Genomic DNA, 144,179 nt, shown 5'->3' with positions numbered 1-144,179 from the left:
TGTAAGGGGAAGGAGTCTTTTCTCCAGGAGATAATTGTCTATACGAGAATAAGTCTTATGTACTGGGGAGAAAAAATAATATCCTCTGGAAGTGCGATTACGAAACCGCCACACATCAGTCACGCCATATGATTTAAGAAAAAGCCGGATTGAACATGCTGACTTAGACAGGGAAGTATTTTTTTGCAAACTACGGTCTAAGACGGGGGAGAGAACACAGTTCATAGGATAAGGTTGTGCGATGTCATGTTTGATAAGTGGGAAAAATGATTGGAGAAGAACATACTGGGTTATCCCAGTTTGGTGCATACAAATTGGCTAACATGAACGGAAATGCATAAAGTTGTCCCACCACAATAACGTAGCGTCCTGTGGTGTCAGCTTCTACACTTGGTTGTCATTGTAAATGGTGTATTTTTGTCAATTAGTATTGCTGTCCCTCTAGCCTTTGAGTGGAAATTGGAGTGATATATCTGTCCTGCCCATCCCCCTCTCAGTCTAAAAGGGGTCTATCTAATTGTCTTTCTAATCTGTCTAATCTGTCTGTCTATCCCGTCTAGGTTAAAGACTCGTCAGGGCCAGAGGCAGCTCCTGTACCACTGTCCCACCTGCAACCGTCGCTTTAAGAACCAGTTGGAGCGGGAGCGCCACCTGTTGGTCCACGGGCCTCTGCGGCCCTTCGCCTGCCTGCTCTGCGACCACGCCGCCACCAAGATGGCCGCCCTCGCCGCCCACGTCAGAAAGCACCTCTTCCTGTACGTGTGCTGCAGGTGCAGAGGGAGGTTTGTCAGCTCTCAGAGGCTGAAGAGTCACCTCAAAGAGTCTCACCCCGACCTGGACCAAGAGCAGGCCTTCACCGACTGCATCAACAACAGCTACTACCTGATACAGCCTGAGGGAGACGGGTGGAGAGAGGGGCAGGAAAACGGGAGAGATGAAGAGATGCGAGAGGAAGAGCGGTGCATACTCTTGGAGAGGAGGGAAGAGGATAGGCGAGAGGAGGAGGGGCAAGATGAGAAGAGGAGGGAGGAGGATGGAAAAAATGGCATCCGAGGAAAGGAGTGGAGAGATGGGGAGGACGAGAGGCTGAAAGCAGGAGCGAGGGAAGAGAGAACGCAAGAGGAGGCGGACGAACGAGCTAACTGTCAGGATGAGAGGACAGAGGATGAGAGGACAGAAGAAGAGCAGAGGATAGAAGGAGAGACAGGGGAAAAGGCAGAGTTAGAAAATGGCTGTTCAGAGCCTGCTTCCATAGAAACCACCACTCCCAGACAGGAGGGAGAATGTATGAAGGCTGCTGATTGGTCAGAGGCAACAGCTGGGGAAAGGTCACAGGACAGCACAGCGGTCACATGCACCCCTGAATCAGAAGAGAACACACACACATCATTATCATCGGAGAACACACACACTGCTGCATTCGACAACACATACAGAACTCAAGACAACACACACACGCCTTTATCACAAAACACACACCCAGCTGATGAGAATATGCATGCAGCTGAAAACACACACACATCGTCATCATCAGAAAATACAGAGACACCTGACTTGGAGAACACACACACATGTCCGTCATCAGACAATACACAAGCACAAGCATCTCCGGTGGAAGACAGCCCAACTCCACATTCTGACAAGGTAAGTACCGGTAAATGCAGGCATTAATTGCCAGCTGTTTCTGTGTGTCGCATAATTTATTATTTCTTTTTAGAGATGCATAAAACTGTCAGCACCTTTCCTTTGGTTTCTGGTGTTTTAAATTGGTGTTGGGGGAAATTCTCTCATACTAATTACCATAATTTAGTGTGGTTGGTCCAATATTTTATGCTAGTATCTATTGATATTTGGCAATCCCTGATTTATTTCATTTGATTCAATTATTTTATCTGTTTATTCATTTAATGCATTCAGTCATTTTGGTAATTCTGTGTATATATGCAGTAAGTCATGATTTTGAATTACAGTACAAATTATTCATTTATATGTCAGACATAAATTGCTTTCCTTAGAGGAATTTTCCTCTTAAGCTCAAGATTCTACATAATGTTTCCTTGGTTTAATTTCTCCTTCACTTCCAAAAAAGCTGTTATCCTTAGTGTTGTATAGCATTGTTTTAAATTAGGCAAAACTTGCAATTATATAATTTGACTATTGCAGTTGTATGTACCACCAGGTATTTTGGTGCAATACCTGTAATACCTGTGTTTTTCTTATAATCTCTCTCTCTATATCTTTATTTATATATTCTGTATGATGTCTGTTGTACTATGGACCCCCCTGAGCTGTGTCCCGATTCCGAATAAAGTTTTGAATTGAATTGAATTGTTACTTTAGATACGAGCTTCTACTAAATGCCTAAATTGTAATTAACCTCTCCTATTTCGGCTACTACCACTATACTTTCGGCTCAAGCAGGCTGCATGCATCACCCAGGTGGGCGCTACCCATTGGTGGTGGATGAGTTGAGTTCCCTCCTCCCGCCCCCTGATATGTGTGCTTTGAGTATCTAGAAAAGCGCTATATAAATCCAATCAATTATATTTAATCTTTTTTTAAGGTTCTTGTGGTATGGGCCCTGCTTTAACGACTCCGAGCAGCCTGGCTCCTTGTCTTCTGTTCCCAGCAGTCTGACCCCTCAATGTTTTCTGCTCCCAGGTGTCGGAGGCGGTCCACCAGACTGCGTTCCAGCAGGTGGTGTCATCTCTTCAGAAGACTCGGCTCAATATGGAAACTTTCCAACGACTCAGAAAGATCTATGGAGACCTGGAGTGTCAATACTGTGGTGAGACGATAACGCACCCATGAGTAGGCTGGTCCTTCTCTGTTCTGTTCTATTTTGCTGTTTTTTTCTTGTTGTTTGTCTATCAACCTTGAGTCTAAACATATTTACTGTCAATGGTCTAAACATGTTCTGCTGCTTTTAACCAAGTCTTCTGTGCTCCACAGGCAAACTGTTCTGGTACAAAGTCCATTACAACCTCCACGTGCGCACACACACCAAGGAGCATGTGCATTACTGCTCACAGTGTAGCTACTCTTCCATCACTAAAAGCTGTTTAAAACGCCATCTGGTCCAGAAGCACAGTGGCTTGCTGCTGCCTTGCCCCAATCCCCACTGTAAATACACAACTCCTGATAAATACAAGCTACAAGCCCATCTGAGGACACTACACCAGGAACAGGTAACCAGCCTTAACCACTCCACACCACCAGCATCTTCAATTCTGCTCAAGTTAATGGTCAAGTTAGTAATAAAGATGAAAATTATAACTCATGGTGCAGTCGTAATGTTGTAGAACTTTAATACTCTAACTGCAGTTAACCCCTAGGCCCAGGAAAAATCTGCCATTATACATGAATCTCTATGTCGGTTGTGAAAAATGACACTTATTTTTTCTTGGAGAGATCTACAGAGGTCTTAATGTGTCTGTTGGTTTCTCTTGGAGAGATCTACAGAGGTCTTAATGTGTATGGTTTCTCTTGGAGAGATCTACAAAGGTCTTAATGTGTCTGTGGTTTCTCTTGGAGAGATCTACAGAGGTCTTAATGTGTATGGGTTCTCTTGGAGAGATCTACAAAGGTCTTAATGTGTCTGTGGTTTCTCTTTGAGAGATCTACAGAGGTCTTAATGTGTATGGTTTCTCTTGGAGAGATCTACAGAGGTCTTAATGTGTCTGTTGGTTTCTCTTGGAGAGATCTACAGAGGTCTTAATGTGTATGGTTTCTCTTGGAGAGATCTACAGAGGTCTTAATGTGTATGTGGTTTCTCTTGGAGAGATCTACAGAGGTCTTAATGTGTCTGTGGTTTCTCTTGGAGAGATCTACAGAGGTCTTAATGTGTCTGTTGGTTTCTCTTTGAGAGATCTACAGAGGTCTTAATGTGTATGGTTTCTCTTGGAGAGATCTACAGAGCTCTTAATGTGTATGGTTTCTCTTGGAGAGATCTACAGAGGTCTTAATGTGTCTGTTGGTTTCTCTTTGAGAGATCTACAGAGGTCTTAATGTGTATGGTTTCTCTTGGAGAGATCTACAGAGGTCTTAATGTGTCTGTTGGTTTCTCTTTGAGAGATCTACAGAGGTCTTAATGTGTATGGTTTCTCTTGGAGAGATCTACAGAGGTCTTAATGTGTATGTGGTTTCTCTTGGAGAGATCTACAGAGGTCTTAATATGTATGGTTTCTCTTGGAGAGATCTACAGAGGTCTGTCTGTTGGTTTCTCTTGGAGAGATCTACAAAGGTCTTAATGTGTATGGTTTCTCTTGGAGAGCTGTACAGAGGTCTTAATGGGTCTGTGGTTTCTCTTGGAGAGATCTGCAGAGGTCTTAGTGTGTCTGTTGGTTTCTCTTGGAGAGATCTGCAGAGGTCTTAGTGTGTCTGTTGGTTTCTCTTGGAGAGCTCTACAGATGTAGGTCTTAATGTGTCTGTTGGTTTCTCTTGGAGAGTTCGACAGATGTAGGTCTTAATGTGTGTTGCTGCTGTTTACAGGGGAAGAATGTAGCCTGTCCTGTCTGCCATCAGAGCTATCCAGAGCACAGACTGAAAAACCACATCAAAACATCCCACCCTGGTAAAGAACACACAAATATACAGTATACAGACATCGACGAACACACCTTCACACACACGCACACACACACACACACACACACACACACACACACACACACACACACACACACACACACACACACACACACACACACACACACACACACACACACACACACGTTCATGATTTCACACCTGCCTGTACAGTTTGATGGAGGAAAATCAGTGTTGAGTGTTAGCAGACCTTTCTCGGCTGTGGGCTGAAGCAACCTCAGCACTAAGGCCTTCTCACACAGCCAGAAACTGACATGTTTGGCATTTTCACATTTCAGCGGCAGCCATTTTAGCTCCATGATTGTTGCTAGGTAACTGGCAATTGGATGTCTTCTCATATTAAGACTGTTTGGTATCTCAATAGGATGATATGGGTGGCATGGTTACATATAGTAGAGCCTGGCCAAACTTTTTGTTTATAGCTCTGGGATTATTTGTTTTGATTGTAGAAGCCAAGTTGAACTATTGACAATCAAGTGTTAGTAAAGGTGACAGGTAATTTTTCTATGTATGTGTGTATGTGTGTGTGTGTGTGTGTGTGTGTGTGTGCGCACGCACGTGCGTGCGTGTGCATACGTTTTATACAGACACAGGTTCCTTGCAGGGTAAAGGACTGATGGTGAAGCGTGCAGAGAAATGCCCCTACTGTGACTCTTACTTCCTAAAGAACAGCAGTGACCTTCAGCAACACATCTGGGCCCACCAAGGTACACACACACACACACACACACACACACACACACACACACACACACACACACACACACACACACAGACACACCAAAATAGCCTGATATTGCTGTTCGACATATTTCAGACTACACCAAATACATAAAAAAGGTGTGTAGGTAATGTATGGTGTGAAGGTATTTATTAGTTTATCTATTATTTATTCTATGTAATCTCCTTTTGATAACTAATGTAATAACTAATATTTTTTCACTTCCATTCACTGAGCCTCCCCTGAAATGGCTTGGAGCGCCCTGGGCGACCAAAAAAACAAAACAAACAAACATGGAAAAAATATTTTCTTTAACTCATTGAGTGCCAGCCACTTTTGGAGAACGGACGCTCCCAGTGCCAGAGTTTCAGAGCGTTTTCAGTGATTTCTCGAGGCCCACAGAATATTGTGTGATATTACTATGTAAACACCGAACACGCACAAAGAACGATGAGACTCTATTGTATCAGCAGCAAAAAAAAGTTTATTGATATCATTTTCCGTTCTTTAGTTATCAGCCGGAGAAGATAGGTCAAAAACAGAAAAAATTGGCGTTTCCATCTAGAAGCTGAGATATTGAGCCTTTTGTGAAATATAGCATTTCAAGCAAATCACTGACTCTGAAGCTAATATTTTCTGATCTGAAACATCTGAACAGTAATTTCCTTCAATATAACAGCACCCCCACCCCCCTCTACTGCAAACTCCTCCTCCGTGGGTGTGTCTCTGGTGGCTCTGCTCGTCCTGAGTGCTGCGTGTGTCAGGCGAGTCTCTGCTGCCTGGATGGCGGCCGCTCGTCGGGGGTGTCTGGATCGGGCTCGCTCGTTTCTGGGGTTTCGGTTGTGAGCTGGGATGAAGCTGCGTCCGATTCTGGGCTTTCTGGGCTTTCTGCTGCGCGTTTCAAAGCGCGCTGCACCCAGAGTCTATTTTCGGAGCCCCCCACCGTTGTGCGCCGGCTCCCAGCGCGACAGCAAAAAGCCAAACGATTCTCATGAGAATGGTTTCATCACGGCTTTTTCTGCTGTTTTTCCTCGCCTTTCTCTAATCTGGAGAGCACTGTCGCCACCTAATGGGTCCGTAAAATAGCTTTTACACATTCAACATGCACCATACTTTCACAGGAGATGGATCTGGCTTTGATCCACGTCCCACCGTCAAAAAACGCAATTGACGAACATACTCGTCCTTGGCACTCTACGTTACTAAACCAATTGACGAACATACTCGTCCTTGGCACTCAATGAGTTAAACCCGCATTTTTTATGTTTTGGTCCGGCATGGGTCGATTTCCGGTTTTACCGGTTCGGTTCGGTGTACGAGCCCAAACCGGTTCTATTTCATCCCTGCTGACCGCCAGAGGCGGTGCTTAAGCACTGAATATTCCCCTTCGCGCATGCGCAGTTCGAGTATGTATACCAACAATGTCACCTGTGACCCCCTGGATGACCGGACAGAGGTTATATCTTCCGGTGTCATCAGGGATCATTTCCTTTTCAACTTCTCGCGCGCAGAGTGCTTTTGAAAGCATTACGAGATACTTCATATTAAACGTACATTCCGTTGCTAGTAGTTCCGCGGCCGTTGTTGGTCGGAGCAGCGAACGTTCGCCCTCCAGGAGCTGCGACGGAAATCTCTTCCTCGTATGAGAGGAGTTATTTTTTGTGCAGGTGGACGCTGCGGCGTTCTTTCGCCGGTAAGGCAGTGTTTTCCACTTCCCTCTCCGGACAAGGTGAGGTGACTTCATAATTGTTTGCAAAGCTGTATCTTCAATGATACCTACTGCTGCAGACTTGCCGGTGAGTGTTGCGTTGCGCAGCCTCCTCCCGGCATTACAAGTGTGGTTTGTTTAAAAAAGAGTAACGTTATCTGTTACTGATGTTTGCCGGAGGGTTGCGTTAGCACTTCCCGGTTGTTATTGGTTATCGTTATTGTTATGTAACTTGAATAAACCTCTGTTGGGGAAGGCTGCGTGCGCGCTCCCTCTTCCCAGCATATGGCCTCATTTTGTTCATTAACGTTATAGCTTCAGCGCTATGATGAGTGTTTTTTCGTTGTAAGAGTGGTTAAAAAAAAAAAGAAAAAAAAAAGAAAAGAAAAAAGAAATAGCCTCTGCTGGTGTAGGCAGCGTACGCGCTCCCTCCCCCCAGTATATGGTCTCATTCTGTTCACTAACGTTATAGCGTCAGCGCTGTGAGTAGTGTTTTCATTTTGGATGAGTTTAGATGTTGTTTTGTTTGACTAACCACTGCTAGTGACAGTAATATTAATTAATATATATATTAATTAATTACATTGTGTGTACCGTATATATATATACTGTGTATGAGTAAGCCTCTGCTGCCTGCTGGTATAGGCAGCGTACGCGCTCCCTCCCCCCAGCATACAGCATCTACAGTAGGGACCAGTTGCGTCCGCGCTCTGGGCTAACTGTGAAGGGTGTGCATTAGCCGGTGTGGTGTTGTTCCTAACTGGTGCCACCATGATGGATAATGCACATTATTGCACATCCTGTGAGGCTCCTCTGCAGCCAGAGGATGGCCATGATCTCTGCCCCGCGTGCCTTGGTCCTGTGCACCTGAGGGAGGCACTGTCGGACAATCCATGCATGAACTGCAGCTACATGCCTAGGGCAGTTAGGGCTGTCAGACTGGCAGAGCTGGAACACCCAATGGGCGAAGGTGACATCCCCCCATCGGGCCAAGTGTCTCCGCTCCAACGTAGGAGCTCTAAGCGTCTGGCTGAGGCCGCTGCGGTTGGACCCTCCAAGAAAAAGACGAAGTCTGACCGCAGTGGGCTGTCATCAAAGGTGGATCAGCTGTCCGCTGAGCTGGCCCAGATGAGGTCCATGCTCATGGCTCACCAGCCTGGTGTCCCTTCAGAGGAGGCTGAGGTGCCCACTCCTCCAATGCCGGCGCTTGCCCCAGAGGAGGAGACACTCTCCCTGGCAGCTTCTGCGACTCACTTTCGTGATTATGGGGAAGACTCATTGGATGGGGTCTCCCGGGCCTCAGGGCCGGGCTCCCATTCCTCCGCTCACAGTTCGCTGGCTGAGACGGAGGACCGCCCCATGCGTACGGTCATGCGCAGGGCGCTAGATCACCTACGCATGGATATACCGCAGCAGGTGGAATCGGCTCCCGCAAGCGCCTTCTTCAGGCGCAGGCCAGCCTCCACTGCCTTTGAGGTCCCTCACTCAGTGGACTACATGAGGGAGTTGCAGGCCTGTTGGAGGGACACTGGAGCTTGCTCCCGTCTCTCTGCTGATGGTCGAACCCTGGCAGCCATGCACGACACGGCAAGAGTTGGCCTGGATCACATGCCAGCTATGGAGCCTGCCATCGCATCCCTCATTGTTTCCCCCGATGAGGCTCTGCGAAGGGATGCTAGGTGCCCCCGACCCCAGTGTCGGATGACTGACGACCTTCTCACAAGGGCTTATGGTGCGGGAGCTCGGGCCGGTCGTATAGGCAACTCCCTGTCACACCTCATGCTCGCCCTCTCTGCTTCACTACAGGAGGGCAATGTGAATGCTGACTCCGTGGCCTTCTGTGATGCGTCACTGGAGGCGTTCGGCCTTATGGCCAGGGAAATTGGACGGATGATGTCCGTCCTGGTCCAAACTCGTCGCCAAGTCTGGCTTTCACAGTCTAATTTGACTGAGGCATCGAGGAGGACTCTCCGTAGCCTCCCAGTGGAGCCAGGAGAGATGTTCGGGTCAGCGGCACAGGAAGCGCTGGAACGAACCATCCAGGCTGGGCAGACCAGGCAGCAGCTGGCAGGTCTTCGCCGTATGCCTCCGCCCACCAGGCCCAGGGGCCCCTCGGCTGCTCCCCGAGCCAGCTTTCCACCACCAGCGCACATCAGTAGCCGTCGTGAACCTCAGCAGTACACGCAGAGGCGGGGCCGTGACTTTCGGCCCTCCAATCGGCCTCGGGCCCCGGATCCTGTCCGTCCCCCCTTCAGGGCCCCTAGGGGCCGGGGGGGCGGACATTGAAGCCGCGGGGCCGGCTGTCGGATATTTTATATCAGCAGCTCAGGTACTGGGCTGCTCATGCTTCAGACCCGTGGGTGGTTGCCACCTTAACCCACGGGTACAAGCTTCAATTCCGACGCCGGCCCCCAACATCCAGCCGGGTCAAAATTACCATCATAAACGACCCGGTGAAAGCCATAGCCTTAGACCAGGAGTTGGCTGCCCTCCTGGCCAAGGGCGCCATCGAGGCTGTAGACCCTCTGTCGCACCCCAGGGGGTTCTACTCGACATACTTCCTTCCGTACCTAGACGACTGGCTGGTCTGCGCACCATCCCGAGCTCAAGTGGCCCAAGATACAGGGTGCCTCCTGTCCCACGTGTCCCACCTAGGACTCAAGGTAAATATGGAAAAGAGTTGTCTAGAACCATCTCAGACCACAACCTTCATTGGGTTAGCATTAAACACTGTTACTATGACAGCCTGTCCGTCCCCACACCGTGTGGACGACATCCTACGCCTTCTTCCCTTGTTCCAAAGGGGAAGACTGTTGCCCTATGTCACGTTTCTTCGGCTCTTGGGCAAACTGACATCCATCGCAGCTGTTGTTCCGCTGGGCTTGCTGTCGCTGCGCCCCCTGCAGAGGTGGCTGAACGGCTTCCGCTTGGACGCCAAGCGGCACAGACACAGAAAGGTCAGAGTGGCACAGCAGTGTCTCCTCGCCCTAGCCCCGTGGAGGGACGGGGCCTATATGGCAAGGGGGGTCCCTATGGACTCCATCCCGTCCCGCAGGGAGACTGTCACCACAGATGCCTGCCCCACAGGATGGGGTGCAGTGTGGCAGAGCAGGACGGCTCGCGGGCAGTGGTCTGGGGAAGACCGCGCCGCACACATCAATGTGCTGGAGCTGCGAGCAGCGCACCTAGCTCTCAAGAACTTCCTGCCATACCTGAGAGGCAGGCACGTCCTCATTCGGTCAGACAACACCTCGACCGTCTATCATATAAACCATCAGGGTGGAACCAAGTCTGCACGGCTGCTGCAAGTGTCAAGGGACCTCCTGACATGGGCGGCCCCCCGCCTGATCAGCCTAGGGGCAATATATCTACCGGGAGAGCAGAACCACTTGGCAGACTTCCTCTCCCGTCAAAAGCCTCCATCAGGGGAGTGGTGCCTCAACCCAGAGGTGGTGCACACAGTCTGGAGCCGCTTCGGCAGAGCAGAGGTGGACCTCTTCGCCTCAGAGGTGTCGACTCACTGCCCTCTATGGTTCTCCTTAGCGGAGACAACCAGCCCTCTGGGCCAGGATGCACTGGCTCATCCTTGGCCAGAGGGTCTTCTATATGCCTTCCCACCGCTTCCTCTGATTCGGCTAGTACTTCAGAGAGTTCTTCAGGAGGGGCACAGGATTCTGTTGGTGGCCCCCTTCTGGCCAGGGAGGACATGGTTCCCTTTGCTGCACAGACTCTGTCGCAGCGCTCCATGGCGCCTCCCCGACAGGAGAGATCTCCTGTCCCAACTGGAAGGTCAGATCTGGCATCCCAATCCCCAACGCCTCCAGCTGTGCGTTTGGCTGCTGGAGGGCCCGAACCACTACTCAGCAGCTGTGTAGACCCTGTCAGGCATACTATAATGAATGCAAGGGCGCCATCCACTCGTCTGCAGTACGACAACAGATGGAAGCTGTTTTACAACTGGTGTATGGGTCGGAGCGAGGACCCAGTACATTGTTCTGTGCCTACTGTCCTTGAGTTCCTGCAGTCCCTCCTGGACAAAGGCCGGTCTCCTGCTACTCTGAAGGTGTACGTAGCGGCAATATCGTGTCGACATGCCAGAGTCGACAATGGCACAGTGGGGAGCCACAGTCTGGTGTCCCTCTTCCTGAAGGGGGCTCAGAGGTTGCATCCTCCAAGAGCCCCGAGAATCCCAGCATGGGATCTTCCCCTGGTGCTGGATGCTCTATGCAGGCCTCCCTTTGAGCCCTTGGCACAGGCGGAGCTAAAGTGGGTGTCATGCAAGACTGCATTCCTCCTGGCCATTACCTCAGCAAAGCGGATCAGTGAGCTGCACGCCCTGTCTGTCAGTGTCTCATGTCTGAGGTGGAACTCAGATGGCTCGGGGGTCACTCTGTGGCCAAACACAGCATTCCTCCCTAAGGTGCTGTCGCACTCACACCTCAACCAGCCAATACGGCTTGCACGATTTGACCCCCCACCAGGAGAGAGGGGGGACAAGCGGGAACTGCTGTGCCCAGTGCGGGCCCTAAGAGCCTATATTACAGCTACCATGTGCATTCGACAGTCAGAACAGCTCTTCCTCTGTTATGGTGGCCCTAACAAAGGTTGCGCTCTCTCCAAACAGCGTCTGTCCCACTGGATTGTGGACGCTATCAGCTATGCCTATGGGGCGAGTAACCGCCTCCTGCCATCCGGCGTGAGGGGCCATTCTACCAGGAGTGTCTCCACATCATGGGCTGCCCTGAGAGGGGTATCCCTGGGGGACATATGTGCTGCTGCCTCATGGGCGTCACCAGACACTTTCTCCAGGTTCTACCGGGTGAATGTTGCCACTCCCCATCCACTGGGCGTGGTACTGGTGCCAGAATCCTCTGATTCTACTCATTGAGGTGGGTACTCAGGATTCCTCGTGACTTTGCTGGTATAAGTCATTCAGTGCTTAAGCACCGCCTCTGGCGGTCAGCAGGGATGAAATAGAACGAAAGTTACGTATGTAACTACGGTTCTATGAATCCCGAATGACCGCCAGAGCGCTCTGTCACTCAGAATCCTCATGTGCTCGCGAGAAGTTTCTGTAGGAAATGATCCCTGATGACACCGGAAGATATAACCTCTGTCCGGTCATCCAGGGGGTCACAGGTGACATTGTTGGTATACATACTCGAACTGCGCATGCGCGAAGGGGAATATTCAGTGCTTAAGCACCGCCTCTGGCGGTCATTCGGGATTCATAGAACCGTAGTTACATACGTAACTTTCGTTTGATCACGTGCGAACCGAAAAAACTTTTTTTTTTTTTTGCCAGTCCATTCTGATTGCACTATTGTTCATATTAGCCTCTTCTCAAGTTGCACTAGTAGGCAAAAGTCTTATTTTGTTTATTATGTTGATGTTTGAAGAAAAGTTAAGCTGAATAGTTATGAGAAATAACAGTGTGTTGTTACAGTTAAAAGGTTCTGCTTATTTGTATTCAGTGTTCATGCTGGTTGGCAGCATACCAGCTTAGAGGTGCATTATCGCCACCAACTGCAGCCGCTTTGATACGTTTTTTGGGGGAATATCGAACCGGTTTCAAAATGTTCAAACCGACCCATGCCTATTACACAGGTGTCCTGCTTCTTTTTATTCAGTGGCATTGCTGGTTGACAATACCAGCTTAGAGGTGTATTATCGCTATCAGGTGGACTGAAGTTGCACTACAGACAGTTATGGGCCACACTCGGGAGCCCTGCTTAATTTTTTTTTTTTTTTTATTACAAAAAAAATCGGTATACCGATTCGATCCGGTTTAGACGGCAATATCGAACCGGTTTTAAAATTTTCAAACCGACCCAGCCCTAGGTCCGAGTTAAATTTTATGCGATCTCCTGTTTCTAAATATATCTGTATCGTTTGGTTTGAACAAGTAAAACTATTTTTATACCAATTTTACGATATGTCTATGGGAAAATAAATGGCGGATGAAAACAGTACAGTGCTGAAGCAGGAAGTGACACTTTGGCTCTCTATATAAACCATGGCTATGTGAGATATATTAAAACTACAATACAAATCGCTTGTGTCAACTCTTCCTATTCTTGTTCCCGTTTGGGTCTAATCCAGTTAAAGCTTGTTAAGGATATGATTTAATGGGTATTAAATAGGGCTGTGAAATAAAATCGATACGGCAATATATCGCAATACTTTTTTGATGCGATACTGTATCGATATCTCCCATATCGATTTTTTTGCACAGCCCTGACACAATAAGAATACTTTTTATTTCAGTGCGTTCAGTAACACACTCAACACTCAATAGTTTTGACTAAATTTGTCCACTAAGTTATCAATATAAAGTGATGTAAATATTATTACACTGGGCGTATTTTCATCGCATGAACATGATATAAAAACAATTGCAACTCAATTGCAAGTAGCCGAAATGAATGCGGAAAAGGAAAGCGGAAGTGACAGAAAAGCCACCGTCACTTCGTCACTTCCTTTTCCGCGTCCATTTCGTCTATTTTCTAATAACGTTAACGCATAACGAGAGAATATGGCAATATGCTAGAGTCCAAACTGGACTCTAATAACCTCAGGCATCTATGGAGAGGACTCCATGCTGCCACTGACTTCAAGGGGGAGAAACAGCAATCCCCCCACACATCACCCTCCCTACCGGACGAACTCAACGCGTTCTACGCTAGGTTTGACCCCTCTGCCAGAGCGCCTCCCCTCCTCCCCCCCTCCTCTCCTACCCCTCTCCCCCCCACCACCACCCCACCTCCACCACCTCTCCTCCCCCCCTCAGCCACCTCTCCCCCCATCACCCCTCCTCCTCTCCTCCCCCCCATCACCCCCCCTCTCTCCTCCCCCCCACCACCCCCCCTCCCCCCTCCTCTCCTCCCCCCCCTGCCACCTCTCCCCCCCATCACCCCTCCTCCTCTCCGTCCCCCCACCACCCCTCCTGCTCTCCTCCCCCCCACCACCCCCACTGCCCTCCTTCCCCCGACCACCTCCCCGCAACCTCTCCCCCCCACCACCCCTCCTCCTCTCCTCCCTCCCACCCCTCAGCATCCCCACCCCCTCCCATTCCCACCTCCCACCCCCCACAGATCCAGACCGCCCTCTCACCATCACTGAGGATGAGGTGCGCCGGTCGTTCCTGCGTATCAACCCACGCAAGGCGGCCCGCCCGGACAGCATCCCCGGGCGGGTCCTCAAGGCCTGCGCCCACCAGCTGGCAGGCGTATTCACAGACATTTTCAACCAGTCTCTCTCCCTCTGACAAGTTCCCTCCTGCTTCAAAGCAGCGACAATCATCCCCATTCCCAAGCAGCAGAAAGTGACCAGCCTCAATGACTGGCGCCCAATAGCCCTCACGCCAATAGCCAGCAAGTGCTTTGAAAAGCTGGTTATATCACAGATCCGCCCCACACTCCCCCCGGACCACGACCCGCTACAATTTGCATACCGCCCCAACAGGAGCACAGCGGATGCAGTAGCACACGTGCTCCACACCGCCCTGTCCCACCTGGAGGGGAAGGACACCTATGTAAGAATGCTGTTCGTGGACTACAGCTCAGCATTCAACACCATAGTACCCTCCAGGCTGGTACGCAAGCTCAAGGATCTGGGACTAAACACAGCAATGTGCGACTGGATCCTGGATTTCCTGACAGATCGCCGCCAGGTGGTGAGGGTGGGCAACCTCACCTCCTCCCCACTGACCATCAGCATAGGAGCGCCCCAGGGGTGCGTCTCCAGCCCCTTCTGGTACGACCTCTACACCCACGACTGCGTGGCGACTCAAACTTCGAACACCATCGTGAAGTTTGCAGACGACACAGCAGTCATGGGGCTGATCTCGGGGGGGCGACGAGACGGCCTACAGAGAGGAGGTGGGGGCCCTGGAACAATGGTGCCAGGACAACCACCTCTCTCTGAACGTCTCCAAGACCAAGGAAATCATTGTAGACTACAGGGGGGGGGGGTGCACACCCCCCAATCACCATCAACGGCACAGTGGTGGAAAGGGTGGACAGCTTCAAGTACCTGGGAGTCAACATCCACCAGGACCTGACTTGGGCCGGTCACACCGCCACTGTTGTCAAAAAGGCCCAACAGCGACTACATGGACTCAGGCGCCTGAAGAAATTTGGGCTAAGGCCAGAAATCCTTAGGGACTTCTACAGAGGCACCATTGAAAGCCTGCTGACTGGCTGCTTCACCACCTGGTACGGGAACTGTACCACCATGGACCGCAGGGCGCTACGAAGAGTGAGACGCGCGGCCCAGCACGTAACAGGATGTGAGTTGCCAGAACTGCATGAACTGTACAACCAGCGGTGCCTCAGGAGGTCCCTGAAGATCATCAAGGACACAAACCACCCCCACAACAGCCTGTTCTCCCTGTTACCCTCAGGGAGGAGATACAGGGTTCCAAAAGCACGCACAAATCGCTTGAGGGACAGTTTCTTCCCGCAGGCCACGAGACTCCTTAACATACACAAATAGTGTAGTAGCTGTACTGTACTGTAGCTGCTACCATTATGTATGTCTAATGTTTAATTGTATGTTTAATTAGGTATATGCTATTTGCACCTGTATGTCAAATACGTCGAATTTAAAATGTTTAAGCACGTCTAAAGTATGCACATGACATGTGCACCTATGTGCAGTGAATATGCCACTGTCTCTGACTTGTCTTATCACTCTACTGCCTTATTGCTTGTTGTGTCTCTTGTTGTTTTTGCACTCATATGCCCTGTTATATTTGTACTATGTTGTAAACGGATTTCACAGCACAAGAATTTCACACGTGATACTTGTACCACGGAGTGACAATAAAAAAATCTTGAATCTTGAATCATAAACACACTGCATAGAAGACGTCAACTCGTCTTACAACAGTGGAAAATTACTGGAAAGTCGCGGTGCAAGTTGCTATTTAGACTGTAAACAGTGGAAAAGGAAAAGGAAGTGACGGTGGCAGTGCTTCAGCTGTACCAGAGATTTTTCATCCGCCATTTATTTTCCCATAGACCTTTCATAAAATGCTTATAAAAAGAGTTTTACTTGTTCAAACCAAACGGTACAGATACATTTAGAAACAGGAGAGATCCCACAACATTTCACTCAGACCAAAACGTTAAAAAATGTGAGTTTGAAGACAATATTTTTTCGATGTTGTTTTTTAAAGTTTTGGTCCGAGTGAAATGTTGTATGGTCTCTCCCGATTATGGCGTTAGCTGAACGTTTGGTTTACCAGTAAAACTCTTTTTATAAGCATTTTACGAAATGTCTATGGGAAAATGAATGGCGGATGCAAATCTCTGGTACAGTGCTGAAGCAGGAAGTGACGCTCTCTATAATAACCTATAGGACCTTGTTTTAATGTATTTTATTTTTTTATTTTATTAGTTTATTTGGCAGGGACATATACAAAAAACATTCAACCCCATAGGGGAAGAGATGCTTTGCAACAGATTTAGCCATAGGCTACTTTGCTGGCAACACCTCTTGGCCTCACGGGAGAAACCACTATAGTTTGGAAAATTCTTTATACTACTGGTAACCTATTCCACTCCTTTATGGCTTTGAAGGAGAAAGCAGTCTGAGCGAATACTGACTTTCTCTGAGGAACATTACAGTTGCCGCCCCATATGCTTGTTCCTAGTCTTTAGGCTAGTTAGGCTGTTGGGTGATTATTGAACTGTGTGTGTCTGTACTGTGTGTGTGTGTGTGTGTGTGTGTGTGTGTGTGTGTGTGTGTATGTGTATGTGTGTGTGTGTGTGTGCACGCGCGCAGGTTTGAAGCCATACCGCTGCAGTGTGTGTGACTATGCAGGTCGCAGTAAGAGTAACCTGAAGACTCACATGAACCGACACAGCACAGAGAGAAGTCACCTGTGTGACCTCTGTGGGAAAAAGTTCAAATCTAAAGTTACGCTGAAAAGCCACAGACTTAGCCACACCGCTGAAGGTAGGTACATTGTAAATACTATTGTTGTCACTGCTTTTTTAATTACATTTTGAAATGTTATGTGTTGTTATTTTGCTGTTTTGTGTTCTGTGTAAAGATTGCTTGAGATGCAAAAATATGAATAACACACTAATAATGATGATAATAACGAGGACAATGATGTTTTTGCCCAGGGAAACAGTTTCACTGTTCAGAGTGTGACTATACCTCTGTCTCTAAACCTGCCCTGCTCAGACACATGGAGCAACATGCTGAATTTAAGGTTACAACACACACACACACACACACACACACACACACACACACACACACACACACACACACTCACACTCACACTCACACTCACACTCACACTCACTCACTCACTCACACACTCACACTGAGCCCTATCTTTCTACCGCGCTAATTAGCGCCTGTGCTGTGTTTAGCGCTGGGCGGTAGCACAATTGGAGTCATGCCAAAATCATCTGCTATTCTCCGTGGCCCGCAAAAATGCCTGCGTTCTCCGTGCAAAAGCAGAAATGGGTGTGCTTATTAGCTGCACAGGCAAGAATTATGCACAGGTGTTGCCTGGATGTTACATCAATCAAACCAATCAGATCCCCATCTCTCATTCCCTTTAATAAAGTTTTACGTGATACATGCTATAATCTCCATGTGTAATTTGGACATCTCAACACCATCGCATCATATACCAATAACACTGTTAAAAAAATCTGTGATTTGCAGCTTTTAATTGATGCAATTCGGGTTCTTTGGTTGACTCATAAATAGAAACGTATTTGCCATGGGGAAACAGGGACATTTGATTGACAAAAATGATTTTGCAAGTAGGCTAGTGGGATTTTGGAGATAGAGAGACAGGAGAAGCACGTTTCCATCAGCCCGCATTCGTTTTGTTTGATTGACAGGTGATAGAAGAATGCCGTGAGCTCGAGCAGACCTCTGAATGTAGGCTACACAAAGGGGAAAAATAATTATAGACTAATATTATAGTAGGCTATTAATCATAGCATATGGGGACATTCACACCAAAAGCGTTTTCGTCTTTCTGCAATTAATTCTCTATGTAAGGACGCGCTAAATGTGCTCCTCTTTTAATGAACGCACCTGGCGTTTAGCGTTGGTGGCGTCTATTGTTTTTGGAGGAGCGCTGTGGCCGTTTTAAAGCTGAAAAAAGTTGAACATTAGAGGAAAAGCGCCCTGCTCGTCTTTTCCTCCTACCATTTCTCCTACCGAGGTATCCTCAACCTCTGCTGCTGCCAGAATTGACAATAATCTGGCTTTCATGTTGACAGTGAACAACATCAAACAGACAAAACTAGCTGGCTACCGTCCGTGCCCCTCCGTGCGCTGTGTTTTGTGCACAATGGAAGCGCCCTCGACATGATTTTCATAGCGTTCTGACTGAAAAAGACGCTTTTGGTGTGAATGTCCCCTTAGTGATTAATCTGGGCGATGCAGTATGGTGTGTGTGTGTGTGTGTGTGTGTGTGTGTGTGTGTGTGTGTGTGTGTGTGTGTGTGTGTGTGTGTGTGTGTGTGTGTGTGTGTCTATTTGAAGGGTTCATTTCCGAGCGGTGCGCCGTGGCGAGCCTGCCGGCGCAGCCTGCATGCAGCTCCTCGAAAATGTGACTGGACACAGCTGACGCTAACAGCGCGCATATGATATAATATAATATAGATGGGGAGATAACGGGAGAGAGGGAAAGCTATTACCAAGTATATGCACTACATTCTCTCCTTGGGCTAACTTCATTGTCATTGAAATCCTAGTAACATCATACAATTTACTGTAATTTTATTTAATATCTAACACTTCACCATGTCCAAATCCAGCTTCTAAGTGTAAAAATCACTTTTGAATATACAGTATTTATTAGTTTATTTAAAAAACAACAACTAACAACAGCTAGTCTTCCTGGGGTCCAAGACAACATTACACATTACATGACGAGCACTAAATTAAAATACAAAAACAAGTATAAAAAAAGAATAAAAAAATAAAATAAAAAGCAAATCTAAAAGCAAGACAAGACAATACAGCAGGGTCAGCTACCCCTCTAGCTGGCCAATGGGCTTAAATATTAAAATCCGCTTAGTACGTTAGTAGTTGACAAACGTCAGACATAAAACAAGCATGAATTCGCAATAGCTGTGACCAGATATGTGATGTCACTCATAGTGTGATGTCATGCACTCCCTTATGGTGTCATCCACTCCATTGTGAAATTTGCTCCCCACCGCCCCCCTTTTAGCCAATTCGCATGAACACAAACACACACCTTCGGACGCACGCACGCATGCACGCACACGCACACACACACACACACACACACACACACACACACACACACACACACACACACACACACTTGTCCTCCATGCCAAATTTCAACTTAATGTGCCTGCTAAAGGGCGGTGAACTTTTTGTTGACTGACCAACCAACATAGTGACTTAAAGAGCTGCTGGCCCTAAAAACCAAAAACCACACCTAAAAACCAAAACAAGACTAAGCAAGCAAGAATAGTTAAGCCCGACCCGGACTGCTGCTGCTGAACACTCAGGCATGCATGTTTCAACAATGGGGAGTCAGTCAGTCAGTCAGCCCCTGAGGTGTTTGTTGGCCTCCCCATTCCGGGTCCGGCAAACAAACAGATGAGTAGTTTGTTTGTTTCTTTGTTTGTTTATTTAGCTCCCCATTAGCTACTGTAAAGAAACAGTAGCTACTCTAGGAGTAGGAGATAGCATGTTTGATGAAAATAGTTATTGAAATATTAATGCAAATTGGGAAAAGAAAATGCAATCCAACAACAATATTTTGTTTTCCACTTGTGTATACATAATTTGCTTTGTAGCCTTTTCGTTGTGCCCACTGCCACTACTCCTGTAACATCGCCGGCCCCCTGAAACGACACTACAGCAAGAAACACCCAGATCAGGAATACCAGAATGCTGGACCTGGACAGCCGGACCCAGATACTCTGGAACAGCAAGGTCGGTTTCTCTGCTCTTAAAGCTGTATTTCACTTTGGAAGAACTTCAGCATTCAAGCAGAACAGATTCACTTTCTCATCTACACTGATTTTATTTTTGATATTTCACAATGCATTGCCAATAGGAAACATTTTCTGGGAAACAGTGGCTATGTTTACATGCACACCAATGTTTCAGCTTTAAGGTGATGTTAATACTAATACCTGTGCCTGTGTTCAGGTGGTATGAAGTGTCCTGTGTGTGAGTTTGTTTATGGCACCAAGTGGGAGCTGAACCGCCACCTGAAGAACAAACACAACCTGAAACTGGTGGACACAGGACAAAGCACCTGGGAGGTACACGCACGCACGCACGCACACACACACACACACACACACACACACACACACACACACACACACACACACACATACACACACACACAATACACAGATGTACAGTACAGTTTACAACTTCCAATCATGGAAGTTGTAAACCCTCATTAGTGTTTTGCTTGCATCTGTGTTTACCCTGCCTTTTTGACACAAAATGGCCCCCGTGAAAAGGGTGTATCGTCAGCGCTAGGGTCTCGTAATCCAAACCAAGTTTGATTGATTGCCTGCACCTGATATCGTTTGTGCCCACATGCACAATCACTGTATGGGCAGAGGGGTGATGCTCAATGATGGGCGGGATATATCTTCTACTATGTCAAGGACTTTTGTGCCAGAGAAAGAATATGTAATGCCATTTGGGATAGCAACGTATCTAACAATGGAATCACCAACTAGGATGTATTCTGTCTGGTCTTTAAAGTTGTATTGTCACTGTATGTTGTGTATAAGAAAGAAATACAATAAACATATTGGGGGGGGGGGGGATAGGATGTATTCTGGATGTGGAATATGGAGGCTAGCATTTGCACAGCTAGCTGTACTAGCCGCAGGTGGGAGGACAGGGGGCAGGGGGAGGTGGATGGAGACGGTGCAGGAAAGACTCGGAGATGCTTTGCGGAGGGAGAGGGAGGGTTGAATGCATTGCTGCGGGGACAGGTGTAATATGCTACCTCATTGATATAGAATTTAAACTTGTAAAAAAAAAGTCAGGGTGTTAGCGACAGATGTAATAATAATGATAAATATAGCCGCAAGCGGCGATGCGGGGTCCAAGCTTCCGGTGACTTGGGGGGTATATGTCAGATAGTGCACATTTATTCAGACTTGGTATGTGCACAAGTAAACAAAGTTTGGTTGAGATCCGGTGACCTGACGGTTTCCAAGCAGTACTAGTAGTAGTAGTAGTAGCAGTAGTAGTAATAGTGTTGGTAGTAGAGGGAGTGGTAGCAGTAGTAGCAGCAGAAGTACTAAGAATAGTAAATGGTAAATGGACTGCATTTATATAGCGCTTTTATCCAAAGCGTTACAATGTGCCTACATTCACCCATTCACACACCGAAGGCGGCCAGCTGCCACGCAGGGTGCTGGCACAGCCATCGGGAGCAATTTGGGGTTCAGTGTCTTGCCCAAGGACACTTCGACGTGCGGACTGGAGGAGCCGGGGAACGAACCACCAACCTTCTAATTAGTGGACAACCCGCTCTACCTCCTGAGCCACAGCCGCCACTAGTAGCCAATAGTAGTAGTAGTAGTAGCAGCAGCAGCAGTAGTAGTGGTGGTTGGCTGTTATAGCGCCACCATCTGGTGGATTGGTGTAATTTTTTCCTTTGAGTAGTGGGTGATGTCTTGAAACTTGAAGTAGTACTTGGATAGAAAGCAGTTTTTGTGTACAATATCCCTTTAAGTATCTGGACAGAAAGTGGTATTTGGGTAGAACATACTGTCAATACGACAAGTACTTCTCTGGCTCTGCAGATACATATAATATGGTCTACAAAGTTAAATACAACAGTCTGGATAGCTCACTTGGTAAAGCTCATGACTTATGCTAACTAAAGACTATTGTGGCTCAAAGTTCAAACCCCATGTGGGATGAACAATTTTCAACTTCAGACAGTTAAGTCAGTAATAGTAATTAAAACCCCACATGTTGCCTCCTTATTTTGCGGTGTTTCATGAACTTTTTCAATATCTTGGAAATGTTAGCTGGAGATTGCGTGGCTGTGTTCAAGAACGTGTTTTGCAACAGGAGAGGTTAGTTCTTGTCTCATGATGGAGCTTTTGTGTTCTGAAATCAGAATTTTCAGTTGTCATTGAGTCTTTCCCACACACACATCAAACCATAGGGCATAGTGGCGTCCACTACAGAACGTTGATGGTTTTATCCCTGAAATTGCTTTTGATGACTATAGCCAGCACCCTGCATTGCAGCTTGTCATGCAGTCCATTTACCATTAAGGACATGTCTGTATTACACACATAATCCACTACTTTACATTAAAAGTCTGCCCTGAATGGAGGTGTTTGAACTAATTGGTGTGGGTTGTGCTGTTACAATGGAACTAAAGTAAAGGTAAAGTCCCACTGATTGTCACACAATGTGTGAAATTTGTTCTCCACATTTGTATCATCCCCTGGGGGAGCGGTGAGCGGCAGCGTGCGCCGCGCTCGGGAATCATATGGTGATCTAACCCCCCAATTCCAACCCTTTGATGCTGAGTGCCAAGCAGGGAGGCAAATGGGTCTCATTTTTATAGTCTTTGCTATGACTCGGCCGGGGATCGAACTCACGACCTCCCAGTCTCAGGGCGGCCATTCAGACCACAAGGCCACTGAGCTGGACACATGAGTGACAAGGATAATTCAGATTTAATTCTCTTTTTGGACCTTTCACATCTGAAGACACAATAATGTATTGGAATGTTTTTCCTTTCATATATCTGAAAGAAGGCTCCCAGCAAACACAATTACATCATGATGATGTTCTGATATCATCTTTCAGTGACGTCCAGGACTAGGCCAAATCGCAGCCGATTTGGGGATCATTTAGACATCTACACAGGAATGTCAAGAGGACGTCGAAATATGACGTTACCATAAATAGGCATATTCAGTTATTCTGCTATGTACACAGTGTGTATTCAGCAGCGTTATACATAATTATATCCAGATTAACCTTTATTCTACATTTTCAAAAAATAAAACAGTTACCTGGCCGTGGTTTGAACCCAGGACCTCCAGCTTTGGTGTCTGCTACTTTACCCCTACACCATCCTTCCACAGCAATAACAAGGCACGGATATAACCTTATTATGGCATAAACTTGTTTTTATTCAAACGTGGGTGTCAAGTCTTTGTGGATCGGGCATTACTGTGTGACATCTAAACCAACTATGTATTATGCTACAGCAGATGCAGAACCCCAAAACACATTAACCCCACCCAAAATGCTACATTCCAACTTCCAGTAGTAGTAGTAGTAGTAGTAGTAGTAGTAGTAGTAGTAGTAATAGTAGCAGAAGTAGTAATAGTAGTAGTAGTAGTGTTGGTAGTAGTGGGAGTGGTAGCAGTAGTAGCAGCAGTAGTTGTAATTGACCGGTTAATGAGTTGTGGGCAATTTAGTGTTGGCGTGTGTTTCATTAAAAGTTTCGAGATTTAGCATTTCAAAACGGTTTCACGTATCCAAAATCCTTTACTAACCTTAGGTCGGGGTAGTCCATAGATGGCCCAGAAAAAGTTTTGTGTGATTTGGCCAAAAGGTCTAGGAGGAGCTCGCAAAAGTAGGTTTTTGATCAAATTCAAAATGGCGGAAAATCTACCACGCAGAAATGGGCGTGGCCTAGTGGGTTAGATACATGATGCTCCAGGGAAACCAGTAGATGTGGAATTTTGATTCTACAGCTCGCAGTTCAGAAGTTATGGACCGACAAACGTGAAATTGGCTGTTATAGCGCCACCATCTGGTGGATTGGTGTAATTTTTTTACTCTGAGTAGTGGGTGATGTCGTGAACCTGTGTGGAAAGTTTGGGTGATGGGGGGTGTATGGTTTCTGAGATCCACACACTTTTAGGGCAGGAAAAGAACAAAAGTAAATACACAAAAGTTTAAACATTTATCATTTCAAGACGGTTTCACGTATCCAAAATCCTTTAATAACTTTGAGTCAGGTAAGTCCAGAGATGCCACAGAAAAAGTTTAGGCTCATTCGGGCAAATGGCCTAGGACGAGTTCGTTTTTTTTTTTTTTTGAGAAAGTCCAAGATGGCGGAAAATCTAGGCACACGCAAATGGGCGTGGCCTATATGGATAGATGCGTATTGATCCAGGGAATACAGCCGAAGTGGAATTTTGATTCTACGCCTCACGGTTCAGAAGATATGGACCATAACGCGAAATGGTCTGTTATAGCGCCACCATCTGGCCGATATGGGTCATTTTTTGTTTCTGAGTAGTGAGGCACATTTACAATCTATGTGCCCAGTCTGGCTATGCTGAGCCTTACAGTTTCTGCTGTACATACAGTTTTACCGGAGAAGAAGAAAAAAAATAATCGGAACAGATACAATAGGGATCCACGCACTTCGTGCTTGGACCCCTAATAATAATAACAACAACGACGACCACCACAATCCGCTTTGTAACATTAACCAGACATGTTTGGAATGTTTTTAAAGTTCTGGATATTGATCATTTTTATTTGCCAAACCCCAGCAATTGCCAGCTAACACAAACTCTGTAATACATGTGTGAATATATCCAGGTGGTGGAGACAGTAGAGCAGCAGTATGTGCCTGAGGAGGATGAAGAACAACAGACAGAAGCAGCCGTAGCAGCTCTACAGGACAGCAACAGTGGTAAATAAATACACCTAACTCGACTCACCTAACTACAACTAACTCAATAACTGACTGACTCTGCAGGTAGTGGTAGCTACAAGACAACAACAGCATGGTAAATAGATAGACTGGCAAAGTGATTGACAATGGTGGCTGCAGCAGCAATGCAGGTCAACAGCAATGGTAAAATAACTGACTGATTGGCTGACGAGCTAAATATTGGACTAGCTGGCCGACTGGATCAAGCAGCTCACCAAGCCGCTGCATCCAACAAGCACCTTTTTCTCTCTCGCTATAGCCCTACACATATGCTTGGGGGAAATGCTGGTTATGGCTACGGCTGTTGCTATTAATTATGCAGTAACATAGTTTTTATTAATTTATTGAAGCATAGTCTACTGTATAAGACAAAATGTAGTCTTGAGTTACATACATAAATGTTTGTGTTTTTGTGTGTTGTGCGTGTGTACAGGAGCAGTTAATATTCTCCAGCAGTTTATTGAACTGGGTTCAGAGAGTCATGATGCTGTCGCCTCGGTGGTTGCCATGGCTCCAGGCACTGTTACTGTGGTAGAACAGGTAAACAACAACAACAACAATCCAGTTTACCCAGGAAATCATGAATGTCTACATGTCAACAAATTGCTGATGTTGAATCAGCTGAAACGGCATGACTGAGTTGTGACTGTTGCTGCAGGTGGCTGATGAACAAGAGGCCGGTAACCACAGCGACCAGCTGATGGTGGTGGAAGGGGAGGAGGGTCACCCTGGTGACCAGGTGATGGTGGTGGAGGAGGCGGACGGCATGGAGGCTATGACGGTCTTCACTCAGGGAGACAACACTCACTACATCGTCTATGTCCAGGAACAGACCGTAGAAATCAACTAGCACTAAAGAAAGACTTTTCTTCAAGCCACATCGGCACAAGCATGGCTCTATATGAGATGAGAAACAAGATTTCTGTGCGCAAGCTCTGGTTTGCCGTCTTTAAGTGAAAGAAGTGAGTATGAGCAGCCAGCTGCCATTTCCTGGAAAATTAATGTTAGAAAATATTAATTGACATAGGATTTAACAATAAGGAAATCAGCAGAGTAAAATTGCCTTCCTTTTCATTGTTAAGACTTTCCTATTTTATACTTAGATTTCTAATCAGTAACTTGGAAAAACGTATATAATTGGTTGTATGATAGTAATTGTGGACATAGTGTACAGTTTAGTAACATAAACTATTTTTTAATAAAATCCCTGTCCAGCAATGTTTGATACACTCAAGTCGCTTCATTATACTACTGAAAACTTGAAACCTTATGCTTGAGAAACTTTGTTTCTCAATAATAATAATAATAATAATAATCATTAACCTTCAACCGTTTTTGCTATTTAAAATAAATACATAAATAAAATAAAATAAAAACATTTAAAGATTTGGCTAGTTTTGAGCTTGTGACACTATACATAATCTCAGGTAATACACAGACCATATTGGAGATGAGTGCTCTCTGCAGAACACTAATCATATATTACCAAAAGGAAACCACATGGATAAATGGACAGGGGAGAGCTACAACTGTTTGTTTTTTTCCCGATTCCGTCCCTCATTTTCTCCCCAATTGTACTTGGCCAATTTCCCCCCCTGTTGCCCCGGGCGATGCTCCACCCTCAGCCGATCTGGGGAGAGCCGAGACTAGCTCCATGCTTCCCCCGAGACATGCGCAGTAGCCAGCCGCTTCTTTTCACCCAAAAGCGGGAGCTTCACCGGTAGGACGTAGCACGTGAGGTGATCACGCTATTCCCAACAGTTCCCTACCGCCATGAACAGGCACCCCAACTGACCAGAGGAGGCGCTAGTGCAGCTACCAGTACAATTACCCTCAATCCGGCTTCCCTCTCTGACACTAGCCGAGAGCTACAACTGTTAAGGATGATCATCAGGTTTCTGGTTTTGAAACAGGTCACATGTTACTATACGGCATTTTCCTGCTTCTGTAGTGTTTTAAATAGTGGAACGTACCACATGAAGATGTGATCTCTGCCAGGAGATGGAGTCGGTGCAGCAAATGAAAATGATGTCATCATCTACTCACCCTCATGCCAAAAGCAACACAGGTGAAATGTGTTAGTCTATATAACACACAGGGAGGTTGCCAGCACAACTTTGTATCAGCCTTCTCCAATGCACTCAATGGGGACCTGGTATTTGGTGTTCCAAGCCAAAAGAGCCAAACAACCACACTGTGAGTAGAAAGAATTATGGTTTAAATATACTGTTTTGGAACTCTGAAGACCTGGTCGACACCAGTGGGCTAGCTCAGGATTTTACAGGGGAAGCTGCTGAAGTGATCCTGAAAACTGTAGTTCCTCGATTGCCCACTTGACACTGGACCCGGAAGGGAGTCGTTCTCGTTCACCCCATGTTAAAATCCACTACTTTGTAACAGTGATTAAGCATGTTTAAAGAATGGACCGAAACACGGTTTTGGCTTATATAGCTAATTTCACCTTTCATAACAACTGTACGAGGGCTGAATTTTTAAGCGGTGCAGCCGCTTCTATAAACGACTGTGTGTAAGAGCATGAGACGTAGGAGCATGAGATGTTACTGCCCGAGATTTGTGTGTATGTGTGCGGGGGACAATTGTTCATGGCTGGCGAGAATTCCCGAGATTTGGTTCTGGATTTGGGTCTGGATCGAGGCGACAAGGAAGAGGGTTTGTGTGTGTTTGTGAAGTGATGTCACTCAACTGGAAGTGATGTCACGCAATTGCTCGACTGTGATGTCATCAAGCAATTGTCTTCTCTTAGTTAAAATTGGTTAGGTAAGTGGAGTCTATCTGTCTGTGGCGGTGTCCGTCACGATTTATGACAGAAATGATGTCACTCAACTGAAAATGATGTTATGCAATTGCTCAACTGTGATGTCACTCAGGTATCTGGCGAGATGTGTATGGGGGAGATTTGGGGGTCGGTGTCCGGTATGTTGAAGGGCGGTCAAGATTTTGTGACAATTCAGTCTGATATCAGGCTATTGTTTTGGAGAAGGCTGCTATGGTTCTTGTGCCGGCAAACTCCTGTTATATGGACAAAAACGTGACGTTTCCACTGGCATGAGAGTGAACTGTTCCTTTATTGCACAGGAGAGGGAGTGAGAGAAGGGCTGTTAAAATAGTGTTGGAGGGGGAACATGCAGATGCAGCTTCGCTTTCTAGATTTGTGAGAGAAACCGGGCTATAGATAATTTTCCCAAGGCGACTTCCTGGCTCAATGATCAGACTCACTGTGAAGAGGAAACTTAGAGAGGCTGAATATAACTAAAATACAGAAAGTAAGTGTGTGTGTGTGTGTGTGTGTGTGTGTGTGTGTGTGTGTGAATACGTTGTTTTGCAAGTATTTAACGTTAAGGGGGTTAGGTGTGTAGGTGACCACTCTCAGACGTGTTTTATTGTAATTACGACCACACTATGCTAGGAATCGTGACGCACACACACACACACACACACACAGAATACTTTTTTATTTTCTTTTTTAACTTCATACTTCCTGGTCTAAACTTCTACGGTTTGAGTGCCAGTGTGATTCAACCCATATTTCACCGATGTAAAACTCATGTGCAACACTGCACTAAAAAACCCCAACCACAATCCTTCCCTGCCTCAAACACTAAAAGAAAATCAGTCTCTGAATCAAGTTATTTAAAGTTGATAAGTTCTTACTGCAAAAACTCTGCTATTAAAGGGTTAACTTGAAGGGGAGGGAGGGACATCTCACTTTTTTTTGATGAACTGACAGTTATCTTGCTCCACAGCAAACAGATTGTTTTGTTTTGAAGTTTCACACAAAGAGAGAGGGAGCAGAGACAGCGTCCATATACAGGTGAAGTTTAACTTCATGTGTTCACTAGATCTCTGATGTGCTGGATGTTTGGAGTTATTTGTTATAAATCTATCTCCATTTCAAGCAGTGTGAAGACCTTACTCAATATAATTAATTATCCATCATTTTGTTAATAATTTTGTCTTTAATATTTCATATAATTCAGCTAACATTCGTAGCCACAGCATTAAAATGAGTTTAGAATGCAGTGAATAAGGTCTTTGTAATTGGAAGTGTTACCATCGTCAACATCCATGATTTCTGATGGTGTAAAATTTTATTCTCATTCTTGTTCTCAACCTGTTTATAGTAATAAACAAACTATTTCTAAAATGCATCTGGAATTTGATTGCGGTTGCCATTTTTGTTGCTGATTACTGTAATGCTGGGAAAATGGCTTATTTTCAAACACAAAAGTGGTTCTAATAAGCCAAATATACTCTCAAGTAATACAGTATATCAGTTGTGCTTTGAATATCTTCTATATGTGAGGATTGGAAAAGGCATTGAAATGATCATCAATGACCATGGATGACAAGACTCTCCTCTCCTCTAGAAATGACAACAGCCATCAGTCTCCTGTCTCAAGAGCAGTTCCTGTGCTCTATCTGTCTGGATGTTTTCACTGAGCCTGTCTCTATTCCATGCGGACACAACTTCTGTAAAGCCTGTATCACCAAATATTGGGACAACAATGACCAATGCCGTTGTCCAATGTGTAAAAAGTATTTTGCCAACATAGAATTCTTTGTCAATACTTTGGTTTCTGAAATGGCCGCTCAGTTCAGGAAGTCTGTTGATGTGACAGCTGCCAGCTGTGAAAGCCACAAGCAAGAAGCTGCCAAGCCAGTGGAGGTTCCTTGTGACATCTGCTCTGGCACCAAGCTCAAGGCCTTGAAGTCCTGCCTGATGTGTTTGGCCTCTTATTGTGAGACTCACCTAGAGCCTCATCAGAGGGTCACAGCCTGGAAGAGACACAAGCTGATCGATCCTGTGGAGAACCTGGAGGACAGGATGTGCAAGAAACATTACAAGTTTTTAGACCTTTTCTGCAGGACTGACCAGATATGTGTTTGTGTCATGTGTAAAGAACATAAGACTCATGATACAGTCCCTTTAGAGGAAGAGTATGAAGAGAAGAAGGCTCAGCTGGGGAAGAAGAAGGCAGAAGTACAGGAGATGATACAAGAACGGCAACGGAAGATTCAGGAGATGAAAGCTTCAATGCAGCTCAACAAGAAAGACACAGAGGAAGAGATAGCTAAGAGTCTTGAGGTCTTCACTGCTCTGGTGGCCTCCATTCAAAGAAACCAGGCTGAGCTGATTGAGGTGATTGAAGAGAAGCAGAGAGCAGCAGAAAAACAGGCTGAAGGCTTCATCGAAGAGCTGCAGCAGGAAATCAGTGAGCTCCAGAGGAGAAGCACTGAGCTGGAGCGTCTCTCTCACACTGAAGACCACCTCCACCTCCTCCAGAGCTTCCCATCCTGCTGCTCCTCTCCACACATCAACAACTGGTCTGGCATCACTGTCCACACTCATCTGTGTGTGGAGACAGTGAGAAGAGCTGCAGCTCAGCTGGAGACACTCACTAAAGAGATGACCACTCTGCTTAAACACATAAAGGGGAATATTGAAGATCTGGTGAAGCTGCCAGAAGATGTTGGGCTGAGGAGGCTCCAGCAGCTGTATGCAGTGGATATTATCCTTGACCCTGATACAGCACACCCTGAACTCATCCTGTCTGATGATGGGAAACAACTGAGATGTGGAGACACACTTCAGAAACTCCCCGACAACCCAGAGAGGTTTGATGAACATATCAATGTCCTAGGAAAACCAGGTTTCTTTTCAGGGAGATTCTACTTTGAGGTTGAGGTAAAAGGGGATGATTGGGATATAGGAGTAGTTAGAGAGTCAAGCAACAGGAAGGGAGAAATCACATACAGCCCAGAAGATGGGCACTGGGTTATATGGCTGAGAGATGGAAATGACTTCAAGGCTCGAGATAATCCCAGTGTCCCCCTCTCTCTGAGACAGAAGATCAAGAAGGTTGGGCTGTTTGTAGATTATGAGGAGGGACTGGTGTGCTTTTATGATGTGGAAGCCGGGACTCTGATCTACTCTTTCACTGGCTGCAACTTCAAGGAGAAAATATATCCATTGTTTAGTCCCAGTGATGATGAAGCAGCACCTCTGATCATTACTGCTGTCAAGCACAGAGAATGAGTTCGATTTGAATGAGCAAAACACCTTTGTATCTTTCCACATGCAGGTTTGGCAAGTAATTACATTTTACAAGATTACAGTGAGCCGTCCTTTATTGTCATTACCAAAACACAAAACCAACATTAAAATTAGAATGATAGTTATATGTTATGTTATTATGTTCTACTTTATTTGTCCCCCTGGGGGAAATTTGTCATGGGCATATATACTGTTGCTTCGTAGATAACAATACAGACAATACAAGGAAGCATTAACATAGTAGGCTGTGTAGGGCTTCAACAGACAGAAAATAAAGAATACCGTAAACAAACATCACCACCACATAGCTATAGTAATTGTATTAATGTAGTGTTTAAGAAAAACAAGGCAAGAAAAGCAATACAGTGCAATAAGACAATGGATTAAAAAAACAGCGAGGTACAATAAAAGCATAGGATAAAACAACAGATACGACAAGTTAAAAGTAAAAGCAGTAATTGATTATCGATTGCCAAAGGCCTGTCTGTAGAAGTGAGTTTTGAGTTGTTTTTTAAAAAGGCATTTATTTATTTATTTGCCCCTGGGTAAACAGTAGTCTGACTCTAGAACAACAATGTTTATAATGGAAAACAGAAAAGAAAATATTTGAGCTACACATGTAATTATTAGGTTATTACATTAATACAATTAAGGACATATTCTGAGGTTGTATGCATGTGATTTTTGACATTTTCAATAGTATTGTCAATGGGTTTTTAAAGACATCTGCAATAGGAGACCGCGGCCAAAGGCTAATGCTATTTGGGGTGCCTTGGCATGGAAAAGTTTGGGAACCCCTGCACTAGCCACACACGAGGGGGATTCACCCTGAATTTGCATGCACCTCAGCAAATCAGTATGAGTCTACATCAGGGGTTTTTCAAAGTCTGAGACTGTGGGCCTCCCTTCAGACCAGGCTTGGAAAAATGTGATTCCCCCATCCCATAGACACTCAACAATTGAGCCAAGATAGCGGGATTCGGGCTCCTAACCCTGCTCTAAACAGACAAACTGATGACACAGTTTGTCACGTACTCCTCTGTTTGTAGCTCTACTGTTGTCATACCGTCTGTCCACCTTTACAGTGTAGATTTACGATTTACTCTTACATTTACATTCGTCTTGGATACAGGTACCTAGCCTAGGTAAACCCAGCCCCCACGTGACCTGCTCTCTCAGTTCCCAGTCACTAGCGTAGTCACATAGTGACTGAGAACAGGTCTGAGAGCAGGTCACGTGGGGGCTGGGTTTACCTAGGCTAACAGGTACCTGGACTGATGTCTGCTAGTGATAACATCTTTGTTGTGTACAATCTTACTACTGGCTTCCTAAACACTTTTTTGTTGTTTTTGTTTTTTAATCTTCCATCACACACCATCGGGGCAAGACACAATGTTGGACACGTGTTCCTCTTCTTTTGGTTTGAACATTAATGATTTATAGACTATGGACTTAAACGTTTATGCAGAACTTTACTGATGCTTTCTGTTCTTTATTCAACTCATGTTGCTGCTTTTCAACACACAGATGATTTACTGTATGTGTGTTTAACATGCCAGGACCAACATACTGTACACATGGATTTAGCCTAGGAATGCACCTAATATTTAAGCAAATGTATGGAAATTATAAATTAATTAAGCATCATGCTTATAGAAGGAAGAAACTAGGAAACAAAGGGAAAAGTTGGAAGATATGAGCAAGGTTCAGCAGTGTCATTTACATTTCATGCAAAGATACATGTATGGAACTTCCAATAAGTGCATTAATTGTTAATATATTCACAGAGGGAGGGAAAGAAAGCAAGGGTAGAAGGAAAATAGAGGAGGATGTGGGAAAGGGAGGGATGGATAGGGGAGAAGGTGGAAGGAGTGAAAGAGGGAAAGACATTGAGAAGAAAATGAGTTGAGAGGGAACTTGATAGAAAGTAACGATCTGCAGCTTCTTTTTGGTAAGCATGCAGAGAGAAATTGGGTCACAGCATTTATCTGAACTAAAAATAGCATCCTAATAAAAATTATTCAATGGTTCATATTATGAAGGAATCCCCAGATGAGCTGGGGACATCTGGATGGGGGAAATGGGTAAGAAGTGCCTCTCCTGCAGCGACAAGTGTTGAAGTGCTCTTTCCTGGGGGCAACAATACAATACATTTGTGAGTGTGTTTGTGAGGATAGATACCATTAGAACCCTCTCTCCAGCCACTAGGTGGCGGTGACGCACATTGTCGTGGATGATCATGACACCCGCTGATTAATTCAATCTACAGAAGAAGAACTAACTGCGCGAAAAGACAAAACTGTTTTGATAGTGTCGCAGACTCTACAACTAATTTTATTCCTAGCTGTTTTTATGTTGTACTAATGATTGCAACAGATGGACCGGTACGTGTTCGTTGTGTCTTTTTGCCAAACGGAAGATGACCTGCCGGATGATTTTAAATGTAAGTGCCATTCCTCTTAGAAAGTGACATAGTGCTAATGCTAACGTTGCTAGCTAAGGCTAACGTTAACGCATTGCTCTCACAAGCGTCACGATTCCTAGCATAGTGTGATCGTAATTACAATAAAACACGTCTGAGAGTGGTCACCTACACACCTAACCCCCTTAACGTTAAATACTTGCAAAACAACGTATTCACACACACACGCACACACACAGAGAGTGAATGAGAGAATGAGAGTTCAGGAGTTAGCAGTTGACAGGACCTGAAAGGATAACGTTAAAGAAGTTATTGGCACAACTTACTGTGCGCATTTCTGTGACAAGATTGTCAGGTTTATCTATTTTAATATTGTATAGCAGCAAGCAGCAGAGATCTCTGAATAACTGTGATGAAGTCTGACAGCTCAGTTATCATTGATCACAGCTGTGGAGCCAGTGAAGCAGCTGTATAACAGACTTCAGGACATCTCAAGTCAGGAATCAGCAAGAGGCGGGGTCTCAGTGTTACCAGGTAAGCTTGTCTGACTGCTTACCCTCAGGTGCTTCTGACAGCTCCATCTGATGACTACTCTGGGCGAAGCGGCCTCTTTCCTTACAGTCTCAAAACTTGTGGAAATCTGTATCTGGGTTAAACTCACCTGATTTCTGCATTCTGAAGGTTTCGGTATGGTCAGATGAAACAACCTTAAAGGGATACGCCAACATTTTGGGAGTTTAGTCTATTTGTCATATTGTCTATATCAAAACTAAAATGTACATGGTTTTATTCTCTCGGGCAGCTCCCAGACTCTGGAACGCCCTTCCCCAAGAAATCAGAACCTCAGAGTCCCTCACAGTCTTCCACTCCCGCCTCAAAACCCATCTCTTTTCCACCGCCTTCTCTTAGTCCATCTGCTCCCTCCCCCCATCCTTGCTTGTGTGCTGTCTCTGTCTACTGTCTTGTCTCACCACTACCGCCCCCCCCCACATAGTACTCAGTGTTTAGTGTTATCTCTGTCGTTATATGTTCACTAACGTCACCCCCCCCCAGTGTTTAGTTTTTGTGTAGCCTACTGTAAAGCATCTTTGAGCTACGGAAAAGCGCTATATAAGCCCCATCTATTATTATTATTTTCAATGTGCGTGCCCTACAAAGAGCGCTACAGCCATCGCTGCTAATTAGCTAGCGATACAATGGTGGTGACCGGTACAGCTGCCTACTCCCGTTAAGTCACCCCAAATACACATTGCAACAGCACCACAAACACTCACATGTACATGAAGGGATCATCAGTACATCGCATTTGCATGCGCACTGCACACAGCGCATGCGCCTCATGGCAAACGAGGAAGTAACTTTGGTTATCCTCTTGTTAGTTTAGTTACTCGTTTAGTTCTCGGTGTGTGGATTTACTACGAAAATGACCGTTTCATGCGACTATGGATTATTATTTCATTGCGTGGTGAGTACACGAGTCACAACATGTGCATGCGAGTGTTTGTGGTGCTGTTGCAATTTGTATTTCTGGCAACTGAACGGAGTAGGCACCACCATTGTAGCGCTAGTCTCGCTGGCCAGCCTCCTCTCCCTTCCGTCCGAGGAGTCTGGCGCCACAGGTCTCCATAACTGGGATAAACCCTCCCCTGCTCTACTCTGCTCTCCCATTGGAAGCGTCGATTTCAGACGCTGCCGGATTTCCGCTCCCCGCTTAAGAAGCTCGGTCATTGGCTCCGACCATGTTAATCAGAGCGGCTTCCTCTCCCTCCTCCGTGTGTGTGGCTGTAAATAGTGCCCTGCCGCCTCAGTGAAAACAACAATGCTAACTAGCTAGCAAGCAGAAACCTACACGCTAGGTCGTTGCTACACGCTGAAAACGGCAAGTTGGATTGTTTGAAACTATTTTCCAAGGGCACTGCCGCTAAGCGCCACCCCTCGCAATCCCACTATGGAGACCTGCGGTGCCAGACTCCTCGGACGGAAGGGAGAGGAGGCTGGCCAGCGAGACTATTGTAGCGCTAGCTAAGTAGCAGCAATGGCTGTACTGCTCTTTGTAGGGCATGCAGATCGAAAATAAAACCATGTACATTCTAGTTTTGACATATTATAGACAATATGATATGACAAATGGCCTAAAGCCCCAAAATGTTGGCATATCCCTTTACATATGGGAATCCTAAGTTGCTTCAAAAAGTAAAGTAAAAGTAAAAGACAAAGTTTGACGAGAATCGGCTAGTTGTCTCTGACCGGACACCCGACGCACTGCCATCATTTGGTGATACTGTTGGACAAACTCATTTAGAGGTTCTGGGCTAGTGCATGTTAAAAGTCTCACTGATTGTACGCTTTTGGGCCTCCTTTTGAAAGGTTGTTGGCCATTTGAGCAATGTGTCACTTAGGCATGGGTCGATTTCTGGTTTTGACGGTCCGGTCCGGTGTACGAGCTTAAACCGGTTTGATTTGACATTAACCAGCCAAACCGACAATTTATTTCTCTAATCCTACTGTCCCATTTCTACCTAACGCTGGCCTAACACACAGACAGACACGGGTAACTCAGACAGAGAGAGGCTGCTGATGTACATTACACAGCGAGAAGCTGTTTATTGGTCCCACTTGTTGTTTTGTTGTGATAAGGTGTTCTAAACACGTTTCACTGTGCGATCATAAAGTTGTTTGTGTTCGTGAAACGCATGTGTGTCTCACTCCTGTAGCTGAGCTACAAGTAGCCACCTGGATGTTCCACATCTAACATTATGTAATAAAAGTGGGTTTGTCAATGAGAACGTGTTCCACATCTAACATCATGTAATAAAAGTGGGTTTGTCATTGATAATGTTAGAACTAAACTCAATGTTTCACCGTGCAATCATAACGTTGTGTGTTCGTGAAACGCATGTCTGTTTGACTCCTGCTGTCAGCTGAGCTCACGAGCTACAAGTAGCCACCTGGATGTTCCACATCTAACATTATGTAATAAAAGTGGGTTTGTCATTGATAATGTTAGAACTAAACTCAACGTTTCACTGTGCAATCATAACGTTGTGTGTTCGTGAAACGCATGTCTGTTTGACTCCTGCTGTCAGCTGAGCTCACGAGCTACAAGTAGCCACCACAATACGTTATGTAATAAAAGTGGGTTTGTCACATTGTCAATTATAACGTGTTAGAACTAAACTCAACGTTTCACTGTGCGATCATAACGTGTGTTTGTGACGGTGAAATACGTGTATGCTCCAAAATACTCAGCGCACTGAGTTGAGTTGTCCATACGATCCCCAGGTAATTATCCAAAGTTGCTACTTGCTATGCCTGAACTGTAGCCTAGCCACCAGGTTAAAAGTATTTCTCTAAAGTTTGCATCATACAACAAACTGAGAAAAACGTGATTAAAATTTTGATCTTTGAGGGCCATAACTTTGCGCTGATGGACATGTGGTCAAGTATGATCATTCATTCATTACACTTCATACAACAGTTAGTTCCGGCCGGGCAATTTGATTGGACAAGAGGGATCCTACCAGTGCCAATATTTCATGATAATCAACTGGCGCTTCACTGTGTGTAGATCACTCCGCTTCACAGCCGCCCTAATCAACAAAATGCTTCACAGCTGTAGAGTAGACAGTAGTAAAGTAGACAGCCTGCAGTTAATTAGGCTGATTAGGCTACATTTTTGGCAAAGCAGAAAGCTGAGGGAACTATTTTTGTTGGCGGAGGAATAAATAGAGAAATCATATATTTCCTCAGCTTTTTGTCATTTTTTTAATCAGCTTTGTTTAATAGAACTGTTGTATAAAAGCAATATCACACTCGAGGTTGTGCTGTTGTTGTCTAATATCGGCACTGCTGTGATTATCTTCGGCACTCGGCCTGCAGCCTCGTGCCTACGACCGAATCACAGCAGTGCCGATATTAGCCAACAACCGCACTCCCTCTCGTGTGATATTGCTTAAATATCTCACAGACGTCATTTAACGTGCCAGCCACTTTTGGAGAACGGACGCTCCCAGTGCCAGAGTTTCAGAGCGTTTTCAGTGATTTCTCGAGGCCCACAGAATATTGTGTGATATTACTATGTAAACACCGAACACGCACAAAGAATGAGGAGACTCTCTGCTATCATCAGCAAAAAAAAGTTTATTGATATCATTTTCCGTTCTTTAGTTATCAGCCGGAGAAGATAGGTGGATTTCAGCAAAAACACACGTTTCAATTTAGAAGCTGAGATATTCAGCCTTTTGTGAAATGAAGCATTTCAAGCACATCACTGACTCTGAAGATAATATTTTCTGATGTAATGACACCTCAAAAATAATTTCCTTCAATAAAACAGTGAAAACAAAGGAATTTTGTTTGGCCAAATAATATTTTTTAGCTGCAACCAGCAGCGCTGGCACCTGCGTGCGCAGACCCTGCACCTTCTTGCTGGTCTTGATTTACTGCTGGTGGGCATCAGATATTCTAGCTTGTTTGCCTGTCTCTGTCCATCGAGCCTGCTGTCTGGGTCTGTGTTTACTGTCAATGGTTGTATGCTGTCCTGCGTGCCCCACCCCCCTCCTCCTCCGTGGGAGTGTCTCTGGTGACTCTGCTGCGTTTGCTCTGCGTTTGCTCTGCACTGAAAAGTGCGCTGCACCCCGCTTTTTCACAGCGTGTCGCCGGCTCCCAGCTGAGAATAATGTAACTTTTCAGAAAGACGCTGGTGTCGGCAACTAAATCATATGGAGGGGCTATCGCAGCGGACACGGAGGGGCTCAATTGTGGCAGCAGATTGACTGCTGTTCACAGGCACAGCTAACGTTATGCTTCATGCATATCAATGCATACCGATGCCGTTTCCGTTTCCATAACGACTTCTTCTCTGTTTTTTACTCAACTTTCTCTAATCTGGAGAGCACTGTCGCCACCTAATGGGTCGGTAAAATAGGTTATACACATTCAACATGCCCCAAAATTTTACAGGAGATGGATCTGGCTTTGATCCACGTCCCACCATCAAAAAACGCAATTGACGACTTTAGTCGTCATTGGCACTCTACGTTACTATCGAAATTGACGACTATAGTCGTCATTGGCACTCAATGAGTTAATAAACAAAACAGCTCGTTTTTCTTCTTCTTCTTCTTCTTTAGTTATTGGTGGTTGGCAAACCATCTTAGAGGTGCATTATTGCCACCAAGTGGACTGGAGTCGCACTACAGTCATTTATGCCTAAACTGGGAACCACTGCTCAAAGTGCGACACCTAGTGGCAAACTTCGGTATACCGGTTAGATTCGGTGTGAAGAGCAATATCGAACCGGTTTTAAATTTTTCACAGTCCTAGTGTCACTACACATCTGCCATCTTTCTGACTATCTTTGCTATCACGCGTTCAGGGGCTGTGGCTAAAATGTCGGTAGAAGAGGAAATGATGGCAGTGCTTGTGCATCGGGTGTCAGGTCCCAGACAACTAGCCGATTCTCATCAAATGTTGTCTTTTAAAACAATGACTGCTCACTTTTTGAAGCAACTAGGATTCCGATGTTAAGGTTGCTCCATCTGACCCTCCCAAAACCTTCAGAATGCAGAAATAAGGTGAGTTTAATGCCCGATACAGATTTCCACAAGTTTTGAGAGTGTAAGGAAAGAGGGCTCTGTGAGCCCAAGGGTAAACTAATACATAAACTGCCGTTTGTCTTTCAGGGCTATTGTGTAACCATTCATTTTCCAAAAATGAGACCGTATCACCAGTCTGCACTTAACATTTTAGCTCGTAGTGCAGCGGTAGATTCCCTGCCTACCAACACGAGGGTCGTAGGTTCGAGCCCCCGTGTTCCATCCAGAATTTTAGTACACATTAATAACTCTATAACCCTTATTCCTTTCCCCCAGCTTGTTCTCTCAGTGGCAGCCCATCAGTTCAGAGGTGGTACTTTGCTGTCCAGGCTTGTCACAGAACAGCACAGGTAAGATATTCAAGAGATTAGTTAAGGCCATGATCACAGATACAAGTACCTATCCAAGTACCTACAGCAAACTGCTACAACTTTGTGCCTCTGTTCATAAATTGGACGCACAATCCCCAAATCATTCAGTAAAAGCAAGATTCAACAGTGTCCAGAAAGATAGACTAGAGGAGAGTAAAATCGCGATTTTCAGAAAACGCTTCATGTCATAAAAGTGGCCCTCATTGTGGAGATGATTTTGCTGAACACGAAGTTCACCATTTCATAAACTTTTGTTAACCACATACCTTATTTCAGGCATTTAACCAAAATCCCCATACCAAAATCCCATTGACTTTCAGATGAGGAAAGTGGAAGTGCAGTGACTTGGGTTGGCCTAGGTTATCCCTGTGGTACTCTATATACTCTCCCTGCTAGATTTCACAGAGGGTGAGGTGTAACCTTGTTATCCCTGTGGTACTCTATATACTCTCCCTGCTACATTTCACAGAGGGTGAGGTGTAACCTTGTTATCCCTGTGGTACTCTATCCACCTTATTTTTGAATGCCCCACTGTAAAAAAGAATCGTGGGTACAAGGTCCGGTTTAACGTGACTCATTGTTGCCGCTTGCCATTTCCTTTGTTATACTCTGGCTGCAGACCCGAATTATAAACCGGAAGCTGGAGTCCGTTATAAAAGTTATAAATATAGTCACGTTATAAACAACTAACCAACGCTGGAGGTCCGTATGGAAACTCGAAATGTGTGTTACTCGAAATGGTTAAAAGTTAAATCAATTTGGTGGCGTTTTACTGCCATGTAACATAGCTAGCTAGCCGCTAAATTAGCCACAGTTAGTAGCCGACTACCCACAATGCATTACGTTATCCCAGCACCCGAACGACACGGCTGTAGAGCAGAATGGCTCTGCTGTAAAAGGGTAAAATCCTCATAGACGTTTTTTTTTCGGGGGCTGGGGGGTTATCTAAATTGGTTACACCGGAAATAGAACCCATAGTTAACGTAAGGCAAAATGGCCGCCAAAAATAAGGTGGATATACTCTCCCTGCTAGATTTCACAGAGGGTGAGGTGTAACCTTGTTATCCCTGTGGTACTCTATATACTCTCCCTGCTAGATTTCACAGAGGGTGAGGTGTAACCTCCTACGCTTTAGTATAAGAGTAAAAAAAAAAAAAAAAAAAAAAATCCTTTAGTGTGTTTCCACCCTAACATACACACCAGATATTGCTCTTCAGTGCTATACTTTTCAGTAGCGTAGTTCTCCTAAGAATGGACTGTATTTGTGCTTCCTAGAAACTTTAAAGCAGAAGCAGAATCTCCAGATGCGTTATTGGCTTTTCATGTTCTCAAATTTACAGCTGGAGCTTGTATATACAACGTATATACAAGTATACATATGTACATTATATTATGTATATTATACGTATGTACACATATAGCATTTTCATTTTCATTTTCAGTTCACTTGAATGATAAAGGGAATTTGCAATTTTAAGAGACATGTTTGAGTATGATTATTTTTTAGTATACAGTATATAGAGACAGTTCAGACAAAGACTGGGCAAAAGTGAGTTATTATTTGTAAGGTGGTCCAGTCTAATGTTTTATAACCTGAGTCTATAATATCAGCTGTTTTCATGTTAGTTTTGCAGCTCAGATTGGGAGGAGCTGGGGGTGGGTCTTCAGAAGACTGACAGTGAGGAGGAGAGGCCGAATGCTTTGGAGTCATGTCTTAGTTCTCTGAGTGACCAGGAGGCACAGGACCAACCGGATGACCAGCCAACACTGACAGAGTGAGTGGACAGTGGTATTTTCCGTAATTTGCTATACTGTATCTATGTGGTTCTGTGCTTGTGTTTTGTTTCTAGATGCCTTTCCAAGTATGTGTTGGAGATGTGTGTATGTATGTGTTATGTCTGTTTAGTGCCTTCTAATGTGTTAGACAGACTAAGATAGTTCCATACACACCATACTTGGCAAATAAAAGTATCTGATTCTGATATTTAATCTGACAGCTTTTTACACAAATATTGACATCAGTTGAGTGATTTTGAGTCTATTTGCTTATTTATACTGTAGCTATCAAGAAGCTTATTGTGATACACATTAGGAGGACATCAATTTGTCACACAGAATGAATGTCCTAATATGTCATTTGGGCCATTCGCCCTCCAGGTCCCTCTGATCAGTTGCATGTCTTTCTCTAACAGGCTGTTGGAGGAGGCAGCGGAGGGTCTACACCTGCTGTCGGACAAACTACCAGCTCCAGGTACAGTCGACCCCTCTATAACTCTCCACTCATTTCTTGGAACATTTTGATGCATAATGGATGTCAGTATATTGTGTTGCAAAACATTGAATTGTGTTTGGCTTTCTTCAAACTTAACATCCCTAGCTCAAATTATTGCTAGCTGTTTAATTTTAGACTGTATGTGTGAAACCCCTTTTAGACTGGCCAAAAATCCCACTAATATCCACAAACTAGTGGCATTTTGTTGAGTCTAAAAGTTTCCAAGCCGGGCCGTTTAGCCCATAGAGCAACCCTGCAAGTGAGGTGGGTTTTTACGCGGCGGCTCTGCTATAAATCTTGGCGGTGGTCCAACCCATGAGTTTCCGACCCTGCTTCTCGTCCTCCTGAGTTGTCGCCCCTTTTCCAGCGTGAGTCAATGAGATTCAGTGATTGCCACAGCCTGAAATTCGACTTTCTTTCTTTTTTTTTCAATGATTTTTATTGAAGGACAAACATGGCAAACATGAACAGTCAACATTAATTATTTACTTCAGATTTTCTTTTTTGACAACAGATGCCCCTTCCCTCCGACCCACCCATTCCCTCCCACCCTACCTTGAAAAACCTGACTTATACAGGTTCAGCGAGTGTACATTAAATTCTGATTCCGAACAGCAAAGTAAAGCACATCAATAAATCACAACAGCAAAGTGTATGCATACATATATACACACCATAGCAAAGGATAAGAAAAATAAATACAAATAAAATAAAAGGGGGAAAAGACTTAGCCATAATAATACTAAGAAAATCCTAGCACTAAGTTATTTTCTCATTCCGGGGGGAGTGTTTGAAGGTCAATAAAGTAGTCTATCAGGCATTGCCATTTCTTATAGAAACGGGCTACGGAGCCCCTGAGGGTGAATTACATTTTTTCAAGCTTAACACGTTCACTGCCATTGACGAGTTGACTCGTCAAGCAGAAACCAACGGTTGACTGCCAATGACGAGTCAACTCGTCAAAATTTTTTTTTTTTTTTTTTTTGACGGTCGGACGTTGATTTAACCCTTTTACATCTCCTATGAAAATATTGGAGCCACCGAACGTGTACAACCCATTCCACCGACCCACTAAGTGGCGACAGTGCTCTCCAGACTAGAAAAAGCCGAGCCAAAACTGCAGGGGAACGCGCGATGAAACCATTCTCATACTGTAAAATGGATTGGCGAAAACGCTTTCGCTTTCGCGCTGGTTGCTGGCGGTGGGGGATTGCAAATTTGCATAATAGATTATGGGTGCAACACACTTTGAAACACGCAGCATAAATAAGACCAGAATCGCAAAAGCTTCATCAAAGCTCTCAACCGAAACCCCAAGAAACGAGCGAGCCCATCCAGACTCGCCCAGCGGCCGCCAGCAGACAGGAGCAGCAGCAGCAGCAGCAGAAACTCGCTTGTGACACGCCCGCTGCAGCCAAGAAGAACACACACGGAGGGAGGAGTTTGAAGGAGAGGGGGGTTTCCTGCTGTTATGGAGGAAATTACTGTTCAAAACTATTGTTTAGATGTCTGACGTCTTACTGATGCCAAAAATGAATGGTTAAAGTGACTGTTCTATCGAATTTCACAAAAAGCTATTTATCTCAGCTTAAATTTTCAGACGCTGAAACCATGCTGTATTCAAGTGCTAATGCCTACATAACTACTAACTCTACAAACTAACTCTTTTAGACAGAGAAAGCACACATTCTATTAGTTCTTTTGAGATATTTTGTGTTCACAAAATCTTAGCAGAAAAGAATCCTCGGGTCTTGAAAGATGAGCCAGAATCCTCAAAAAAAACCTTTGGCAGAAGCTACCTACAGTAAAAAAAAAACGGCTGGCAGTGAATGTGTTAAGAAAAAAGACAAGGTCTCTAAGCCAAACAGTGGATGATGGTGGCTTAGGGGACTTCCAGTCTAACAGTATTCTGTGACGAGCCAATAGTGATGCATAGGCCACAATATCAGCTTGTTTAACGGTTAGAGTAGTGTGGTCTTCTGGAGCTCCAAATAGTGAGATGAAGGTACAGGGTTGCAAATCCTTTCCTAAAATGTCTGACATGGTTCTAAAAACAGAGGTCCAAAAATTACTTAGTTTGGGACAGAAATAAAACATATGAGACAAGTCGGCAGGAGTGTTGTTGCAGCGGTCACATCTGTTGTCAACATTCGGATATATCTCGACCTTGCTAAAGTGGGTACGGTGCAGGACCTTAAACTGTATAAGCCCGAGGCGTGCACATGATGTTGATGAATGTATCCTATCAACAGCTGCATCCCAAAACTCATCTGTAAGTTCCGACCCCAACTCGGCTTGAAATTCGACTTTCTTAACGGTTAATTATTTTACATTGACGGAATATGCAGAGAAAAAAAAAGCAACTCTCATGCACGAGTGCACCCCACAGCCCAGGCGCAGACAGCATCAAGTCAGCCAGAATGTAAGTAGGTCGTCCGCTTTAGCTCTTTGAAAAATAAAACCCTCGTTGTAACGTTAAACATTTTGAGTCATGCTTTACAGCCATTTTATGTAATCTAATCTTAACATCACAACGAGTATTTTTGATACAATGTTTGCTGCTTCGTTTGTTGAAACACCTTTTTCTCCTCCAATGTGCATCAGTCAGGCTGTTTACTTGTTTAAATGACATTAGTTTGAAATTTTTACCTGGAAGTTTCCATTTTGTTTTGGGTGGCCTGACACAGTGGCGTGAGAGAAGAAGGGAAAAGGGAGGGGGAAGGGACAGCCCGCAGCGGTGGAGAAACGCGGGTTGAGAGTGCGATATAAAAGTTTAAAGGGCGATGCTGCTGCTGCTACCCCCTGTTACTTTCCTGGGTAACAAAAACATTATGTACTAGTGGGACCTTTGATGTAAAAAAGGTATGCGTGTGACTGTGCAGCAAGGAGTTACATTATATTTTTCTGACACCAAACGATGGGAGGTTTGTCTCGGCCAAAACCTGCAGAAGACGAGGACTTAAAACCACCTACCTGTAGCCAAAAACGTCAGCTCTGTGGTAAGGATCCCGTCCAATTTAAAGTAATGTTTTGAAAATCTGCCTGCTGTAGCCCTTTAAAAAAAAAGGTGGTCTACTACACTTCCAAAAAATATGTTCTCTCCACTGGGCAGATTGGATACTTTCACTTAGGCACAGCTTTTTAGTGAGGCTGCCTCCTGAAGTGAGGATTTCACTTTGGAGATTTTTTTGCACACACTTCCACAGGAGTTGAGGAGCAGTCAACCTCTAACATTATTTGTGCAGGTGAACAGGAGCCAGCATAGAACAAAGAACAGACTATATTACTTCTTGAAAAGTTGCTCCTGGGCCACAGGAGGAAGTTCTGTTTCCTAGGGGAATCTACGTTTTATTGTTGGATTGGAATTATATTATTGGAAATGGGTTTCTATTCTGTTGGTAAAGGACGGCTTTACCCAGTGGTGTATATACTGTATATATATATATATATATATATATATATTAGGGTTGTGCGATGTCAATCAAATAGCCATCGTGATGGTTCCACAGTGAACCATCGTGATGGACGATGGCATCGTCATTGACGGTGGTGGGGGAATAATTAATTATTTATTAAGTCGCTGCGGTGCTGTAATGCCATTTGGCTATGCCGCTGCAATGCGTTCACAACAGACCAGCGGGCTTGGATAGGCTACTATTATGGCTCATTTCCACCACATATAACAGCACAGTACAGCTCTACTCAACCTGGTCTTACTTGTCTCTACTTGATATAGACTCTGTTTCCATAGCAAGTTTACTCGCCTCCGCCCACACCTGGTCGTCATAGCGACCGCATATCTGTCCTCCCACCATAGCCAAAGTAGCCTATAACGTATAACGTTAAAATTAAATCCATACACAGAACTTTTAAACTGGTTATGAAATACTGGTGCCTCTAAATGACCTACAGTGTACATGGGCAAATGTGACAATCGGCCAGGAGAATGGATATATATCACTTTGTCGTTACTCAAACCCAATGCATGCACTGCGCGGGGGACGGGAGCTACGGGGAGAAGGGAAGCCAGCCCACTACCCCGGCAGCAACTCACCAGGCAAGACCGCGGCTTCACTAAACCCCCGCCTCCGGCCTAGCGGATCGGACGTAGCACACAATTACAAAGGGCTTCCCGGGGAGTGGACTTTTTCTCTCTCAAAACAATTGAAAACCACCGTCATGTTAAAGCTGAGCAAGGAGATCGATTTTATTTCACCAGAGCCGAAAGCAGCAACACAAAAGACTGATGGAAATAACAGAAGAGAAGGTAAGCCCCACTAAACTGGTATCCAGCATTGACAGTAGATACAGTAAACACGATTCTGCCTGACCAATCAGTCGTCTGCAGTGTTTTCACTGTGTTTCACAGTGTTTTCACTGTATGGTACCGGGTCCACAGCGAGACGAACTGGGTGGGGCCGCACTGATACCAGCAGTGGAAATGGGCCATTAGTAGCCACTGTGCTAACAGCACAGAGCCAGGCGACTGAAGCAGTGGGGCTGTCACTACCAGCAATTTGAAGGGCGCAAAACAAATAACGTTAACGTTACAGATCCTCACCAACAACGTGTGTGTGTTGAATTTAACTAGCTGGCAGAAAACTGACTGAATTACTGTCTGGTATAACGTTAGATTCGCGTGGGCTTTTGAACCTAATGAGAGAGTTGAGGAGAAATGACTGATGAGTCTCGCGTTGGGGCTACAACTGCTGTATCTATGGAGCGACTCCAACTTTCACTTTGGAAACAGGTGAGTTAAATTCACAGTTGAAGACTTGTACTCACTTTGGGTTGAAAACAGGAAAGAATGTGAAGTTTCTTCTTTGTCTTAAAAAGTTTTCACAACACAACCGACTTCTCACGCGCGGGGGACGCCCCAGGTGACATTAAACAAGCGCACCCAGTTCAGAGAAGCAGTAGAGCAGAGGAGGAGGGGGAGGGGAGGCTTCTCTGAACTGAACATGTTTAATGTCGCCTGCGCGTCACGGTAAGTGGACTTGGCCTTTTTTATTATTAAAACGGCACAATTTTAATTCAAAGAGATAATTAATCACGATGATCGATGTAGAAGGCTCAGAGGTCGATGGGGGGGTCGATACCATCGTCCATCGTGCCAACATATATATATATATATATATATATATATATATATATATATATATATATATATATATATACGTACTAGTTTAAACTACATTTGCTGGGCAGTCATTGGTGTCTACAAAAAAAACATTTTGATTGAATTATAGGCTACAATGTAACAATGAGAACAATTAGGCTACCATAACCTGAACATTTCTGAATTTAGTTCATTGATACACAAATTTCAAACCAACTCACGTTAATTTGAAACCAAGTAGCTGCCAAAATAATGGAAGCATACGAGGGATCAGCCGAGCTGCATTGTGGTAAACAAACCGCGTTACTGGGTGGCAACGGCAATGGAACCTGAGTTTGAGCGTGTGACTCTAGCCGGCTGACCGTGTTTACAATAAAAAAACTGCAACAGTTCACACAACTTTAACACGAGACATGACATGCATATATTATACATCAAACTCTTGAACTAATTCTGCTCTCACTCAGAATGTCAAAATATAAGCGATGTGATGTATACTTTTTGAGATATTAACGTTTGTTTGGTACAAACTGCCGCGGGGTTACACATTTTTGGGTGGCAGTGACGTCACGCTGATTCATCCTATTCAAGTAATTGAGGGATGCATTATTATAGAAAGCAGGCTAAATTGCCCCCTACCCCCGCCCCTCCCAATGTGTGACTGTTTCTCTCTTGACATACAGTAACAGGTTTTATTTAGAAAATCGACAGGATGTTTTATTTCATTATTCTCGTGAATTCCTGTCCAGCTCGATCTGCTCAGTGCTGCTTGACCATAGACTGACCATATGCTTGACGCAACTCAAAGAGAGAAGCGAAAATACACAGGCCAATTTGTTTAGTGGAGCAGAGCGGAGAGCCGCTTCGGGGATGCCTCTGGTGGACACAGGCGTTCACTAGACAGCCTGCGAGCATGCAGCTCCGGTGTCCGCCTCGCCTCGCGGTCGTAATGCAACGTTTCCTGGCGGAATCTCAATCTGCCCGACTACCCGGCAGAGACTTTAGGCAGAAAAGAGAAAAAACTTGAATGGATGCACATCAAGGGAGATTTAGAATCAGAATCAGAATCAGAATCACTTTTATTGCCACAGTATGCAAGTTACATACGAGGAATTTGTCTTAGTGTCTGTATGCAGCGTAGCGGTCACATCAATATACAGAGATAAGAAGTAGGAGGATAACTAAAGACAATCACAAAGTTGCAAGTGCAATCAAATCGAGTAAATAATAAATACAATATGTACATGAGTGGTGAAGTGTTCTGTGGATAATAAATATGATTTTAGAAGAAGTGAGTAGACGCAAATTCGTAGTAGACGCCGTCTACCTGCGTCTACCCTCCACTACACGACTGGCTTTACTGATAATCAACCGACTTTGTATAATTAATAATCTTGGTAATACTGTATAAGCACATGGGCAGTGTTTAATACATTCTCTCTCTGTTTTCCTCATGGAGATCTCCCATTTCCTCCTCTGGCAAAGCGCTCCATTGTGACGCATTTTACGTCACAACGGAGCTGCGGAAGTTCTGCTCGAGACGCGGAATCTGCTCCGAGGGCGGCTGTTATTGTTTATTTTTATTTTTTAAGTATGCGCACATCCAATGCATGGAGAGCCTTAACTAGCCTTAAAGGAACACTCCGCCCATTTTCAACCATCTTTGTATCATTAGAACATCAGTAGTATATCAGAAAACTGTAAACGGTTTTGAAGTCTGTCATTTAAGTTGACAGTTATTGAGTGTTAAAGTGTGGACCAGTGACATCACTAAATCCTCCCACCGCCTGTCAAACTATTCATCATTCATCTAGTTTGACAGTTATTGAGAGTTGATTTGAGTTAATGAGTTATTAATTTGAGTTAGTGTGGACCAGTGATGTCACTGGTCCACACTTTAACACTCAATAACTGTCAAATTAAATGACAGACTTCAAAACCGTTTACAGTTTTCTGATATACTACTGATGTTCTAATGATACAAAGCTGGTTGAAAATGGGCGGAGTGTTCCTTTAATGACTTGCAGCTGGCAGCAGCAGACTTTCTGCAGGAGGATTTTTCTCAGAAAATACAGAGAGAAGGTAAACACTGCCCATGTGCTTATATTACTGAGATTATATATGATACAAAGTGGGTTGATTATTAGGGGTGGGGGAAAAAATGGATACAGCATAGTATCGTGATATTTTGTGGGCAATATATCGTATCGTATCGAATGCCAAGTATCGTGATATTTTATTATACAAAATGTCAAGTGCATGCAACATTTATGACAAGTTTTTATGACAGTGTTGGTCAGTCTGTCTGCTTCACAATCCCATTTTGCTCCAATAAAAATGATTGAAGTGAGATGAACAGACTGGAAACTTTATCTGATTGGATAAAACACATGTTGACAAAGTTTTTTCCTTTATGACATCATTTGCGGTTGAAAAAAGGTAATAAATCACAATATATCGCAATATCGCAATACTCAATATATCGCAATACTAGCATATCGCAATACTATCGGATCGTGACTTAAGTATCGTGATAATATCGTATCGTGGGGCATCAGTGATTCCCACCCCTATTGATTATCGGTAAAGCCATCCTTCAAGACTAAGATTTAAAAGTTATATGGAATGCAGGTACCCAAAGTGACCAATTTGGTTCAGTGACCCTATTTTTGTCCCCAGGTAAAGCCCTGCTGGATGTGCTGGTGTTGGCCAATGCTGAGCAGTCCCCAGCTCTGAAGGACCTGCTGCCTCTGCTGGGAGCCCTCAAACACATGGCCTGCTGGCACGCTGCTAAGGTCACTATAGCCACACAACATGCCAACAGGTGAGGATCAAACACATGGCCTGCTGGCACACTGCTAAGGTCACTATAGCCACACAACATGCCACCAGGTGAGGATCAAACACATGGCCTGCTGGCACGCTGCTAAGGTCACTATAGCCACACAACATGCCAACAGGTGAGGATCAAACACATGGCCTGCTGGCACACTGCTAAGGTCACTATAGCCACACAGCATGCCAACAGGTGAGGATCAAACACATGGCCTGCTGGCACACTGCTAAGGTCACTATAGCCACACAACATGCCAACAGGTTAGGATCAAACACATGGCCTGCTGGCACACTGCTAAGGTCACTATAGCCACACAACATGCCAACAGGTGAGGATCAAACACATGGCCTGCTGGCACACTGCTAAGGTCACTATAGCCACACAACATGCCAACAGGTGAGGATCAAACACATGGCCTGCTGGCACACTGCTAAGGTCACTATAGCCACACAGCATGCCAACAGGTGAGGATCAAACACATGGCCTACTGGCACACTGCTAAGGTCACTATAGCCACACAACATGCCAACAGGTGAGGATCAAACACATGGCCTACTGGCACACTGCTAAGGTCACTATAGCCACACAACATGCCAACAGGTGAGGATCAAACACATGGCCTACTGGCACACTGCTAAGGTCACTATAGCCACACAACATGCCACCAGGTGAGGATCAAACACATGGCCTGCTGGCACACTGCTAAGGTCACTATAGCCACACAACATGCCACCAGGTGAGGAGTCAAAAATGCTTATCCGTCCTTTCATTGGCATTGCACAACATGCTAATGATAAATAAACTTCAACCAATGCAGGGCAGGCTCACTCACACACACACACACACACACACACACACACACACACACACACACACACACACACACACACACACACACACACACACACACACACACACACACACACACACACACACACACACACACACACACACACTTTAATTCACACTTGAATGGATAATAATAATCTGTCAAAACCACCATAAGAAGTGCACATTGGGAAGTTTATTCAGATTTCAGATTGACCACTGAGCAGAATGATTTGTTTTGTTTTTGTTTACAAATTTGCACTACAGGATTTCTTGTATCTGCTTAATTAAACTCTTCACTTTGCCATCTGTTGGGAAATGAGAGGGTCTTTAGATGTGGAATCAGATGAGACAGTTAAACTGTAATTTAAATAGCAGTTATTGGGCTGGGGAAAATAGGAGGAGAACATTTCATTACTCAGTCACTTCTCTCTGTGCAACAGGGAGTTGTTTTCTTTAATCTGTCAATGGGCTTTTTTCACAGCAGGCATTTTGTGTCTCAAAGGCAGGAAGTAACAAAGGTGCAAGCAAACTATTAATGAGTGTCCCGGCACTGCAGCACCTAAATGGATTGGAAGTTGGAAGCCCTCATTAATGTTTTGTTGCACCTGTGTTTCTTCCTACCTTTGAGACACAAAATAGCTACTGCGAAAAACGCCCATTTGTCTTCAGAAGTAACTCAGAGAAAGACATGAGGTTCGGTGCATCTAGCGGCATTTATTTTGAAATAGGCGTCTAGGCAGAACCTTTAAAAATGGCGTTAAGGCAGCCTAATTGGGAGCAAAGCATCCATTGTTTAATTAAACAATGTTTAATTAAACAATGGATGTTAAGTGGTAAATAAACTTGAAACAAAGCCGACAGCACCATCACCCAGTCCAGATCATCTTTTTACCACCAGGGGGAACTGAAGAGCCACAATTAAAGTAAACATTATGAGCAGTTGTTGAATTACAGTCATGATTAAAAACAGACAAGCAAATAAACATACATTTTCTTTTTGTTAATGAGCGCTGTGGTATTGCGGTTTTCATTTATAATGACATACCAACACTGCAGGATTTCTACAGAAGCCCTCTCTTGAGTTTAAGGCATGAGTGATAGCAGCACTAAATCCTGTGAACTTGTTATTGCTGCTGTGTGTGCAGTCATTCCTACCTGTCTGTCTGCTGTGTGTGCAGTCATTCCTACCTGTCTGTCTGCTGTGTGTGCAGTCATTCCTACCTGTCTGTCAAAATGGGGGTGGGATTTGAATTAGGGCTGAAGGGATAGAAGTTGGCTCAGATCCTATGTGGGTCATTGAGTGACCCTCTTGGCCTTTTTGTGTCCAGGTGGCAGAAAGCAGCGTCCTACCTGGGTGCCAGTCTTGTTGAGCCGACTGACCTAGACAGCTCTATCGACCACAGGGAACTGTGGAGGGGAGGCCTGGTCATCAGAGAGAAGAAGGTAAGGATATGAGATGGTGTGGAAGAGTGTGTGGTAGAGAGAAAGCAGAGGATTGGTGTGTTTTTCAGGGAACAGCTAGGCTATAGTCTTACAGCTTATTTTGTCCATTTCTGCTTTAATTGTACCGAGTGTAGAGAGACGGGGTCTGACGATAGAGAAATATTGTGAGTCAGATTGAAGGCATGCACACGGCACACACCTGAGCCTGCGAGAACAGCCTGACCGTGATATTAGTTTCTGCTGAAAAAACAGTCTTAAAAAAGGTCTTAAAAGGTATTGGGCCCTATTGTTCCAAAAGCGGTAATTTTGCGTTTGCGTTGGTATGTCATTAGTGCACCATAATCTCCGCGCAGCGCAGTGCAGAGGAATTTTTTGGATCTTTTGGATAAGTCATTACGCACGGACGTGCCACGCCTGGACATCAAATTCTGCTGCTAAAATTGGGTAACCAGCAGATTATTCAGTGAGGCAATCAACTATAATTCACTGAGAAACTTTTATCACATCACAAGAGGGGTTAATGGCAAATTAAACTTGGACATTGTAGCCTACTTGCAATGCACCTTCACCTTCATCTACCCCACAACTCGGAGGGTGGTTGGGGCACCACAGACGCGTGATTTCTAACCCCACATAGGATAAGCAATAACCACGCCCTGTGGCGCCGGGATTGGCCAGGAGCAACACTGGAGGGCACACAGCCCAGCGATTTCATGAACCAACTGAATAGCTCTGGAGAACGGACAGCGATTTCGAGAGCGGACATTGAGAGCGATCATTGAAATGAATTATGGTCACCTACCTTCCTTAGCATAGTAATAATAATAATAAGCATAATAATTGTAATCTACACAATGTACACAATCTACAAAAACATGCAATAATATAAACGGTGTTGTGTTCACGTTCATAGCTCATATAATATAATGTATCATTAGCGTTAATTTCAAGCTCAATTCTTACCCAGAGAAAAGGTACAGCACTGCAAATGTAACAAGCAATAGTTTTTTAAACATCTTTATTTTAAAAGATAAAAAACCCCAGGTGCTTTAGTCCCAAGCTTCAATGCTCCTGGCCAATCCCGGCACCACAAGGCGTGGTTATTGCTTATTCTATGTGGGGTTAGAAATCACGCACCACAGACGGCAGACGACAAGCTCTCTCCATCTCTCTCTGTCCTCGGCACAGCAGCTCTCAGTTTCCCCGAGTTTTAATTGAGTCCACTCTAAATCCTCCCACCGCCCCCCCCCCCTTCCCCCCCTGTTTCCCCGCTGCAAACATGTTATTTCCAGTCAACAAAGAAAATAACCCGAATTGCATCAAATCACAGATGTTTTTAACAGGTATATGATGTGATGATGTTGTGAGATAGGAAAAATATATACAGTCAATGGAGATAGACCTATCCAAATTACGCTTGGGGAGAATTACAGCGTATATTGCATGCCTCGTGCAAACTGTATTACAGGGACTGCGAAATGGGAATCTGATTGGTTTGATTGATGTAATGCCCAGTAGGGCTGTTGAAACGAATTTCGGTATTCGATTATTAATCGATTTACATAAATATTAATTAATCCTCGAATATTTTATTTTTTTGAAACGTTTTATTTTATTTTTTATTTTTTTACATGGCAAATCTCGTCCGTCTCGCCTTGGCTAATCAGCGTGTGAATCATGTTGTCACATGTGATGAGCTTCCTGAGTCTGGAATCACAATAGTGAGCATGCACTCCACTCATACAGTGCTTTGCATTAACGTTCCAGTAGTCTGCCAGACTATCTCCCTGCACCAGGAGCATTCAAGTAGCCCAATACAGCCTCATATGGCACAAGTGAATGGCATTGGTATTCAACAAACATAACAAGTTGCTAAAGCAGTCAAATAGCTAGTCATTCTTCATACAATAGCTATTTCTGATACCAACCAAGGCACACGTGAATAATACAGGGACAATTTCCATCAAAGACAACATGCTAAAGGCCGTTTGATGACAGTTGACAAGTCAGCCAGGATAGAACGGAAAACTCCCATTCCAGCTTTCAAAATAAAAGTACCCTTGCAACTTCTTTTTTGGTATGATCCGAAATACCACAAGTACCAAAGAGAAAATAAAGAAAACATTTGCATAGAAACCTGTTTTAAATTAACATAATGTGCCTTCAAAAAGTCAATTTAACCCGCAGTGAGTCATGCACTAATTTTACATTGGCACTTTGATTTTGAAAATAAAATCGTCTAGCTTCCGTTTAGGCTACTGGGTTGAGCTCAGTATGAAAAATTATCAGTGAAGAAAAGATCGCCTTGACCACAGATGGATGTGACACGAGTTTAATCTTCTCATGTAATCCATCTCATGTAGTTTAATCTTCTCATATCTATCTCATTCAATGGTAAATGTTACAGGTTACAACAGGACATTTGAGTGGTTGGCCTGCCCTCTAGTGGACAGAATGGTACATAACAACAACATGCTGATTAGGCTTTATATAAGTCTATAGGTAAAATTAATAAAAAATATCTAATATTAAAATAATAATGGAAAAGCGAATTGGATTATTGAGGAAGATTGACATGCCCAGGCATTGCCAGGGAACACCTGTGAATAATTCTGGTGCTTAGGACCGCCCAAATCCCGTTTGCGCATTTTATTCGACTGACCTCCTCCTCCACCATCCCCTCCCGAACCCTCCGCTCCTCTTCCACTGCTACCCTCACCATCCCACCATCCAAACTCAAAAGCTTTGGTGACCGAGCATTCTCCAGAGCAGCACCCCGACTTTGGAACTCCCTCCCCCAGACTGTCAGAGACTCACCCTCACTCTCCACTTTCAAATCCTGAATAAAAACCTACCTGTTCTCCCAAGCTTACAACCTGCCCTACCCATAACCACCTCCATTTCTCCTTCCCTCTCTCCCCTGTCCTTCCCTCACGCTCCCTCCCTCCACTCTGTTTTCCATTTATATTTACCGTATATACTTTGTATCTGTTGCCTGTTGCTTGTTTCTATTTTTCTTTTCTTTTTGACTGTAAGCGGCTTTAGGTCATTGAAAAGCGATATATAAAATAAATGAATTATTTATTATTATTATTTTGGGGGCGCAGTTCACTTGGCACGCCTCCAATTTGCGCCTGCGGCAGGTGCAGTGAACTATTCTGCACCCCCCACCGAGAATTGCATCCCCACCATATTTCGGGGCTGTTTAACTTAAAAAACAGGGAGGTCATGTCTACCCAGACAATTACATAATTTTTAAACAGTTAGGTTTCTGCATAAATCATTATAATATGCTCCCGTGAGGTGGAGATGCGTTTAGGGGCGGCCTGGCGGGGGTGCAAAACTCGGCATAACACCAGAGGCCGGTTGCACCAAGTGGTCTTAACTATGCCTGGTCGTAACTCCTACGTCGGTCTTAGTTAAGACCAGTCTTTAGAGTGGATTTATGCCTGTTGCACCAACACGGCTTATGTCTGGTCTTAACTACGCCGGTCGTAGCAATGCGCGTCCATGTGAATTGCCAGGGAATGCACCCTGATTGGATGATGTTGCAAAAATGTGCCTCGCGACCTGCTTGGAGCGTCACTGTGCCACTACGCTCTATCAGCCACTACTGTATGTGCATCACTACACCCTCCCTCCTCCCACCCTCCCTCGCTCCGGGGGAAAAATGGCGGCGATTGAGCCAGACAGACAGTCTGAATGAAATTGAATGTAACGTTCCCAATTCTATGTATTAAATTCTAAAAAATGAACGGCAACATTTGGGAAGGCTAAGCCACACAACTAGTTCGTTATAATCTAACATCATGCTTCGATGGCGACGTTATGACGGTGACGGTGACGATGACGGTAAGGACTCAAAAAGGTCTCCGCTGATAGAGACACGGAGATCTCTGTTAAGGCAGGCACTATGCCTCCTCCTGACCAGGCGTAAGAGTTACGCCTGGGCGTAGTGAAAAGAAGGTTAAAGCCCTCTTGGTGCAACCGGCGTAGCTGTTAAGTCGTAAAGTTACGACCGGCGTAGCTTAGACCAGTCGTAAGACCACTTGGTGCAACCGGCCCCTGGACACTTGCGCCTGGTGGACTGCTATCGTCCCTGCAGGGGCGATAACATAAAGCAGGCGTTAAGGCACGCAAACAGGTGCGCAAGCGCAAAAAGGAGATAGCGCCTGTATCAAGATAGAATTGGATTGAACTTGAGGATTCCTGCATATACACCCTGGTGTGTGTGTGCACTGTGGACAAGGAGAGGGCATGAGAAGAAGCTGGTGTGTGTGTGTGCACTGTGGACAAGGAGAGGGCATGAGAAGAAGCTGTGTCCATGTGAGCTGACTGGCCAGACGGTGTATTTTAAAGTATTTTGTATTATTATTATTTTTATCTCGTACATTTTCTGACACTGTGCAAAAACTTTAAGGCCTGGAGTAGGGATGTTCATCAGTTATCGAAAATCGATAATTGATCGTTAAGGAATGGAATCAATCATGTGGAATTCTTATCAATTTTGTTATTATTTATTTTTATTTTTATTTTTATTTTTTTGCGACTAGGTTTGAGTGGAATTCGTTCCTCCTCGCCCCACTCCATTGCACAGCCGACTAACGTGAGGTGGAGCTTCATATAGTCTCTAGTTTTCTGGCTGGGCACGGGCCTTTGTGCCAACAAAACTGTTTTAAACATGGGGAATTCACACCGGTGTTGGAGAGGAGACACATTGAAATAAAGAGTTCATTGAGGAGAACACGTTGTCTTTCGTATTTTCTGCCATAGGCATTCATTTTGTAAAAAAAAAAAAAAAGATATTATTATTATTATAATTTTCCCCGATTTTCGATTATGGACATTTTTCAAAATGAACATCCCTAGCCTGGAGGGATTTCGAAAGGTACCCCGACCGCAACGGTGGGGGCCCTCGCTGGTGACGCTAAACTTTTAGCGAACCTGTTCGCATCTATGTGTTCATCACAATGGCATCCCAAGAATCATCATACTATTATGGGATGCGATGCGAACAGTTGTATTATGGGATGTGCATTTCCCAGGCAACGACACATGTTGACACGTTTTGGAACACTGCTGCACGCTCGCCAAATGCTCCTAAAAGCAAAATGCTTATTGTTTTGAATGATTTGGCATCTTCTATTACTGTCAACACTGTCAACACCAGTATTATTGTATTGTAATAATATGCCATAAAGGTTTATTGAAATTTTGGGGAGAGCAGGAAAAATAAATAAATAAATAAATAAATATAAATATTATATATATATATATATATATATATATATATATACACACATACATACATATATATTTATATAATATATATATATATATTTTATATATATATATTTTTTCCTGGCCTGGCGGGGGTGCCGTTGGCCTGGCGGGCCCGCCAGGGCTGTAGAATGGTAGAGAAAACACTGCTGTGGGTAGGGGATAGCTCGTTCATTCACCGCTGCTGATGCTGAATGAATCTAGAGGAATTAGCAGAGGTCAGTGCGGGTTTATGGAAAATGGCCCTGACAGACCCGACCCAGCCGTGCCCCGACTCCACCTCGCCCTCCGAGGTGTAGACTGGATATTATTGGTGTTTGACTCCACCTCGTTCTCCGAGGCCTAGGCTGGATATTATTGGTGTTTGACTCCACCTCGCTCTCCGAGGCCTAGACTGGATATTATTGGTGTTTGACTCCACCTCGCTGTCCGAGGCCTAGGCTGGATATTATTGGTGTTTGACTCCACCTCGCTCTCCGAGGCCTAGGCTGGATATTATTGGTGTTTGACTCCACCTCGCTGTCCGAGGCCTAGGCTGGATATTATTGGTGTTTGACTCCACCTCGCTCTCCGAGGCCTAGGCTGGATATTATTGGTGTTTGACTCCACCTCGCTCTCCGAGGCCTAGGCTGGATATTATTGGTGTTTGACTCCACCTCGCTCTCCGAGGCCTAGGCTGGATATTATTGGTGTTTGACTCCACTTCGCTCTCCGAGGCCTAGACTGGATATTATTGGTGTTTGACTCCACTTCGCTCTCCGAGGCCTAGACTGGATATTATTGGTGTTTGACTCCACTTCGCTCTCCGAGGCCTAGACTGGATATTATTGGTGTTTGACTCCACTTCGCTCTCCGAGGCCTAGGCTGGATATTATTGGTGTTTGACTCCACTTCGCTCTCCGAGGCCTAGGCTGGATATTATTGGTGTTTGACTCCACTTCGCTGTCCGAGGCCTAGGCTGGATATTATTGGTGTTTGACTCCACTTCGCTGTCCGAGGCCTAGGCTGGATATTATTGGTGTTTGACTCCACCTCGCTGTCCGAGGCCTAGACTGGATATTATTGGTGTTTGACTCCACTTCGCTCTCCGAGGCCTAGGCTGGATATTATTGGTGTTTGACTCCACTTCGCTGTCCGAGGCCTAGGCTGGATATTATTGGTGTTTGACTCCACTTCGCTGTCCGAGGCCTAGGCTGGATATTATTGGTGTTTGACTCCACCTCGCTCTCCGAGGCCTAGGCTGGATATTATTGGTGTTTGACTCCACCTCGCTGTCCGAGGCCTAGGCTGGATATTATTGGTGTTTGACTCCACCTCGCTGTCCGAGGCCTAGGCTGGATATTATTGGTGTTTGACTCCACTTCGCTCTCCGAGGCCTAGGCTGGATATTATTTGTGTTTGACTCCACCTCGCTCTCCGAGGCCTAGGCTGGATATTATTGGTGTTTGACTCCACCTCACTGTCCGAAGCCTAGACTGGATATTATTGGTGTTTGACTCCACCTCCCTGTCCGAGGCCTAGGCTGGATATTATTGGTGTTTGACTCCACCTCGCTGTCCAAGGCCTAGGCTGGATATTATTGGTGTTTGACTCCACCTCGCTCTCCGAGGCCTAGGCTGGATATTATTGGTGTTTGACTCCACCTCGCTGTCCGAGGCCTAGGCTGGATATTATTGGTGTTTGACTCCACCTCGCTGTCCGAGGCCTAGGCTGGATATTATTGGTGTTTGACTCCACCTCGCTGTCCGAGGCCTAGGCTGGATATTATTGGTGTTTGACTCCACTTCGCTCTCCGAGGCCTAGGCTGGATATTATTGGTGTTTGACTCCACCTCGCTCTCCGAGGCCTAGGCTGGATATTATTGGTGTTTGACTCCATCTCGCTGTCCGAGGCCTAGGCTGGATATTATTGGTGTTTGACTCCACTTCGCTCTCTGAGGCCTAGGCTGGATATTATTGGTGTTTGACTCCACCTCGCTGTCCGAGGCCTAGGCTGGATATTATTGGTGTTTGACTCCACCTCGCTGTCCGAGGCCTAGGCTGGATATTATTGGTGTTTGACTCCACTTCGCTGTCAGAGGCCTAGGCTGGATATTATTGGTGTTTGACTCCACTTCGCTCTCTGAGGCCTAGGCTGGATATTATTGGTGTTTGACTCCACCTCGCTGTCCGAGGCCTAGGCTGGATATTATTGGTGTTTGACTCCACTTCGCTGTCCGAGGCCTAGGCTGGATATTATTGGTGTTTGACTCCACCTTGCTCTCCGAGGCCTAGGCTGGATATTATTGGTGTTTGACTCCACCTCGCTGTCCGAGGCCTAGGCTGGATATTATTGGTGTTTGACTCCACCTCGCTGTCCGAGGCCTAGGCTGGATATTATTGGTGTTTGACTCCACCTCGCTCTCCGAGGCCTAGGCTGGATATTATTGGTGTTTGACTCCACCTCGCTGTCCGAGGCCTAGGCTGGATATTATTGGTGTTTGACTCCACCTCGCTGTCCGAGGCCTAGGCTGGATATTATTGGTGTTTGACTCCACTTCGCTCTCCGAGGCCTAGGCTGGATATTATTGGTGTTTGACTCCACCTCGCTCTCCGAGGCCTAGGCTGGATATTATTGGTGTTTGACTCCATCTCGCTGTCCGAGGCCTAGGCTGGATATTATTGGTGTTTGACTCCACTTCGCTCTCTGAGGCCTAGGCTGGATATTATTGGTGTTTGACTCCACTTCGCTGTCAGAGGCCTAGGCTGGATATTATTGGTGTTTGACTCCACCTCGCTGTCCGAGGCCTAGGCTGGATATTATTGGTGTTTGACTCCATCTCGCTGTCCGAGGCCTAGGCTGGATATTATTGGTGTTTGACTCCACTTCGCTCTCCGAGGCCTAGGCTGGATATTATTGGTGTTTGACTCCACTTCGCTCTCTGAGGCCTAGGCTGGATATTATTGGTGTTTGACTCCACCTCGCTGTCCGAGGCCTAGGCTGGATATTATTGGTGTTTGACTCCACTTCGCTGTCCGAGGCCTAGGCTGGATATTATTGGTGTTTGACTCCACCTTGCTCTCCGAGGCCTAGGCTGGATATTATTGGTGTTTGACTCCACCTCGCTGTCCGAGGCCTAGGCTGGATATTATTGGTGTTTGACTCCACCTCGCTGTCCGAGGCCTAGGCTGGATATTATTGGTGTTTGACTCCACCTCGCTCTCCGAGGCCTAGGCTGGATATTATTGGTGTTTGACTCCACCTCGCTGTCCGAGGCCTAGGCTGGATATTATTGGTGTTTGACTCCATCTCGCTGTCCGAGGCCTAGGCTGGATATTATTGGTGTTTGACTCCACTTCGCTGTCCGAGGCCTAGGCTGGATATTATTGGTGTTTGACTCCACCTCGCTCTCCGAGGCCTAGGCTGGATATTATTGGTGTTTGACTCCACTTCGCTCTCTGAGGCCTAGGCTGGATATTATTGGTGTTTGACTCCACCTCGCTGTCCGAGGCCTAGGCTGGATATTATTGGTGTTTGACTCCACCTCGCTGTCCGAGGCCTAGGCTGGATATTATTGGTGTTTGACTCCACCTCGCTGTCCGAGGCCTAGGCTGGATATTATTGGTGTTTGACTCCACTTCGCTGTCCGAGGCCTAGGCTGGATATTATTGGTGTTTGACTCCACCTCGCTCTCCGAGGCCTAGGCTGGATATTATTGGTGTTTGACTCCACCTCGCTGTCCGAGGCCTAGGCTGGATATTATTGGTGTTTGACTCCACTTCGCTCTCCGAGGCCTAGGCTGGATATTATTGGTGTTTGACTCCACCTCGCTGTCCGAGGCCTAGGCTGGATATTATTGGTGTTTGACTCCACTTCGCTCTCCGAGGCCTAGGCTGGATATTATTGGTGTTTGACTCCACTTCGCTCTCCGAGGCCTAGGCTGGATATTATTGGTGTTTGACTCCACCTCGCTGTCCGAGGCCTAGGCTGGATATTATTGGTGTTTGACTCCACCTCGCTCTCCGAGGCCTAGGCTGGATATTATTGGTGTTTGACTCCACCTCGCTGTCCGAGGCCTAGGCTGGATATTATTGGTGTTTGACTCCACTTCGCTCTCTGAGGCCTAGGCTGGATATTATTGGTGTTTGACTCCACTTCGCTCTCCGAGGCCTAGGCTGGATATTATTGGTGTTTGACTCCACCTCGCTCTCCGAGGCCTAGGCTGGATATTATTGGTGTTTGACTCCACCTCGCTGTCCGAGGCCTAGGCTGGATATTATTGGTGTTTGACTCCATCTCGCTGTCCGAGGCCTAGGCTGGATATTATTGGTGTTTGACTCCACTTCGCTGTCCGAGGCCTAGGCTGGATATTATTGGTGTTTGACTCCACCTCGCTCTCCGAGGCCTAGGCTGGATATTATTGGTGTTTGACTCCACCTCGCTGTCCGAGGCCTAGGCTGGATATTATTGGTGTTTGACTCCACTTCGCTGTCCGAGGCCTAGGCTGGATATTATTGGTGTTTGACTCCACCTCGCTGTCCGAGGCCTAGGCTGGATATTATTGGTGTTTGACTCCACTTCGCTGTCCGAGGCCTAGGCTGGATATTATTGGTGTTTGACTCCACCTCGCTGTCCGAGGCCTAGGCTGGATATTATTGGTGTTTGACTCCACCTCGCTGTCCGAGGCCTAGGCTGGATATTATTGGTGTTTGACTCCACTTCGCTCTCCGAGGCCTAGGCTGGATATTATTGGTGTTTGACTCCACCTCGCTGTCCGAGGCCTAGGCTGGATATTATTGGTGTTTGACTCCACTTCGCTCTCCGAGGCCTAGGCTGGATATTATTGGTGTTTGACTCCACTTCGCTCTCCGAGGCCTAGGCTGGATATTATTGGTGTTTGACTCCACCTCGCTGTCCGAGGCCTAGGCTGGATATTATTGGTGTTTGACTCCACCTCGCTCTCCGAGGCCTAGGCTGGATATTATTGGTGTTTGACTCCACCTCGCTGTCCGAGGCCTAGGCTGGATATTATTGGTGTTTGACTCCACTTCGCTCTCCGAGGCCTAGGCTGGATATTATTGGTGTTTGACTCCACCTCGCTGTCCGAGGCCTAGGCTGGATATTATTGGTGTTTGACTCCACTTCGCTCTCCGAGGCCTAGGCTGGATATTATTGGTGTTTGACTCCACTTCGCTCTCCGAGGCCTAGGCTGGATATTATTGGTGTTTGACTCCACCTCGCTGTCCGAGGCCTAGGCTGGATATTATTGGTGTTTGACTCCACCTCGCTGTCCGAGGCCTAGGCTGGATATTATTGGTGTTTGACTCCACCTCGCTGTCCGAGGCCTAGGCTGGATATTATTGGTGTTTGACTCCACTTCGCTCTCCGAGGCCTAGGCTGGATATTATTGGTCTTTGACTCCACCTCGCTCTCCGAGGCCTAGGCTGGATATTATTGGTGTTTGACTCCACCTCGCTGTCCGAGGCCTAGGCTGGATATTATTGGTGTTTGACTCCACTTCGCTCTCCGAGGCCTAGGCTGGATATTATTGGTGTTTGACTCCACTTCGCTCTCCGAGGCCTAGGCTGGATATTATTGGTGTTTGACTCCACTTCGCTCTCCGAGGCCTAGGCTGGATATTATTGGTGTTTGACTCCACCTCGCTGTCCGAGGCCTAGGCTGGATATTATTGGTGTTTGACTCCACTTCGCTCTCCGAGGCCTAGGCTGGATATTATTGGTGTTTGACTCCACTTCGCTCTCCGAGGCCTAGGCTGGATATTATTGGTGTTTGACTCCACCTCGCTGTCCGAGGCCTAGGCTGGATATTATTGGTGTTTAACTCCACTTCGCTGTCCGAGGCCTAGGCTGGATATTATTGGTGTTGACTCCACCTCGCTGTCCGAGGCCTAGGCTGGATATTATTGGTGTTTGACTCCACTTCGCTCTCCGAGGCCTAGGCTGGATATTATTGGTGTTTGACTCCACCTCGCTGTCCGAGGCCTAGACTGGATATTATTGGTGTTTGACTCCACTTCGCTCTCCAAGGCCTAGGCTGGATATTATTGGTGTTTGACTCCACTTCGCTCTCCAAGGCCTAGGCTGGATATTATTGGTGTTTAACTCCACTTCGCTGTCCGAGGCCTAGGCTGGATATTATTGGTGTTTGACTCCACTTCGCTCTCCGAGGCCTAGGCTGGATATTATTGGTGTTTGACTCCACTTCGCTCTCCGAGGCCTAGGCTGGATATTATTGGTGTTCGACTCCACCTCGCTCTCCACAGAGACAAGGCAAGAGAGAGTGTGTGAATTCATAGGTCGCAGGTCTGGGCCTGGTCATGTAAATTGCAATGATCAGACTTTCCCCCCATGTATTAAAATATCTACACTCTTCCCCACTACACATTTTCTAATAACATTAGGGCAACCCATTATTGTTTGCAGACAATTTTAATTGAAGTTATTATAAGCAATCCATGCTCATGCGTTGAATGTGTTTGTGTGTATCCTGCCTTGAAATTTGTTCAAAGAAAATGCTTCAGAAATGCCACAAAACTCTAAAATTGCACTTTCAAGCTGTATTGCAATCAATGTAAGCTCTGTCACTTCTAGCACATCTGCATGTAGTTGGGAACAACAGACATATGTTCTTAATATTCAGTATAAAGTGTTAATAGCAAACATGCTGTGTCAATAGGCGGGTGGGTTTGGTGGTGGTGCAAAAATATAGCAAAAACACAAGTGGGCCAATCTGAATTCATATCCCAGTTTAAGTAGCTTCACAATCACATGCTTGAAAGAAAAGAAAAAGAGTTCTCTGCTGTCATGTGGGCTTTGAGGATGCTGACGCAGGCATGCAGCTTCTCCTTCACTAAAGTGACCTTTTCACTTTAGTGAAGGAGAAGCCGCTGCCTTCATAAGTGAGGCGCAGGCAGGAAACGCTTCCCAGTGGGAGAACGCTGGAACAAAGGAGGTTTCCCAAAGGAATAGAAGCCTGTCTCAGAACAACCACTCTACAGCCGTGTGATACATCGCATAACAACTAATGCATGTGTGTGTGTACGTCTACTACTTAAATTACAGCCATGTGATAAATAGTACAACCACTACTATTTTTGTGATGTGTAGTTCATTTCTTTATAACAACACATTTCCACAAGTACAGACTCAAAAAAAGGTTGAGTATGTTCGTGTTTGTACTCCATGAAATTGTCTGAGGTCAAATGCTTTACAGCTGTGTGATATAGCAGAAGAACAAACCCTTTGTGTATTTTTCTCTCTCCCTTGCGTGTGCTTCAGTGTGTGTCGGAGCTGCGTTTCGAGGGCTTCTCGCTGCGTTCCCCAGAGGGTCAGATATCATGGTCCAGTCTCCTGCAAGCTCCCTACACCACGACAGACCACAAACTCCTCTCTGAGGTGAGTTTATCCTTCACCACTTTTTACATCTCTACCTTCCAACCTGAACTCCCCCCACACTTTAATTTAACCTTCTTCCCAATCTCCTAAAGCCAGTCGCCTCAACTTAACTTCAGCCTAACTTCAAGAAATAGTTCACTCCAAAATGAGAATTCAGTCATTATCTTCTCACACCCCCATATCAGTCAGAACCCCATTGAAGCCGTCCCATCTCAGTCTTAATGCATAAAATTTCCATTAAATTATCTCCTATATATTTCCTCACTGACAAAGCTTTGTTCTCGCCATCCTACGGTAGCAAGCAGCGTCTTCTACCAGAGCGCGTTTGGGTGCATGCCATCAGAGCAGCGTCAGTGAGGAAAAGCTGTTTGGAGAAGTACTGATGCTTTTTTTGTTGGAGCCGTTAAAAGATGGTCTGTTAACTTCAATAGTTTGGGAGAAAGCTGAGTATAGAGCCATATGAAATCCGTTTTATTTTTTCCAAATTCCATTTTATTTTTCCCCGAATTCCGTTTTTGCCACTTTAATTTTAATTTAGGGTTAGGAGCGATATTTTTTCTTTTTTTTTGCGACTTGGCTCTCTCAGACAGCCTCTTCGACATGTTTCTCAAGGTGAAAACTAAGTTGTGAGGTGCAGTAAGGGTCCCACGCAAGGCCGACCCCCCTCTCAAAACACCCCAATCGAAAACTTAAAATGAAATGAAATTAAATCATTTAGGTTACTACGATCATTAGATCTGCCTACTTTTATCCCAAAAAAAAATCTTAAAAAAAAAAAAAGCCCCATTCAGTAAGTTTTCCAAGTTTTGCTATTGGAGAAACTGCGCCCTCTGGGTGCAATAGTATCGATAACGATATCGCCGTTCAAAGTCAACAAAACACAGTGCCAGAAAGCTCTATGTACATGTTGTGACATCGGGTACTCACCACGTGATGAAATAATAATCCATAGTTCCGTGAAACATCATTTTCGTAGCAAATCCGAATCGAGTTACTTCCTTGTTTTCATGAAGACAGTGCTTCCGCTGTACAGCGCATGCGCGCATCCTTTTCTTTTTTCTTTTTTATTGCCACGGGACGTGGCAGACAACTTGCTTAGTCCCAGGGCTGGCCAATGGAGGGCGGTGTGGGATAAATAAAGTCGAGAGTCTCCCTATTACAAGTCAATCTACCATGTCCTAAGACTAAAAAGCTCTTATATTACAGTAAAAAATGTCAAAAATCTTACTGATTGGGGCTTTAATAATTACTTTTATCAATTTCAGACAAATTATGGAAGATTCTGTAATATTCCGTCTTTTACAGTCGATTCCATTTTTATTACCTAATTCCATGATTCCGTCAATTTTTTTCTGTTTTGCGGAAATCATATGGCCCTGAGCTGAGATGGAGCTATGAGGGTAAACCTCTGTGGAGTTTCCACTGGCACGTTAGATAATGACTGCCTTTTCATTTGGGAGGGAAGTGTCTTCTTAACCTCAGTACAGCCCACCCACTTCTTACCTCCTAGCTAGAGAGCTGGGTGAGCTGCGTATAGTCTGCTTTCATCATGATTGTCTAGAGGGAAATGAGGTCGAAAGGGTTACTTCCTGTTTGCCATTTAATCACAGCGAGGAACCTGTGACAGACGAATCATCAGTCCAATAAATCAGACTTATTGTGAGTTGTTTGACCATGTTGGAGGCACTTCCAAGAGCTCAACTGGCTACCAGTTGAGGCCAGAGTGACTCAGCTGAGGCTCAACATGGTACACAAGGCCGTTAACAACAGGGACCCAGCATACCTAAGCAGCTATTTTTCCAGTGCCGGGGAATCACACAGCCACAGGACTAGGTACAGCTTAGCCAACCTGCACCCCCTGAGGTGTAGAACCAAAATGGGGCAATGCTCTTTTGTGTACACAGGAGCACGGGAGTGGAATGAACTGCCTCTGTCCATCAAACAGACCACGAACCCACACAGTTTTAAGGTGAATGCTAGGAAATGGCTACTAGCCAAAGTCCATGAATAGACAGGTAACGTTAGGGGAGGGAGGGATTGTTAGGATGTACACAATGTATTATGTAATTTGGTGTTTTAAGTGTTTAAGTATTTTTATGTGTTTTAACACATTGAGTGCCAGCCATTTTTTCATCCTGTAGGTAAGTTGTGCCAGGTTTTTTTTTGAGGATTCTGGCTCATTTTACAAGAGCCGAGGATTATTTTCTGTTAAGAATTCATGAACACCAATCATCTAAAAATAACTAATAGAATGTGTGCTTTCTCTGTCTAAAAGAGTTACCGTAAATTCCGGACTATAAGACGCACCGGTCTATAAGCCGCAGCACCAAAATTGACTATTTTTTTCTTCTATAAGCCGCACCGGACTATAAGCCGCGGGTGTTTTGATGTTTAATTACCATATGAAAGGGTTCGTGCACAGAGAGGAATGTCGGGAAAGAGATCGCTGTTTGGGGAAGCTCCCATTTATTAACATTTCAACAAAACAAAACAAAAGTCAGGTCACTAATCCCCAGACAAAATCACACAACAATAGGCTACCGTATATGTGCAGCAAACCTGTAACCAGAGAAGTCAAGTCACTAATCCTCGTCTTCCTCTTCTTCCTGCGTACTGAAACCACCAAAGTCCTCATCTTCAGTGTCGGAAACGAACAGGTTCAGGGTGGCTTCGTCAACCACTCTCCTCTCTCCTTCATTGTCACTCAAAACCAACGAACTCCTCTTCATCACTGTCGGCATCGAACAGCCTCTGAAGCCTCTGACGGCCCTCAGCGCCAGCTGTGGCGGCGTCATCCTTTTCATCCCGCAGCAGTCCAGCGTTTTGGAACCCGTTGGTGATTGTGGATGTTTTCACACTCCTATAATATTCCGTGATCTTCCTTTGTGTGAATTCGCCGAAGTTTGTGATTTTCTCCTGGTAGTCGGGAGGGAGTTGTTCAGTAGTTCTCCCCCGGACGGACAGTCCCTTTCGTCTCATGAATCGGTAGCACCAAGATGGCCCACCTCTGAAATGTTCAATTTTCATCTCGGTGGCGATTGTTTTGGCCTTCAGTCGGATCTGCACCGTGGAAACGCCTCGGCCGTCTCCTCTCTGGGTCAACACCCAGTCCTCAAGGGAATCTTCAAGTTCCGGCCATCTGCTTTTGTGGCCTCTGAAGGACTTTTTTGTCTTATTACACTGAGACAGTTCCTCCTGCTGCTGCTTCCAACGTCTCACCATTGACTCATCGATGCCCAGGGTACGCGCTGCTGCTCTGTTTGTTTCTTTTAGTGCGAGTTCGACTGCTTTCAGCTTGAAAGCTGCGTCGTGTGACTTTCTGCGTACCTTCCCCATGGTAAGTGAGAGAGAGACTGCTCGTCTTGTTGTGATTCCGGGCTGATGAACTTTGCTTACCGTAATTACCATATGTAAGGGTTCACGCACAGAGGGGATTGTTGGCTGTTTGAGGAAGCTCCCATTTACCGTATTACCGTAACATTTCAACAAAACAACATAACACAACACCTTTGTTTATTTCGACAGTGCACACAGTGTCCGCGGTGTGGTGAAAAGAGGAGGAAATTAAAACAGAAGTGGATTTATAGGTAGAAAGAGTGCTAAAAAAGAGAGATTTTATTTGTATTTGAAATTTTTTTTCTGAAAAAATCCATAGATAAGACGCACCGTTATATAAGCCGCAGGGGCCAAAAAACGGGGAAAAAGCCGCGGCTTATAGTCCGGAATTTACGGTAGTTTGCAGAGTTAGTAGTTATGTAGATATTAGCCGTTGAGTACAGCATGGTTTCAGAGATTTTCAGAGAGTTTGGAGATAAATGGATTTTTAGAACCACCTCACGTGCCTGTGATTATGGGTGCCCTTGTCTCCCACTCTTGCCCTTGTCTCTCTCTCTCTCTCTCTCTCTCTCTCTCTCTCTCTCTCCTCTCTCTCTCTCTCTCTCTCTCTCTCTCTCTCTCTCTCTCTCTCTCTCTCTCTCTCTCTCTCTCTCTCTCTCTCTCTCTCTCTCTCTCTCGAGAGAGAGAGAGAGAGAGAGAGAGAGAGAGAGAGAGAGAGAGAGAGAGAGAGAGAGAGAGAGAGAGGAGAGAGAGAGAGGGAGAGAGCGAGAGGGAGAGTTGCTTCAACTCCTCCCTCCGTGGGCGTTCTTCTTGGCTGCAGCGGCCGTCACAAGCTTGTCACCAGTCTGACAGTGCTTTGCTGCTGTCCTGTGCCTGTGGCTGCGTGGCCGCTGTTTGAGGAAGTCGGGATGGACTCGCTCGCTCGGAGTTTTGGTTGAGAGAAGCTTTTGCGATTCTGGTCATATTTATGCTGCGTGTTTCAAAGTGTGTTCCACTTGTAATCTATTATGTAAATTTGCAATCCCGCATCGCCAGCAATCAGCGCGAAAACGAAAGCGTTTTCCCCCATCCATTTTCATGAGAATGGCTGGGGTGAGAATGGCGTGACAAGTTAAAAAAATGCTTGCCTTCCTCTAGTCAGGAGAGCACTGTCGCCACTTAGTGGTCGGTAAAATAGATTATACACATTATCTTGCTCCAATAGTGATCTCGAAGATGTAAAAGTTGTTGATTGATGTCCCACCGTCAAAAAAAATAAATGTTTATGTAAGACGAGATATCTCGGCTCTGGCACTCAAGCGTTGGATTATGTAAGACGAGATATCTCGGCTATGGCACTTAACGTGTTAAGTGTTTTATGTATACGTTGACACCAAGGACCACAACGGAAACAAGTCCACGACTTTTTGTGTTATCCTTGACATTGTTTTTTTTTTAATGCCTGACTTGCATGTATTTTAAACGGATATGTCAAATAAACTAAACTAAAGTTGATGTAGTTTTTACGGTACGCCCACCTAGATTTGGACTCTTTTCCCCAAGTTATATTTTCCCATTATCAGATTTCAGTCATTCATTCATTCATTCATTCATTCATTCATTCATTCATTCATTCATTCATTCATTCATTCATTCATATATTTATAAGCATTTCTTTAGTTAATGTCTTACTGTTTTTTGTTGATTTTGGCAGTATTTCTATGCTTACATTAAGGCAGTGAGTTGACTATTTTTTAGTTAATCCAAACATTTTTATCTTTTAAAAACTGATCTGAATCCCAGAAATTATAGCTATTATAGTCATAATAAATTGTATGTTAGATGACTACGTACAGTATATGGCATGTGGAGTTTTGAAGAAGATAAAGCTAACAATAATGATACTAATTCTAAAAAAATATAATTATTTTCTTAATGGGTGATTGTTGGCCTTATGGTGATCTCTAATTGGAATTCATAATCTACCCACCTCTCTTTTTGCCACTGCCTCACTGTCTGCTACCAACTCAGAGATCCAACTTATAAGGGCATCATGAATAAAACCCATCTCTCACTGTTATGGGATAACGCTTCTGCTTTGAGTGTGTGTGTCTGTATGGAGAGGATAGACTGTAGTGTGGATGGGTGGTTGTGTGTGTGTGCAGAGAGGGTAAACATTATGTATTTGTATAGAGAATGTACTGTGGGTGAGATGAGGTCTTTTACAACAGAGTGTGTATCATAGAGTTGTAAGGGGTTTTATGATGTAGATTAATAATAACAATAAAAACCACACAGGAGCTGCACTTAAGAAATTATTGTCTGATATGGGTTCTATAGCACACGCAGGCGCGCACACACACACACACACACACACACACACACACACACACACACAGACACACACACACACACACACACACACACACACACACACACACACACACACACACACACACACACATTAAAGACAATAATGAAAACCACACTCAGTTAACACAACAAAGTTGATAGTTATTATGGTGTTTGTCTGTGCGCGGCTGCGCGCGCTAGTCAGTTATGTGTCTGTGGAGAGTGGATATGGTGTGTGTGTGTGTGTGTCTGTCTGATCTCATCAGATCCCTGTATAGAGAAGCAGATGGTGGCGATTGTTTTGGCACACAATTAAAAGAATCGGCTTTATAATGACTCACACACACACACAATGTACACACTCTGCTCACACACACATTCAAAAAACGACCATACCTCCTCGCTGCTGCCAGAGTAACTTACGCACGCACACGCACACACACACACACACACACACACACACACACACACACACACACACACACACACACACACACAGACAGACAGCCTCAGTGGGCAGGGATGGTACGCTGTGCTGTGTATGTACCAGACCTGAGGTGTTTCTTTGATGTGAGATTTATTAAATCTATCGCACATTTGGAATAACCTCCAGACACATCACTTGCAATATGTCACTTCAAGCATCTACTTTTCAACCAGACCCACTATTTTTACAGGTCTGCCTGGTATAATTTACTAAAGCCCAGTAAAAAGACAGTACTATGCTGTTAAAGGGGGTTGCTTTGGGGTGCAGTCAATGTGACGGCATCAGGGGTGTAGTGCTATTTGAATAGCTGCCGGAGCGCACCTATGACACACAATTATCCTTATACTGTGTAGACCTAGTCTGTAAATTACTCTATGAAGATGTATGTCCCAGGCTGGAAGGCTTTTGATCGCTAAAAGCCCTAAAGGTAAGGCAATCATGGCATGTGCTTTTGCGCACCCGTGCAGAGGGAAGCTGTCGGGCGGTGGGAGAGGAGGTGGGAAAGTCCAACATCTATAACACAACACACCTTAAATGCCAATATGACAACTTTGACCATTTAAAGGCTGACACAAAAAGTCATAGTCTTATTTCCATTGTGGTGTTAAAAACATTAAAAACAACACTAGATTACAATGACTCAAAATAGGCATTGTTAATAATAACCTGTTTTTCAGTATTATTCCTCATTCTACCACCTAAACAAGAACAATATAAATTCAGACAGCACAATACTGTGCAAATAACACATTTCTACAGTATTGGCATCCAGTCAAACAACTACTTTCTGACCTTTGACTTAAAGAGGTTGGTGTTACCATTCTGCTTATTGTCAAGAGGTCTAGTGGGTTGCAGCCTGGAGCTTCTCCATAGGCTAAGAATGATAAGTGGATGTTATGGACTTAGTAAATCCAAGGGGTCATGAAATTTCTGGAATGTCAGTGAATTTTAAGACCTCCAGTCCATCCCCGGTGAAGAGTGAAATGTATTCTGTAGTGATGCGAACAGTTCAAAGGCAGAAAATGTGAAATCCACCTACGGAAATCATCATTGGGTACTGCCTCTGTCAACTTTTCTGCCTTTTCTAAATTCTTCTCTAGAAGTTATACTTCTATGTGACTCTTTGGAAGAGTTTTGAATAAACCAGGGCTCTTCAATCACTTTTCACCAAGGGCCACATTCTGCCGAACGGTGCTGGCGCCTTGGCGCCGACTCGAAAAATGTGGAGCATTTGAAGGCAGGTTCAGAGGAATAACTCATTTTAAATTAACAATTGTGATTAGGGCTGGGTTAAAAAAATAGATTCTCCGATTTTGAATAGATTTTTATTTTAATCCTTTGATATCGATTCATATGTCCAGAGATAGATTTCTTTTTTCTTTTTCTTTTTTTTTATAAACATAGGCTATACTATTATAGGCTGTGTGTGGTAGTTGAAACATACTGTAGTTTCAAGTTGACGTTTATTTATGTTTGTAGTTGAAACAAAAAGAAATACTGTAGGCTACATAAATGGAAATGTTTGATCATTAATATCTACTTTTAGAAATGATATAGGCTGAAATCAAATCACTGTGCATAATTGTGAAAGTGTCTTGATTGACAGATGAAAAGGCTGTTATTTACCCTTTGTCACCACCTGGTGAGTAAATATATGTGTAACTAAAACCATTAAAATTGACAACCGGTCCGCAACTTTTTTTTCCTTGTAACTACCGGTCCTTGGCGCAAAAAAGGTTGGGAACCCCTGTGTTACATAACTGGACAGTCATGTAATTCAGGTTACAGCTCAAAAAACATGTTTTAGTATCACTAACCAAATCGATATTGAAATTAATCGAATCGGAATCGAATCGAATCGGGATTAATCGATTCGGAACCTTGTGAATCGGAATTGAATCGATTCTTGAAATTTGAACCCATACCCAGCCCTAGTTGTGATGTCATTATTCAATCTTAACCACCAATATTTGATCCTTTTCTCACTCCTATGTCACCACCTGCTCTCCCTGCAGGGCTTGAAATTAACTTTTTTGACCACCTGCCAATACGGTTGCTAGATTTAAAAGTTACCAGCCAATTAGAATTTCCACTAGCCAAAATGTTTTTCTTGAAATAAACGAGAATATGAGTGGGTTAATTTAAGCATAACTATTAGTAAGTGGCCGGGGATTCTCAAAGCCTGTTGAGGGTCACACAAGAACAAAAAGGCACTCTTGAAGCTAAATAAAACCAAACCAACCAAAACCAACGAGTTAATTATTTACATTTTTACTTCAATGTAGAACAGTAATTTCTTACACATGAGATTACTTTTAGCCTTTTAGTCATAAAGATTATTGAAAGATATTCCATATTCCAGACTGAAATGTTATAACAGAAGTGGAGTATTGGCCAGAATGACATGAACATTTGGACACTTATTCAGCGGGTATCTTGCATGTTGCGTTCAGGTGCACTGTAAATTTGTTTTTGTTTTTGTTTTTTTGCAATTCCAGCGCGGGCCACACAGGGGGTAGCCTGGTAAACCAGCCCGTCACGTGAACTCACATTTCATTTGGTTTTCCGTGATGGTCTGGCCCCGGCACCATGGGGAGGGTTTAGCACTAGCAGAAGCGGAAGAGCGGAAGAGCCAATCAGCGACTCCGCTGTGATTGACAGCGCAAGTTGGCCAATCAGGAACGCCACTAGCACTGCACTAACAAAACAGTAATGGCCGCCTCCTTGCCTGATCTTCTCAAGGAGTCATGTCAGCGTTTGTCTAGTTTAAACAGCCATAAAGTGCAGTTATTGCAGAAATAGACTCAATAACAACAATTAAACAAGTACAGGAGTATCGCCGCAACCGCAGAGTTTCTCGGCGGAAAAGATGTTTTTGCCATTCTCCCGAGTGGATTTGGGTTTGATTGGATCTGATGCTGATTGGCTGAAGGAGTTGTCTGTCAAGGCAACTACGCCCGCCCATGCTCCCGCCGCTGCTAAACCCCCCCCATGGCGCCGGGGCCAGACCGTCACGGAGAACCAAATGAAATATGAGTTCACGTGACGGGCTGGTTTACCAGGCTACACAGGGGGCGCTTGCGGGCCGGATGCGGCCCGCAGGCTGCCAATTGAAGAGCCCTGGAATAAACCATCATACTTGCAAGGGAAAGCTGAGGAACATCACCTAATATTAAAATGTTCACAGACTAAATGGGACACATACATTGTGGTATCGTGTGTGTGTGTGTGTTTTAGCTGTAACTGGAATCATACAAATAGATTAAGTTAATTCTATGTATAGCAGAGCTGTCAGTTTCAAAGCAGAGAATGTACTGTACACTTATGTGTAGGGGATATTCCCCTGGATCCTGTCATATTTTTCAACATTGGGAAAATCTCTTCTGTTTTCTTTCCGAGAGAGACTGTTCTCATGCAGATCAAACCTCCCTACAACTTGGACTGGACATATTTGAATGGTGAAATGAAATGTTTACCCCATTTTAAGTGTGTTACAGAAGCACACTTGAACAGTATTTGTTGAGGAAGGGGTGAAAGTTGTATGGTACATTTCATATTCTTTTGGGATTGGAACTGCCTGTCACAAACCATTCAGTCTACCAACACTCATATGCACTAAAACACAACATAAATCGATCTGTTACTTGGTGAAATATAACCAAGTACTGCAGAAAATCGGTAGTGATCATCGGTGTCCTATTAGCGACTTTGGAACAACCACTTGTTGAAGCCTCAGCTGTTTGGCTAACTATTATGCTATTTTAACAATTTGATGGTTGTCATAATAAACTAGCCGGGCAAGTCACCTGCTGCCCCTAACCTCATTGAGGTAGGCTAGAAACGGTCCCAAATAGTTAGGATTTTTTTAATTGAGTTGGTTCTCAAGGAACTGAGCCTCTCCATCCTTATAACAGAGATCATGTCTGTCAACCACAATTGGAAAGAAGGTGAAGAGGGGGATTTCCATTCCATCAAAATTAGTTTTTTGGCCACAGTTGTCCCCAGTGTCAGAGACTGTTGGACAGCTGTAGGGAAGTCCAGAGAGTTCTCCGAGCAGCCGAAGATGGCAAGTTCTGCATCCGGCTGAAGGGTTATTTTGTAGGCCTTACAGAGTACCAGTCAAATACTTTTGCCCAAAATCCCGACAGTGAAGGGCAGAACCAGAAGGCATGAGACAGAGTGCCCTCTGACGTCTGACACCTGTCACAGAGTGGTGACACAGAGGGGAAGATCTTATGCAACTTATACTTAGAATAGTGAAGACGGTGAGCGACTTTGAATTGGACCAGCTGGTGCCTACTATTAACTGAGCAGAGTTGTATCCCAGACAGACTCCTACCCCAAACAATGTCAGACAAATCAACGCCAAGTTCCCCCTGCCACGCCTCTCTAATTCTCTCAGTATAGGCCATGGTACAGCTATCAAACAGTTGTACAAGTCTAGAAATGAGGCGCTTGGAGTGAGGAGGGCTCAGCAAAACATCGAAAAAGGCATGTTCATTTGGGAGCGCCTCAAAGTTATGAATCTTGGATCGAACATGATTTCTGATTTGCAGGTATTTTAACCAGTGCGTGCCGGGCAACTCAAACCTCCTCTTTAGTTGATCAAAGGATGCAAAATGACCATCTATGGGTCTTTGATGGAAACCAGTCCCTTCTCACTCCAAGCATGGAAGGCCTTTCCTGACTACGAAAGTGAAAGAGGGTAAAAATCGCATCATTGTCAAATGAATCGAGATCGGACCGCATCGTGATCAAACTTGTGATTCCCACCCCTAGTAACTAACCAGCAGTCTGTTTATAAGCCTGTCCACAGGGAGTCAGATTAATGTCACAGTGGTCTTCACAATGTGTCTGGCTGTTTTCTGGCTATTGGGTACAAAATATCTTCAGGTCAGAGAGGATTAGTTGGTCTCTTCAGGCAATTAGAGCTAAGGGTTATTGAACTTGTTAAGCATGGGAACCAGACCAGGAATTTGACCCATGCTGATTAGAACCATTATCTACTCTTAAAATACAGGGATTTAGCAGCAATCGGCCAGCACCCGATTTTTGCTCCAGATCCATAAATTAGGAGACCAGGGTTTCAGGCTTTGTATGGCATTCTTTTAATTTTCGCTATATGCAAATGACCTGTAATTATGCCAAATTACACTTTATATAATTGTTCCCCTCCGTAACATAATAAGCTTATTACCGGATTGGTCGGAATAGAAGGAAATGGAAATACGTACATCTGAAAAAGGGGGGTCGTCTTATAATCGGGGTTGGACCAATACGGTAATTGAAGACTGTGTTAGAACGTACCCTGATTTTCTTTTTTTTATTATGCCGCCGTCGGCGATAGCCAGGCCGGAAGCATTATGGATTCGGGTTGTCTGTACGTCTGTCCGATGTTCGTTAACGCGATATCTGAGGAACGCCTTGACGGAATTTCATCAAATTTCCCTCAAACGTTGAGTTGGACTCAAGGATGAACTGATTCAATTTTGGTGGTCAAAGGTAAAACTTCAAGGTCACTGTGACCTCACGAATGCCATTCCCACAATCGTTAACGCGATATCTCAGGAACGCCTTCACGGAATTTCTTCCAATTTGGCTCAAACGTTGACTTCTACGCAGGGATGAACTGATTAGATTTTGGTCATCAAAGGTCAAGGTCACTGTGACCTCTCGAACGCCATTTCCAAGCTTGTTAATACGATATCTCAGGAACACCTTAATGGAATTTCATCAAATTTGCCTCAAACCTCCACTTGTACTCAAGGATGAACTGATTAGATTTGGGTGGTTAAAGGTAAAAGGTCAAGGTCACTGTGACCTCACGAACCCCATTTCCAAGCTCTTTAACGCGATAACTCAGGAACGATTTGACAGAATTTGTTCCAATTTGGCTCAAACATAGACTTGGACTCAAGGATGAACTAATTTGATTTTGGTGGTCAAAGGGCACAGGTTAAGGTCACTGTGACCTCAGGAATGCCATTTTCAAGCTCGTTAACGCGATATCTCAGGAATGCCTTGACGGAATTTCATCTAATTTGCCTCAAAGTCCACTTGGACTCAAGGATGAACTGATTACATTTTGGTGGACAAAGGTCTAGGTCACTGTGACCTCACGAACGCCATTTTCAAGCTCGGTTATGCCATATCTCAGTAACGCCTTGACAGAATTTCTTCACATTTGGCTCACACGTCAAAGTCTGGACAGACATGGATGTCGACTACTCACTTGTTGGAGGAGGCATATATCCTCGGTGCGGTCCTTCTAGTTTAATTGTGATGTAGAACTGTGTTGTGGACCCCTAAGATGTTCAATGAGCATGGGTCCCCCCCATCCACACACACACACACCCACACCAGGACAGTTCTGGATGTACAGAAATGGGATTCTGCTCACCATGCAATTGGATCTTCAAATCCAGATTTGGAACCAATTCGCAGAGCGGCACATGTGGAGCTGGTTGGGATCCAGTGTCTTGCTCAAAGACAGCAGGGTTAATGCTTGCCAACAACAAAGGGGTTTGAACCTGGTACCTCCAGTTGAAGGGCAGCTCAACACCATCGTGCTACTCTAAAGTCAAGCCCCCTTAACACTTTGAGTGCCACGGCCCTTGGGCAAAAGGTTGCTTGCTGTGCCACATAGGCCGCAATGCATTTTAAAACAGTCATATAATTTCTTTAATAATTACTATGTAAACACTGAACACGCACAAATAACGATGAGACTCTCTTCTATCACCTGCAAAAAAAAGTTTATTGATCCCATTTTCCGTTCTTTAGTTATGAGCCGGAGAAGATAGCTTGATTGAAGCAAAAACACCCCTTTTTTTCTACGAGCTGAGATAATGAGCCTTTTGTGAAATTAAACATTTCAAGCACATCACTGACTCTGAAGCTAATTTTCTGATGTCTGGGTCTGTCTGGGTGAAGTGTATGCTGCTCTGCCTGCTCTGCGTGCTCCCCCCCCCCCCCCCCCCCCCTCAACTGCACACGCCTCCTGGGTGTGTCTTATGTGTCTGTTGGCTCTCAGTCTCTGCTGAGTTTGCTGCGCACACACAGTGAATGGTGCGCGACATCCAGCCTTTTGGTTCCGTGTGTGTTTGTCACGGGCTCGCATGCTTCCAGTTCGGAATAATAAGGCTGATTATGCGAATGTGCTGTTGCAGCGTACACGGAGGTGCTCAGTTGTGACCGTGGATGCTGCTGCTCGGGGCACAGCTGGCGTTGTGCTCGTTGTGCTTCATGCACGTCGATGCATACGGACGGGTGCGATGCGATTTCCTCCTTTTCCCCAGTGACTATTTCTGTGTGTTTGGCTCCTTTTTCTCTGATCAGGAGAGTGCTGTCGCCACCTAATGGGTTTGTAAAATAGGTTATCGACCTCCAATAGCTACAATATTGTTAGAGGCGACGTAAGAAGCTTAGATCGACACCCCCCCGTCAAAAAAACAATTTGGATTTACTGACGCCATTTGGCGTCGCTGGCACTCTACGGTAAATTTCTACTGACGCCATATGGCGTCGCTGGCACTCAATGTGTTAACAGCTACTGTGTTCTGCCCCCCCCCCCTCTCTCTCTCTGTGTCTCTCACTCTCTCTCTCCCCAGGTATTCCATTACTACAGACCAACTTTAGACTTGGTTCAGTTGGTTACTCTGTCAGACCTGCCCAGGTTCCTGCTGTCCAGCACCCAGTTTGAACTGTATCCTTATTCTTACATTTGTGTGTGTGTGTGTGTGTATATGTGTATGTGTGTGAGTGTGTATGTGTGTGTATATCTGTGAGTGTATATGTGTGTGTATATCTGTGAGTGTGAATGTATATGTGTGTGAGTGTGTATGTGTGAGTGAAAGGGAAGTGAAGTAACATCATGTTTTTCCTCCATCTGCATTGAAATGGTCCCGGCAATTGCCCTATGGCTGTTATGGGGTGCTGTTATTGTGGCATCCTTCAGTTTTCCTCTCTCAAAAGGAGCTTAGTAACTCCTTTAATATATTGTTCCTTCACTTCTAACTATAGAGGTCTGTCTGTTAGTAGTCTCAACGCCAGACCCATGAGAGTTCTTAACCTGATACACTATTGGCCCATTTCCACCGCAGGTAGTAGCGCGGTCGCGCTCCGCTCGACTCGATAAATGGTCTCATTCCACCGGTAAAAACCGTCCCAGCCCGGGTTGAGTTGGGGTTGAGTCGTGCTATTTTTCGTCCCTGCCTCGTCGGGGTTCTAGGGCTGTGAACCCGGTACCATATGGTGACGTGAAAACATTGTTGATGACTGATTGGTCAGGGAGAATCGTGTTTACTCTGTCTGTCTACTGACTGTCAATGCAATGCTGCATACCAGTTTAGTGGGCTTACCTTCTCTTCTGTTATGTTATTTCCATCAGTCTTTTGTGTTGCTGCCTTCGCTTCTGGTGAAATAAAATCAATTGTTTTGAGAGAGAAAAAAGTCAGCTGGTCAGGAAGCCCTTGTAGTTGAGTGCAGCGCTCCGCTAGGCCGCAGGCGGGTCTTTGGTGAAGCCGCGGTCTTGCCTGGTGAGAGGCCGCCGGGGTAGAGGCTACTCTGTTGCGCCTCTCCCGTCCCCGCGCAGCGCATGCATGTGAGTTTGACTAACAACAAAGTGATATCCACTCTCCTGGCCGATTGTCACATTCGCCCATGTACACTGTAGGTCATTTAGAGGCACCAGTATTTCATAAACAGTTTAAAAGTTCTGTGGATGGATTTAATTGTAACATTATGTTATAGCCTACTTCAGTGTATAGGCGGAGGACAGATATGCGGTCGCTATGACGACCAGCTGTGGGCGGAGGTGGGCGGGGGCAGATGATTGGCGGTCGAAGCAGAACATCCATCGGGTCGAAACGAGTAGAGCCGACTGGTGACGAGCTGTGCAGGGCAGTAAAATGTGGTGGAAATGAGCCATATGTTACTGCATGCTGCAGACTGCAGAGCTCTCTCTGGGACACTTTCCCTCAGAGGGCTGGTTATGGGAGCGAACCGTTCACTTGGCCAGTCATATGTGTTACGACCCGGTCTAGGGTCAGGCTGCAACATAAAATGCACACAGAAACCAGATGTAAAATGTAACAAACTGCACAATTTTATTGCGAGGCATCAAACATGGGTTACATTAACAGTGCAAATTTGGTAAAACGGATTGAAGCAATGGCTCAGGGTGAACATTAGCCAAAACTCACACTAAATACCATCCACAAACTAACTAAGGACAAAACAAATGAAAGAAAAGACAATAATAAACCTACCTCCTTCAATTAAACCAGGAGAAAACATGAAATTAAAAGGCTCATTCACCCCTACAGCTTCAGATAAGCTATGTGGCTAAGGACTAAGCTATTTACAACACGCCAGAGCACACTGGTTGGAGGAGTGAGGGGGAAGACCAGCAGCAACACCACTCAGTTACTGCTGGGCTCCCCACCATCTTGCAGAATCCAGGGAGTTTTAAAGGCAGTGTGCTGCGGGGTCGACCAATCCACAGCCACCACCGGCCAATCATAGCTGATTGCCATCACCTGTAGAACAAAGATCCACTCACAACAAGAGCTCTCACTCAGCACACATCTAAACCACATGCATACAGGGAATTAACAAGAAACATAAGGAAATACAATACAAATATGGCCTAAGGCCGTAACACCCCCCTTCCCAAAAGAGAACATCTCACCTCTCACCCCAAATGAGATGTTCTAAATCAGGACAGCACGCAAACCTCCCACAGGTCATCTACATCTCACAGGTTAACTCAGATTAGCTATCACAACTAACCCTCACAACAAAAGACGCCAGGGCAGCGGCAAAACGAACAAAACCAAAACCTTCTGTCCCATGTGTCCCCGCCCTCCGACTGTGCTCCCAACTGCTGGAGAACAGCAACTACCTGTAAATAGGCGCCATGTACTGCCTCCGTTTAAAGCTTGTGAAGCATATTAGACATTGGACGAAAACGAACTAAGGGCGCTTCCGGATAAAAGGGGATGTTAAAAATGTCCCCCCCAGCACTAACACCAAGGGTGTTGTCACAATGCACAGAGTCTGTGCGCTGGCGTCCCAACCCACAGAGCCTGTGCACCCACACGCTGTGCCTTCACTACACAGAACTCAAAGTACCACAGATCACTAAACACACTCCTCCAACAGAAAACTCACCAAGCCAAACACCTTGCTCATCACATCGAACATTACCCACTAGCAATTCTGCATGTTTGGTTGGCAGATTTAAACATGGCAAACTTTTTTGCTGGTATGTCTCTAGAGCTAAATCACAACGCACAAAAACACTTCATATTATCATTACCATGGCTGGCTCACAGGGATAAATAAGTGCAGGCTTACCACGGACTTTCCACCAAGTTTGCTTTGCCACCAGCAAACTATTGAGAAAAAAAAAACACCAAAAGATGAATCAACCTCATCTCCCAGGTCTGAGGGAGCAAAGCAATGTGTTTTGGCTAGCATCAAAGTTATCAGGGTGTGCAGTGAAAGGCGCTGTACTCACCAGACCACTAAAGGTGCTCTTATACTCGAGCAAAGCTCCGTGGGGGTGGGGCCCCGCGAGTCTCCGTGCAGACCTCGCGCTGGGGGTGATGCCATTATACTCAGAAAGTGATCAGCATGTATTGTACAATGGTGAGAACAGCCCGTGAAAAGTCGCAATGAAACTCTGTGCAGTATTGAGTGCGCTTTCACTCTCAAATGACCGCACATCAGCACATGAAGGACTCACCAAACTTGTTTTTACTGAAAGCCGTTTTTACTTCTCAGCCCTGATAGCCTACTACTCTGTGCTGCTTTTAATCTCTCTCAATAATGCTCTCAACACAACACATTTACTTGGTGAAATTACTAAAAACGAACAGTTGCAAATCTAAGTTTATAGCCTACCACATGGGTCAAGAAATGTGGCGAAAACACAGCTCAGTGTTCAGGGTTCAGTGGCTCGAAAGTGGACATGTTTGGAGAGAAGCCGTGCGCTGCTCGCGCTGTGAGGAAAAAAATGTCGCACCGCACGAGTGCCCGACGGAGCTAGCGAATAACCACGCCCAACAAATTTACGTCATTTGACGCGCACGCCCCTCGCTCCACCCACGCGCCCTTCACGGCAGGGTGAGCATAATTCCCCCTTAACCCGGCTGAGTGTTAAACCCATCAGTTCACCTATCCTGCATGGGTGTGGCCTGAGCAGTCACTGCTTTGGCCTTCAGCTCTCTTCCACCAAATGGCACCACAACACCCCCTTTTAAGCCACCTCCACCACATCTGCTCTTGAACACAGCTCAAAGATTCATGTCACTGCTGCACAGACTTACCCAGCCAGAATGACCCGATGTGAACGCAAACCAAACAGCATACCAAGTCACCAACCTGCCAAGCAAAAATACTTACAGAAGGTACGGACGAGCCCCCAATTTATGTTACGACCCGGTCTAGGGTCAGGCTGCAACATAAAATGCACACAGAAACCAGATGTAAAATGTAACAAACTGCACAATTTTATTGCGAGGCATCAAACATGGGTTACATTAACAGTGCAAATTTGGTAAAACGGATTGAAGCAATGGCTCAGGGTGAACATTAGCCAAAACTCACACTAAATACCATCCACAAACAAACTAAGGACAAAACAAATGAAAGAAAAGACAATAATAAACCTACCTCCCTCAACTAAACCAAAACCAGGAGAAAACATGAAATTAAAAGGCCCATTCACCCCTACAGCTTCAGATAAGCTATGTGGCTAAGGACTAAGCTGTTTACAACACGCCAGAGCACACTGGTTGGAGGCGTGAGGGGAAAGACCAGCAGCAACACCACTCAGTTACTGCTGGGCTCCCCACCATCTTGCAGAATCCAGGGAGTTTTAAAGGCAGTGTGCTGCGGGGTCGACCAATCCACAGCCACCACCGGCCAATCATAGCTGATTGCCATCACCTGTAGAACAAAGATCCACTCACAACAAGAGCTCTCACTCAGCACACATCTAAACCACATGCATACAGGGAATTAACAAGAAACATAAGGGAATACAATACAAATACGGCCTAAGGCCGTAACATATGCCAGTGATGGATTCAGTCCTCCCCAATCAGTAACGACTTTGCGATCAGACAACACGGGAGGCGCTGCCCATTTTTCAAACCGCTCTCTCATCTGTGCTATGACCTGTCACTCATTCAATTTCAACCCGCCTTCAAAACCAGCAGTGGCTGTGAACTGGCACAGACTCACTTACTGTATGTAGTATGCGAAGTGCAGCGATTCAACGTAATATTTGAGTATGGGGAGAGACTAGTCTGTTAGTAACTCCTTTAAAGGATGGCTTTACCGATAATCAACCCACTTTGTATCATATAATCTCGGTATTATAAGCACATGGGCAGTGTTTACCTCTCTCTCTGTTTACCTCACGGAGAAAAATCCTCCTGCAGAAACTCTGCCCCCGCCAGCTGCAAGTCATTAAGGCTCGTTAAGACTCTTGATGGATTCTCCGTGGATGTGCGCATACTTAAAAAATAAACAATAACAGCCGCCCTCGGAGCAGATTCTGCCTCTCGAGCAGAACTTCCGCAGCTCCGTTGTGATGTAAAACGCGTCACAACGGAGCGCTTTGCCAGAGGAGGAAATGGGAGATCTCCATGAGGAAAACAGAAGTGCCTTTTAGCTCATTCATGGCCAGTTTAGGACTGCCAATATTTAGCACAGGCCAAAGATTTTCATAATTGTTGGTCATCTTTCAAGACCCACAGTAAATTATCTATTAGCACCAGAATGATTTGCAATACCTCAAAATGAAGATGTACGTCTCTGGGTTCACCAGGAAAAAAAAAGTGAGCTTTTAGCATGTTCTGTACTCTACTTATAGCCATTTATATACACCCTGTTTTCACCAAAAAGGTCTCTCTGAGAAAAGAAATTGCAGAAAATGGCATTTTTGTACAGCACACAATCTCAGGCAGAACTCGCTCTCAATTCTTTTATTTTGAACTGTATTGACATCAGACATGTAAATATTATTCGTTATGACACAAATGACAAAAAAAATATATATATATATATATATATACATGAAGTGCTTTACATTCAACAATACAGTTTACTCAGTGTGAGTGAGTGTGCAGACAGACACACAGACAGACAGACAGACACACACACACACACACACACACACACACAGAGAGAGAGGGAGTTCTGTCCATCGCACCTCCTTCCAAGGGAACACTATTGATCGCCCCGCAAATTAGCATAGGAGAGGAACACCCATCTGGTCTGAGATCAGCGTCTAGCCTCCTCTGCTTCGCATCGTTTTCCTCCTCTCGTTCGAGCTGGGACGAATGCTGCGACACAGGAACGGGTCCGGCTTGGCTTTGGGACCAGGCGCTGGAACCGGATCGATCATGTTCGTCACGGGTTTGACTACTGCGAACAACTCAATCCAGGTTCGCCCTGCAGCAAGGCGAGCAGTGCAGTGCGCCGAGGGGCGTTTCAATGGCGTTTCTCCTCTCTACAAGGAAGCGCGTTTCTCTGTTTTTCCTCCTGCTCATTTCAAACAACAGCTGCGGTATGTGTTTGTTCACGTGTTGTCGGCTTGACTTTGAGGCAGGGACCTGATACCATGTCACAGGCTGGGGAAGTGTTTGAACTACGCGCTGCACTAATAAAAACAAAAACACGTCAAACACGTCATTGGCGGGGAGGGCTATTTCTGATAACACGTCAAAGACGTCTTTGGCGGTGAATGAGTTTTAAACATGAACTCTGGATCATGTCCGGCTAGAGAGAACAGGATATTTTCAGGTTTTGCCTTTCTAAACATGAGGGGTCTTTGTTAAGAAACAACTGGATATGAGCCGTTTTTTCTGCCAGTGGGCGGGGGGGGGGGGGGGGGGGGCGCGGTAGCATGTATCAAAAACAAGAAATGTGATAGGAAACAGCTTTAGCTATGAGGCAGTCAAAATAGTGGTCGCACCATCGTCAATCACTGTGGGTGATTTATTTTACAAGTGGCAACTAGTCATATCTGACTAGTTTTAAATGTATTTCTCCCCACAAAAGTTTGATAGCCTATCAGTCAGTCAGCTCCTATCCTCTACGCAGTGGGGAGGCACACAACACTGCCTGCTGATAGAATTGGCTGCATCACGTTAGCGACAAATCTGGAGACTTCAAAAAGCATGCCTTTTTAACGGAGTCTATTCCAACGAGGGGTGGCAATGTGCCAAAAATTAGCGCTTCGCCTTGCTACATAAAGCAGCCCAGTCAAAATAGTGGTCGGACTGTCGTCAATCACTGTGGGTGATTTATTTATAAGTGGCATTTCAAGTCATATCTGACTAGTTTTCAATGTATTTCTCCCCACAAAAGTTAGGCTTTTTCTGACATGGGAGCAAGCAAGCAGCGCAGCAGCATCCCTCCTGATGCACTGGACCTGGCTGCCTGCAACTGCAGTCAAGCCAGCCCTCACCTCGGAAAGCACGGTCATTCTAGCCCCCACTTAACAAATCAAGCCGTTTTTGCAGCACTTGAGGAAACCATGAGTTTGCTCGTTGATATAAGCGATTGCCCGAATGATTCATTAATTAATAAACTAGCGAACGTGAAGTGAGTCACGAAGAGCCACACCTGCCCACTACGGATATGCGGATAATGACCTGCCACTGTTAAACATGAGCCACGATTGCGTGGAAGCGGATCTTATACCGGTGGTCGAGGTAGATAAGATACGGAGTCGCGGGAGTGCGCATAGGCCGGCTAATTGTTGTTTAACATGCAGGCCAACCGGCTAGGTGCAGGTTATAATATGGATTCCACTGCATGTTAAGAAGTGGCTAGAGAGAGAAGGTAAACACTGCCCAGGTGCTTATCGTGCATCGTGTTAGTAACTCCTTTAATATGGTATTGTTCCTTCACTTCTAAGTATAGAGTTCTGTCTTGTTATTAACTCCTTTAATATGGTATTGTTCCTTCACTTCTAAGTATAGAGTTCTGTCTTGTTAGTAACTCCTTTAATATGGTATTGTTCCTTCACTTCTAAGTATAGAGTTCTGTCTTGTTAGTAACTCCTTTAATATGGTATTGTTCCTTCACTTCTAAGTATAGAGTTCTGTCTTGTTGGTAACTCCTTTAATATGGTATTGTTCCTTCACTTCTAAGTATAGAGTTCTGTCTTGTTAGTAACTCCTTTAATATGGTATTGTTCCTTCACTTCTAAGTATAGAGTTCTGTCTTGTTAGTAACTCCTTTAATATGGTATTGTTCCTTCACTTCTAAGTTTAGAGTTCTGTCTTGTTAGTAACTCCTTTAATATGGTATTGTTCCTTCACTTCTAAGTATAGAGTTCTGTCTGTTAGTAACTCCTTTAATATGGTATTGTTCCTTCACTTCTAAGTATAGAGTTCTCTCTTGTTAGTAACTCCTTTAATATGGTATTGTTCATTCACTTCTAAGTATAGAGTTCTGTTATTTCTAACAGATTGTTGTTGTTGTAATGTTTACATAAACAGGAAATAAAGCTCTCAAAAATATATTTCCTTGTCATCCATATAAGAGCCAGAATGATTTTGGAATGATTACCTGATCAAAATGTGGCAATAAACTTATAAATTTCAGCAAAGCCAACAAAAAATAAAGGCATAATTCTAACACAAAAAGCATTAACATTTCAGCATCCAAATAGACACCCCTTGTTTGGGCATGAGCTCATTGAGTAAATAGACAAAAAAAAAAAAAATTATATTAACTGATAGACCGACAGCAATAACCGAACAACGACGTTAGCGACGGTTAATCGATTAACGGTTAACCGTTGACATCCCTAGTTCCTTCACTTCTAAGTATAGAGTTCTGTCTGTTAGTAACTCCTTTAATATGGTATTGTTCCTTCACTTCTAAGTATAGAGTTCTCTCTTGTTAGTAACTCCTTTAATATGGTATTGTTCCTTCACTTCTAACTATAGAGGTCTGTCTTGTTAGTAACTCCTTTAATATGGTATTGTTCCTTCACTTCTAAGTATAGAGTTCTGTCTTGTTAGTAACTCCTTTAATATGGTATTGTTCCTTCACTTCTAAGTATAGAGTTCTGTCTTGTTAGTAACTCCTTTAATATGGTATTGTTCCTTCACTTCTAACTATAGAGGTCTGTCTTGTTAGTAACTCCTTTAATATGGTATTGTTCCTTCACTTCTAACTATAGAGGTCTGTCTTGTTAGTAACTCCTTTAATATGGTATTGTTCCTTCACTTCTAAGTATAGAGTTCTCTCTTGTTAGTAACTCATTTAATATGGTATTGTTCCTTCACTTCTAACTGTAGAGGTCTGTCTGTTAGTAACTCCTTTAATATGGTATTGTTCCTTCACTTTTAACTATAGAGGTCTGTCTGTTAGTACCTCCTTTAATATGGTATTGTTCCTTCACTTCTAACTATAGAGGTCTGTCTGTTAGTAACTCCTTTAATATGGTATTTTTCCTTCACTTCTAACTATAGAGGTCTGTCTGTTAGTAACTCCTTTAATATGGTATTGTTCCTTCACTTCTAACTATAGAGGTCTGTCTGTTAGTAACTCCTTTAATATGGTATTTTTCCTTCACTTCTAACTATAGAGGTCTGTCTGGTTATATTGTTCCTTCACTTCTTACTATAGAGGTCTGTCTGGGAAGTCATTGAAAGCTACGCTACTCTTGGACCAGCTCAGATCACTGCAAGGAAAGGTAACTGCACCCCCAATTTAAAATATTGAAAAACATTTGACTCATAAGGTTATAATTTCCAACTAAGAAACGGGCAACTTAGTAAATGATTTGCAATTGTATTGGCCTTTTTGAGTAAATTATTCGATTCTCAATCAAATGACACATGGAACTTTATTGAAAGTTTAAAGTAGTAGATTTGATAAAGATCAATAATGAATGTGATTGCTTGATGGATTGTGTGTGTGTGTGTGTGTGTGTGTGTGTGTGTGTGTGTCCTCCAGGTGGGAGCGTTGTTCTGCCTCTCCTGTATAATCACCCCCATAGCCCAGCCTCCAGCCAGCCAACTCTGCTCGCAGCGCTGGAGAGAGTCTCTGGCCAGGAGACCCAAGTCATTGCCTGGTAAGACACAATTTAGGCCCGTGTTAAATAGGTCCTCAGCCTTAACTTAGGCCCGTGTTAAATGTCTCCTCCGCCTTAACTTAGGCCCGTGTTAAATGGGTCCTCAGCCTTAAAGGAGAATTTCGTTTTTTTACACCACGGTCCTCATTTCCAGCTTAAAATATGTTTTACTCACCCAAATACCTTTGGTTTCATTCGGATGCCCACAGAAGATCTGTCGCACCGAGTACACTCCTCAAACAGGCTATAACGGGAGCATACGGGGCAAGCTCCATGCACTCTGTAAATAACACTTTTTCTGTCACGCCGCGGTCCATATCCTCATTATATGATACATAAATACACGTGAGGCTGTTTGTACGCCTCCGGGCTGTTCAGGTCTCCTCATACGGGGTCTATGAACTGTGAGAGTTACAGCGTCCACATGAACACCACCAATCACCATTTATTCTCGGCCGTGCAGCGGCTTGTTCGTCCTGCTGTCCCTCTCTCTCCTCGTCCGCTCTTGATTTTCAGCCAACTCTTCAAGCATATACTCTGGCTCAAATCGATAAGGGCGGCCATCGTTTCACAAAATCTTCTAGTTGTTGTGAACAAGACAATAAACACGAGGGGAATGTCTCCTGTAACTTCAGAGCAGCCGGTGTGGAAACTCTCACGAGACTTGAACGGGACGAACGAGATTTGGATTCACAGGTATTCGAGGTATGAGGAGACCAGAACAGCCCGGAGGTACAAACCTGGTACAAACAGCCTCACGTGTATTTATGTATCATATAATGAGGATATGGACCGCGGCGTGACAGAAAAAGTGTTATTTACAGAGCACATGGAGCTTGCCCCGTATGCTCCCGTTATAGCCTGTTTGAGGAGTGTACTCGGTGCGACAGATCTTCTGTGGGCATCCGAATGAAACCAAAGGTATTTGGGTGAGTAAAACATCATATTTTAAGCTGGAAATTAGGACCGTGGTGTAAAAAAACAAAATTCTCCTTTAACTTATGCCTGTGTTAAATGGGTCCTCAGCCTTAACTTATGCCTGTGTTAAATGGGTCCTCAGCCTTAACTTATGCCTGTGTTAAATGAGTCCTCAGCCTTAACTTATGCCCGTGTTAAAGGCCCAATCCGTCAAAACTCACTATTACTGACGCCGGTGGCCGTTAGTGTAACTGCAGGCAGCGTGTGAACGAGCTGACGCGCGGGCACCATACTCGCACGCGCACAAGCAGTTGCCTGGCAACAGCAGAGCTGTTAGTTGCTTTGTAACGTTAACTCATAAAAGTCACTTGAAAACGGCAACCTGGACAATTTATCGGTCAGATCAGCCTCGAGATGGCCAGGAAGGATTCTGGATGAATTAGGGGACGTTATTGTGGCATGTTTGGTCGTGTTTTGGCTTGCGTTGGCTGCGGGCAAGTCGATACTCATGTTAGCAAAAGCCAGGAAATAGCCTGCTCCCCCTGTATGTACGGTAATGCCTGGAGTTGACCAAACTGAACCAAACTGAACAATCAAACAATGTTTCATAAGCATAACAGTAACGTTAGGCATATTTAGGACTGTTAAATTCATTATCCACACAAGACGGTAACGTTATTAGTGGGGCTGGTGGTAATTTCTATAAATGTAAATTAATATTAGTTAGCCGCGATTAGCATCAAGCTAACATTACTAGTATGTGCAGTCCCACTGCAGTCAGAGCCTGCTGGCTGCGGGAAGTGGATACTCATGTTAGCACAAGCCAGGAAATAGCCTGCTCCCCCTGTATGTACGGTAGCCTACCGTCAAACAATGTACCGTAAGCATAACAGACAGTAGGCTAACGATAGGCATATTTCCGACTGTTAGATTCATTATCAACACAAGACAGTAACGTTATTAGTGGGGCTGGTGGTAATTTCTATAAATATAGCTAAATCTATTAGTTAACCGCGTATAGCATCAAGCTAACGAATCACCACCGCAGCTAAATGCAGTCAAACAATAATGTTCCATGACCATAAGCATAACGGTAGTAACGTTAGGGTTGCATTACTTCACACAAGACGGTAATGTTAGCAGAGTTTCTGACCAGGTGGTCAGATACTTGTACTACGGAGTGACAGTAAAAAATCTTGAATCTTGAAAATCCATTAGCAAGCAGCTAACGTTATCTGGTCAAAACCACATTACACTAGCTACAAGCAGCAAGTTCCCTTCATGAACCGAAAACACAGTCCTCCTGACTCTAGTTTCCCCCCGATGTCGGTCACATTGCTGCTGTCTGGCCAGACGGGCTTCATTAGATAAATATTTATTTATTTAGTCTGGACTTTTTCTGGAGTCTGTGTTTGTTGTTTCCTTTAGCTAGCAGCTAGCGACGAGCGTAACGTTAAAAGCTACTTCAGCCATTTCCTGTTAGCGTCTAGGACAAGGGGCAAGCTCGACGTGAACGCGCGAGACGTCACATCCTCTAGCTGTGGCGGGAGATGCTATCCACTTCGAAACTGCGGTTTTCCATGTATCTTCTGAACGGCTGGTCGGAGAGAAACGCCCCTGGTCGCCATTTTTAAGTGACGTCAAGGCGCATTCACTCAGTGCCAATAATAAACACTTTGTGCACATTTATTTCTCGCCAAAACCAACGGAATGGGCCTTTAAATGGGTCCTCAGCCTTAACTTATGCCTGTGTTAAATGGGTCCTCGGCCTTAACTTATGCCCGTGTTAAATAGAGCTGGGTATTGGTTCAAATTTCAAGAATCGATTCGATTCGATTCACAAGGTTGCGAATCGATTCATTTCGATTCGATTCGATTCGATTGGGATTCGATCAATTTCAATATTGATTTGGTTAGTGATACCAAAACGTGTTTTTTGAGCTGTACCCTGAATTACATGACTGTCCAGTTATGTAACACAGGGGTTCCCAACCAGCCAAGTAGATACATGGGGAAAAAAAGTTGCAGACCTGTTGTCAATTTTAATGGTTTTAGTTACACATATATTTACTCACCAGGTGGTGACAAAGGGTAAATAACAGCCTTTTTATCTGTCAATAAAGACACTTTCACAATTATGCACAGTGATTTGATTTCAGCCTATATAATTTCTAAAAGTAGATATTAATGATCAAACATTTCCATTCATGTAGCCTACAGTATTTATGTTTTTGTTTCAACTACAAACATAAATAAACGTCAACTTGAAACTATGTTTCAACTACCACACACAGCATAATATTTTAGCCTGTTTATTAAAAAAAAAAAAAAATCCTCCCCTCTTTTTTTAAGAAGAATATTTCCTAGTACCAACTGTGGATTAACTCTTTACTTCCCACTGTCCCTCCTGGCTCTGTCCTCCAGTGCCTGAGGTGGAGGTGAAAGGTGAGAGCGCCCACTTCTTCCTGTTAGTCCAGGGCTCAGAGGACTCTGGGAGAGGAGCCTGCAGGGTTAAGATGTTACACTCAGCCAATCAGATCAATGGAGCAGCTGCCATGGCAACAGTCACCGGGTTGTTGAGAGAGAAGTCTCTGTCATCATCAGGTAAAGTGTGTTGTATTGTTGAGTGTGTGTGTTTATGTGGTTGCTATGTTAGCTGCAATGAATTATATTGTCATTGTGAATGAGTTGGTGTCACTTTAAATTGCTGCAATGTAAACCCTTAAATCTCAGCATATTTGGCCTGTGTGTGTGTGTGAGAGAGAGAGAGAGAGAGAGAGAGATACTGTATGATGACCTCCAAGCAAATACCTTTATCTTAGTCCCCTCCTACTGATGTTGTAGTTTTTTTATCAAGTTTCCAGAACACACCATTATTTTATCAACATTTAGAGGGTTAGGAATTTCCAGCTGTCGTTTTTTGTCTGCAAAATTGTGAATTGTTAAAAAGCCTCGAAGCGTCCTGTTCTCTTGTAGCAGCTCCTAAGCCAGATTGTAATGGAAGCCCTTCCAGCTTCATTGACAGAAGTGTTCTGTCTAGGAGTGTCCTTGTACTGTCCATCAAGCTAGCTACATATGTTACCAAAGCTGATAGGCTCCCACACTACCGGCCATCCTGACTTCAAACACTTCCTTTTTTAGGGGTACATCTCTCTGCCTCTGGATATGAGTGAATAGATGTAGGGATGCACGATAATTATCGGACCGATAAATTATCGGCAGATATGGCCATTTTGCGTTATTATTTATTATTCCGATAATGGCCTTTTTCCAATCAATTTTATTTTATTTATTCCCCGCCCACCCCCCGATTTCTTTATCCCATTTTTATCCCCCGTTAGTGCTAATTTTAATTTATTTATCCTGGTTGCTGCTCCACCCTCTGTCAATCTGGAGCTACCATGCTGCTTCCTCCGAGACATGGGCAGTAGCCAGCCGCTTCTTTTTACCTGACAGGGGAAGCTTCACCGGTAGGACATAGCACGTGGGAGGATCACGCTATTCCAATGAGTTCCCCTCCCTCCGAACAGGCGCCCCGAACGACCAGAGGAGGCACCACTTCAGCGACCAGGATATTGCATGTTTTTGGTGAGGGGTTCCTATATGAAGGAAACCCCCAGGGGGCATGCGGAGAACATGCAAACTCCACACAGAAAGGCTCACTCGAGGACATGCGGACGGGCACGCATTCCTTCAGCGCTCACAACGTCCCAGGTGGGAATCGAACCCAGGACCTTCTAGCTGGCCAAATATGGCTGAAGCCAGTATGTTGCTGTTTTTCACAGTTTCAGATGATCACAACGCTATTGCAATTTACAATCCATGTCCCGCACGGGTTCCGAGAGGAGGGGAAACGTCTAAGCTGGCATTACGCGGTTAAACCAAACCTGGCGATGATGCAGCGGACTTGTTTGTTGTTATACGTTAGCTATTGTCATTAGCGAGTGTTTTTGTTTTTTGTTTTTTTTTAGCCTTTATTTAACCAGGTTTGTCCCATTGAGATCAAAGATCTCTTTTACAAGAGAGACCTGGCCAAGAAACAGCAGCAACACAAAGTTACAACAAACAAACACATAAACACATACAATTGAAAAACATTAAAATGATCAAATAAAACATTTGCATACAGACAGCCTGTTCTCAAGAGATTTTACCATAGCCTTAAAACCATTTAAGGTTACTAAGCTATTAAGTTTAAGATCAGACTGCAGACTGTTCCATGCGGTGGGTGCAGAGAACCTAAAAGCTTTCTTCCCCAATTCAGTTCGGACTTTGGGAACAGAAAATTGTAGAGTGTCCTGAGAACGAAGATTGTAATTCCCACATTTGAAGCTTAAAAGTGACGACAGGTAGGTAGGAACTTTGCCAATAATGGCTTTGTAAATTAAGACATACCAATGACTGAGGCGGCGTGTACATAAAGCAGGCCAATTCACTTTTGAATACAATGCACAATGATGAGTAAGAGATCCACAGTTTGTAATGAACCTCAAAGCCCCATGATACACACTGTCCAGCATGTGGAGACACTGAGCAGTGGCATTCATATATAGCACATCGCCATAGTCAAGAACAGGTAGAAAGGTAGACTCCACCAGTTTTTTCTTCACAAAAAAAGAAAAGCAAGACTTGTTTCTAAAGTAAAATCCTAATAAAACTTTCAGCTTCTTTGAAGCATACTGAATATGCGCCTTAAAAGACAAGCGGTCATCAATTAAAAACCCAAGGTATTTGAAAGTAGATACCAACTCAATTTCTTTACCATTTCTGGTGACAATTTTATCACTCAATGCTGATCTTACTGTATTTGTTGTTTGTATGTGTTAGTTCACATAGTGCGGCCTACACGTCAGGCTCCCCCGCTTGGCAGACAAACCGCTTGTGATCAAACAGCCCCGCAAAAGCACTTCATACTCACAGAGCTGGTATAAACATATAGAAACTAATGGAAACCCCTTTACCCAAAATGAAACATCCAGGGATGGTGTCTTTAACCCGCTAACGTTAAGCTAACCGCGCTAGCCGGGAGTCCCACTATAAACCAAAGGGACCTTGGAGTTGAGCTAGCTACTGCAGCTGCTGGGCAGAGCCATCTTTTTGGAGACCAGTCACGCACATTACATAAAAAGCATCAGTCAACATCACATAGTGTCTTTTCTTTAATCTGGTGGCAAAAAATTTCAGTAAAAAGTGAAACGACACAGATGGTTTATAGTGCCTGCCCCATTCACTGGACCCAGGCTACCATTCACTGAGAACTGGCACCAATGCAAAATTTGAACAGATCAGTAACATGGCAATAAGAGTCTAAATTACTATGCCTTTTGTCATTGGGTTTCATCTGCAGACTAAGCAGTCATTAGCTTTCGGTTCTATAAAAGCCTTTATTTTTGTATTGACTACAGTGGGCAACAGAAATAGGGAATGTATGAGGCCCGTCCTGAAATTCCATTAATTCGAAAGTCCGCAGGTGGGCGCACGTCAGGTCCGGAAGTGACGACACGTACATTGGCTCCAATGTAAAAATGAGCCGACTTCTCTCTCGTTCTGTGTCTTAACACGTTCACTGCCAACGACGTATTACTCCGTCAAAAAAAATCCAACGGTTCACTGCCAATGACGTATTACTCCGTCAAAAAAAATGATTTTTTTTTTTTGACCGTGGGATGTGCATCTAACCCTTTTACATCTCTTATATAATTATTGGAACCACCGAACGTTTACAACCCATTCCACCGACCCACTAAGTGGCGACAGTGCTCTCCTGACTAGAGGAAGGCAAGCATTTTCATGAGAATGGCTTCCTCGAAGCCATTCTCATGAAAATGGATTGGCGAAAACGCTTTCGTTTTCGCGGCCGCTGCAGCCAAGAAGAACGCCCACGGAGGGAGGAGTTGGAAGCAGAGGGGGGTTTCCTGCTGTTATGGAGGAAATTACTGTTCAAAACTATTGTTTAGATGTCTGACGTCTTACTGATGCCAAAAATGAATGGTTAAAGTGACTGTTCTATCGAATTTCACAAAAAGCCGTTTATCTCTGAATAATTTTTCAGACGCTGAAACCATGCTGTATTCAACTGCTAATGCTTACATAACTACTAACTCTACAAACTAACTCTTTTAGACAGAGAAAGCACACATTCTATTAGTTCTTTTGAGATATTGTGTGTTCACAAAATCTTAGCAGAAAAGAATCCTCGGGTCTTGAAAGATGAGCCAGAATCCTCAAAAAAACCCTCTGGCAGAACCTACCTACAGTAAAAAAAAACGGCTGGCAGTGAATGTGTTAAATAAACATTTTCCGAATGAGCTTATGGTCTGAATAAACAATTTCAAGTCTTTTTCATGCTCTCCTGGGCTCCGTTTTCTAAATTATGGTCCCATTTCGAGTAAAAGAGCCGATAAAAATTATAACTTTGGGGTCGGGATTTTCTTTGATTGACACCAGCCACAGCAAACCAGATGATCCCAACCAGTTGCCAAGGCAGGCTAGCTAGCTAGCTAGCAACTTAGCCAGAGATTAAAAGTAAAATAACAGAAACAGCGTTACCTTTATGATATTTTAATGATGTTAGTAGACACACGTAACAGTATAGATCCCCGTTATGAGGCCTGTTGATCAAAAGAACACCTAAACGCTATATCGAAATCGGGTTTTAGTGGACGGGCAGCGACCATACAAGTTGGGGCTTCAGAGCTGATCTGCGGCTAGCTATCTAGCAACGTAGTAACAGTATAGATCCCCGTTAGAGGTCTGTTGATCAAAAGAACACCTAACGCTATACCGTTATGTAATGTGACTTGTGACATGATCACATTTCAATAAATATAACGTTTTTGCACATTTGAATGCTGCTGGTCGTTTAATGCTGTATATAATGGACATTTAAAGCTGATACACAATTGTGTTGAGGTAATTCCGCAAAGCTCAGTTAAAAATATAACGTGTAACAGTTAAAACAATCAAATGTAAATTTTTCACAGCAATACAGTCCAGCCCATGGTGAGCTAATTGTTTGAATTATATTGAAATATATTTGCATGGTGTAGCAGACGTTACAATAATATGACAATATAAGCCAGTTACCCTAGCTAGAGAGAGTAATTTCAGCCCAACAGATATCACCATATTTAATTTCAATAAATATTAAGCATTCATTGATTGAAGCAGACTGCTGGTTTCTCCGTCGTCATGTCCTCTGGTCCAATCTTCGGTTCGTAGTTTGTGTTCACTCGACATCAACAATCTTATACATGATAATATACAACAAGGCTAGCTTTGTTGACAATGTTTATTGACAAAAGCATTAAAACAAGCAAATATAACAATATTCTCTGGTCACTGGCACTAGCTACAACTTGTTCAAAGCAAATCTCTCATGTCAGCATTTGGCTTGTGTGTTATTGCAATTTCCTATTTTGAAACAACTGATCAGCAGTAACATGTAGTTTAGCGTTAATCTCAGGAGAACAGAATATTATAGCTTTGATCTTCACAAATCATGATCCTCTGTTGTGTGTCCCATCTGGTACTGGACGGCGGCTACCCCTGGAAGAAATGAATTAGACACTGTTAATCACTGTATAACGTTAACGTTTGCTTACCCAACACTACGTGCGATTGGTAAATACTGTAAATGCAGAGGTGGATAAACTATCCAGAGGAGTTGAACCCCCTTGTTCCCCCTCATTGATTGATAGTTGATAGAACGTTAGCTAGATATATAACGCTATAGCTGGTAGATCATATGAGTATGCTTTGAGTCTGCCTCATCTCAAAGAGGTAACCTAGGTAAACAGAACTTTGTTTTCTGTCTACGTCCGAATCTGTGCAGCATGCAATACTGTTTAACGTTGTATAACGTTAACTTATGCTACTCTAGTCTAACATCCTCCTGTAATGACAAATGGACATGTAGCTAGCGTTAATGTCATGCTATGCAATTAGCGTTACGTTAGAAAATAAGATTACCTCGATTTTGTGGAAGATGCAAGCGGCAGGCTGGTGACGCCGCGCCAGGTCTGGAGGAAATAATACTCTGGTTTTTCTTCGGGCTACTGTATTCACTGTGAGAGCAATGGAGCAAGGCTAGCAATAGCAACTAACGTTAGCAACATTTGTTAGCCAAGCTAACGGCTAGCAGGGAAAATAACATGAACAAGATGGATGCCGCGGCGGAGGAAACCCTCCCCCGAGTCCCGTCCACGCTCACGCCCCTTCCTGTTTTCCCGGCTCCAGGTTTGAACAGATTTCCCACAATGCAACAGGAAAATCCATTCATCCAATCAAACGAAATCAAACAATATCGGGAAATGAGCTTCATTTTGCCGTGTCAAAAACATATAGGTGGTCCATATATTGTACTGTCAATGATTGACTATAATTGAGTGATACACTTTATTAACACGTTCACTGCCGTCGACGAGTTAACTCGTCAAACAGAAACCAACCGTTGACTGCCGTCGACGAGTTAACTCGTCAAAAAAAAAAAAAAAAAAAAAATTGACGGTGGGACGTGGATCAAACCCTTTTACGTCTCCTATAAAAAATATGGGAGCCACCGAACGTGTACAACCCATTCCACCGACCCACTAAGTGGCGACAGTGCTCTCCAGACTAGAGAAAGCGAGCCAAAACTGCAGGGAAAAGCGTGAGGAAACCATTCTCATACTGTAGAATGGGTTGGCGAAAACGCTTTCGCGCTGGCGCACAACGGTGGCGCACAACGGTGGGGGGTTCCAAAAATAGACTGGGTGGAACACACTTTGAAACACGCAGCATAAAGCCCAGAATCGCAAAAGCTTCATCAAAGCTCTCAACCGAAACCCCAAGAAACGAGCGAGCCCATCCAGACTCGCCCGACGAGGGGCAGCCAGGCAGCAGACAGGCAGCAGAAACTCGCTTGTGACACACTCGCTGCAGCCACGGAGGGAGGAGGAGAACACACACGGAGGGAGGAGTTTGAAGGAGAGGGGGGTTTCCTGCTGTTATGGAGGAAATTACTGTTCAAAACTATTGTTTAGATGTCTGACGTCTTACTGATGCCAAAAATAAATGGTTAAAGTGACTGTTCTATCGAATTTCACAAAAAGGCATTTTTCTCACCTTTCATTTTCAGACCCTGAAACCATGCTGTATTCAACTGCTAATGCCTACATAACTACCGTAAATTCCGGACTATAAGCCGCGGCTTTTTCCCCGTTTTTTGGCCCTGCGGCTTATATAACGGCTTATCTATGGATTTTTTCAGAAAAAAATAAAAATAAAAATCTCTCTTCTTTAGCACTCTTTCTAACTATAAATCCACTTCTGTTTTAATTTCCTCTCTTGCCCTCTTTTCACCACACCGCGGACACTGTGTGCACTGTAAAAAAAAACAAAGGTGGTGTTGTGTTATGTTGTTTTGTTGAAATGTTAATACGGTAAATGGGAGCTTCCTCAAACAGCCATCTCTTTCCCGACAATCCCCTCTGTGCATGAACCCTTACATATGGTAATTACGGTAAGCAGAAAAAAATAAAAATCTCTCTTCTTTAGCACTCTTTCTAACTATAAATCCACTTCTGTTTTAATTTCCTCTCTTGCCCTCTTTTCACCACACCGCGGACACTGTGTGCACTGTAAAAAAAAACAAAGGTGGTGTTCTGTTATGTTGTTTTGTTGAAATGTTAATACGGTAAATGGGAGCTTCCTCAAACAGCCATCTCTTTCCCGACAATCCCCTCTGTGCATGAACCCTTACATATGGTAATTACGGTAAGCAAACGGCCACTCGGTGACCTCCAAAATCGATGGATTTTACAGGTTACACAGCTTCATCAGCACATTTTATGTGCATTGCTTTGCTGCTTGTTTTTTTTATTATTTTTTTGTAAAGCACCTTGAATTGCCTTTGTGTATGAAAGGTGCTATATAAATAAAATTTGACTTGACTTGACATCATTTGGCGGAAATCAACCGGTTACTCCTACCGGTTCAAAGTTCATTACAGTAGCAGACCGGAATCACAACAAGAGGAGCAGTAGCAGCAAAGGGTCGTGCACTACCGGTAACTCTCTCTCACTCACCATGGGGAAGAAACGCAGAAATTCACACGACGCAGCTTTCAAGTTGAAAGCAGTCAATCTCGCATTAAAAGACGGAAATCGAGCAGCAGCACGTACCCTTGGCATCAACGAGTCAATGGTGAGGCGTTGGAAGGGGCAGCAGGAGGAACTGTCTCAGTGCAAAAAGACCAAAAAGTCCTTCAGAGGTCATAAAAGCAGATGGCCCGAACTTGAAGATTCCCTTGAAGATTGGGTGTTGACCCAGAGAGCAGACGGCCGAGGTGTTTCCACCGTGCAGATCCGACTGAAGGCCAAAGCAGTCGCCACCGAAATGAAAATTGAACATTTCAGAGGTGGCCCATCTTGGTGCTTCCGATTCATGAGACGAAAGGGACTGTCCGTCAGGGCGAGAACTACTGTGTGCCAACAACTCCCTCCCGACTACCAGGAGAAAATCACAAACTTCGGCGAATTCACACAAAGGAAGATCACGGAATATTATAGGAGTGTGAAAACATCCACAATCACCAACGGGTTCCGAAAGGCTGGACTGCTGCGGGATGAAGAGGATGACGCCGCCACAGCTGGCGCTGAGGGCCGTCAGAGGCTTCAGAGGCTGTTCGATGCCGACACCGACAGTGACGAAGAGGAGTTCGTTGGTTTTGAGAGTGACAATGAAGGAGAGAGGAGAGTGGTTGACGAAGCCACCCTGAACCTGTTCGTTTCCGACACTGAAGATGAGGACTTTGGTGGTTTCGGTACGCAGGAAGAAGAGGAAGACGAGGATTAGTGACTTGACTTCTCTGGTTACAGCCGTTTGCTGCACCTTCACCTAAAAGATGAAGACAAGGATTAATGACTTTTCTGGTAGGCTCACTACTGTTGACTGATTGTTTTATTATTGTTTTACAGTTATTTTGTTTACAGCCGTGACTGCACCTTATCCTGTGTGATATAGCCTATTGTTGTGTGATTTTGTCTGGGGATTAGTGACCTGACTTTTGTTTTGTTTTGTTGAAATGTTAATAAATGGGAGCTTCCCCAAACAGCCATCTCTTTCCCGACAATCCCCTCTGTGCACGAACCCTTACATATGGTAATTAAACATTAAAACACAATAAAAAAAAAAAAAAAAAAAAAAAACATTAAAACACCCGCGGCTTATAGTCCGGTGCGGCTTATATATGTAACAAACAGGCAATTTTGCTGCTGCGGCTTATACACCGGTGCGCCTTATAGTCTGGAATTTACGGTACTAACTCTACAAACTAACTCTTTTAGACAGAGAAAGCACACATTCTATTAGTTCTTTTGAGATATTTTGTGTTCACAAAATCCTAACAGAAAAGAATCCTCGGCTCTTGAAAGATGAGCCAGAATCCTAAAAAAAAAACCTTGGCAGAAGCTACCTACAGTAAAAAAAAAACTGTTGGCAGTGAATGTGTTAAAATAATCATATCAGAAGTGTTCTTTGTTTTGTATTCAGTGATGTCAGTTAGATTTGGTTAGGTCAGAGACTACAGGTATGCTCACTACATCTGGCTTTTTTTTAACCCCAGGTTAAAATACAGGTTAAGAACTTAAAACTAATTATATATATTCTTTATTATAATAATTATCGGAATATCGTATCGGTTATCGGCCAGGAGAAGCAGATATTTATCGTTATCGTATCGGTTGAAAAAAATCCATATCGTGCATCCCTAAATAGATGGGTGGATATCTGGATATCAGTGAATAGATGGGTGGATCTGTGGATTTATCGATATGAGTGAATAGAGAGGCAAAGTGAACGTCACTTCTTCCGCAATTTATTTTCCCATAGACATTTCGTAAAATGCATAAAAAAATAGTTTTACTTGGTCAAACCAAATGGTTCAGCTATTTTTATTATTGGGAGAGACCATAGAACATTTCACTCCGACCAAAAAACCAAAAAAACATTGAACAAATATTTTCTTTATACACGCATTTTTTTTCTGCTACTAAGATCTAAGGTCAAACTTCTACTCTAAATAATATGCAAATATGGTGGTGTTAAAGAGAATGGAATATTATCCTAGCATACTCTGGATGTCTAGAAGAAAATGATCTAATACTCTGGAAGTCTGTTTTAACCTATTCCCTTCTTCTACGCATCCAGGAAGAGATGTTGGCAACAGTCTCCGCCACATGTCCTGTTTCCATGGAGACGGCCTGCTGAAGAGAGAGAGGAGGCTGACCCAGGTCCAGACACTGGTACTCAAAGAATGTCTCCGTAAGTACCGTATTTAAAGAGCCCAAATGGAAAACAAAGCACAGTTCATGACATGGTTTTGGCAAAAACAAGGTAAAAATGGGAGTTCTACAAGTTCAACGTATGCCCCAAGGAAGATGAGAAAGCATTTGAGTAGGGAATGATGATGGGTCGATTTCTCACAGACATCATTCTTGTGAAATCGGCTTTAGCTCAGGAGGTAGAGCGGGTCGGCCAATGACGCAAGGGTTGGCGGTTCGATCCCCGCTCCCTCCCAGCTGCTGTCGTTGTGTCCTTGGGCAAGACACTTAACCCTCCTTGCTCCCGATGGTGTGTAGGCACCCTGCGTGGCAGCCTGCCGCCATCGGTGTATGAATGGGTGAATGTAGACTACCTACTGATTGTAAAGCGCTTTGGATAAAAGCGCTATATAAATGCAGGCCATTTACCATTTACCTGTGAAGTACTGTACCTGATGGGTCTTTATCTGTGAAGTACTGTACCTGGTGGGTCTTTACCTGTGAAGTACTGTACCTGGTGGGTCTTTATCTGTGGAGTACTGTACCTGATGGGTCTTTACCTGTAGAGTACTGTACCTGATGTGTCTTTACCTGTGAAGTACTGTACCTGATGGGTCTTTACCTGTAGAGTACTGTACCTGATGGGTCTTTACCTGTGAAGTACTGTACCTGATGTGTCTTTACCTGTGAGGTACTGTACCTGATGGGTCTTTACCTGTGAAGTACTGTACCTGATGGGTCTTTACCTGTAGAGTACTGTACCTGATGGGTAGTTACCTGTGAAGTACTGTACCTGATGGGTCTTTGCCTGTAGAGTACTGTACCTGATGGGTCTTTACCTGTAGAGTACTGTACCTGATGTGTCTTTACCTGTGAAGTACTGTACCTGATGGGTCTTTACCTGTAGAGTACTGTACCTGGTGGGTCTTTACCTGTGAAGTACTGTACCTGATGGGTTTACCTGTGAAGTACTGTACCTGATGGGTCTTTACCTGTAGAGTACTGTACCTGATGTGTCTTTACCTGTGAGGTACTGTACCTGATGGGTCTTTACCTGTGAAGTACTGTACCTGATGGGTCTTTACCTGTAGAGTACTGTACCTGATGGGTATTTACCTGTGAAGTACTGTACCTGATGGGTCTTTGCCTGTAGAGTACTGTACCTGATGGATCTTTACCTGTAGAGTACTGTACCTGATGGGTCTTTGCCTGTAGAGTACTGTACCTGATGGGTATTTACCTGTAGAGTACTGTACCTGATGGATCTTTACCTGTAGAGTACTGTACCTGATGGGTATTTACCTGTAGAGTACTGTACCTGATGGGTCTTTGCCTGTAGAGTACTGTACCTGATGGGTATTTACCTGTAGAGTACTGTACCTGATGGGTCTTTGCCTGTAGAGTACTGTACCTGATGGATCTTTACCTGTAGAGTACTGTACCTGATGGGTATTTACTGTACATGTAGAGTACTGTACCTGATGGGTCTTTGCCTGTAGAGTACTGTACCTGATGGGTATTTACCTGTAGAGTACTGTACCTGATGGATCTTTACCTGTAGAGTACTGTACCTGATGGGTCTTTACCTGTGAAGTACTGTACCTGATGGATCTTTACCTGTAGAGTACTGTACCTGATGGGTGTTTACCTGTGAAGTACTGTACCTGATGGGTCTTTACCTGTGAAGTACTGTACCTGATGGGTCTTTACCTGTAGAGTACTGTACCTGATGGGTATTTACCTGTGAAGTACTGTACCTGATGGGTCTTTACCTGTAGAGTACTGTACCTGATGGGTATTTACCATGAGAGTTCTTACGCTGATACACTACGTTACTGCATGCTGCAGAGCTCTCTCTGGGTCTGGGACGCTTCCCCCCAGTCGGCTGGTAATTGGAGGGAACCGTTCACTTGGCCAGTCATATGCCAGGGATGGATACAGTCCTGCCCAATCAGTAACGACTTTGCGATCAGACAACACGGGAGGCGCAGCCCATTTTTCGAACCACTCTCTCATTGGTGCTACGACCTGTCACTCATTCAATTTCACCCCCCTAGACATGCCCACCAAACCCCAGCAGTGGCTGTGAAGTGGTACAGACTCATTTATGTAGTATGCGGAGCGCAGCGATTCAACGTAATATTTGAGTCTGGGGAGAGACTACCTGTGGAGTAATGTACCTGATGGGTCTTTACCTGTAGAGTACTGTACCTGATGGGCCTTGACCTGTGAAGTACTGTACCTGATGGGTCTTTATCTGTGAAGTACTGTACCTGGTGGGTCTTTACCTGTGAAGTACTGTACCTGATGGGTCTTTACCTGTGAAGTACTGTACCTGATGGGTCTTTATCTGTGAAGTACTGTACCTGATGGGTCTTTACCTGTGAAGTACTGTACCTGATGGGTCTTTACCTGTGAAGTACTGTACCTGATGGGTCTTTACCTGTGGAGTACTGTACCTGATGGGTCTTTACCTGTGAAGTACTGTACCTGATGGGTCTTTACCTGTGAAGTACTGTACCTGATGGCTGTATCTGTGAAGTACTGTGCCTGATGGGTCTTTCCTTTGAAGTACTGTGCCTGATGGGTCTTTACCTGTGAAGTACTGTACCTGATGGCTGTATCTGTGAAGTACTGTGCCTGATGGGTCTTTCCTTTGAAGTACTGTGCCTGATGGGTAGGGGCAAGCCTTGACAATTGAAAAAAGTAATCACATATTCTCACACACCTGCAGAACTTGCCTATTGCAGGGGCAGCCAGGGGTTCAGCACTCATTTACATGATGGGGAGTATTTAAGAGGAATATGATGGCCTCGGTATGCAGCTAACCCGTTCCTGACCCCTAAGATGGCTGCTGGCTTAGACTTGCATGACACTCAACTTGAATTAGCCCTTCTTTTCACATCATCTCTATGTCTTGACACTACTATCCCTGCGACTTGTATTCAAACCTAATATTTAATTGGAGTCCTCATGGTTTGGCGAGCAATGGCACATACCATACTCACAATGTCATGGGCTGGAAAACATTGGAAAACATTACGTCCTCTATTGCATGGCTCATCTCTTTACTTTCCACTCTTCCATATTTTCTGTAACTGTAGTGTATTTTGTACTCAATTTCTGCCTTTCAATATAGTATACACTGTACAAAAAAAATCAATTAATAATATAATAATGGTATTTATTAATGTAATAGTATCTACGCAAATTAATTTACCTGAGAGTAGAAAGACAAACACTGTTGTACTTTAGTTTCTGACTGTACATGTCAGTTTTATTCTCTTACCCAGAGGAGGAAAAGCTGCCTGTTATTTGATAGGAGTCCTCAGTAGAGGCACTTAATATAAATTCAATTTAGATAAACCGTCACTAAGATATACTGTATCCTGAGAAACAGCCAAGTTAATAGAGGAGAGCATCATGCAAACTTGACTTGATGAACTGTAGGGGCCATTTGGAGCCTCCTGAACTGTCATCAGTTTGAACTCTCATCTCCCTCTCCCTTTAGCATAAGGCAGCAGCCGGATAGGTTCTGTAGGCATATCATTATTATACAGTGGCACATAATGTACCCTAGGCACTAGGCAGTCAAAGATAGTGAGACAGTATTGGAGTGGAGCCAGATTAAAGATAGTGGAGTGAAATTCTTCAGCAGGGACTTGAGGAAAAGCAATGAGGCTTTTCTTTGAAATGATGAGTGGAATGAAGAGACCTGACAGACCACAGACTTTAATGAAACATGACGGACTACATCCTGATTTGGCATTAAAATGGGAATAGGAATGTCCTCATAAAATAAAAAAAAGTTGGAAGCATTGTGGCAAAGTATGCCTCATCACCTCATCAAGTGTGTGTGTGTGTGTGTGTGTGTGCGTGTGTGTGTGCGCTGCATGCAGTAGTAGGTCTGTCAAATGTCTGCCTTACAGGCTCTGGTGTGTGTAGTGTGTACTGTATTTGTGTCAAGGGTTTGTTTTTGATTCATTTAGATTTTCAGAATTTCACGTTTTCTGAATGTCGAGCTCCTATTCATTTCTAATGTAGTTTCTAATTATCCTCCGTTTTCATTGTCCCCATCAAGTCCTCCAAATTCAACAGTTATCTCTGGCTGCCATTTGGCTGGCAACATGTGAGTGCAGCTGGATGGAACTGAAACCAAAACTAATTAAAGGAATTTTGGGGGAGATTGGACTGTTAGGTCGCTTTCACATATAAGCTGTTTGGTCTGCTTTAAACCCGCCAGAGTTCGTTTCCTTGGACAGTCCGATTCGTTTGGGGTGATGTGAAAGCTCAAACGAACTCTGGTGCGGAACAAACAAGTGAACTCTGGTCCGCTTGAAAACGTAGCTCTCGGTTCGCTTCCAAGTTCCAAGTGAACCCTGCCGTGGTTCGTTTGTGGTGTGAAAGCAATCTGGACTAAACACAACAGCAAATATAGGAAGCACCAGTGCATCATGAGTAGAAGGAAGCAAAACAAACACTGTGGCATGCACATGTGTACAGTACTGTACACGTGTGCGCACCGCGCTGCGTGATGTACATCGTCATAACAACAACAACAACAACACATCGTTGTCTCTCAACAGGGCTCGCCTTCTCCTTTGGTACTGCCTCGCTCATCTCATCTGCAGAATGAAATGTTCAACAGCTTGCTGCCTCATCTGCTGCTCATATTGGGCACATTCTTATAAAATATTTATTTGATAGTAACACCAAAGTAAAACCAGAAATCCCAATATCGCAGGTGGTGTTGCTCCATGGTTTGTGTTTCGCGGATTCACTTGTGTTGTTCAGTCACTCAATAGGCCTAAATCAATCTAAACAAGAATAAATTAACAAATTAAATTAAAGGAACACTCCGCCCATTTTCAACCAGCTTTGTATCATTAGAACATCAGTAGTATATCAGAAAACTGTAAACTATTTTGAAGTCTGTCATTTAATTTGACAGTTATTGAGTGTTAAAGTGTGGACCAGGGACATCACTGGTCCACACTAACTCAAATTAATAACTCATTAACTCAAATCAACTCTCAAACTGTAAACGGTTTTGAATTCATTCATCTAGGTTGACAGTTATTGAGAGTTGATTTGAGTTAATGAGTTATTAATTTGAGTTAGTGTGGACCAGTGATGTCACTGGTCCACACTTTAACACTCAATAACTGTCAAATTAAATGACAGACTTCAAAACCGTTTACAGTTTTCTGATATACTACTGATGTTCTAATGATACAAAGCTGGTTGAAAATGGGCAGAGTGTTCCTTTAAGACTGGAAAAAAACAACTGCTCGACTTGAAGAAACACCGTCGACTCATGGGTTTCTCAACTGATGATTCGACTTTTAGAGGAGAGCCCTACAAATTGCTGTGTGAAAGCGAACCGGAACAAATGAAAAATGCAACAGTGTTGCAACTTGATCCCCCCCGAATCGCACCGAGTCCACCAGCTTATATGTGAAAGCGACCTTATTCAACCTACCCATTAAGTTTTGTTGAGAACATCAGGCGCTTTCGGACCAAACAGTTCTGGGGACTCCCTGAGAGGAACTGCCTGCTATGGAGGTTCCCAGAGAACTACATAACTTCAAGGGCTTTTTTTCTGTTTGCATTCACACCGCCAATAGGAACCATAGGAATGCTGAAGTGGAGTAAGCATGCTAACCACTACTAGCTTCACAGCAAAGCAGACTTCACATGGGATTGATACTACTTTGGCTAACAATTAGCTAGCTAACATTAGCGCACTAAAAAGTGATGACGATATTACCGCCTCTGGGCATTTCTAGAAGTTCAACCAATAAATGTACACTTAGTGGACCACTAAAGGTTCATCTTGGGCTGGGAAAGTACCTAACCTGAAGTAGGAGCTAAAAAAGTCCCTCAAAACGGTGTTTTAAGAACTGCTATGGTTCCCAGTTCATGCAGTGCGAACACAACAAAAATGGTCCTCCAACTGTTCCTAGAACTATGAAAAAGTTTCTGCGATCCAAAAGCACCTAATACCTATAGACATCAAAATCACCCATCCACAACATGGACATTGAGTGAGCCAATCTCCCAAGAAATTGGTGTATCCGTTTAACAAAAAGTCAAAAGCCAAAATCAAAAATGACTTCCAAAAATAAAACCAGGTGTGTTTGTGTGTCCAGGGCGGCGAGTAGAATCATCAGCCCCAGCCACAATACCAGTCAACGACCTGAAGGTCCTTCTGAGCCTGACCAGGGAGCAATACCTGAAGATGACTGATTCCAGTCTGCCCTCTGCTGGCTCCTGTCTGATTGGGGACCAAAAGAACACAGCCTCCAAGACCTCAGGTAGGTCCCTCAGGTCTAGGAGAGAGAGAAACAGGAGCAAATGGTATGCTCACAGTGGAGATTTGTCAATGGTCTGGTTTTCTTTTTCATTTACCCAGAGTAGTGAAACATGCCCCATCCACTGTTTCTGATATCCGGCAATAGCTGGACTTTTTAATCAAAGTCTGACAAATTAAAATCTCCCGTTCACCAAGTCCGGTGAAATGATCTTCTAAACACAATTTGTATTGTAATGGGCTCAAATTAGATTTCCCTGACACATCTTCTTTTAAATAGCCAGCCTAAGTGAATATTTGTATGATGTGTGTGTTATGTAGCCTACCTTATGTGATGAACAAACAACTGTTACATTTACAATTATCCGTGGTGGTTGAGATGAGTTGTCTCCCCTCCCTCCCCTGATATGTGAAGTGCTTTGAGTGTCTAGAAAGGCCCTATATAAATCAATTATTATTATGATTATTATTATTAATTAGGATGCACATGCTCTGATTGAAAGTGCGGCGCACCTTGGTCAGCAGCTCTCAGTCTCAACAGGTGGACAGACAGGCTACCGCGCCTGCATATCGACATGCAGAGATGAGAGATAAATGAAACCTTAAAAGGTATTTTCTGAAACCAAGCAGGTCTAATGTTGTTGTCAGTGATGACGCTAATGTTATTAAAAGCAGACTACAGCTGATTGACATGCGGTGGTCCAACTCGCTTTCAGAACGGACAATAGGCTAATTAAACTTAAACTTGCTTAACTTTAAACTGATGGAAGAAAAGGTAAGAATAGGCTCTTATTGTTAGTTACCTGTAGCCTTTATCTGAGAACTGAAAGCACTTGCCAGCTGAGCATTATTTATATCCACTGTTTATTACATTTTTTGGTGATTGCTCTTTCGTTTTTCTCATTCGTTGTCTCAGACAACCCCCTGTGAATTCCACTGTGGGCTCCATTTAACAAGTCCCTCTGTGAAATTGGCAGGCTCTTGCCTGAGATTCAGCATGCAAGGCAGCGTATATCAGCGTTGACGCTGCATGGCATGGAGCTATGCATTTCCCAACCCCGAAGCTTGCATTTTGGGTTGTTCCGTTTGATTGCAGTCATTGTAGTCATCCCATATATATATATATATTTCAATTATGATTTTTATTGTTTCCTTTGCAGATGTTCAAACGTCAGTCCAGTTCAATTTAGAATCCAGCATAGACTCACACACACACACACACACACACACACACACACACACACACACACACACACACACACACACACACACACACACACACACACAAAAACACAACCCGTAAAGATAGCACACAAATAAAGGTAGACAGCATGTACACTAGGGATGGGCATTTCTAGCAAAAACACTATTCGAAATTCGCTGGCCAAAGTCGACTTTTAATCGAAATTCGTAAAAAAAAAAAAAAAATTGTTTTTTTTGTGTGAGTGAAATGTTGCATTGTCTCCCCTGATTCTAAGTCTAAGGCTTTATTAATTAATAGAAAAAGCTTCTGCTGTGGATTTTTAGCTCAAACAAGCATTGCACCACTGAAGTAAAGAACATGTTACATGACATTGACATTTTCGAAAATAAAAAAAGGTTTTGACAATCATGAGTGGTTCATTAAATATTTAGTAGGCTCAGGTCTGAGTGCCAAAGGGGTGCCAAAGTCACCCCCTCTCCCTCTTCATGGGATTTCATCCGCCATTCATTTTTCCATAAACCTTGCTTAAAATGCTTATAAAAATTGTTTTACTTGCTCAAACCAAGCGATTCGACTATACTTAGAATCAGGGGAGACAATGCAACATTTCACTCACAAAAAAAAAAAAAAAAAAAAATCTAATTTCGACTTTCAATAATAAAAGTCGACCTTGATAATAACAATGATTATTCGAAAATTCGATGCCCATCCCTAATGTACACACAAGAAATAAATTGCAGTGCTGCGCCACCGCATCGCATTACAACAGCATCCGACCACAGGTACACATTGTGTTAGACAAACAAAAAACAAAAACAGCCTGCATACTTGATCTGAACTGAAAGGAAACTATTCCCCCCCAACCCCCCCCCCCCCCATGAACTCAGCCCCATCCCGCCAGTCGAACATATTGCACTATAGGTTAGATTTAAAATTATATTGGTGTTATATAGGTGTCCAGCTTCCCATTTATTTTGTAGATCGTCATCCCATATTAATATATAACTGCTAGAGATGTGTGGATGAGCATTTATGCCACCCTAATCTGCGTGTATGCATGAACCATCCGCCTGCCATAAATCCGCGCAAATTATTTCCTACTATTTATTGATCCGCGCCCGCCGTACACCCCGACATTTCACAACGCTATAAAGGAGCGTTTCTCACATTGGGGAGACAAACTTACGGTTTCTGCTGCCGTCGGTGCGATCGCTGCAGTCCAGGACTCCAAATAAAGGTCCATGCTGTATTATGTCCAGTCCAGCACTTGCCCTCATGTAGCTTACTTGGCTGACGCTATCCACCTTATTTTTGGTGGCCATTTTTGCCTGATCTGCCTGATGGGTGCTTCTTCCGGTGTGATCCTCCCAGCCTTGTTGCTGACAGCTTGACACCCGTCTGGGCGAACGGAGCAAATCACTAATCAGGTCCAGCTTGGCAAAAATCTCGTCGATAAATATCCCTTTAACACATTGACTGCCAGCCCTTTTTTCAATGCTGTAGGTAGGTTCTGCCAGTTTTTTTTTTGAGGATTCTGGCTCATTTTACAAGAGCCGAGGATTCTTTTCTGTTAAGACTTCGTGAACACCAATCATCTAAAAAGAACTAATAGAATGTGTGCTTTCTCTGTCTAAAAGAGTTAGTTTGTAGAGTTAGTAGTTATGTAGATATTAGCCGTTGAGTACAGCATGGTTTCAGAGATTTTCAGAGAGTTTTGAGATAAATGGATTTTTAGAACCACCTCACGTGCCTGTGATTATGGGTGCCCTTGGGCAAGTCTGTATACTGTATTGTGTGTGTGTGTGTGTGTGTGTGTGTGTGTGTGTGTGTGTGTGTGTGTGTGTGTGTGTGTGTGTGTGTGTCTCCAAACTCCTCCCTCCGTCTGTGCTGCTGCTGCTGGCTCCTGCTGGCTCCGCAGCCGCTCTCGGGCAGTCTGGATTACTGTAAAACGGGCTCGTTCGTTTCTTGAGGTGTCGGCTGAGAGCTTTGAAGAAGCTTTTGCGATTCTGGTCTTATTTATGCTCAAAGGTACTCAAGTGTGTGTGTGTGCGCGCGCGTGTGTGTGTGTGTGTGTGTGTGTGTGTGTGTGTGTGTGTGTGAAATCGAAAGCGTTTTCGCCCAGCTATTTCCTTGATAATGGCTTTCTCCCGCGGACCCGCGGCTGTTTTTTTCTCGGCTTTCTCTCTGTCTGGAGAGAACTGTCGCCACTTAGCTGGTCGGTAAAATAGATTATACACATTCTCTTCCTCCAATATTGGTATAGGAGACGTAAAAGGGGTTGATCGATGTCCCACCGTCAAAAAAAAAAAATGTTTATGTAAGCCGAGATATCTCGTCCTTGGCACTCAACGGTTGGATCCTGTAAGCCGAGATATCTCGTCATTGGCACTCAACGTGTTAAGAGCGCAGTGCATTCATGGGTAATCGCCTGCTGTTAGTTATGTTACATGGCAGTAAAACGCCACTGAATGACCAAATTGATATAACTTTTAACCATTTCGAGTAACACTGTTTCCATACGGATCACCAGCGTTAGTTTGTTGTTTATAACGTGGCTATATTCATAACGTTTTCTATCTCGGATGCGTTATTTCGAATCGCACATAGGTTACGCCTGGCGCCTGTGGGTTTCAGGACGAAACAGACTCGAGCCACTAACGTCATCTTTAGAGCACAATATTCCTGGAATGCAAGTTTAACTAAACAGTTACATGTCCTCTGCATTCTACATAAAATTAAGATATTACGGGTTGTTTTATTTTGTATGTTACATACTTATTGACCAAGTTATGTTAAATTCAGCCAGGGTACAAGAGACTGAGTGAGTGTAGGTGGCCATCTTTTCAAATCAAGTAGAATACCATTTAGGAAATGGCAAGCTGCAACAATAAGTCACGTTAAACCGGACCTTGTACGCACAATTATTTTTTACAGTGGGGCATTTGAGAGAAATAAAGAGGATTCCCGCACACTGCCAAATACTTGCAACAAACTTTAATCAACAACGTTTCGGTCTATCGACCTTCATCAGGTTAAAATTTTTAACCTGATGAAGGTCGATAGACCGAAACGTTGTTGATTAAAGTTTGTTGCAAGTAATTGGACGCAGGTATTTACGCAGGTAATTGGACGCAGGTTACGCAGGTTAAAAATTTTAACCTGATGAAGGTCGATAGACCGAAACGTTGTTGATTAAAGTTTGTTGCAAGTAATTGGCAGTGTGCGGGAATCCTCTTTATTTCTCTCATATGTACTGCATCTCCGACGCACCTGCCTTTGAGGGACTGAAGGTGTGCATCAGCTCCTTCTGACTACAGTGGGGCATTCAAAAATAAGGTGGATAGCTTTAAGTTTAGTTTACTGGATTGGCCTCATCGTATGGGAAAATATGAACGCATCTTTTCCAACGCGTCTTCAGCGGAGACTCCTGTGAGGTTCTGGTGACATCATTGACCATATATGGACCAAGAGAGGAGGCATATCCCTTCAAAGTAGCGCGTGGCTCTTGTTTACCACTGCCTTGGGTCCTTAGGGGGTCCTGCTATCCCACAGTAGACGGCTAACAATGTGCCTGACGAAAAATGAAGCTTAAAATACGTTCATAGACTAGAGAACGTAATTAATATAAATTTTCCTCATTAATGATACATCATTTCACCCGCCCGCAACCCATCCGCTATTAATCAGAATGTTTATTTTTATGATCCGCCATGCCCACGGGGCGGGATATCCGCGGTCAGCGCAGTTATAACTGCGGCCCACGCATCACTAATAACTGCACAACATAAAAATGCAGCTAGAACTTAAAGGGATAGACCAACTTTTTGGGAGTTTCGCCCATTTGCCATATCGCCCGTAAATAAACAAGATACACCTTGCCTTTATCGTCCCTCGCCGCGCAGTATACAGTGAGGTACAGCCCGTACAGTTAGTTAGTATCGCCAATGATTTGGAGGAAAGGGTACAGCCATTCAAGTCACCAAACACACGCAACACAAACACTCACATGTACATGGGGTGACTCGTGTACTCACCACGCCATGAAATAATAATCCATAGTTTAGTGAAACGTCATTTTCATAGTAAATCCACACACCGAGAACTAAACAAAGATGAACTCAAGTTGCACAGTGCATGCGCCTGCGTACAGCACATGTGCTGTGTGCAGCGTCTCATGCCAAACAAGGAAGTAACGTTGGTTATGCTCTATTTGTTCGGTTACTCTTTGTCTGTTTGAGGCGCAGTTTGAAATCCCTGCGCCTGGCGGCCATGTTTAGAAAGTAGTTCCGGCCATCTATTTCCCTTCAAAAAAGACTGTTTCTCAGCATTTTGGATTAATATTTAATCTCGCGGTGAGTACACGAGTCACCCCATGTACATGTGAGTGTTGGTGTTGCTGTTGGAATGTGTGTTTTTGGTGATTTTAACGGCTGTACCGTTTCCTCCAATTTATTGGCGACACTAACTAAGTGGAGGGGTGTACCTCACTGTATACTGCACAGAGTGACGATAAAGGCATTGTGTGTCTTGTTTATGTATGGGCGATATGGCAAATGGGCGAAACAAGTTGGCCTATCCCTTTAATGCACACACTCAGCTGGACCATGTGGGGGGCATTGAAAAGCCACATACTAAACTGTGGGGCTTAACTGTGCGCGTCAAACAATTCTTAGCTTATAAATGCTATGACATTAACTGCCAATTATGACCAGCCGTGACAGCGGAGCTGGTGTTGTTTTCACCAGTCTGTGTGTGTTTGTGGGTCATCATGGCAAAATGAGGTCCTGCAGTGGAGACACCCATTTTGTAGTGGGAACTACCACAGAAGCGGGGTTGAGTACTTTGGCTTTGTCTGTCTGTCTGTCTGTGGGCAGATTTTGCGAACATGACCACGTCAAAGCCGTGCAAAATGCAGTCACGAAACCTTACAGATGTGTAGTTGACATCAAAATGAAGGCTGAGTTCAAAAATGGGTGTGATTCAAACAAGGGGGTGACCCGGTGGTGCTGTTCGCACAGGATGAGGTGGAGACAGTGAGGAGAGAGATGCACGAGAAGGTAAAGGGCACCCTGGAGGCTGCAGGCAGACAGGAGAGGGAGCAGCTGGAGCATCTTCAGGAGCTGCAGAGAGAGAGCAGGTCTCCAGCAGAGCAGAGACGGACTCCCTCAAAACCACTGTTGTCGAGCGAGGTGCTCGGCACTCAGCTGTCCAGCTTGGTTAGGTCATCCAGCTCCACAAAATCAACAACAAGATTTGCAGGCATGTCCATATCAGCCAAATAAATATGTCCACCACTCTTTTTATTTACAGTATACTAGTAGACTCATGTAGTATTAAGCTTTTTGTGGAGACACAATGTGCTATTCTTCCAAACAATTCATTCTTCATTTAAAATGAAATATTTTTATATTTTAGCAAGCTATGTTTGAATGGAAAATTCTCCCCATATCAATTCAGTTGAGCTCCTGACAATCAATATCTTGTTGAAGCCATATATGGGCCAATTACATTTTGCCTCTTTGTATGCTGTTCTAAAAAGACTGCTTGGAGTGGTTATCTGCTCAGACTACCAACTATAGCCTGTGAGAGTGTTCTCTTTCCCTTATCGAGAGTGTTCTCTTTCCTTATCAAGGATGCCTGCTGCTGCTGAGTGGCTATTGGTTTGGGCATGCCCAAAAACCTTTTTTCTGAGGGCCCTTTGCTGTTTGAAAACTATGAAGCAGTGGTGGTTGCTATGGTAACATCCCCCTTCTCTCTGGGCCCAAAACATCCTATCTTCTTACAGTGTTGTGGGCCTAATTCAATTATGATTAATTCATTCATTCATTCTTAATTAATTTGAAAATTTCATGATGTAAATGTGCTCACATGATGATTGATAGGCTTGTACTCACACATTTCGACCATCTAACACTTAGATTAGGTGTCTGTGGTGAATGGAGCTACAGTACCTGCCTGATGGTCCTCTGTATTTATGACCGCATAGCCTGATTCCTCTATCCATGTAGGCATCATTGTGGGCATCATTTTTTCGAAATCTGAATCGGGCTTCTGTATGAAGGCTCACGTATTACGCATGCACACACACACACGCACACACACACACACACACACACACACACACACACACACACAAACACACACACACCCACACCCACCCCCCCCCCCACACACACACACACACACACAACTTCATGCCACTGGAGATGCTGGATCCACACAAAACTAAGGGGTTGTCCTACAACCCAGGTTTTATGAGTGAAGCGAGGCTCCCACCTATTGCCATCTCTGCGTGGTACACGCTATCGAATGCTCTTACCTTTTATTACTTTAAAAGTGTCCTTTCCAACCATTCATTAGACCGTTGACAGGATGCAGACTTGGAAAATCCGGGGCGATCCTGACGGTCTCATGGTCTCCGATCCAATAGCAGGAGTAGAGGCGGGCACAAGCCCTCACGCCTGGAATTGGACCGGGAAAACACCACTCACCCGGCATTCGGCCACAACCAGACAGACTGGCAGCAAGGCACCTGAGGTGGGAGCCTCGCTTCACTCATAAAACCTGGGTTGTAGGACAACCCCTTAGTTTTATTTCGTTGAAGCTCGGCTCCCACCTATTGCCACCTTACAACCGACCTTGCTGCAAAGGAGCACCTAAGTGCCCGACCTTGCGACTCTCGATCGAAAAATGGGCCGTCACGGCTTATAGCCTTATAGCTCCTTATTAGGAGCAGTCAGCGAGGCAACTAGTCCGCGGAGGCAGACAGAACCGCATGAGCGAATGTCGCGCCTCCCACATCCAGACTATAAAACCTCACAAAGGTATGGTGAGTCGACCATGACGCGGCTGCGCACATATCTTCCACCGTCACACCGCGCAACAGCGCCCAGGAAGAAGCCACACCCCAAGTAGAGTGGGCCTTAATTCCTTCCGGTGGAACCTTCCCAGCGGCAGAATAGGCCAAGTTAATGGCCTCCACTATCCAGTGCGATAGACGCTGTTTGGACAACGGCTTGCCCAGAGCCTTAGCCCCATGGCACACCAGAAGCTGGTTAGACGTACGCAAAGTACGCGTCTTGGCCACATAGGCACGGAGCGCCTGCATGGGGCAGAGCGACCGAAGTCTCCTCTCTTCCGCCGAAGAAGAGGCGGAAGGCTCAAACGCGACCAGGTCTATGGTCATGGACCTGAAGCCAGCCCCAATACACTTAGGCTGATAAGCAGGGTTCGGGCGGAGCGTGGCCCTGCGCCCATCGTTAGAGAACACCATGCACGATTGTTGCACTGACAGGGCAATCAAGTCTCCCACTCTCTTGCCGGAAGACAAAGCGAGAAGCAATGCCATCTTCAGCGAGAGGTGTTTCAGGTCGGCAGCGTCGAGTGGTTCAAACGGAGGCCTCGAGAGGCCATCCAAGACCGTGACCAAGTCCCACTTGGGAAAGATGTTCCTTGTCTGGGGGCGAAGCTTGCGCACACCCGTCATGAAACGAGAGACCAAAGACAGGCCTCCCACTGTCTTGCCCTCGATGTCCATGTGGCAGGCCGAGATGGCGGCCACATAAACCTTAAGGGACTGCGGCGACTGGCCCGCTTCGTACAGACCCTGGAGGAAGCAGAGAATGGGCCGAACGTCGCAGGTCACCGGGTCCAGGTTCCTTTCTGCGCACCAGCGCGAGAAGGACCGCCACTTGTAGGTGTACTGAGTGCGAGTCGAGGTGGCTCTAGCACTCTGTATGGTTTGCACCACGTTCGCAGGCAGGCCCTGGGCTAGCAACCGTTCCCGTTCAGGGACCAAGCGGCCAGCTTCCACTTGTTTGGGGATGGGTGGAGTATCTCTCCGCCCGCCTGCGACAGCAGGTCCTTCCGACGCGGCAGCAGCCACGGAGGACCTCTCGTCAGAGTGATCAGATCCGCAAACCAGACCTGCGACGGCCAGTGCGGGGCTACCAGAATGAGCTGTAGCCCTTGCTGTCTCACCCTGGCCAGCACCTGGGGAATCAGTGCGATTGGGGGGAACGCATAGAGGGCCGCCCTCGGCCAGACGTGCGCCAGCGCGTCGTGGCCCAACGGTGGATCGTCCGCGAGGATGGAAAACCACTGGGGGCAATGGTGTGCGAGCCGCGAGGCGAAGAGATCGACGCTGGCTCGCCCGAACTTGGCCCAGATCTGCTCCACCACCTGCGGGTGGAGAACCCATTCTGAGTTGCGCGAGTTGCCCCGCGATAGCAGGTCCGCGCCCAGGTTGAGGTGGCCCCGAATGTGTGCCGCCGACAGGGACAGCAGGTGGAGACGGGCCCACTCGTGGATGACCGTAGCCAGCTGGTTCAGAGCCAGCGACCGGACACCGCCCTGGCGGTTGATGTACGCCACTGTTGCGGTGTTGTCCGACCGTATCAGCACATGGTGACCCATGATCTGATGTTGAAAGTGCCAAAGAGCGAGGCGAACTGCCTCCAGCTCTAGTACGTTTATGTGGCGAAGCTGTTGGGCTTGCCATCGCCCATTTGCAGCCTGGCCTTCGAAGACCGCGCCCCAGCCCCAAAAGGAGGCGTCGGTCCGAATCACTCGCCTGAGTGGGACCGGACCCAGTCTGGCGCCCTCTGAGAGCCAACAGCGGCCCGTCCACACTTCCAAGGCTTGGCGAGCGCGGTCCGACAGCGTAAGGACGCGGGACCGATGTATCGCTGGGTCCAAGCGATGACCGAGGAACCACCTTTGGAAGGGGCGCATGTGCAGCAGCCCCAGAGGAATTGCCGCGGTCGCCGCGGCCATAAGGCCCAGTAGCACGGAGCACTGGTGAACGGAGATCGTGCGTGCGTGACGCCGAGTCTCCGCTGTCCTCCGAAGGTTGTCCAGCCTCTCCGGAGAGAGGCGGGCGCGCATTGAAAGGGAGTCTAGCTCCAGACCCAGGAAGGTCGTGACCTGTTGAGGCACAAGGGCGCTCTTGCGCCAGTTTATAAGGAACCCCAAGGCCTGGAGGTGGGAAGTCAGCACCTCGGTGTGTGCGGACACCATCTCGCTCGAGCTCGCCGCTATCAGGGCGTTGTCGAGGTAGACGTAAACGCGGATCCCCATCTCTCGGAGGGGAGCCAGCGCTGTGTTGACGCAGACTGTGAAAGTCCTGGGACTTAGAGACAGGCCGAAGGGGAGTACGCAGTACTCGTAGGAGACTCCCTGAAAGGAGAACCGGAGGTACCTCCTGTGCCTTTCCACGATGGAAACGTGGAAGAAGGCGTCCTTTAGGTCGACTGACGTGAAGAAGTCCCCGGGTCTAATCGCTCTGAACAGTGTGGGGAGCGTCAACATGCGGAAGGGAAGCTTCCTGAGCATGGGCTTTAGCCGCCTGAGGTCGAGGATGGGCCGTAAGGACCCGTCCTTCTTGGGCACCAGGAAGTACCTGTGGTAGAACCCGGACTGCCTGTCCTTGTCCGGCACGGGCCGTATCGCGCCCTTTGCCAGAAGCGAGGAGACTTCCTCGCCGAGGACAGCCATGGAGTCCGCATCCGCCAGGTCTGAGACAGGGATGCCCGTGAAAGCCGGCGGGGGGGCCGCGAACTGCAGCGCGTAGCCCTTCTCCAGCGTTCGCAGCACCCACGGTGTGGGTCTGCACAGCCTCTTCCACAGGGGGAGGCTGTTTGCCAGGGCAGGTCTGGTGCCCTGTGTCGGGGTTACCCTTGGCACATGATCCTGAGGCGCCATGGCACACGGCCCCAGCAGGACGTCCCCAGGGGGGGTGCGTCCCGGAGGCCGTGGCAGCATGGCGTGCAGCCCCGGCAGGACCAGCCCATAGGAGCTGCGTCCCGGAGGCCGCGGCGAGTCGTCGCCCGTGGTGTGCGGCCCCAGCAGGACCAGCCCGGGGGGGCTGCATCCCGGAGGCCGCAGGGGGTCGTTGCCCGGCTGGTGCGACGACAGCTGTGGGGGGGGAATAGCAGGGGGGCCTGCAGATGGTGAGGTGCCCTCCGAGCACCTCGCAGCTTTCGCCGGCAAGGGACACGTACTGAGCAAGGCTCTCTTCGGCGCTCGACAACACTGTGGGACGCCAGGTCCTGGCAGCGTGGAGGCTGCCCCTCCCCCCCCCCCGGGGGACCGCTAGGTACGCGCCGGGCCTCGGGGCCCGGTCTTGGTGGCCGACTTGTCAGGGTTACGGCGGGAGCCCCTGCTGCGGCGGACGCGGCTTCCTCGACCCGCGCCAGTCCAGGCTGGCTGGGGAGGTGTTGGCCCCGCGTTCCTTGGGGCATTCGAGCTGTTCCTGTCTGCGTTGGCTGGGGGACCGGACCACCCCTGGGGTTGCCTGTCCCGTGGACGGCGTGCAGGGCTGCCGCGGGTCGTCGTCGAATGACCTCGGGCAGGGGGTGGCCTCGCTGTGTGATGGGTCGCCCCGGTCTTGCGCGGCAGGACTCTGCCGACCGCCTCCATGTCCTCACGCCGCCTCTGGGCCCTGCTGGCGAGGTCTGCCATTGAACCGAAGAGCCCGGTAGGGCAAACGGGCGCGATGAGGAGGTCCGTCCTCTCATGGCCACGCAGGCTGGTGAGCTGCAGCCAGAGGTGACGCAAGGCGGCCACCGAAGATCCCATGACCCTCCCTGAGTCTTCCGACACACACTCCAGCATCTTGAAGACGTAGTCGGAGACCCGGCGTAGCTCAGTGAACATTTCAGGCTCGGGGGCTGCTTGGACCTGGTCTACCAGGAAGCAATGATACTTCAGCAGGAAGGCCATGGTGTTGGCCATGGAGGCCGCCTGGCCTGCCGCCAGATAGGACTTTTCCAGGAGCGAAGCAGTCTCCCTGCAGGCTGGGGAGGGGAGCAAGGGCTTCCCTTCCTTCTTCTGGCCTGGGAGCAGGTGGTCCGCCACCGCCTTCTCCAGTGGGGGGGGATGTTCATAGCCTGATTGGGCCCCTTCCACGACGCTAGACCAGCACTTAAAGCATCGGATGGGGGCCTCAGAGGAGTAGGGTTTGGTCCAGGATCGCTGAACCCTACGCTGCACGTCGGGGCAGAAGGGCAGGCTGCCCCGTAGCGGCGTCTCAACGGCGCGGAAGTGGGAGGCGGTGAACATGTCCTTCTCGACGGTAGGGGGCGTAGGCCAGTCCCAGTCGAGGGCGGAAACAGCCCTGGCCACGACCTCCCTGAACTCCCTCTGGTAAATCTCAGAGGAGATGTCGTCAGGAGGGGGGAGCCCCCCGGGGTGAGCCCTTTCTGGGTTACCCGGGCCGGCCAGCAGGGAGGCCTCATCATCCCGTTTTGGGTGGATCTCGAGGAAGTCATCCCAGGGTCCCCCGCCTCCGGCCATCTTGGCGGAAAGGCGAGCCCATTCCGAGACACGGGAGTTAGCCGCACCTTCACCCGACCTGGGGGAGGGGGGCAGGGAACAGCGGGAACCATGTGGGGAACGCAGGTGGGGGCCACGCTGGGAACCCGTCTTGTGCTGTGAACCCGTCTTGTGCTGTGAACCCGCTGGGAAACTGTGCCGGGTATACTGCTCGCACTGCCGTGATCCCGGCGGGAAGTCACGCTGGGAACCTACCTGGTAGCTGTGCTGTGAACCCGACCGAGAACCGCGTTGGGAAATCCGCGCGTCATGCCGCGGGCGCTTCGGCGGGGAGCACTGTTGGGAACCTACCTTTTTTCTTTGGTAGCTGTGCTGCGAACCCGACCGGGAACCCCGCGCATCTTGCCGTGGGCGCTTCAGCGGGCAGCGCTGCTGGGAACCCTCCTTGTGGCCATGCTGTGAACCCCAACGAGACGCACGTGGGGAGCTCCCCTGGGAGCACTGCTGGGAACCCTCCTTGTGGCCGTGCTGTGAACCCAAACGAGAAGCACGTGGGGAGCTCTCCTGGGAGCTGTGCTGGGAGCCCTCCCGAGAGTTGTCAAGGTGCTGCTGTCCGAGAGGCAGCGGGGTGTCGGAGGTAGCAGGCCCAGAGGTAGTCTGACTCTGGCTGGGCTCAGCTGCAGCAGCAACGCCGCCAGCGTGGCCTCTGAAGAAGTCTGCCCTGTATTTTTGAGTGCTACGAGGCATCTCAGTACAGGCGAGGCAAAACTCCGGATCTCCGAGGCAGCTATCTGCGTGTGCCTGTCCCAGGCATTCAACACACAGTGTGTGCGAGTCCTTGGCTGATAGCCACGCGCCACACTTGGGGTCCGCACAGCGCTTCGCCTTGTTAACACTAGCCATCCTGTTAGAACACGCGGTAGTGTGACAGGCGAACAACGTTAACGTTAAATTTATCCTCTTCTTTTTCGCCTTGTGGGTAACACTGAAGCAAGCGAGTTAACACAAACCCCTGAACGTGGCAGACCGAGCACGCGTAGGCGGCAGGCTATTTTAGCGGGTCTTAACTCTAGCAAGCTAGTCGGCAATGGTGCCGACTAATACCTGTAACCAACACAAGAACGAGACTAAGCTACGAAACACGTGACGCTAGTAGCGGAGAGTTATCTCTACGTGAGGTTAGCTTAGACAGAGCAATTCAAATAGCAAGCATACAACGACACTCGGACCGGCTTGTTCTTAGAAGCCGCCGACACGTGAAAAAAAGCACTTAGCTTTGTCGCCTCCAACTTTCACCGCCCAGGCGAAGGTAACCTTCCAGACCGGAAAATCAACGACCGAGGTTCCCGTCCGCTACGCCGATGTACGGGGAGCAGTTGAAGTGAAAGTGGTCGGGCAAGCTAACGCTAATCTGGAGCAATAATTCACACGTCTGTCCGTGGCCGAATGCAGGTAAGAGTGGTGTTTTCCCGGTCCAATTCCAGGCGTGAGGGCTTGTGCCCGCCTCTACTCCTGCTATTGGATCGGAGACCATGAGACCGTCAGGATCGCCCCGGATTTTCCAAGGGTCCAGTCTGCATCCTGTCAACGGTCTAATGGATGGTTGGAAAGGACACTTTTAAAGTAATAAAAGGTAAGAGCATTCGATAGCGTGTACCACGCAGAGATGGCAATAGGTGGGAGCCGAGCTTCAACGAAATAAAACAGTACTGTAATGCTGGTGATCCAAAACTGAGATGTGCCAGATCCTGCTTGGAATTATCAAACAATTTAAGCACTGAGAAGAGCAGCTGTTACCAAATTCTTGTCAGACTAAGTTTGGTTGTATTTCTCATTGTAGGGTTTAAGAGCATTTCCTCCCAGCATTCTGATTGGCCAGAGAGGAGCGTCCTCCACAACATAGAGAACCTGCAGAGGAGACAACAGAAGAAGAGGTAAATGGGATTTACTCAGGTATGTTTGTTCCTGGTTCGACCGGTTACTGAAGACCCCCTGCAGATCTAGACATCTGAGAACACTTCTGTGTATTGTTAATCTGGGGCGGCTGTAGCTCAGGAGGTAGAGCGGGTCGTCACTAATCGCTTTGGATGAAAGAGGTCGGTGGTTCGGTTCCGGGCTCCTCCAGTCTGCATGTCGAAGTGTCCTTGGGCAAGATACTGAACCCCAAATTGCTCCTGATGGTGTGCCAGTACCCTGCATGGCAGCTTGCCACCATTGGTGTATGAATGGGTGAATGTACCTACTGATTGTAAAGCGTTTTGGATAAAAGCGCTATATAAATGCAGGCCATTTACCATTTTACCATTTACCATTTAATCTACTGTATCTGCTCTGTGTCTTTTTCCTCTTAGGTTTGGACTTTTGTCAGGTCCTGGCTCCAGTGACAGCCTGTTGGGTCCTAAAGACAGTCAAAAGGCTTCCTCTGCTTTCCTAGATGCCAGAGAACTTTTAAAACACTTCACATCCGACGGCATGCCTACTGCAGAGCTACAGCCACTGGCTATCCACAGAGGGTAGGTTCAGTCATCTTTCCCCGGCGCCGTGGTGAGTAGCACCTTGACATCAGAGATCACCTGTCCATCTTCAAGATGTATTTATATATGTAGGAGACTAGCTTATCCGTTTTAGTTACAGTGAAGCTTACACATCCATATATTGTACATGTAAATTAGTTTATTTTTTTTATTTTTTTTTACAATGACAGATATAGTGGAACAGGGATCCAAGGAGACTTGGACACAAAAAGGAAAAAAGAAAGGCAATCTCACAGGAAGACATAAAGACAGACAAAAACAAATAGAGGCAGTCAAATGAGCAGACAGGAACACAGACAGACATGTTGATTGATAGACAGAAAAGACTGCAATAGACTGAAAACAGCCGACACTTTCATACACAAAGACAGACATGAATCAAGACTAATAGCTCCGTAACGAAAGAGAAATACAGTATACCCAGGCTGACAAAAGGACGTAGACACAGACAGACAGACAGACATGGCATCTTTATGGGCTTTATGAGGTTCTTTCCGAGAAGTTCCTGAGTGAAAATAACAGTTGATGAGCCCATAATGAGGATTTGATCATGTTCATTAGCCTACTACAGTGAGCTTACAATCTTTTTAGGAAACACACATTGAGTTGAATAGAATCCACAGTATCTGTAGAAGAAAATGGATTACTCTAGAGCAGAACAGTTATTAATGAGTGCTAATAATGGTTCTGTCAGGCCAAAGTGTGCCTGTTTGAATTAGTGAAATAATTCTGTTTTTGGCCAATTGACTGTCTGTGATTCTTCAATGTGAATCTCTCTCTCTCCCTCTGACTCTCTTTCCAGAGGTAATAATGCATTTCAGTTGTCACCAGACTTGTCTCCCAGGAAAGTCAGCCAGCTGCCCTTCAGCAAGGCCTCAGCCTCCCACTATCATGGCATAGAGTAAGTGGGCTCTATTCTCCCCCTGGCCTTAAATTTGCGTTTATGATGGGCGTGGTCACGCGCATTCCCTAATTTTTCCTTGACACTAAACGCCAGAATGCGCAGCGCTAACCCTTTAACCACGCCTTTTTAAGCGTAGAATTATTCACAAGTGTTGGATTGGTGATCTCCAGTAAACCAATCACATTCTTCCCTTCCATGAACGGAGCGACTCCAGTCCGGTCAGAAAAGCCCTAAAGCCCCCGTGACCAAAGCGATCTGAGCTCCCCCCTCCCTCTCTGCCCACTTTCATCCCCATCTAGCAAAATATAGCCTATCCCTGGATGTCACCATGAGATTAGATTGGTGAAAGTTTGGACAGAATGATTGCATCGTTTTCTCTCACTGCCTTTTCTTCTCCCCGTCAGCACAGCAGACAGGTAGGGTGATGCAACAGCCTCTGAATGACAGGGGCTCAAAACTACGGTATAACAACTTTTTTTTCATCAGTCATTGCAGCATCTCGTTTACGAGGGGGTCCCCATTGAACACAAAACATAGACCATAACATTTACATACAAGACAAAGTTAACAAACATAACAATCAACAAAAACAATTAACAAATACACACATGCTCTCCCACCATCGCAACCATCAATTAATCTATACAGACATCAATACCAATGGGGTTTTCTCACATAGTTAACTCATTCACCGCCAAAGACGTCTTTGACGTGTTATCAGAAATAGCCCTCCCCGCCAATGACGTGTTTGACGTGTTTTTGTTTTTATTAGTGCAGCGCTTAGTTCAAACACTTCCCCAGCCTGTCACACAGACACAGGTCCCTAACCTCAAAGTCAAGCCGACAGCACGTTATCAAACACATACCGCAGCTGCTGTTTGAAACGAGGAAGAAGGAGGAAAGGAGGAAAAACAGAGAAACGCGCTTCCTTGTAGAGAGGAAAAAACGCCATTGAAACGCCCCTCGGCGCGCTGCACTGCTGCCTTGCTGCAGGGCGAACCTGGATTGCCTAGTCAAACCCGTGACGAACATGATCGATCCGGTTCCAGCAGCGCCTGGTCCCAAAGCCAAGCCGGACCCGTTCCTGTGTCGTGTCGCAGCATTCGTCCCAGCCCGAACGAGAGGAGGAAAACGAGCAGAGGCAGAGGAGGCAAAACGCTGATGGGGAAGGAGGGGGAAGGAGGTGCGATCTAGCAGCAGCTGTGGACAGAACTCTCTCTCTCTGTGTGTGTGTGTGTGTGTGTGTGTGTGTGTGTGTGTGTGTGTGTGTGTCTGTGTGTGTCTGTGTGTGTCTGTCTGTCTGTCTGTCTGCACACTCACTCACACTGAGCAAACTGTATTGTTGAATGTAAAAAAAGCACTTCATATACCGTATATATATATATATTTTTTTTTTTTGTCATTTGTGTCATAATGAATAATATTTACATGTCTGATGTCAATACAGTTCAAAATAAAAGAATTGAGAGCGAGTTCTGCCTGAGATTGTGTGCTGTACATAAATGCCATTTTCTGCAATTTCTTTTCTCAGAGACCTTTTGGGTGAAAACAGGGTGTATATAAATGGCTATAAGTAGAGTACAGAACATGCTAAAAGCTCACTTTTTTTTCCTGGTGAACCCAGAGACGTACATCTTCATTTTGAGGTATTGCAAATCACTTTGGTGCTAATAGATAATTTACTGTGGGTCTTGAAAGATGACCAACAATTATGAAAATCTTTGGCCTGTGCTAAATATTGGCAGTCCTAAACTGGCCATGAATGAGTTAAGTATAGACTATACACTATAGACTAACAACAATCCAAAACAAGAACAGCTTGATTTAAGATAATCAAACAATGAAGTCTTGAAGATATGAAAGGAAATAATTGATCTGAGCGAGTCGGGCAAATTATTCCAGTCTGATGGTGCTTTGAATTTGAAAGCTTGTCTCCCAATTTCTTTAGATATTCTTGGGACAATAAAAAAAAATGGTTGTTGAGTATGCCTAAGTGAATAAGATGATCTAAATGGAACTAAAAGCTCTTTTAGGTATAAAGGATAGTTAAAGTGAAATTAACTAGTGCATTTGAAAACAAAAAGTAACCAATGAAAATGTATCCTAGAGTGAAGTGGTTGCCAGTTAAAGGAGGACTTACCCCCTAGATATGTATCAGAACAGTGATTTGAAAATACCTATGGAAAAAACCAAGAAATGACATATACTCTTGTCTATACTAGACTCTTTGGCTGTCCTCAGCTGAGGATTTTTTTTCGGAAATGGACGCCATTACAGTTTGCCCACCGCCTCGAAAATAATTTATTTGAGAGCTGCAATATCTTTATAAATATCAACAACCAGCCAACGCTGGTGGTCTGTATGGAAACAGCGTTGCTTAAAATGGTTGAAAGTTATATCAATTTGGTAATTCAGTGGCAAACTAGAAATTTAATTATTTTTCTCCATGAGTGTGTATGTGGCGTGTATCTATCGCTAAGAGCAAAGTGAGGCGAGGCTCGTTACCGCAGCACACCGCACAATAGGACAAACCCCCCGCTCTGGGGTAACACAATGCGAGATTTCTCCACGTCATTCCCTCGTCTAACTAGCGATAAACCGCGCCATGAAATCCGTTTTTAATTTGGGTTTTGGGGCTTTTCGTGATTCTTGTCAAAAGTTACAGCACCTCTGATTTTTCCTCTCAGGGCGCAGGCAGCGCAGGGCAGAGGTGCAGAGCTCTTCTCCTCCTCAGTCAGCCCATTCAGTCTGTCCAAACTCAATACCGATATAATCTCGGATTATCAGTAGGAGATGCAGGGAAATATATTATAGTAGCCGATGTGTTTAGAGAAGCTTTGTCATGTTGTCACGTCGTAGTATAGCGTTATATTTTACATGTGCGCTAAACTGCGATGAGATTTGTTTGCGGAAATGTCAGACTGTTCCCATGCAAAAGCCCCCGCCTCTCATGACTGAGAGGCTCAGAGCACTGCTGTGTGCTGCTGCTGCTGCGCGCGACCCCGGAGCTTGGGGCTCCGTGCATGTGCATGTGCATGAGAGCAGACTAACTCTCCCGCTTGACTGGCCCGGAGAAAGTGCTTCCAAGTCGGACTGATAATATAAACAACATAATTTGAGCGTATCCAGGTAAGATATTAATAAAGTAATGACACATTCAGCGGGAAACTAACTATAATTAAGACATGTGCCAACTTCGACGACGTTTGGTTCAGTATTTTAAGAGCAAACTGAAAAGTTGCTGTTTTGGAGATTTATAAAAGGTTGGGAATGATTACAGCAACACAATGCCATGTCCTTCCTTTTATGATTATAGTGGCGTTTATTGATAGTATTGTGTTAGATAGGAGTTGGTAGGAAAATAACAGGCGATTGTAATAAATTAACAGGTGATTAACAGGTCAAGTGACATCATGGGAATAGGCTTGTAGTTGTGAGGAGCCGAAAGGGTACAGGGGGAGTAGGGGAGTAACTATCTTGAAATCCCATAGTCTTTGGGGACAACCTGACGTCAGGTTGTACCAAATCTCCCATTCATTTGAGGGCAAAAAAAAAGCAGTGTTCCACCCTTAGAGGGCGCTTATGCCAGGTATGCTGCTGAAAAATGATACAAATGGTAAAATGGCAACAGTTTGATGTCAAATGTGGAAATTTTGACCAGAATTCTTCACACATCACCCCCAAAGTCATATATATTGGTTAAAAGCTGAAAAAAAGTGTTTGCGGTAAGTTCTCATTTAAGTGAATCATACATAAAACAATGATGTGTACGGTAAGGACACCTCAGAACAAATCTACAAATATTGTCAAGGACTACATTGAAAGACTGCAGATGAGTGTCTGAGTATTCTGATAAATTATATCACCATAATCAATAATGGGAAATAAAAGCTGCTTGACAATACGTTTTCTCACTTTGAGAGTAAAACAATTAGATGATCGATATAGAATTCTAAGACTAGCATTTATTTTATTTATAATCAAATCAATATGATGCCTAAAAGAAAATTCTGAATCAATCCAAAGTCAAGTCAAGTCAAGTCACTTTATTTGCCATTTACAGTAGGGACTGCATTGGAATTGGGGTGCTAGGAGCTTAAAAACATACATAACAAATCACAGGACAGCATATAAAAACATTTAGATACCGTGTAAAAGAATAAAAGGAATAAAAAGGTTAAAATTTTAAAAAGATAAAAAGAGACAAGTGCATATTGGATAGAGCCGAGTTCACCAGCTCAAGTTTTAAAGTGCACATGAATTAAGATAGATAAAGTGCCTATGCATAGAGGCAACATTGCATGTACAGTTAGGTATAAGACATCTTATACAAAGGAAAAGCAACAAAAAGTAAGGCATGGTCTACAGCTTGGCGGGTGTAGGATCTAGCGTTTGGTATTAAGGTCATTCAGACTGCGTACCGCACTTGGAAAAAAGCTCTTTGCAAAACGAGTGGTAGAGCATTTCATAGAGCGGTAGCGTCTGCCGAGGGGAAGTAGGTTAAAGAGATTAGCGGCTGGGTGACCTGCGGGGTCTCTAACAATGCTAGAAGCACGGGCCAGAAGTCTAGAGCTGTAGAGCTCCTCTAATGCAGGCAGGTCGGCCCCGGTTGCCCTGCGAGCACGGCGCACAACTCTGTTTAGAGATGTTTTCTCCTTCACAGTAAGATTACCAAACCATACGGTGAAAGAGCTGGTGAGGATACTCTCGATGATACATCGATAAAAATTAAGGAGGACCTGACTGTTGTGGGTAAAATGCTTCAGTCTTCTTAAGAAGAAGAGCCGTTGCTGAGCCTTTTTGATGACTGTTTTAGTATTGGAGTGCCAAGTGAGGTCATCAGAGATGGTGACACCAAGGAATTTAAAATCCCTAACCATCTCGACTTCAGAGCCGTTGATTAGAATGGGATGGTGGGGTCCCTTAGTGCGGCGGAAATCGATGACGAGCTCCTTTGTTTTAGAAGCGTTAAGTATGAGGTTGTTAGCCTCGCTCCACCTGACTAGATTTTCCACCTCCAGTCTGTAGTTGGACTCGTCATTTGAGCTTATGAGCCCAATGACGGTGGTGTCGTCCGCGTACTTTACAATCAGATTGTTAAGGAAGTGGGCAATACAGTCATGAGTAAAAAGAGTAAATAAAAGGGCACTAAGAATGCAGCCTTGAGGCGAGCCGGTACTGAGGACAAGAGTCTCAGACAGATTGTTACCGATCCTCACTCTTTGGGGTCTCTGAATTAAAAAGCTAAAAATCCATTCACAAACAGCATCGCACAGACCAAGATTTTGCAGTTTGTGGATGAGGAGTGAGGTCCCAAGTATTTAAATTTGTCAACATTAATAAGTGGAGACACGTCAGTAAAGTGAATGGTTAACTGAGAAGATGCATGATTAAGACTATGGCTAGTGTAACAGCCCAGGCTCAGTGGACTGTACAAATGAGGGAAGACCACACATGTTTTAAAGTCATAACAAAAAGTATTTATTATAAACTAAATGAATTACTCAAAAGATAAGATTAGATGCGTCAGTCAGTAACGTCAGTAGTGAATGCAGTGTGTGGATGAGTGGGAAGTGTAGTGTAGTGTAGATGTTTGAGATGTATGAAAGTAAGATTCAAAAGAGCCTGAGCTCAAAGCAAACGAACAAGGTGGAGAGAGGAGGAGAGAGAGAATGAGAGTGAGCAGCCAGCTCAAATAGGGAGCATCCAGGTGCTCCAGATCAGCTAATCAAGCAGCCCCAGCTTCTGCCCAGCCAGGACCTGCAGACTGAAAGCAACCAATCAGTACAATGAACCCACAGCACATAGTGAGGGCTGCCACATCCCCCCCCTTAAAAAAACTGGGTACCACCTAAATCCCAAACAAAACGAATAGAAACTGTACAAATAATTATTTTAAATACATTTACCATCCCAAACAATTTTTTTTCATAAGTCCCCAGTAGTTAGCTCAAACTGAAAACCAAAGAACTCCAAACACCCCCGTCTACCATCCTCATCTCCACCTCAGCAACCTGGTACCTAGGAGCAATTTAAGAGGAGGAGGAGGACAGAAAACAAGAAGGCAAAGGAGACCAGGATTAACAGTGAAACAAACTGCTTATGGCTCAAAATCCCCGAGACAGAGCATCAGCCATCACATTATCTACGCCTTTAATGTGGCGGATGTCCAAGTGATATGGCTGCAGAAATAATGCCCATCTCATAAGCCTTTGGTTCGGGTTTTGTAATGACGAAAGAAAGTGAGGGGATTGTGGTCAGTGTAGACCACCAACGGAGCAACGCCACCCCCCACGTACACGTCAAAATGTTGAAGACCCCAAATAAGAGCAAGCGCCTCCTTTTCAATCACAGAGTAATTCAACTGGTAGGAGTTGAACTTCTTGGAAAAATAGCCAATTACCCGATCAAGCCCGTGGTCATCAGCCTGCAACAGCACTGCCCCTGCTCCGACATTACTGGCATCCACCTGAAGCTGGAAAGGGTGGTCCATACGTGGCGCAGCCAGAACCGGAGCAGAGCACAAGAGTGTTTTCACGTTCTCAAAAGCAGTTTGACACTTGGAAGACCAGACGTATTTAGCTTGTGCCTTCAACAAGTCTGTCAGTGGCGCGACCACAGAGGAAAAGGTTTTACAAAAACTCCGGTAATAACCCACCATACCAAGAAAACGTTCAAGGCCTTTCTTGGTAGGAGGTGGTGGAAACTGCTGAACTGCTTCCACTTTAGCTTGTACTGCTCGCACTTCACCGTGACCCACCACTTTACCGAGGTAAGTCACCGTGGCTTTCACAAATTCACATTTTGCCAGGTTGATGGTTAAATGTGCCCAAACCAACCGGTCAAACAACGCGCGCACCTGCTGGACATGTTCTTCCCAGGTATCACTGTATACGACCACATCATCTAAATATACAGCACACCCGTCCAGCCCAGACACGACCCGATTCATAAGGCGTTGAAAAGTGGCTGGCGCGTTTCTTAACCCAAACGGCATTACTGTGTACGAGTACAAACCAGTAGATGTAATGAAAGCACAAATCTCACGCGCTCTCTCAGTCAACGGGATTTGCCAGTATCCTTTTAAAAGATCAAATTTACTAACATAACGCGCAGACCCCACCTGATCCACACAATCCTCCATTCTAGGAAGAGGAAAGGAGTCTGGCTTAGTTACATTATTGACCTTGCGAAAATCTGTGCACGGTCTAAAGGTCAAATCTGGTTTTTTAACCAAAATGCACGGCGAAGCCCAGCAGGAATGACATGGTTCAGCTATGTTATTCTCTAACATGTACTGTACTTCAGATTCGAGATGTCTCCGTTTCTCCGGGTTGACCCGATAGAAACGCTGCCGGATAGGTTTTGCATCCCCAACATCCACATCATGTTCTATCAGATGGGTGCATGACGGGGTATCTGAAAAAAGAGAAGGACAACTCTCAATCAAACTGGCCATTTACTCCCTCTTAGGACCATCCAAATGCCCCAACACCACATCCAAGTTATTGAGAGCTTCCGAATTTTTCAAACGGCCCCGCAAAACCCCCTCATCCGGACTCACTGCTTCATCCCCCTCATATGCTGCCACCATATGAGATGAGATCACACCCTCAGTACTTGTTAACAGAACCGGTCGAACCCCTTCCGCTGTTTCATCAGGGCGTTCAGGACCCTCTGCTGAAGAAACATAGTAAGGTTTTAACAGGTTAACAAGACAGAGCCTAGTGGACCTCCTGCGTTTTGGTGTGGCTATCAAATAATTTTGTTCTGAGATTTCCCGGATGAGCCCCCAGATGTAACAGCCCAGGCTCAGTGGACTGTACAAATGAGGGGAGACCACACATGTTTTAAAGTCATAACAAAAAGTATTTATTATAAACTAAATGAATTACTCAAAAGATAAGATTAGATGTGTCAGTCAGTAACGTCAGTAGTGAATGCAGTGTGTGGATGAGTGGGAAGTGTAGTGTAGTGTAGATGTTTGAGATGTATGAAAGTAAGATTCAAAAGAGCCTGCGCTATAGGGGCAGAAATTGATGCGAGAGAGAGAGAGAGAGAGAGAGGGGGGAGAGAGAGCGAGATAGCGGCAGAGAGAGTGATTGAATAACGCCGTGGGTGCATCCCCGGACCCCTGTGCACTGAATAAGGCCTGGTTTTGAAAAGCGTTAACTGCAAAATTAACGTCCGTTGGGAAGATCGCTTTAAGCTGGTATTTAAGGCAGAAATGCCCATTCTGGCCTATTCTGGCACTGCACCACGACTCTTCAGCGTAAAGCGCATTTCGGGGCATAAAAACATGACGGTATCCTCCCAAGTCAGCTGTAGGCAGGCGTAAAGCGTGTTTGTTTGTTTTTACATTTGATGCGATGGCCATCTTAAAAAATGGCCGCCATCTTGGATTTTCAGGTGTCTAACGGGCTTTTCTGAAAAAGTAGGTCCTAGGCATTATTCATGTCAAATTTGGTGGTTGTATCACAAAGTGAAAGATTCTTCTGAAATATTGACTTAATCTGCTGGACTATTAAGCCAGGATCTTCAGGATCTTTCAGGAGGCTTAAGTTGAATTCCTTGTAGTTTGTTCATTTTCTTTTGTCCTCATCATATTATTTGTTTGTCCAGGTTCTGTCTGGACAGCGAGCGGGCCTTGGATCGGGACCAGACATTTGCCAGACTCCAGTCTCGTCTGATTCGTTACGAGACCCAAACCACCTGTTCCAGGGAGCCCTGTCCCCTCCCCTTTGCCCTCAGCCCCGCCCCCTCACCTGCTGTAATGTCAGAACCAGGAAGTGTGCCTGACGGAGAGATGCTGCAGAATGCTGATGTGGCACGCCTCAAACGCAGGTCCTCGGACCTCACAGGAGGATGTCCTCACAAGAGGTACATGTATTTCTATCTTTGAGGTCCAAATGTTTGAAGGATGAGAAAAGTGCTCCAAATGAAGACATTCTATAGTTTTGTTTTGTGTTTTACACAAAGGCTTCTTTAAGGTTGGGGGCCAGTGGTGGCCCAACGGTTAGAGAAACAAGCTTGTGACCGGAAGGTCGTCGGCTCAATCCGCAGGACCGGCAGGATAAATCTGGGTGGGGAAAGTGAAAAGGCAGCGCTTGCCCCTCCCTCATTACCACCACTGAGGTGCCCTTGAGCAAGGCCCTTAACCCCAACCGCTCCAGTGGAGCTTCTCACTGGCCAGCAGATCAGACTGTCGTTGTACTGTGAAGCTTCCAGGTGTGAATGTGGACAGGGTGCTCCTGCAAAAGAGAGCATTGCTCTCAGACTCCCCTGAATAAATAAAGGTAAAATAAATAGTTTAGTGGCAAGAACACAGATGGATGGATTGGGGGTTCTTGGGTTTGTGGTTTTATAGTCAGTAATGCCTAACTGTGTGCCTGTGTCTGTATGTTTGTGTGATCCAGACTGGCGAAGTCAGAGAGTAGCGACTCTCTCTGCTCCCAGAGTAGCGGCAGCAGCGGGACACACCCCTTTGTGAGATCACTGCGACAGCAGCCAATCAGATCCCAGTCCACCTCCTCTTTAGCCACAAGACAGACAACCTCGGGTAAGGCAAAAGGCTCGTTTGAGATGATGAGGGACTCGTGCACAGTTTTGACCAGCGACTTGCTTGGTCCGCTGCATGATGGTTAGAAAAGTTGTCTGACTTGCTCCACTGAATCGACAGTGCGAGCCACGGTGCCCAGATTTCGATTTGGAGTGCGGCACTGCAGCTGCTCTCCACCAACGCACAGCTCCGGGAATTATGGGAAACGCCTTGAGCAGAGCGCGGTTCAACACTGTTGTATCACACACCCACCATGAAATGAAGAAAGTTCAGTTTTTATATGTCACTAGAACGCTATGTAATATTTTCCTTAAATGCCACCTGTCATGCTTAAATCAAAATAAAATAAGTAACGTGAAGGTCTGAGTCGTTAGAGCAGTGAGTGTGGTGGTAATGCACCTTTTTAAGATGTTTATCAACCGCCGATAAACAAAACTGAAGAACTAGAAAAAGAGCAGTGATCGACAGGCTCGATCCCACCGTATGCGTTCAGCTCCGACACGGTCATCGGAGCTGCTCAGAAGCGGCTCGGCGCCCCGCTCCGCTAAAGATACGAGGCAGTTCTATTTTTCACGGATGACGCCTGAAAGCTGCGTCAAGCTGCACAGAGCAGATCGTTCAGGCAGGAAGTCAGACACAGCAACTGCACGAGAATCCGGTCAATTTTCATAATAAAACACAGTGTGCAGCAGGGAGTTCCCCAAGCCCCAGTAGCCGGCGATTTCTCCGCATACTGGCCTCTGGCCTACCGGTTACTTTATACACTGTAAAAAAAATCTTTTTTTTTTCTTTTTTTTTTCAGTGCACCTGAACGCAACATACAAGATACCTGCTGAATAAGTGTCCAAATGTTCATGTCATTCTGGCCAATACTCCATTTCTGTTATAACATTTCAGTCTGGAATATGGAATATCTTTCAATAATCTTTACGACTAGGCTAAAAAAGGCTAAAAGTAATCTCATGTGTAAGAAATGACTGTTCTACATTGAAGTAAAAAAAAAAGTAAACTTGTTGGTTTTGGATTTATTTAGCTTCAAGAGTGCATTGTTGTTCGTGTGACCCTCAACACAGGCTTTGAGAATCCCTTACTGATACTTATGCTTAAATGAACCCACTCATATTCTGGTTTATTTCAAGAAAAACATTTTGGCTAGTGGAAATTCTAATTGGATGGTAACTTCTAGCAGCCATATTGACAGGTGGTCAAAAAAGCTAATTTCAAGCCCTGCAGGGAGATCAAGCGGTGACATAGGAGTGAGTGAGAAAAGGATCAAATATTGGTGTTTAAGACTGAATAATGACATCACAACTGTTAATTTAAAATTAGTTATTCCTCTAAACCTGACTTCAAATGCCCCAAATTTTTCCGCGCCAGAGCCATTTGGCCCCCAACGCTCAGCAAAATCTGGCCCTCTGGTGGCGAGGACATTTTTTTGTGGTCCTCTCTATCATCAAAGTTCCTGGGTTATGGCATGACAATATTTGTTCGGCCCCCGGCAACAATCTGGGTTTCTCATGTGGCCCCCCATGAAAAATAATTGCCCACCCCTGATCTAGCCTCTTAAATTGGTTCTCAAAGTGAACCAGATTCATGCATTTTAGTTTAAAATGTGCACGTTTTTCTTACAGGGGGCATGGCCCCCTGAACCCCCCAAGAGGGTCCAAGCAAGGTCTACCCACCACAATCTCTCCAAATCCTGTGGGAAACATACAGTTATTAGTATTTTCTTTGTTCTTAAAAATATACATTGCCTGTTTGTGTTTTGCAATATGGATATTGTTTTATTTATAATTAAATTGAGCATTGGGCCTTTATAAGAATGTTTATTTGTATTATTTCAATTGTCCCACTCATGGATACATATTTGAGGTTTGTTTATTAATTGGGAAAAGGACCACTGGAACAAACGCCGCGAACATGATCTGGCTACTTTTTCAATCTGACTGGCTACTCAAAACTTTGGGGAACTCTGGTGCAGACCCAATACCGACTCCTTCTCCTTCTCCCCCCCTCCCCCTGTAGTCTTTCAAGTAGACGATGAAATCCAAGAGTTCTCCTCCTGCTAACAGGCACTCTATGACAAATAAATAAATAATTTCAGCCTACTTACCCATGGTAGAAGCACAAAAATCAAGGGAAAATGACCAAATCAAAAGCAAGTCAACGACAGACTGTGTGGTTTGTGTGCTCTTTACATCCACCCCGTTGTACACACAGTATCGTGCGATCTCGTAAATCCTGCGCGATCTTGCATCCAGCTGCCAGGTAGCGCTCGGAAGCGCTCCGCTTCTGAAACGTGTGTGGTGGGACATGCCGCCGTGCGGAGGATGGAGCAGAGCCGCGGTGCAGCCAGAACGCTGCGCAGACGGACTTGGTGGGACCAAGGTGTTAGGGAGTGTTGGGCTTGTTGACTCGTTGTCTGATTGCACGCGGCTACTCGTCTATTTTCCAATTTCCAGGCGAGCAAGAAGTAATCTCATTGAGCCTAAAGACTGAACCTTAGATGGGAAGAGGCTAAATTTCTGACTCATGGGTGGGAGTTACCGGTAGGTCTACTTTGTCAACACGATATTGTAACAAATCTCCTCAGTCATTGGTACAGTACTCATGGTTGGAGGCAGGCCTACAGGCTGTTGGGGTGGTTGATCAAATTAGTTTTCCCACCTAAATGAATAATTATACATATTAGCCAACTAGCTCGAGTAAACCCTAATTAGTAATTATTGCTTGTTTTACACTCAGAATTCACTCAAATGTACAGTGTTGAGAGAATCATGTAGAATAGGTAAAAGGCATGAGCTTAGCGACTTTGAGCATCGTTCTATCACTGCTGCACCGCATCTCAGAGACGGCCATCCTGCGGTTTTCGTACACTGATTAACACATTTGCAGACCAAATCTTCGACCTTTACAAGAAGAGACTTCATATATTCTTATTAGAACTCGCCACTGCTGCGAAACTTGCATGTCAGAATTTGTTTTAATAACTTGAACCTTAACTTGGCAATGTTTTGAACTGTTGTCAGTGGAACATCTTCTGGTAACGACATTGACATAACATGACTGTGTAGGTTTGGTGAATCCCGCTGCTGCTGAAAAACCTAACCCCCCACAGCAGAGGACTCATCATGGCCAAACAGAGGACAAATCTGCGAAGGAATCGCGCTCCCAGAAACACCACAGGGTAAGTGTGTGTGTGTGTGTGTGTGTGTGTGTGTGTCTGTGTGTGTGTGTGTGTGTGTTCAGTTTTTATTTTCTGGGCACTTGACATACTGGGCAAAAAGTAAAGCACATTATTCTAAGACACCATGAAGCAGAAATCATTACTTAGTGCATGCCATTTTATTAAAGAGCAAATAAAGGTGATTAAAAATCGGCGCAGGTTCGCGCCCCCGTGTTACATCCAGCTTGGTCGGGCGTCCATACAGGCACGATTGGCTGTGTCTGCGGGTGGGGAGCTGGATTAAGGGTATGTGAGCTGGTGGCTGCATTAGCGCCTCCTCTGGTTGGTCGGGTGCCTGTTCGGGGCGGAAGGGAACTGGTGGGAATAGCGTGATCCTCCCACGTGCTACGTCTTGCCGGTGAAGCTCATCGCTGTCATGTTAAAAGAAGCGGCTGTGTCGGAGGAAGCATGGTGCTAATTTACGGCTCTCCCCAGATCGGCAGAGGGTGGAGCAGCAACAGGGAGAAATTGGCCAAGTACAATTGGGGGGGAAACAGAAAAATAATAATAATAAAAAGTGATTAAAAAGCAAATAAAGGTGGTAATTATGAGTTGAAGTGTGTCATGTTGATGAAACCACGAATAGTGCAGGTGTCGAGTACGACACCCTTCACAGTGTTTATAGGAGGAATAGACAACAGTGATGATGTTGCTGTTTTGTGAGTCAGTTTGTGGTTGTTGTTTTTTTTCTTATCATCTTCGTTGATTACAATCACATTTGTCATTGAATTGCAGACACTGATGACAGAGAAGGGATTAGTTCCCATTGATTACAATATGAAATGCTAACATGGTAGCAGGAGGACACAAGTTAACTTTTTGCATATCACTTGCACACGCACACACACAGACACACACACACACACACACACACACACACACACTCTGTGCATATACTGTACATTTCTTCAGAGGTTAGATCAGTGGGTCTGGGCCAGAAAACAATAAGCTGGGAGCAGGGTCTGAAATTAACAGTCGCCAAGCGCCAAATGCGACTAGATTTGACGTTCTGGTGAGTGACTCAAGTCCCAAAATAGTCGTCATGTAAAATGTATTATTTACCGTACAGTACGTGACATTAACTCTTCTGGAATTAGCAACACGTTACATTACATTACATTACATTACGTCATTTGGCAGACTCTTTTATCCAAAGCGACTTACAATAACACATTTTTTGTCAGCAATAGAGCAATCAACAGCAATCAACAGCTCTTCTTGCTGTCACAGAGGCCCTTCACACTGCTAAGGCCTCATCCCTCTCTTCTGTTCTTGTCCTCCTTGACCTGTCTGCTGCCTTCGATACAGTCAACCACCAAATCCTTCTTTCCACTCTGTCCGACCTCGGCATTTCAGGCTCTGCACTCTCCTGGTTTGCTTCTTACCTCTCTAACCGCTCATACCAGGTCTCATGGAGAGGGTCCCTCTCCAGATCCTGTCCTCTTACCACCGGTGTCCCCCAGGGCTCAGTCCTGGGCCCCTTACTTTTCCTTCTCTATATCAGATCTCTTGCCTATGTGATCTCTTCTCATGGCTTTTCTTATCACTGCTATGCTGATGACACCCAGCTTTTCCTTTCTTTCCCCCCCTCTGACACTCAAATCGAGGCTCGCATCTCTGCATGCCTCAAAGACATTGGCGACTGGATGTCTGCCCACCACCTCAAGCTCAACCTTGGTAAGACCGAGCTACTCTTCCTCCCAGGAAAAGACTGCCCTCTTGCAGATCTCTCCATCTCCATTGACAACACCACTGTACTCCCCTCCCAAACAGCCAAGAACCTCGGGGTGATCCTTGACAACCAGCTGTCTTGCTCTGCCAACATAGCTGCTACAGCGCGCTCCTGTAGGTTCTCTCTCTACAACATCCGCAAAATCCGTCCCTTTCTCACAAGAGAAGCGACTCAACTCCTGGTCCAGTCTCTTGTCTCCTCCCGCCTGGACTACTGCAACGTGCTTCTGGCCGGCCTACCTGCCACCGACATCCGACCGCTCCAGCTCATTCAGAACGCTGCAGCCCGTCTGATATTCAACCAACCCAAATTCTCTCACGTCACTCCCCTCTTCCAGGAGCTCCACTGGCTTCCCATCTCGGCCCGCATCAAATTCAAGACACTGGTACTGGCCTACAGGGCAGTTCACCAGACAGCTCCCCGGTACCTGCAATCCATGGTCAGGTTCCAAACCTCTCACCGCTCCCTTCGCTCCTCCACCAGTGCAGGTCGCCTCGCCCCTCCTTCGCTACGGGGGCTCAAAAGTCGCTCATCCCGATCTCGACTCTTCTCATCCCTGGCACCTCAATGGTGGAACGAGCTTCCACCTTCGGTCAGGACTGCTGAATCACTGCCGATCTTTCGGAAAAGACTAAAGACACACCTTTTCAGGCTCCATCTGGGCCCTTCTTGATCTAACCTCGTCTCTCTCTTTCCTTATATTAAAAAAAAAAAAAAAAAAAAAAAAAAAAACTAACCAACCTTGTACCACTAACCTAAACTTGTACCACTGTTCCTTTAGAAGCTGTAGTTGTCATAGACTGTGCTCCATAGTTGATTGTTCTATTGCAGACAGAAAAATGTGTTATTGTAAGTCGCTTTGGATAAAAGCGTCTGCCAAATGACGTAATGTAATGTAATGATGGAGCACAGTCTATGACAACTACAACTTCTGAAGGAACAGTGGTACAAGTTTAGGTTAGTTTTTTTTAGGTTTTTTTTTTATTATAAAGAAAGAGAGAGAACGAAGTTAGATCAAGAACACGTGTGTGTTTGTTTCTATGCGGCTCTGAGGAAGGCAAATATAATGTTACAGGTCGCTACTTGGGAGCCTGGGAGATAGTGGCCATGTAGTAATGCTGTACTGCATTACACCCTACGTCAAGTTACTGATTTACATTAACGTCAAATTATTTTCCATCTGTCCAGTTCCAATGACATGATAATGACCAAGCAGCAGACTGAAAATAAGGGTCTGATGTGTCACCCTTTCACCACCAACGCTACAAACATTTTCTCTCTCTCTCCATCCATCATCCACCCAGTCTCTGTCTCTCTCTACCAACGAAAAGCTGACAAGCTCTTCAACAGCTTCCAACAAAGATCAGTTTCTTCTTTCTTTTTTTCCATGTGTGAATTGTATCATGCATCATAACAATGTGGCAGAAGCACTGTAAGAACTACAGTTGATCTGTGGGGGTTTCCTTCATATAGGAACTCCTCAGCAAAAACATGCAATATCCTGGTCGCTGAAGTGGTGCCTCCTCTGGTCATTCGGGGCGCCTGTTCGGAGGGAGAGGAACTCGTTGGAATAGCGTGATCCTCCCACGTGCTATGTCCTACCGGTGAAGCTTCCCCTGTCAGGTGAAAAGAAGCGGCTGGCTACTGCCCATGTCCCGGAGGAAGCATGGAGCCGATCTGTCTCCCCAGATTGGCAGAGGGTGGAGCAGCAACCAGGATAAATAAATTAAAATTAGCACTAATGGGGGATAAAAATGGGATGAAAAAAATCGGCGGGGGAGGGATCTTTAGTAGATAAAAAAGAAAGAACTACAGTCGATCTTATCACCAGTTCCTGCCTCCACCAAGGACACACACAGACACACACGTGCACACACACACACACAAAGCCCCACACCTGTCCACCCTTTCCTCCGTCCCACATACAACTCACAGGCTGCATCTCGACCTTGAGTTGTTCAGAGTTCTGATTACTATGCAAACAGACTCATCATCCAAACAAGTTGATGAAAGAACAGTTGGTGCTATTCAAAAGTCATGATATGATTTATTCAGGACAGAGATTAAAAGCTGCCTTTTTCTACTACTCTTGAGGCTGATTGATGATTCCTCATAATCATTTATGATGTTTCCTCAGAACAATGTGATGAGATTGAAAGTCATTTATTTCAGAAGTGTGTTTTGCTTCTCGGCACTCAAGCGGTAAAATAGTCTTGTTTTGGGGGGTTTTGCTTGGTTTTTCTTGCCTCAGAGGAGCGTACAAAGGGCGTTTTTGTGAAAGGATGTCCGACAAAGCCAAGACATTATGACTTTCCATCATTTGAAAAGGGAGCCATGTTAGGGTTAGTTTAGAATAGGGCCAGTTTAGGGTTGGGTGCTTATGGAATGAGAAGAAGTGGATCTAATGTTTTGTTTGTGTGTGTGTGTGTGTGTGTGTGTGTGTGTGTGTGTGTGTGTGTGTGTGTGTGTGTGTGTGTGTGTGTGTGTGTGTGTGTGTGTGTGTGTGTGTGTGTGTGTGTGTGTGTGTGTGTGTGTGTGTGTGTGTGTGTGTGTCTTCAGATGCTGAAGGAGGTAGTAGCGAAAACGCTGAAGCACCACGGGATCACTGCTGAGCACAAATGCTTTGAAGCCTGCAGCCAAAGACTGTTTGAAATCTCTAAATTCTACCTCAAGGTTAGTCTTTTTACTGCCCACACACACTATCAGTTTTGTTCTTTTGTTGACAAACAAATTGCCTTTATTTATGCCTATTGCCTGTATGCAGCAGGGCAATTTTGCAAAGTTCTTGTATTTTTTCAGCATGATATCCTCCCTTGAAACATAACCAGGGTGACAACAAATGGGCACAACTTGACTGCAATTAATAGACAGATTGAAGAACATAAAACTGTCCTTTGCTATTTTCCTCCAAATACCCATTTCCACGAATACACACAGTCATTCCAAATCACCTTGTATAGTTTTCCTGGTAAGTCCAAATCAGGTGCTTTTATTTGGTAGAATATACTCACAAAAAAACGAAATTGTGGAGAAATAGCTCTAAATCACAAGTAACACAAAACTTAGCGGTATAGTTCAAATGATATACAGGATTTTGAATAAAGTGTTACGCCTTTCTTTTTCTCTTTCCAATGTCAAATGAGTGAGTCTCCTGTATCGTTTGATTCCAGGATCTGAAGACATCTCGGGGTCTGCATGAGGAGATGAAGAAGGCAGCCAGCAGCAACGCCAAACAGGTAACGTCACTCAGCAGTTAAGCACATACAGTACCTACAGTATATGGCAGTGGGGTTGGGAACATCCCTGGGGGATTGCAAGGTTGTTCTGGTGGATTGAGAGATGATTAATGGGATAGAAATAGAAATTATTCAAATGAAATGATCTTAAAAGGGAAAATCATTCTTTGATCGAACTGTTCACCACTCTGCATATCCACAGCTGTGAATTGGACATTGCTTCATTTTAGGGGGTCACGGGCCAGAAATGTTGAGAACTACTGCAGTATGCAGTCAAAAAATTCAGCATCATATAGAGATGGTGGACTCTTACTGGTGGATTAGAAAAAATTGTGAAACAGCTCGTTATAAATAGTTAGTAGACACCAGGAAGTGAGTGCTGACTCCAGTTCTAACATGCTGCTAAAATTATGTTCTTTTTATGTTTTTCCTTTTATTGTAGGTCATTGACTGGGTGCTGGAGAAGGCGTCAAAGAAATGAAGGACCCAAATAGAAAGTGAATAACGCGTCGCTTTTGTTTTACCAAGACTTATAAAACCACAGAAAGCTGGTCCATAACTGTAGCAGCTCAGTGAGTCTGCATGATGTCTCTCATTTGCGTTTGTCTAAAAGGAAACTTTGTTCTGTTCTTTCAAACTTCTTGTTTTTTAGTTTCATAGGTGAAGGAGAGATTGACGTTAAAATGGCACATCCTGTTAGATCTCACCACAACTTGCATTATAGCGGGATTTCTTACTAATGCATAGTGTGCTGAAGGATGACTCAGGATGGGTTGTGAACGCAGATGTGTCGAAATCCTCATCCTCTCTAAGCCTTCCTGATTCATTTTGAATCCTTAGACTAAGCTTGTTTTAATGAACATAATCCTTTATTTAATTCCATTTGTTTCTTTTACTGAGGAGATCACACAGGCGAACCATTTTGGGGCTGTATTATATGCTCTCTCTCCCCCCCCTTTTTTTTACTTGCTTATGCAGACTTGTGTTTGTGTGTGCTTCCACCCTCACTGAGACACCAGAAGGGTTTAGATGTTGGCGGCCACACAGCAGGCTGCAGGCATATCGTTTGCTCGTTATTGTTTTTAAACATGTTTTGAAATCCTTCCCAGTATTTAACCTACAGTAACTTGTTCATTTCGTTTCTGAACGCTGTAATATTTTAAGGCTTATATATTTTAAGGCTTTATGATTGTGCATATTGGATTGCCATTTTTATGTTTGACGTTTTAACTGTTTGTGACACAATAAAAGTGTTTTTGGATCTTATTTTTATGCAGAGTATACATCTGCCTATCAGCTTGGCTGGTTGGTGGTGCGAGAAAGCGTGTGTGTGGTTAGGTGTATGTATGTTTGGGAAAATGATTTGTGAGAATGAGTGCATGTGGTGTGTGCCATCTGAGAAATATGTATTACAACCGTTTCCAGTGGTTGGTTTTTACTCAGACAGTGAGAATAATACAAGCAGTGCAACACATAGTAGTGACTGTCAGAAACCTCCTGTTTGTTCTAGTTTGTCCAGGCCAGGCCACTCACTGAACAGCAGGCCAGTATGTATAAGCAGGGCCGTAACCAGGGTTCCGAAATAGGGGAGGTCCAGCAAGGGGAGGCGGATTCGGCGGCGCCCGAAAAAAAATTGAGTTTCCCCCCCCCCCTTTTTTAGCCATATTTACAGTAATATATCATTTTAAATCAACATTAGGATTATACTGTTGTGATGTCATTATTCAGTATATTCTCTTTCATGTCACCACCTGCTCAGCTCTCCTGTCAACATAATTGTAACTAACAAACACAAACTGTTTTAGCCAAATTCATATCAAAATGACACCTACAAACACAGGTACACAACCCAAGCCGTACACAACACACAAAGTCATCATCGATAATAAAAAAAACATACAGAGGGACATTTATTTATTCCTGATAGGAACGATTGAAAAATAAAATAAAATATATTATGTTGTTTTTAACTTTACACCACCTCTTTTTGTTACTTATTGGGTCATGAAACTGAAACCATGCATATAGCCACCTGCATACCTGACTTAGGGAGCTTGGCAATTGGCATCATGCATGATTACAATGAGATGCACCCACTTTAAACCTGAATAAAGTAATAAAACCACTAGTAAACCAGTAGGCGGCGCCTGGCCTGCTGTTCAGTGAGTGGCCTGGCCTGGCCTGGCCTGCAAAAAAAAAAAAAAATTTTTTTTTTTTTTTTTTTTTTTTTTTTGCAGGCTGAAATATTAGGGGAGGTCCGGACCTCCCCGTCCTCATAGCTAGTTACGGCCATGTGTATAAGTGTTCCTAGTTGTGCAGATTGCATGCAGGCAGCCAGGCAGGGAGGAATGAGTTAACTTTTAAGTCAGAAGCTGCTGAGACCCCAGCAAGGGTGGGTGGGGCTTGCTGTTCAATGGTGCCAAAATGGAGAATAAAAGAGGTGCAGAGAGGTGGAAAGCAAGGAGCCTATGTTGTGTCTTGGCCTAAACTACAATATCAGTGGTAGACAATTGTCTTTTGCCTCTAGAATTTTCGAGAGAAATTAAATCAACACTAATTTGTATTTATTTATAACACTAATTTGTATTTATTTATTATATTAGGCTATATAAAAAAAAATCCCATTGGTCAAATGTAAATAGTAGTGGCTAAACTGAAAATATGGGTTAGATTGCTTTTGGGGTTTTCTTCACAAAAGTGGAGAAGGAGGCAGAAGCAGCACTAGCACTGCAGCAGGTGCTCCTGCAGAGCTGGAGGTGGTGTTGAACTTATCAGAATCAGGAACCTTCAGGTAGGCTACAATTTCAGAGCATAAAGTGAAACATGTAGGCTATATGCTTATTGCTTTCACATTAATGTGCTTTATGGGATTATCAGTAGGACAGCACAATACAGTTTAAAGTGGAGATGAAGCAGTTTGATTTTTTTGTATTTGCATTTAACCTCAGACAAGCCAAGACAGGACACTGCACTCTTCCTTAAAGGGGGACTAACCCCCCAGATATGTATCGGAACAGTGATTTGAAAATACCTATGGGAAAAACCAAGAAATGACATGCTCTTGTCTATACTAAACTCTTTGGCTGTGTTCAGCTGAGGAATCTTTTTTGGAAATCGACGCCATTACAGTTTGCCCACCGCCTCAAAAATAATTTATTTGAGAGGGGCAATATCTTTATAAATATCAACAACTAGCCAACGCTGGTGGCCTGTATGGAAACAGCGTTGCTGAAAATGGTTGAAAGTTATATCAATTTGGTAATTCAGTGGCGAACTAGAAATTTTATTATTTTTCTCCATGTGTGTGTATGTAGCGTGTATATATC

General features: G+C 45.0%; 3 protein-coding genes across 3 annotated transcripts in view; all 3 read left to right on the top strand.

Annotated features, from left to right (window-relative positions):
- Nucleotides 1-25,897, top strand: part of zfat (zinc finger and AT hook domain containing) — a 48,460-nt gene extending 22,563 nt beyond the window's left edge. Inside the window, exons 13-24 of the mRNA XM_083643046.1 lie at nt 561-1,644; nt 2,662-2,788; nt 2,953-3,188; nt 4,492-4,573; nt 5,196-5,315; nt 16,827-17,000; nt 17,174-17,262; nt 19,858-19,996; nt 20,216-20,331; nt 24,632-24,725; nt 25,180-25,286; nt 25,405-25,897. Of these exons, the coding sequence (XP_083499172.1) occupies nt 561-1,644; nt 2,662-2,788; nt 2,953-3,188; nt 4,492-4,573; nt 5,196-5,315; nt 16,827-17,000; nt 17,174-17,262; nt 19,858-19,996; nt 20,216-20,331; nt 24,632-24,725; nt 25,180-25,286; nt 25,405-25,596 (2,560 nt within the window). The 3' untranslated portion in view covers nt 25,597-25,897. The remainder of the gene's footprint in view (nt 1-560; nt 1,645-2,661; nt 2,789-2,952; nt 3,189-4,491; nt 4,574-5,195; nt 5,316-16,826; nt 17,001-17,173; nt 17,263-19,857; nt 19,997-20,215; nt 20,332-24,631; nt 24,726-25,179; nt 25,287-25,404) is intronic.
- Nucleotides 25,898-29,349: 3,452 nt separating this feature from the next.
- Nucleotides 29,350-30,804, top strand: LOC310782270 (E3 ubiquitin-protein ligase TRIM21-like; the record flags this gene model as incomplete). Its single annotated transcript, XM_083642947.1, has 2 exons — nt 29,350-29,907; nt 30,052-30,804. The coding sequence occupies 2 exons, from the start codon at nt 29,350-29,352 to the stop codon at nt 30,802-30,804; spliced, it is 1,311 nt and encodes a 436-aa protein (XP_083499073.1).
- Nucleotides 30,805-33,133: 2,329 nt separating this feature from the next.
- On the top strand, nt 33,134-141,915 carry mtbp (MDM2 binding protein). The gene is made up of 23 exons (XM_083634804.1): nt 33,134-33,265; nt 33,692-33,778; nt 39,118-39,191; nt 40,839-40,987; nt 41,405-41,463; nt 49,283-49,427; nt 51,599-51,713; nt 64,271-64,387; nt 78,152-78,246; nt 87,204-87,270; nt 87,534-87,651; nt 90,994-91,173; nt 100,759-100,872; nt 107,024-107,188; nt 121,503-121,596; nt 122,014-122,175; nt 122,999-123,097; nt 131,723-131,980; nt 132,517-132,659; nt 135,734-135,846; nt 140,177-140,290; nt 140,788-140,853; nt 141,296-141,915. The coding sequence occupies exons 1-23, from the start codon at nt 33,199-33,201 to the stop codon at nt 141,332-141,334; spliced, it is 2,640 nt and encodes an 879-aa protein (XP_083490930.1). The 5' UTR covers nt 33,134-33,198; the 3' UTR covers nt 141,335-141,915.
- The last annotated feature ends 2,264 nt before the right edge of the window (nt 141,916-144,179 follow it).

Source organism: Poromitra crassiceps (genome assembly GCF_964638095.1).
Source record: "Poromitra crassiceps genome assembly, chromosome: 1".
Taxonomy (NCBI): domain Eukaryota; kingdom Metazoa; phylum Chordata; class Actinopteri; order Beryciformes; family Melamphaidae; genus Poromitra; species Poromitra crassiceps.
Note: the sequence above shows the minus strand (reverse complement) of the source record. Positions and strands in the feature narration are given on the sequence as shown.

Bases quoted from the DNA above. Each gene is read 5' to 3' on its own strand.
- mtbp (XM_083634804.1), top strand. From the start codon at position 33,199: ATGGACCGGTACGTGTTCGTTGTGTCTTTTTGCCAAACGGAAGATGAC. The intron at 131,981-132,516 runs GTACATGTATTT...TGTGTGATCCAG, and splicing joins GGAGGATGTCCTCACAAGAG to ACTGGCGAAGTCAGAGAGTA. The intron at 135,847-140,176 runs GTAAGTGTGTGT...GTGTGTCTTCAG, and splicing joins GCTCCCAGAAACACCACAGG to ATGCTGAAGGAGGTAGTAGC.